The sequence below is a fragment of the Sinohyriopsis cumingii genome, unplaced genomic scaffold (assembly GCF_028554795.1).
Source record: "Sinohyriopsis cumingii isolate HCF-2022 unplaced genomic scaffold, ASM2855479v2 utg000400l, whole genome shotgun sequence".
In the NCBI taxonomy this organism is placed as follows: Eukaryota; Metazoa; Mollusca; class Bivalvia; order Unionida; family Unionidae; genus Sinohyriopsis; species Sinohyriopsis cumingii.
In genome coordinates, this window is record NW_028315895.1 from 641,204 (window position 1) to 785,382 (window position 144,179).

The window sequence follows — 144,179 nt, forward strand, 5'->3', positions numbered from 1 at the left end:
TACAGTTTATGCAATGATGCTCTGACATGGCCCTTACAGTTCATGACCTGACTTAGCCCTTATAGTTGATGCACTGATGATCTGACTTTGCCATTAATGCAATGATGATGTGATGTAGCCCTTTGAGTTCATGCAATGATGATCTGACTTGGTCATCAGAGTCCATGCAGTGATAATCTGACATGGTCATTAGAGTTCATGCAATGATGACCTGACTTTGCGCTTACAGTTCATGCAATGATTATCTGACATGGCCGTTAGTGTTCATGCAAGACGATCTAACTTTGCCCTTAGAGTTCATGCAATGATGACCTGACATGGCCATAAAATTTCATGCAATGATAATTTGACATGGCCCTTACGGTTCATGATCTGACTTAGCACTTACATTTCATGTACTGATGATCTGACTTTGCCGTTAGACTTCATGCAATGATGATCTGACGTAACCCATCCTTAAAGTTCATGTAATGATGACAAGACGTAGCCCTTAGAGTTCACGCAATGATGATCTGATATAGCCCTTTGGTTTCATGCAATGATGATCTGACTTGGCCATCAGAGTTCATGCAATGATAATCTGACATGACCATTAGAGTTCATGCAATGTTGATCTGACATTGCCTTTACGGTTCATGATCTGACTTAGCCCTTGCAGTTCATGCACTGATGATCTGATGTCCCTTACAGTTTATGCAATGATGATTTGACTTTGCCATTAGATTTCATGCAATGATAAACTGACATGGCAATTAGAGTTCATGCAATGGTGATCTGACATAACCCATCCTTAAAGTTCATGTAATGATGATAAGACGTAGCCCTTAGAGTTCACGCAATGATGATCTGATATAGCCCTTTGGTTTCATGCAATGATGATCTGACTTGGCCATCAGAGTTCATGCAATGATAATCTGAAATGGTCATTAGAGTTCATGCAAAGATGACCTGACTTGGCGCCTACAGTTCATGCAATGATGATTTGAGATGGCCATTAGAGCTTATGCAATGATCATCTGACATGAACCATTAGAGTTCAAGCAATGATGATCTGACATAGCCTTTAGAGTTCATGCAATGATTATCTGACATGACCATTAGAGTTCATGCAATGATGATCTGACATGGTCCTTATGGTTCATGATCTGACTTAGCTCTTGCAGTTCATGCACTGATGATCTGACATGGCCCTTACAGTTCATGCAAGGATGATCAGACTTTGCTATTAGAGTTCATGCAATGATAATCTGACATGGCAATTAGAGTTCATGCAATGGTGATCTGACATGGCCCTTACAGTTCATGCAATGATGATCTGACTTTGCCATTAGAGTTCATGCAATGATAATTTGACATGGCAATCAGAATTCATGCAATGATGATCTGACTTATCCATTACAGTTCATGCAATGATGATCTGACTTGGCCATTAGAGTTCATGCAATGATAATCTGATATGGCAATTAGAGTTCATGCAATGGTGATCTGATTTGTCCCTTACAGTTCATGCAATGATGATCTGACATGGCCATTAATTCATGCAGTGGTGATCTGACTTGGCCCTTATAGTTCATGCAAAGATAATCTGACATGGCAACTAGAGTTCATGCAATGGTGATCTGACTTGGCTCTTACAGTTCATGCAATGATAATCTAACTTGGCCATTAGAGTTCAAGCAATGATGATCTGACTTGGCCCTTAGAGTTCATGCAATGGTGATCTGACTTGGCCCTTACAGTTCATGCAATGATAATCTAACTTGGCCATTAGAGTTCAAGCAATGATGATCTGACTTGGCCCTTACAGTTCATGCAATGGTGATCTGACTTGGCCCTTACAGTTCATGCAATGATGATCTGACATGGCCATTAGAGTTCATGCAATGATGATCTGACATGGCCATTAGAGTTTGTGCAATGGTGATCTGACTTGGCCCCTACAGTTCATGCAATGATGATCTGACATGGCCCTTACAGTTTATGCAGTGATGATCTGACTTTACCATTAGATGTCATGCAATGATAATCTAACTTGGCCATTAGAGTTCAAGCAATGATGACTGACTTGGCCCTTACAGTTCATGCAATGATTATCTGACTTGGCCCTCTTAGAGTTTATGCACTGATGATTTGACATGACCATTAGAGCCATTGCAATGATTATCTGACATGGCCATTCAAGTTCATGCAATGATTATCTGACATGACCATTAGAGTTCATGAAATGATGATCTGACATGGCCATTAGAGTTCATGCAATGATGATTTGATATGACCATTACAGTTCATGCAATGATGATCTGACATGGCATTAGAGTCATTGCAATGATTATCTGACATGGCCATTCAAGTTCATGCAATGATTATCTGACATGGCATTAGAGTCATTGCAATGATTATCTAACTCAACCTTTAGAATTCATGCAATGATTATCTGACTCAGCCATTAGAGTTCATGCAATGATGATCTGACCTGGCCATTAGAGTTTGCAGCAATGCTTACAACAAGAAGTTCTGTATAAAAAAAAACATAAACCCCAAACAAAAACAAAACAATTAAGTATTGGTATTTTGGATGTTTTGATTTAGGCTGACCATCCTTCAAGTCTAAAGACAAGAAACACATGAATCAATTTTAGCAGAGTTTATTGTTCCTCTTTCACACAGACAGTTCTATTCAAGAACACTTGTATAACAATTACATTTTCCTTCAACAACAAGTCATGAAACAATCAAATTGTTATTACTGTAACACAATTCTTTTAGTTGATGAAATCTGAATTATTTTGTCTGACATTCAACATGAGAAACTGAAAATAATTTTGTTCATATTAGAGTTTTAACAGCTATGAATGTAGATTAAAATGCATACAAAAAATGCAAAACTTTATTCAAAATCTTAAAGCCAAATTTTGCAAAACTTTATGTGCAGTAAATTTGGTCCACCAATTACCCCCCCCACAATTTCCCCATAAAATCATTAAAAAAAGAAACAAAAAAATATACAGTAAATTCAGAATCTTCATTTTTTCTCACCTTTGCTTCTAATGCCATTATTTAAAGTCTGAGTGAAGTTTTAGTGTTCTCTGGATTCTGAAAAAGGCATCCATTATCTTATAAATATTGACAAAAATGGTACTGAATAATTTTGAAGGGTATAGTGTGTTCCTTTAATTAATCCTAAGAATGCATCCAGGTAACACTAATTCAGTTTTAAATATTTTTTGAAGAAACATACAGACCCCATCAGTCTGAGTATCTATTTAACAACTACAGTAACTTAAAATTCATAATAATTTATAATGTAAACAATCATTGACCACAAATATGTCTGAATTTGAGCTTTCTTTGTTTCATGGAAGTCACGAATATGTTTTCATGAACTAAATGGAATATTATCAGAAACCACCTAAAATTAACTGCATTAATAGTTTTATGTATGTGTGCACCTGCATGTTCTTTCATAATTGTACAAACCAAACCTTACAACAACATGCATACAAAGAAGCATCAAAGAATTCCAACAATAAAATTGACAAGTCACAATGTCATCTTTGTTGCTGTCTTACATATATTTTGAGTTGTTGATCAACAGTGTTTTTCAGCAACAATACAAGATATATCAACAACAATACAAGATATTACTTCAAGCGTTTTGATGGATAATATATGAAATATTTGTTTAGTATATCATTCAAGAAGACACTAACAATGATCACAAAAATTTTCTGCTAGGGTGGCTGTTATTAGAAATTCATTAATAACTCTTCAAATAAAAACTGAAGAAAAAATTCAATTTCAGCTTGAAAACAATTGTGTGGTTATAGAAACAAACTTCTACTCATGAAAACCCCCCAAATCTTAGGCAACAGTTGGGGCGGAGGAGTGTTAGACATGTAACCCAAGAGTTGCAGGATTTATACCCACCACTCCCCAATTCCAGTCAAGGTCAGCTGCTTTTGGTATATTCTTGGGAGAGATTGCTGGTTGGTTGGTTGTTTAATGATATTTTTCAGCATATGACAGCCCAGGATATATTTCGTTATGGTTGAACCTGGAAAACCCCTTGCAAAGAATCCTGTTCCCACAGGACGCTACTGGCAAGTGTCTCACATAACCACAATGGCTGAGATTTGAACACATGTGGAAAGATGTGATAGAGATATGTAAAGGCAGGTACCTTGAGAGTTTTCCTTGGGTAAAAGACTTACCTCCCATCTCCTCCTCATGATATAGCCAAACCAAAATGCTGTTAAAACCAATAAACCAACTAAATCTCACAATTATGTTGTATCACAATACAAGCTTTTGGACTAACTGCCATTTTTCAATAAATAAAATTAAATGTAGTAGGACTTCAACAAACTGATGATTTTAGCTCCTAATTTTAACAAATTACTGTAATATATTCTATTGTTTAAAAAATAAATTCAACTTCGATATATGTTTAAAAATTTACACAAAATTCAGACATAAAATTGCACAATTTTAGCAACAAATGACTTATGAATTATCAAAGGGAGCAAATTCAATCTGTCATGAAGGTAGGGAAAGTGGGCCTTTCAGGAACCTAGTAAAATGATTTAAATATTAAGAAATTATCCCCTTAAACAATATTTCAGTAGTAATTGTTAAACGATGGAATATTTATTATATACCAGGAATTCTTCAGTAGAACAAATTATGTTCCAAAGTTCTTTTTAAGCATTTTGGAGTGGTCACTTGCTTGCTTTGACTTTCTGTATTGGGAAAGATGAACCAAATTTCCATACAGATACAGACTGTTTATGTAAAAACTTTAACTAAGAAAATTTTATACTCAGAATGAATATAAGTTGTATTGTACAAAGAGTAACCACAAATAAATAAATTGTGAATTATGTATAATTTGTACATTTATTCATATATATCCTTTCTTCCATGACTAAACTGGTCCCAAGGCATTCTGCAAAATATTAGTGAAATCTCAGTATAAAAGTATCAAGGTCTACATACTGAGCCTAATGAACTGATGTAAAATGCATGACCTTGACCCAAGGTCAAAAGGTTGAGCAAGAATATCACACAATGAACTGTCTTAGCTTCACAATGATCGATTCAAAATACGATGAAAATTCATCATGAGGCTCAAGCAATATAGGCAATAGAAAGACTCTAAAAAAAGCCTTAAAACAAATTTTCTATGACTGTGACCTTGACCCTAGAGACAACAGGGTAAGTGTGTGTCACAGAATGAATTGTCTTAGTTCCATAATGATTCATTCCCTTCTTGGACAAAATGCAAAATGGAGTTGAGGAAATATATGCATATGGATTAACTTTATCCAAAACAAAATTTCTGACTGACCTTGACCCGAAGGTTAAAGAAGCAAGCTGCATGTTGCAAAATGAACTCAAAGTTTTATAATGATTCAACATCAAGTACAAACAAAATCCATCAAGAAATTCAGTAAATATATGCAAATGAAAAAATGAACCAAAACCTTTACTGCTTATGCTTTCGTCACCAGAAAAATGAAAAAGTGGGCACTACAAACATGTGATTCATATAATTTCAACAGATCATGGGTACTTTTATACAGACACAACACCCTCAAATACTGAAAGTTTACCTGCTTACATTTGTTAAATTCTAAATGCATGTCTATCCGTTGATGTAGAATATTAGAGCTGACAATGTTCAAATGTACAACTGTTTTCTGAAATTTTATGTGCAATATTTTCATTATCTACTTCAATCAAAAAATGCGTGTAAATGTGCAAGACATTGCTGTTAGTAAGGTCAAGCCCTAGAGAAAATTGCTTTCCTTGCTTGCAATAATTGTATTCTTGTATACAACTGATAAATTTGAAAGCAATAAAAAAAAATCAAGCAGTTTATATAAAATACAAGAGATTCAGTCTTCGGTGCAAAATCCTAAAATTAAACAGCCAAAATATCTTAAATTATTCAAAAATATAGTATAAGCATTAGAAAGTCCAACTTTTCTTTTACAATAAAATCAAGTGTTCAGTTTTTAAATATACTAAAGTGACCAGGATGCTGAGCTTCCAACGAGGTTTGCTGAATAAACTAGATATGTTTTCAAAGAACAATAATGCAATGTCACATTCTTTTTATACAACTCAGTAGTCAAAGATGCACAAGAAACTGACCAGAATGCAAAACTTCATCAACATCACCAATGCATGAATGCATGGCTCGGTGACCTAATTTTGGTATCATGGCCTTGTGCTCACCAAGACAAACCAAATAAAGTTGCATTCCTTAGAAACTGGCCTTAATGCAATACCTGACCAAAGTCACTACAGAATAAAATGTAGGTCACAGTGACCTACTCTGGTAGGATGATGTTGTACTAAGATGTGGATACACATGAACATTCATGACTGTGATCAACAATGCCTGAGAATCTAACATAAAGGCAAACCTTAACTGCAGTCATTGAATTATGAAATATTGCTTTCAGACAAATAATATTGATAGGGTGGCATTGAATTCATCTAGATGCATCCACAAAAATGTCGCAGGCTTTTGAGGCCAATAATGCCTGAGAAACTGACATAAATGCAAAATATAAGCAAAGTCACTGAAATGTGAAAAATAGGTCACAGTGAACTGCCTTAGGGAAGATGGTGCAAAATGCATCTACATACCAAAATGTACAAATCGTGATTAATAATATCAGAGAAATGTACACAAGAGTAAATTTAATGACTAAAGACAATAAATCATGAAGAGCAGGTCAGATTGACCAAATTTTGGTGGAATGCCATTACACTCATCAAGACACATCTATCTACTTCGTTGCATGTATCCAGGACATACAATGTCTGAAACACTAACCTCAACATAAAACTTAACCAAATTGATGTATGAAATGTAGGTCAAAATGACCTATTTTTTAACAGACCAACCAAGACAAACAATGGCTGAGAAACTGACCTAAACCACAAACGTAACCATAGTGCGATAAATAGACTGACATGGGTAACAAACATTATATGCCCCTTCCACAATGGTGGTGGATCATTTACTTATCTTTTTTATCTAGCTCTTTTTCCTCTTAAAAAGAAAGGTCCACAATAGCAAAAATAAATAACCAAGAAGTAACATACTCTACTGAGGGAAATAACTTGACATGGTCCTACTCATGATCATATCTGTAATATACCTTAATTTCCATTTTCGTTTATGCACATTTCAGATATATATTAACTTTAGCTTTCATTTATCTGAAATGTGCATTAATTTCCACTTAAGCTTATCTTAAATATCCATTTAACTTTAAATGTCATTTCTTAACTTCTAATTTAACATTGTTCTTTTGTAGGTTCTTGAAGCAAAGAAAACTTATGCTCTTGCTTTCAATGTAAAAGACATAGCATCCTCAAATATTTTAACATAAAAAGAGTAAGAAGGGAAAGACAAATCTCCAATGACTTTGCTATGATTCTAAAACATATAAAAATGAAATACGGCCTTTTCCTTAAGTTGTCAGATTACAAAAAATGCATATTTGTAAGTGGGTTTAATAGCTTCTGACCAGACTGTTTCAATTTCTTTAATCTCTACCAATAACTTTTATTACAAACATGGCCATAAGGTATTAATTTTGTATTACTTTTTTAATTTATTCTTCATGACTATGATTTCTCAGTACTCATAAGTCTGAGGAATGTAGCTGATCCTTATTGCTCTAAATAGTAATATATATACATGCTTACAAGTCATGTTCAACTGCAGACTACAAAGGCACAGATCTGCTGTCACATAATGTGCTGACAGATCTGGTTCTGCATAGTTTGTTAGGAGTAATTAGTAGAATAAAAAAACACAGACCCTGATCTGCATGCTCAATATGCTATGGCAGATCAGGATCTTTGTTGTTTGCAGTTTGACTCAATGTATAGTATATATGATACTTTACACTAGGCAACAGATCTTTTAAGAAGCAAATTTAAACCCCGCAACAGAAAAAGCCAAATGTATGAGATCACCAAAATAATTTGTTGAAAATATAACAAATTGAAGATACTCTTTATCATAAAATGATGTTAAAGCTATAATGTTCAAGTAAGGCATCATATAAGTATTTCTTAATTTTGCACAGAGAAAGAAAATGTAACCAAAACTAATCACAGCGATTGCAAGAAGTTAAAATATTATGTGAAAATGTACAACTATAATGCTGCAATGTTTGGATTTTCGCTACATTTTGGAACTGACTGAAATCTACACATTCTCTTTCATTCACTTGAATTAGTCCTACCACACATTTCCAGTAACTGTTAACAAATCAATTAGCTTTAAGTTGACTTATTTTCAAAGAGTTTTAATATCTCTCAATTGTTTTAGTCTATTCTAGGACTTCTACATATGAAAATGACTAATTAGGATGGTGAAAAAACAAATGGCTTTTAAAAATAAAGGGCATCAAGCCAGTGCTACTGATGTCAATGAAGACTTGATTTCATCTCAACATGATTATTTTAAGGTAAAATATGCTTTCCATATATAGTTTTGATAGTGATTTAATTGCATTAAAGTAGCTAGTTCATGTGAAAACAGACAACAGCTTCACTAACTTGGTGATACCTCAAGATCAATACAGCATACATTGTTATCGTTAAGCGACTATTTTATTGAATTCAAAAAGAGACTATACAATTTAGCAAGAAATAAAACATCCAAAAAATACAAATCTTGCAGCTTTAACAATGCAATAATACACAGTATTACCTCTCACCAAGATTTAACTTCTACTGTTCAACATTTTTTAACAGAATAAAAAAAAAAATGAAATGAGTTTGTCATTGCAATGAAGATGATGAAAAGGTTATTTCTGCTGATATAAAATAACTATAGCTCTATTCGATCCCTCCAGGCCTCTGAAATAGACAATAAAAATAGTTTTGAAATATATTTGGACTTGTTTTCATTATTGTATTTATTGTTTAATCATTACTGTCATCTAAAATGAGACCAGTCTGATTGGGAAACTAAGTATTCTGAAACCCACCATATGTCTGCTTCCATATTAAGCCTGCAATGCTTTCTGTATATTACATTCAGAATGTCTTGTTTTTCTTACATTATATTCAGACTGTAATGCTTTTCTTACATTATATTCAGACTGTAATGCTTTTCTTACATTACATTCAGAATGTCTTGCTTTCTTACATTATGTCAAGTCTGTCTTGTTTTTCTTACGTTATATTCAGAATGCTGTTTGTCTTACATTATGTCCAGTCTGTCTTGTTTTATTTACATTGTATGCAGTCTTGCTTTTCTTACATTATAATCAGACTATCATGCTTTTCTTCCATTATTTTCAGTCTGTCTTGATTTCTCACATTTGAGTCAGCCAGTCTTGCTTTTCTTACATTACATTCCTACCATCTTCCTTTTCTTATATTCATTCAGTCTTGCTTTTCTTACATTATATTCAGACAGTCTTGCTTTTCTTATGTTATATTCAGTCTGTCTTGTTTTCTTACATTATATTCAGACAATCTTGCTTTTCTTACATTATATTCAGTCTGTCTTATTTACTTATATTATATTCAGACAGACTTGCTTTCTTGCATTATATTCATTATATTCAGTCTGTCTTGTTTCCTTGCATCATATTCAGATCATCTGGCTTTTCTTGCACTGCATTTTTACCAAGTGATATAAGTTACAAAACTGTATCCAGAACAAAACTGTAGCACATTTGCCAAGGAAGACATAGTGTATATAATCCCCCAAATAATGTTTGGCCAAAAATGATATAATAAAGCATTATACATCAATTACTTGCTAAAGGTTTATAGTACTAAGATGTCAAACGGACTGTACCCAGTACCTGCAAAAAATTCTCAGCTGAGGAAGGAGGTGGAAACAAGATTAATTGTGTAACACCCCAGCTTCTTAATGAAGTTCAAATTATGCAATGTTAAATGTGATACTCATCTTGCTGTGCACATATTTTGTAAGCCTGCATAGAGGGGCACTTATCACTGAGTAGGAAAAACTGCATAGATTCAGCACTTGTCACTGAGTAGGAAAGTGGGAATGCCTGCATAGGTGAAAATGTCCTGTTCTTAACAATTTCTTTTCATTTTCATTGAATATGCATCACATGTAAATATCCTATGATATTTTGTTTGTAAAGTACTCATTTCCTTACATGTTAATCTTTAAGTTTTTGTCACCTAAATTTTGAATCCCAACTGGAAGTAAGTCTAACAAGGGTTTTATGCATAATGCTAGAATTAACTGACCAGTACGGCTCTACCAGCTTAAAGTGCATATTTTCTGTATAATTTTTGTTTGTTTCATTGTGTGATTGTTTGTTTCTATTTTTATAGCACATCATCATTGTTAGGCTATTTAGCACCATACAAAAGGTTATATGTATGATCGCTCAAAAATGACAAACGGTTTCATATCGACCAGCAACATCAAAACCAAATAGTTGAAAGTAAAATGAAAAGATGGCAAGGGTAATAATATAAAGCTTCCTAATCAACAGAGTGAATGTTAATGAAGACAGATGAAAAGTTATTGAAAATAATGGACCATATATACATTACATAAAAATGCTCAAGGAGATGGCATAAAGGTTATAGCTTGGAGTAAATGTTTACTTCTTTCAGGAATTCTATAATACAAGTGAAGCTCATTGTATCAGAAAGTTCCTTCATGTCATACACATTGTAATACTGATCATGTGTAGTCACTGCGTGTGATTACCTGCTGTGTTATCTGTGTAAAGTGTAATGTGTATTTTTTCTGTATTACATTTTTCTGTATTATTGTGTAAATTATTGGCAATGTCATCTGTGTAAAGTGTACCTTCTCTTTGTTTTTTCTTCTTCTGTTACTGTGTGAATTACTGGCTATGTTATATGTGTGAAGTGTAATGAGTACCTTTTATGTTATGTTTTATTTCTGAATTACTGTGCATGAATTATCTCCAATGTAATTTGTGTAAAGTGTAACAGCTACCTTCTCTTTATATTTTTCTGTATTACTGTTCATAATTTGCAATGTTACCTGTGTAAAGTGGAATGTGTACCTTTTCTGCATGTTTTTTTCCTGTATTATTTTGAGTGAATTATCTGCAATGTTATGTGTAAAGCATGTGTAACTTTTCTGTACACATTTTTTCTGCATTGTTGCACATGAATCATCTGCAATATTATCTGTGTAAAGTATAATGTGTACCTTCCTTGTATTTTTTCTGTATTACTGTGTGAACTGTCTGCAGTGTTATCTGTGTAGTGTACTGTGTACCTTCTTTCTATTGTTTTTCTGTATTATTTGTGTGAATTGTCTGCAATATTATCTGTGTAATGAGTACCTTCTTTGTACATGTTATTTTGGTATTATTGTGTGTGAATGATCTATACTGTTATCTGTGTAAAGAGAAAAGTGTATCTTCTATGTACAGCACTCCCTCACTATAAGGTTCATCATCATAGCACAGTTCCTATTATAAGGTGGGTATGATTATGAATCATTAAGTGGTAGTAAATTATATGTATTATGTACTTCATTATAAGACAGTCTCAATACAAGGCCCATTATTACAACACAGTTCTTGTTATAAGGTCTGTATAATCATGGATTCCATTTCATTAACTGGTACTAAATTATATGTATTATGTACTTCATTATAAGATAGTCTCACTACAAGACAGTGTACTATATGGCTACCAAGTATGGTGATTTTTTATGTTATATTTTGTATATTTTGTTTCTTGTGTTGTGATTTTTATGTTACATTCTGTATATTTCATGTCTTGTGTAGTGATTTGTATGTTACATTCTTTATATTTCTTGTCTTGTGTAGTGATTTTTATGTTACATTCTGTATATTTCCTTTCTTGTGTAGTGATTTTTATGTTACATTCTGTATATTTTGTTTCTTGTGTTGTGATTTTTATGTTACATTCTGTATATTTTGTTTCTTGTGTAGTGATTTTTGTTACATTCTTTATATTTCATGTCTTGTGTAGTGATCTTCTTATGGTGCATTCTTATGTTTTATGCGGTGAATTTATGTCGCTTTCTGTATGTTTCATGCTATGTTAGTGATTTTTATGTTGCAATCTGTGTTTTATGCTGCATCTACATGTTTTATGTCCTGTGTAGTCATATTATGTTGCAATCTGTATGATTTATGTCCTGTGTAGTGATTTTTATGCTGCATCTATATATTTCATGTCAAGTGTAGTGATATTATGTTACATTCTGTATGTTTTATGTCCTGTGTAGTGATATTATGTTATATTCTGTATGTTTTATGTTGTGTAGTGATTTTTATGCTGCATACTGTATATTTTGTCTTGTGTATTAATTTTTACTTTACCAAATAAATACTACTACCAGCATTCAAGCTATCCTAAATTTATACAGTAATGAACTTTTCAACCATTATCTAGATTACCCTGTAGCGTCCCTCTCTTTCATAAAATTTTAAATACAGATCTAAATAAAATCCTTACAAGTGTAATGAAAACTAATTCTTACCTTTTTTCTCCTTACTTAATTCTGGAGGTTCATATTCAATTTGTGACCTAGTATTTGTCCCATATATACTGTCCCAGAAAACTTTAATTTCATAGTCATATTCCTTCCATTCTGGCACAATCCTCATCGCTGCATTTAATTTGGGCTCTTTGGTCATTGGGTTATTACACTACAAATAAACCACATTTAGAATAACTGTAGCTGAAAAAATAAAATCACACAAAATTTTCTTCAAAATTTAATTACTGTCTTACTGACTGACCATATAAAAACCATCAATAAATGTGAAATAGCAACTGCATTTAATGGTATGTAACAATGTTACATTCCTTCCCAAAATCAAATCTGAATTTATACCATGATCACTTTCTCTGCAGTGAACACATTTTTAAAATGATTGTCTTACCATAAAATATGAACTAGACTGAGATGCAAACACCAACCAATGTGAAATAAGAATGCCTGCTAAATGTTTGAATCTGAACATAAAAATGAAACACTTCAAATTTTATCCAACAATCTAATTTAAGAATTGATTGTTGTTGTTGTTGTGGGGTTTAATGCCATTTTTCAGAACACGATAGGCTATACATGGCGGCCAGTATTAATGGTGGAGGAAGAAACTGGGAAAACCCCAGAAAGAACCACAGACCCATGAGAAGCTACTAGCAAGCTTTCTCACATATCCGCATTGGCCGAATCCCGAGACTCAAACCCAAGCAGATGGAGGTGAGATGGCAGTGATCCATAACGGAGAGCGCTTTAGACCACTCGGCCACTCTGGGCCCTATTTTAAGCACTGAATCTTCTCAGGTAAATCAAGGTGCTAAGCTGACATTACTTCTTCTTGGTCAATATTCAACTCCATTGTGAAATGAGCACTTTGAGATGCTTTCAGAAAAGAATTAAAATGATATACTGCATGCATTTCTGTGATCTTGATTTGCAAGTTACAGTTTTCAAATGTAATAGTATCATCTGACTAGAAAATAAGAATGTGACATGTAATAATTATGGCATAATGAGGTTAAAATAGGAATTATTCCAGGAATGTAACAGATGTAATAATTATGGCATAATGAGGTTAAAATAGGAATTATTCCAGGAATGTAACAGATGTAATAATTATAGCGTAATGAAGTTAAAATAGGAATTATTCCAGGAATGTGACAGATGTAATAATTATGGCATAATGAAGTTAAAATAGGAATGATTCCAGGAATGTGACAGATGTAATAATTATGGCATAATGAAGTTAAAACAGGAATGATTCCAGGAATGTGACAGATGTAATAATTATGGCATACTGAGGTTAAAATAGGAATGATTCCAGGAATGTGACAGATGTAATAATTATGGCATAATGAAGTTAAAACAGGAATGATTCCAGGAATGTGACAGATGTAATAATTATGGCATAATGAAGTTAAAATAGGAATGATTCCAAGAATGTGACAGATGTAATAATTATGGCATAATGAGGTTAAAACAGGAATGATTCCAGGAATGTGACAGATGTAATAATTATGGCATAATGAAGTTAAAATAGGAATGATTCCAGGAATGTGACAGATGTAATAATTATGGCATAATGAAGTTAAAATAGGAATGATTCCAGGAATGTGACAGATGTAATAATTATGGCGTAATGAAGTTAAAATAGGAATGATTCCAGGAATGTGACAGATGTAATAATTATGGCATAATGAGGTTAAAATTGGAATGATTCTAGAAAATTCAGAATGGTTATCAATTCTGCCTAGGTCATTCAGTGTGCCTTTTCTTATTTGTGGATTAAAAATCTTGATTACACTCAGTGAAAAAGATTTTGAAAACAAGAATCACCTTTCCTAGGTTGCAAATCCGTTATACTTCTGGAGATAGAACAGGTAGTAGGCTGGGCAACAGTTATCTTAGATTATCTTAACATTCTGTTTTGCCAAATTCTGGGTGGGGGATGTGCTAAGTTACACGTACTACATTTTTGACTTTTGATGATTTGCTTATACTTGTATTACAAGCAACATACTGAAATTATCTGAGCTCATTTCCATGTTGTCTCATTTGTCAAACAGTAGGCCTCTTTTTTGGATACCAATCTCCTGCCTCCAATCAAGATTACATATTTGCCACATCACATTATTCTTCATTGATAAAGTCATGTCGTGTAATTATCTAAATTTTACATTTTCCATGATGGAATGTAGCTTTAAGTAAAAGTAATTTGCTATCTTGTTTTAAAATTTAAAAAAAAGATTTCATTTTTGGAAATATATACAAAATTGATAAATATATCATTTTTATCACATGATGAGAAGATATTGGACAAAAATTTATACTAATTCAGCTTCAGGAATCAATTACACTTACAAGTCTGATTTACATATAGATTATTACAACAGAATCGATTCCAGATAGTGAATGTGGTCCAAGAGATCTTGCAACACAGTTTTCTTCAGTATTTTTAAAAAAATGTTTGCTGCTATCAAGTAATGTAAAGAAATGAATGCAGTCCAACAGTAATGTAAAAATTTTCTCAATTAAATTTTCAATGGAACTTCCAAGAAAGATTCTACGAAAAACTAAAAGGACATCACATAGAAACTCACCACATTATACAATATTTATTTAGGGTCCCACAGCCAAGTACCCACATTTTAAACCAAGTCAAAGGTTGTTAAGGTTACAAAGCAAGCACCATATCAACTGAGGCTAAAGGATCTGAAACAGTTAACCAAAATTAGTAAGTTGATGGTGAACACTTCTTTTCCTTCCAATGAGATTTAAGCTACTGTAACTATGACAGTCCACTCACCAAATCTATAGTTTTGGCTCTAGCTTTGGACTCATCAGAACACCAGGTCTCACACCATAACCAATCCTGAGGAAGGGACTTGATTGTCACCTGGTGGATCATGTTATTTGGCAAATCCTGGTCCAGGTTGGATAAACTGTTAGGGTCCTGACTCAGACCCTGATATTGACCCCTGAGCCTGTCCCCAGCTGCTATTCTTCTAAATCTTTTCAGATCTATTACGTATAAGGCACTGAAAGGACATGACGATTTGATATTATGCATGATCACTGAAAGGGAGTGAACTCTAAAGATATAAAATTCTCTTAGATTTATACAATCAACTGATGGCATACTTAAAATGATGAGATAATGAGATAACCATGTCTACAAAGTATTTCCATTTCATTGACGTCAATGTCACTTCCCTAATATATATATATATATATATATATTAAATGATCATAGTTGGGTATTTATTGATGTGTAAATTTTACCTAATCACTCACAAAGTAAATAAAGTCATTCAATCCTTATAATTCCGATTTACTTCCTTTCTAACATCAGATCAGCAGATTTAAACAACAAAACATTCACTTTTATGTACATCGACGTTTTCTTTCATTAGCCCTAAGAGGTAGAATACATAGCCCTATCTTCGCTAGCCTAGTTTCCTTGATTCTTTATACAGTGATACGTTGTAGAATGTCATAGCGGGTCATGCCAGTGATATACTGTTATGATCATTTTTTTAATATATAAAAAATAGTTGTTGCGGTTAAACTAGGAATATTTCCTTTTTTTCTTTTAAATTACATTTGCGTATGGCACATGTTGTTATAGCAACGTCGTTGCTACTTTCTACGCATTTTGATCTTTCAAAAGCAAAATCATGTCCATTTTTAGTAACATCCCCTGGTTGACATATGACCCTGACCTTTAATAACTGCTGCTGTAACATGTTGTCAAGGTGAAATGCAATAATTTCTGAAGACTGGCTTCTAAAGCCTGCCATATGCCTTCTTCGGCGAAAGGGGTCAGTGTTTGAGTGCAGGAAAGTCTGTATAATTACATTGTTTTAACTTCTAATGGTCAATTTTAGGCAGTGGCTTATCATTTTTTATCGAAAATGACAGGAGTGGGTGGGTGGGTGCTTGTTGTTATTATTATTAGGGTGTAAGGCACTGCTATAGATAAAATTTCACATCAAATGATCTGGAAATAGGGAACCAAAAGTAGTCCGCAGAATTTATCAAAGTGTAAAAAAATTCCAGATCAGTATCATGTGACCGTTTACATCCAATCAAAGCATAGAAAACGCAGTCTATTTATATATATATATATATTGCACAATTTACTTACCTGGATGAGTAAAAAGTAGTACAGCAGGCCATACAACTAATATAATGAAAACCTTTAAAACTTAATCAGAAAAAAAAATCATTTATGCATGTACAGTGTTCAAGAGCACATCAGCACATCACTGAATCTAAGGAGTGATTAAAAGTTATATATGTGCATATATATATATATATATATATATATATATATATATATATATATATATATATACACACACATTTTTGTGAAGACAAATATTGCACAACAACTTGATAAATCCTATCAAATAAACATAAACATGTAGTCCCTCAAAAATAAAGGATAAAATTCAAAAATATAAAATCCTAAAAACTGTTATCAAGCAAGAATATAAATTAAGTATTCACCTAATATGGTATCTCCTTCCAGCTAAATGGTTTGCCCAGTATCCTGATTTCCAAAATCTGAAATAAATAACACTTTCAAACTTTAGAACCTATGGCATATACATCATTCCCTCACCATAATGCCCATCATTATAACACAGTTCCTGTTATAAGGTGTGCATGATTCCATTTCATCAAGTGGTAGTAAAATTATATGTATTATGTACTCCATTATAACACAGTCTCACCATAAGGCCAATCAATATAACACAGTTTTTATTATAAGGTATGTATGATTATGGATCCCAATGCATTAATTGGTATACATATTATATACACATTATAATACAGTCTCAATATAAGGCAGTATATTCTAGGACTAATATAGACATCATTAAAATGTGGGAGAACTGTATTATGTACTCATTATAAGGCAGTTTCACTATAAGGCAGTGTAATGGAGTACTGTAGTATATATACATTATAAGGCAGTATACTCTACGGTTCCTATGGACAGCATTTTGAGTGAATACGATATCATGTACTCATTATTAGACAGTCTAACTGTAAGACAATATACTACATGATTCCTATGGACAGCATTTTTAGTGAATACCATATCATGTATTCATTATAAGACAGTCTCAATGGAAGACAGTATACCCTATGGTTCCCATGGACAGCATTATGGGTGAGTACCATATCATATACTCATTATAAGACAGTCTCACTATATGGCAGTATACTCCATGGTTCCTATAGACATCATTTTGAGTGAGTACCATATCATGTACTCATTATAAGACAGTTTCACTGTAAGACAGTATACTCCATGGTTCCTATGGACAGCATTTTGAGTGAATACAATATCATGTACTCATTATAAGACAGTCTCACTATAAGACAATATACTACATGATTCCTATGGACAGCATTTTTAGTGAGTACCGTATGAAGTATTCATTATAAGACAGTCTCAATGGAAGACAGTATACTCTATGGTTCCCATGGACAGAATTATGGGTGAGTACCATATCATATACTCATTATAAGACAGTCTCACTATAAGACAGTATACTCTATGGTTCCTATGGACAGCATTTTGAGTAAGTACCATATCATCTACTCATTATAAGACAGTCTCACTGTAAGACAGTACACTCAATGGTTCCTATGGACAGTATTTTGATTGAGTACCATATCATGTACTCATTATAAGACAGTCTCACCATAAGACAGTATACTCTATGGTTCCTATGGACAGCATTTTGATTGAGTACCATATCATGTACTCATTATATGACAGTCTCACTATAAGACAGTATAATACATGGTTCCTATGGACAGCATTTTGAGTGAGTACCATATCATGTACTCATTATAAAATAGTCACTGTAAGACAGTATACTCTATGGTGTATGTACAGCATTATAATGAGGGTGTACCATATCATGTACATCATAGTGCTATGTTATTGTGGGTCTTTATGTTTGTGATCAGTGAATAAGTAAATAAAAACACTGACCTTCAAGGTCTATTTGTTGTTCTTTGCTCTATACTGAAATGCATTTAATTTTAATTTTAAATCAGATGACTGCATGAAACATTCGATAAAAAGACGGCATGTAGATTCCAGGATATGTAAGGTGAGTTACTCTGATAATGTGGTAATACCGAAAATATATTTTTACAATGGCATATACTTGTTCTAATGATGGAAGCTTGATGTATATGTTGCACAGAATGTAAATCAACTTGAACAATGGATGCTATTTCAGTGGTACTCATTCTGTCATCTGTGCTGTCCAACAGAAATTTATAATAGAGAATTAAAAACATGTATCTGTAACCACCTGTGATGGAAGAGCAGCATTGGGATTGTCACTAAGAATGGACTGCCAACATGAGCATGAAAGTACATGGCGATCTCAGACTGTTTTAACAACTCCCAGTGTTCCAATGAAATGTAATAAATTGTGCACAGCAAAGGTTTAGGTCAACACCTGTCAATTGTGAAAGCCACCAGAAAGCAACAACCATCTATACTTCAGATTTGATCTACTGGTTCTTGACAAATACAGTATTCATAATCTAACTCCTGCGTAACATCACTGGACATTATCAGATGACAAACTGGTTAGCTGATTTGTTACAGTGATAGCGATGTTAAGATACAGATTCTGTTTGAGAACATGGGGTACTGCCATTATTTGGAAATAGTGATATTCACGGGGTGTGTTTTTAGATAGTGTACCCATCATGGTGTACTCATCAGCAATCCCAATATTTGTCCAAAATAAACCAGTGATGCAGAATTAGTAACTCATGGTCATATAGTGTACATTATGTATACAATAGGTGGCACTATGCAGACAAAATACCGACAACTTCACATACTGCAATACCATATAACCCACAATGTTGTATAAAGCTATCATACTTGATTATAAGACAGTCTACTATATGGCTCACTCCGACTGCATTATAATGAGGGAGTACTGTATTGTGTACTTCATTATAAGGTAATCTCAAGTTAAGGCATTTTAATATATGACTTCCATAGACAGAGTTATAGTGAGGGAGTATTGTATCATGTACTTCATTATAAGACAGTCTCACTTTAAGGCACTGCAATATATGACTTCCATAGACAAAGTGATATTGAGGGAGTACTGTATCATGTACTTCATTATAAGACAGTCTCACTTTAAGACACTGCAATATATGACTTCCATAGACAGTGATATTGAGGGAGTACTGTATCATGTACTTTATTATAAGACAGTCTCACTTTAAGGCATTGTAATATACGACTTCCATAGACAGAGTTATATTGAGGGAGTACTGTATCATGTACTTCATTATTAAGTGGTCTCATCTTAAGGCCTTGTAACATATGACTTCATTAAGCAGAGTTATAATAATACTGAATCATGTACTTCATTTTAAGGCAATCTCCCTTTAAGGCATTGTAATATATGACTTCATTAGGCAGAGTTATAATGATGGAATACTGAATCATGTACTTCATTATAAGGTGGTCTCATTGTGAGGCATTATACTCAATGGTTTCTATGGACAGCATTATAATGAGGGAGTACAAGTATTGTAATTTTTCTGGTTGTCAACCAAATTTTAACAGACTAGTATTATACGGAAAAGTGCTGGGGCATTCAACCTTTCTTGGCTGGGGGCTAAAAGAAATAAAATGCTTAAATTCATGGGCCACATGAACTAGAACAGTTCCTCATCACTAATTATGCATATTAATTAGAATGTATATTTTCAAATGGACTGCCCACATAGCCACAGTTGGTGCAATGTTATGGACTCGGCTGCAGGTTGGACATACCTGGAATAGTGTCTTGCAATATAAATAGTATCATGAAAATGTTGCTTTCTACTTAAACTGGCTCAATAGGAAATCCAAGTTTATTTGAGTACAAACTTTAGCTGTATGCCAATATTATTCACAAATTTCTGTTAATGTAAAAGAGATGACTTTAAAAATATTAACTTAGAATGTAAACATGGTCGTTTGATAATACAGATGTCTTCAATCGAAAATAATTGTGATTGATTTGGTGTTTACCAGCACAGAAACATGTGTAGGTTATTTAGTGCCAATGCAACTGGAGCAATGTAGCTTGCCCAAAGACACAAAATGGCTGTCTACCAGGGCTAATCTGATGGTAGGATTTGAACCCATACTCTTTTGATTGCAAGTCCAGCATGTAACCATAAGCTGCCACAGATTCTAAATTAATCATTCAAATTATCAATAGTTGACATGTTTGTAACACTTAATTCCTGTAAATTTCAACACTTTTACTGGACATATGTTTGCAAATTTAGTATGACAATTAATTATCATTAGCAGAAAATATTACTAACAATACATTACTCCCAATAATATGATACAAGTATATCAATATAAAGAATTTGATTAAAAATAAATGACACTGAAACATATGATTCATTATACTCACCTAAAACCATCCATTTCTGTTCTACTATCACAGAATGGGGTATACCCATAAGGAGCCCCACCCAGGTCAAGGTCATACAGCTCCTGTAGATCTGTTCTAACAATCTGAAATAGAGGAGAACAAAATGCTTGTACCTAGCTCAGCCAAAAAGCTAACATGCATTATTGAAATGTTAATTCTAATTATTGGTCCTATTTTTCTTTTCACACGAGTTTTTATTCTTCTGCATGAAAAAGTACTAGACACTTAAAATAATTCAAAGTTCTTTCATAACTCAACAGAAGATGGCAAGGAGTGATGATGCTAATCTTCGAAAAGTCTCTTCAATAACAATATCTTCTCCCAACACTTGAATCCCATAAGAATTTTTTCTACTCCAAAGTGATTTACACTATATGATAAAATCAATAGAGATCTATGATGGAACAGGTGTGATTTAATACATACAATTTTATAGGAGGCAGCAAAACGTTGGCAATAAATATGTCAAATGGTTATTAAGATGTTAAGTAAACATTTCTCATTACTTTCTTTCTTTTTTTCTGATGGATTGACAGCATCTTGGACTCAATCCCAGAATGCTTAGTAAATACTGGCCTAAGTAGTGTTAGGAGAGTGATTCAAAAGGTTTAGTGTTTATCTCATTAAACTGAAATGGTTTGGACAATTTAAGCAGCATACAGAAAACCTTAGCTTTGCACAATATGGGATAAGTCTGGCATGTGTCCAAATGAGTGATGAGGAATCTAAACTCTTGGACAGCTGTCACCAAGAAATCTGTGTTACCAAAAACACTGCAGACCAAATTCTTTCAAAAAGATAAAAAATAATTGTAAAAGAAAATAGAAAAACTGCTAAAATGGCTTGAAAATCTAATCATATCATATGAATATTGATACAAATAACAAATTTTATTTGTCTACTTAATTAATTTTCACTTAATAAATGTGCATAAAAGATTGTGGCAAAAAATTCTAAGTTGAAAATTTAAAAAATGTTTAAAACAATTGCAAAACAATATCATTCAACAGAACCTCCAGGTATCTAAATAAAAACTCTGGTCTGGTTTGGCTTGAGCATCTTGCAAAAAATTGTGATGGATGGACAGCCAATAATTCTCCTTCCTGCTGGGGGGAAGAGGGGACATAACAACCATGTACAAATATCCAGTTATTGAGTGAACAATGTGTTCATGGATAATGGATACAAGACAACTGCAAAAAAAATATTCTTAACACAAAACATTGGTTCAGGCTTTGTCCTTTGTACTGGCTGATTCAATATTTAGATTTTCAACAATGTTCTTTTTTCTAGACCAGACCAATTTGTTTTATGTAAGAAACATTGAAAAAAAAAATTATTTTAAATTTAAGATGCAAAGTCAGTTAAACCTACCTGATCTGCATCTACAAATATAACCTTCTTGACATCTAATGGAAAAAGTACATCCAAAAATAGGATTTTATACCTGAAATTGACAAATAAGAAAATTATTTCTAGGCTGCAAATTATGATTCTAAAAATAAGGCCACTAATGTGCACTTCTGAAGAACTAGTTAATATCCCTGTTGCCATGGCATTATCATCATTGTTTGTATCATCATCATCAGTATTATCAGCATTATAATTGTCATCAATATTATCATCACGACTGCTATCAACATTATAGTTAATATCATTATTATTATTATCCAAAACATTTTCACAATCATTATCATCATAATCTCTCATATTTATCATCAGCATGCTCATTATCATCACCATCATTAACATTGCTAGTATCATTAGCATTATCAGCAGCAGCTGCAGCAATATTATCAACATCAATATTGTCATCAATATTATCACCATCATCGCTATCAACATTATAGTCAACATCATTATTATTATCATTATCCAAATCATTTTCACAATCATTATCATCAAAATCTCTCTCATTATTATTATTGTCATCAGTATCATTGTCATCATCATATGTATAGGTAACATTATGTCTGCCATTCATACTAGTCCAACTACAAACTGCACACATCCAGATCTGCCATCTCATAATGTGCTGGCAGATCTCAGTACATGCAGTTTGTTAGGAGTACTTAGCTGAACAAACGAGACAGACTCTGATCTGCTGGTACATTATGCAAACAGTAGATCAGGGGTTATGTTGTTTTGCAGTCAGATGGTTATGATAATATAATGACACTTACCCCCATATAATTCGCTGTTTTTCTTTTTGTTGGTTTAGCCATCTAGGCCATTTATACTGCACTAATTCATATTCAAAACCATATTCTTTGGCGTAATGTGGAATAAACTCCTGCAATAAGATTATACATGTGTTGGCATAATGTGGAATAAATTTCTGCAATAAGATTATACACTTGTTGGCATAATGTGGAATAACATCCTGCACTAAGATTATAAACATGTTGGCATAATATGGAATGAAGTCATGCAATAATACACCTGTTGGCATAATGTGGAATAAACTACAATAAGATCATACACCTGTTGGCACAATGTGGAATAAACTCCTGCTATAATATTCACCTATTGGCATTTTTACCAAATTTATTCAAATTATTTAATGTCTTTAGTGACGTGGAAAAGGTTCCTGGAATTAGGTTCAGTACTTAAAATCTCACAAAGACATTTATTTGGGAGATTAACAATTACATTTTATGGTAAATGCATCAATATTGTAACAATTAATTTTATAAAAATTATTCAAAAAACATTTACACATGTAGGTCATAACTATTATTGAACTGACAGTCCAATTTAGATTGGACTAAATTAATGAAGAAAACTATAATTCCAATTTTACCTTAAATGTTGGTGATAAATAATTTTTCAAAAACCAGAATTTCACTTTTGATTTTGTATTCTTCAAAACACTCATCATCATAATCCTGAAAGAAACAAAAGAAAATATCCATACAGGTATAATGAAAATATCCACACAGGTAAAATGAAAATATCCACACAGGTAAAATGAAAATATCCATACATGTATAATGAAAATATCTATACAGGTAAAATGAAAATATCCACACAGGTAATATGAAAATACCCAAACAGGCATAATGAAAATATCCAAACAGGTAAAATGAAAATATCCATACATGTATAATGAAAATATCTATACAGGTAAAATGAAGATATCCATACAGATATAATGACAATATCCATATAGGTAAAATGAAAATATCCAAACAGGTAAAATTAAATAAATTTGATTTTTCACATCTTTCCTCATAATAATTTAAAAAACAAAGTTTGATAAGTTTTTGACTAATGACAAGAAAGTAAACAGAATTTACACTTATAAAACATAATTTAACTTCACAGCAAACTTCTTTTGCAAAGTTAGTGTGCTATGTACTACAAATCCATTCAGTGCAAATCCATTCAGTTTTCAGTTAGAAGAGTTACAACAATATGAATGAGTGACAGGAGATAATAGCAAATCCCTCACACTCTTTCCTCTGTAACTAAACCATAAGATTCTTAAGGTCGTTATATCAAATACCCATAGCGTAAAAAGAATATGCATTCTGCACATCTTAGTTGTAACGAGACACTCTTTGGTTGTTACAAGGGTGACATCTTTACCTCAATAATCTTTCGTACAAATGTCCTGATGCTACGGAGAAGATATTTAGAGTCTGATCCTTTTCCTCCTCCTTTTTCTCCCCCATTACAGTGCTGGAAGAGAGAAGAAAACGTTATCATCTTGTTAAACAACCATCAGGAATTATGCAATGGCTGAAGAGGTATAGAAACAAGAGGACCAGGGCCTGCATGTTAAGCAAACAATTTAAGAGTATATGCTCTCTTATAAGCTGAGTCAAACAGCAAACTGTGCAAACCCAGATCTCCCATTGCATAATGTGCTGGCAGATCTGGAGCTATGCAGTTCATTAATAGTAATGAGCAGAACAAACAAAACAGACCCTGATCTGCCAGTGCATGTTGGAGGATATGTATAAATTGTCATCATTTTCAGTGCTTACATGTCAGAGAATATGTATAGATTGTCATCAGTTTGAGTGTTTGCGTGTTGGAGGATATGTATAAATTGTCATCATTTTCAGTGCTTACATGCTGGAGAATATGTATAGATTGTCATCAGTTTGAGTGTTTGCATGTTGGAGGATATGTATAAATTGTCATCATTTTCAGTGCTTACATGCTGGAGAATAAGCTGCAGTAGGCTGACTTCATTTAAAGTAGTTTTTTTTATCTTAAACTGATGCTGTTGGATGAGCATTTTAATTTGTTTCATGAAATATGAGTGTAATGAAATAAGTATTTCATTCTTATTAAAGGTGTTCAGAGTTATAGTTCATCCACGAACATTTGATTAATGGGTAATTTGAATCCAGGGAATAATCTCAAATGGATATCAGAACAAATGTAACTACTGTGAATTCATTTATTATATACCTATCCAATAAGGCAAAGTTTGATGTCGGCCAGTCTGTGCATCCATCTGTTTCTTATTTCATTGCCACATAATTCATAAAAGTTCTCCCCTATCTGCCATTACCACAGTTTGTAAGTAGCTTTCATTTTTGGCCCAGAAGAAACCAATTGATATTGGTCTCAAAAGGTCAAAGGCCAGAGTCACAAGGACTGAAAGGAGGAAACACTGACTTGCAGAAAATGCCCATGTTAAAAATGGACCAGTCTGCAGAGACTATCAGTGTTACAAAGGGGCCAGTCTGCAGAAGGTGCACAGGTTACAGACAAGACAGTCAGCAGAAAGTGGTCAACTATTAAAGAGGGCTGGTCTTCAGAAGGTGAACAAGCTACTGAGTAACCAGTCTTCAGAAAGTGGACACTTTACCGAGTGTGTCAATTTAAGGAAATTCCACTGCCGTACAGAATTAATCGACAATAAAAAATTAGGTTACCAATGTCCGGCTCTGTCTCAAATCTGTAATCTTTCTTCTCTCCAGTCAGTCAGATTTTGCTTTAGATTTTGAGATTTTGTGTATTTTGAAAAAAGAGCAATCTTTCCAGAATATAATGCAGTTCATTTCATGCAGATATGATGAATATATAGAGAGATACTGTGGACTGAATGTAATATATATAACTATCACTCCTATCATTCCTTTGCATGATGTCAGGTTTCTACAGTGACTTGATGTTATATGAATGAAAAATTTATTTATATAAAAAAATTGTCTCTTGACAACTCCATTTATTTCATATTATTAATTCATTAATTTTCAGCAAAGTTTGAATTTTAAGAGCCAGCAAACAATAATCTTTTTGTGGAGACCATAGGACCTTTTCCCTAATCAACAAAATCAAGGACCAACAAAAAATGTTATTTTTTGGCAAAAAAATTAGGGTTGATGCGCAGGCAGATCTGGGTATGTGCAGTTTGTTAGCAGTAATCAGTAAATCAAATAGCACATCAGGGTCTAAGTTGTTTAACTCTTAGTATCAGCAAGGATAAATGGAAATTGAGCTGAAATTATTAAGATATCAGTCACATGTGGCTCTGAATCACAGGGGCTCTAATTTTTCTGACAATATCATACATTTTACTGCCTCAGGTTTATATACAGTAAACCCCTAATTTAGATGTATGATATATTCCTGAGAAACTTCGTATATGTCAAATTTATGCATGAAGTTGTGGGTTCGATCCCCGGCCATGTCATACCAAAGACTTATAAAAATGGTACTAACTGCTGCCTTGCATGGCACTCAGCATTAAGAGGTTAGTGTTAGAAATGGTGGGAATGGGGTCAGGATAATGTGACTGGGTGGGACATGATGCTACATGTCTGCAGTATAATGCCCCAATGCTAGACATCACTATAAACTGCAACACTGTAGACATCATAGGGATAGGACTAAAATTGTAAAAGCTACATTCAAAATCTAAATAACACATGCATTTTAAATGATGTCATGTAATAATAATGACGAATGTTAGATACCTTGATATGGAGTCCCACAAACTTTTGTCAGCTTCATCTTCATCATCCAACAGCTTTATGTTCTCTTTCCCTGGCAATTTATTCACCTGTGAAAGAAAGTAAGAAACTGGTACTATCTTTTATTTGCAAGGTGCCGCCCCCGCCTCAAGTCCCATGGAAATGATAAATATCTTATTCACCTTGAACCTGTAAGATATTAATGTTACATGTATTTTGTACTCACATTCAGTTTTTAGTGCTTTTCAGAAATGCTTCCAAAATGCTCACATTATCCTTTATATTCAGGTTCATGTCCCTTTGTTTCTTTTGCCTTGCCCTCTAACTTAATAATTCTCATTCATATCAACCCAGAGATGAGATAAAAGGCGCTTAATGACACATCAGCAATTCAAGCTATAAACAGACCTATCTATGCAAAACACATGACCTTACAGCATTTTGCACAAGTGCAGTTTTGTGTTATTTTCTTCCTACGTGCTCATGAGTTTTATTTCTGGAAGGAGATGTGGCTGAGTGGTTAAGGCATTGTACTAATGATCAAAAGGTTGCAAGTTTGATTCCCAACATCTGATCATCCTGAATCTGCCACCATGGAAACAAGAAACTCACACATGATTAAATAAACATATACACACTCATTTGATCAAAAGTCTCATAGTTTCTTTAATTATTAGTATTAATGCATGTGTTTTCAATCATCATATGGCAAGTAGAAGGCGGAAAGTGGATTCAAAAATCCAACATTTGATGGCAGATCCAAGTCTAAACGGCTTGCAGCTGGAGTTTACTTAAAAGTGAGTATAAATGTCATTCAGAGCAAATAAAACTTGTCCATATCAAGTCTTACCTTCAACCTGACAATTTTACTCTTAAAACTGTTGATGGCCACAACCACGTCTTTTGAGCCCTTAGGTGAATCTGTGAATTCATGACTAAAAAAGAAGAATGATAAAAATCATCCGAGTTCAAATGGTTCTGTAAGAAGGCTTATTACTAATGCAAGGAATATGTATCTATTATCTGCAAGAAGGCTTATTACTAATGCAAAGAACACGTATCTATTATCTGCTTATGTCTTATCTTTTCAAAAATATTTCAGCCATATTATGAATCAATTTACTTTTTGGCACCATCGATTTTTCATGGTTACTCAAGAGTGCCATTTTCATCCAAATTTAAATCATCGGACTGTAAACAGGGGTTCTGTTGTATCAGAATACTGATATTTGTTATGTTTAATATTGAGGGGTGGGAACAGGTGTCCTATTGTATTTAAATATAGAAAATTATTTTTTTAAGCCTTTTAATTTGAGGATTGGAGTATTAAGATATGGATAAATACTTTTGGGGCCTTTAAATTTGTGGTTTATAGCAACTATAAAATCAAATAAAATTAATACCCTATCAAGTGTCATATCTCATGTGTGAGTTGCATTTAAATATAGCAACTGATGCAGATGGTACAATACTTAGTCATTACAACACCTTTCATTACAACACCAATCCCTTTTATAACATGATCATTATAACACCAATCCCTTTATAACATGATGATTATAACACCAATCCCTTTTATAACATGATGATTATAACACCAATCCCTTTTATAACATGATCGTTTTAACACAATTCCTTTTATAACATGATGATTATAACACCAATTCCTTTATAACATGATGATTATAACACCATTTCTTTTATAACATGATAGTTATAACACAATTCCTTTTTTAACATGATGATTATAACACCATTCCTTTTATAATTGATCATTATGACACCTTTCCTTTTATAATATGACCATTATAACACAATTCATTTTATAACATCATCATGAACTGTCCCAAAGACAGTGATATAACAAGGGACTTTATATATGCCATTCAAAAACACAAAACCATAACACAGATGCTGCCATCAATAAGACTAAACAAGTGACATGTCTTTAAGGCAAATAAAAATGATGTCTGAGTATGTAACCGTTACATTTAATACACTGTTAGAAATGAAAGAATATTTTTGTGCTTTCCTAGAGTTTTTCAAATGGTCATTTCCATTACCTGACTATCTCATACAGATCTGCTGATCTTCCCTCTCGTAGGTTCAGCAACCAGGCACCAGGATTAGCTTTCAGTTGGAAGTAACCCTGTAATGAAAACATGATGAAGTCAGCATGTAAATTACAACACATGTACCCTACACTACATTATTCTAGAAATATCACGAAGGAAAATGGTAACTTCAAGAGTTTTTGCACTTTCCACTAGTAACTTTGCTTTGTGGTTATATGATTCCTTGCAGATTTTCATGTTTGCATATACAGTAAGTATTTATATGTTGCTAATACTTTTACATTCAAGTAGCTGATTACAAAACCAACTCTAGACACTGCAATAAAATGTGTCCATGTCATTTGGTACCTAAAAAAACTCTGGACAGTTCAATAAAACTAGTCCACGTCTTGAGTGCAAATGTGTGTGTATGTGTGTGTGTGTATGTATGTATGTATGTATGTATATGCATGTCATAGAAAGTAAACATTTCCTATTATAGTATAAAAAACAATAAATGCAAATAGTTAGAATGTTTTCTTGTAACAGAAAGAGTTTACCCTGAATTTATCTGTGCCAATAAAATCCCAAACAAGATTTTTCAAACAACCTAATCTCCTTAAAACGATCTGCTCAAAAATCCATCATTAAAAAAAATAAAATCAAAATGGTTGATTTCAGTTTTGACAATTCTGTAAAATCAACTAGTCTTCTTTCAATTCGTTAAACCAGTCCCCAAACCTGTATTGATACAGAGGCAGTCACACAATAAATAGCACATGAAATCAATGTATCTTTTCAGTACTTCACTATTTGATATAGGCTGTTAGAACATGCTTAAATTTTATGTCTGATGAAAACAATTTCATTTGAATTCCTAATAAATATAAATATCTCTGCTATGGATATTAACTACATACCAGATTTGCCATAACAATGGTGTCCATAAAACTATGTGTACTGTTTGTCCTCAGGGTCAGCTGTAATCCCCTAGGTGGCTGACCTGTGTTGGTCTCATGGCAATGACCTGGAATTATGAATATTATGGGATGGTATCCACTCTTATGGAATTAGGCTGAGATATGATCACATTATATTTTAAAGATCTACAGTAATACTGATAACAGAAAAAGTTGATTATTTCATACAAAGATATAATATGTAAAAAAGTGACACAACCTAGCAAAAGCAAGAAATGCAGAAAAGAGACATGGCTCCCCCCCACCCCGTATGATGCAAACGAAGGGCAGTCAAGTCAAACAGGGGCCATAACTCTGTTCAATGCTGCAGGAAAATGGGGAAAACTGAACATTGACCAAGCTCTTCATAATGAAAACCCTCATACCAAATTTGGTTTTTAATTCAGTTCAAGAACAACTGAGCAGAAATAACAGATGGGATGTGACAGAACAGACAAATATGGATAACACAATACCCCCACCCAGATAAGGTAGAGTAATAAAGATTGCATCAATATAGTATAATGTACTTGATAAGTAAGACAGAAATAGTCTGAAAAAATTAAATTAAAAACATTTTCTGGGAAATGATTGAAAATTTTTAAGAGTGTGCCCCAAAATTTATTCATATATCCAAACATATGCATTGCCAGAAATTAAGACTACAAATATTTTCAACAGAATGCTGGCAAATAACATTAAGTTTTACTAACCGATTACAAGTTTTACATTACAGATACTAAATTGGGTAAATTTACCTATTTGCATTTTCTCTGCATTTCATTTGTTAGGCTATTTGAGGCTGCATTTTTAGTCACACTGCCAATGTCGAGTAATGCAAAAAAAAAGCATTCTGATCCACCTGTGAATAATTCCCAATAACAGACTGACTTCACCTGTGAATAATTCCCAATAACAGACTGACTTCTCAGACATCTGCAGTCCTACCCACCATACGGACATGACTTACATTGACAAGCCACCTATGTTGAAAAAAAATAGAGATTCCTGTTTTCATGGTCTATTATTACTATCAAATTTGTCATGCTTATGTTGAAGTGCAAGTTTCGTTTCCTGCATGATAATCTTAATTATATGCATAATTCCATTCTGGAATTTGTGAGTGTTTTACAAAATACTAGTCTGACATAATCTTAATTAAAAAAACAACTTGGTGACCCATTTTCATTTCCCCTTGAGTAGCCTATTTCTCTTGATAACTTATTAAGAAGTTTACATTTGTTGTCTCAGGCACTGAGGTAGCCCCAAAAATAGGGAATTTAAGTACATGTAGCATGTAAATACGGTAACAACTAAACAGCCACATGTTGCTGATGACAATGCATATCATCGTAAATTGTTTAGTGACACGTGTTGATTGACAATGGATTATACAGTAAATAAAATGAGACTTACATATTTTATAAATCTGTTTATAACCTGTATATATTTTCAAAGGGATGTGACTGATACAGGAATTTTCTAACATGTGAAATAAATGTGTGGATTTGTCAAGTGCATGTACAGTATTTCAGGTAATACAAATGTAAGCTATTCATATACAACTTTATTTAAAACTGGTTTTGTCTTTTATCTTCATTTAGTCAAAATTTTCATTGTTTATTTTCTCAATGTGTAAATTCTATGTACCTATTACAAATTTTTATATCTTTTCAGCCTCCCCCCACTTATCTCAACAGCCACTTACATTGACAGTATTTCCTCGGGCATGAAGATGTCAACATGAACAGATGGTACTGTATTTTCAGTCACCTATTTTCATGCATTCAATTTCTTAAAGAATTATTATGATTACAGAATTACTCAATAAAAACATATTTTTCTGTACAGGATCCCTATGTATCCTAGGTATTTAGTAATTTTACAATATTAAAAATTATTTTTGTATGTTAACTTAGCAACAATTCACAAAATTTTAAATCGTCTATTTTTTGACGTAACAAAACTTCAGCTTATTTTCCAATTGTTCTACATGATATGTATCAGGAATCCACAAGTACATGATATGTATCAGGAATCCAAAAGTTCTACATGATATGTATCAGGAATCCACAAGTACATGATATGTATCAGGAATCCAAAAGTTCTACATGATATGTATCAGGAATCCACAAGTACATGATATGTATCAGGAATCCAAAAGTTCTACATGATATGTATCAGGAATCCACAAGTGATAAAATGCTTCACATTGCTATTTAATTACACAGCAACAAATAGGCATTTTTTTCTTCTTTCATGATTTCCTTTTGTCGACCTTTGGAAATGCCAATGCAACTTACCAGAGCTAAGTTTTCCATTTGTGAGAGTTCAGGGGGAGAGAACTATCGCTTTATTATCTAGTTTTATTAAAAATTGCTTTGACAAAAAATTCAAGTGCAATTGCTTAAAATGCAAGACAGAACGAAAAATATGATAAATAAAAATGTAACAATTACAATAAATGAAAAAATAAGTTGTCAACTATTAGTCCACAAATTAAATTTTTGTTTTAATCATTATAAAAATTATAAAAAAATTGATCTCATCTGCAATGGTGTTGCTGCTACCTTATTAACAGCACATGACTCCAATCCTTTGCCAAACCTGACAACAATAAATGCATACATGGAAACAGAAAACACATCTCATAACAATTTGTCCCCACTCTTTGATCTTGACCTCTGATGCATGGATCCATCACCTCCAATGATGTAATATGTGTACTACAATTTCTATCTATGGGGATATTTAAGTTGCTTTCCATCCAGAATAAGAAAATGACTTCTAAGACCTTGATCTTTTGACCTACACAGCACTGGTGTCAACATTGTGGCAAACATCTTGACAATAACAGATAGTAATATTAGATTTAAAAATCTTAACCACTGACAAACCACCTTGCATTTAAACAATTGCTCTCTGTAACTTCACTCCTTGGCCATCAAGCTCTATGAATATTCCTTTCCAAGTGAACCCTTTCTGGGCAAAGTCTGATGGTCTTTATCCGGCAGACAATGTAATTGCAATGTCTTGCTTTTGAAACAATAAAAAACATACAGAAGATGACATGTTCAAATAAATGTCAGCCATTTATCTTTGTCTTGATGAGAAACATGTCAAAGTTTGAAAGGAATGAAAAGTTGTCTGTCACTGAAAAGACTTACATTCCGAATTGTCATGTGCAAATGATTTTTACTGAAAATACAGCGGCAGTTTAAAAGCAATCAATTTTTAAATCCATTCATAAAAATGCATGTCCATTTCAAAGTTTTTGTACACATCTTCATTTTGCATTCTGCTTCCTGCATTTTCACTCAGTTTTCTTCAAAATGCAATCATCATCTCATTTCTGTTCATTCTGCATTCTATTAGCATTACATCTTCATTTTTTTATTCCTTCTTCATTCATTTTGCATTCCATTTGTACTTCGATGTTAAGATAACCCATTCATGGTCTTTATACCATACATAAGAAATCACAGCCTTCTCTGGCCGATTTAACAACTGATTATTATACATGTACTTACCTTCCAGCAGAAGATACTCAAGGTCAAAATCAGCATGCACACCTGATTCGACCTGCAATTAATCACAAAGGTGGTCATAGTTGCATTCAGTACAGTAAAACTTCATTAAATTAATCATCAACTAAATGAATCACTCACACGACCTGTATTGATTTAGAGCATTTTCTTATGAGCCATCTCAAAAATCTGAAAGATCTGAAAACTTTTTGAATGCAAAGTACTTGGAGCATTTAAAGTTATACTTTGTCTGCAAATAAAGAAATATACAACACAATGTTTACTTGTACAATATGAGTATAAACTGAACTGTTCTTCAAGAGGAAGCGCTTTATATAAATTTGGTTCACAATTTGGAATTCTGCATGAGCTTTGTCATAAATGCTGATGGTTTCTGGTGTAATTTTGGGGTCTCATTATATATACATGTATAGAAATATATCATTGTGGAGTAATCCCCCTTTTATATGGCCCCATCACAAGTGGAAACCACCTCTACATGGCACGTTTTCTTGGCATCAATGAGTCTATGTTCAAAAGTACCATCATGGTTGGCCACCCCTCTGAAGCAGCATCAGCCAGCATATAAGTACAAAAATGTCTGAATTAGCCCTCATGAATGGCCACATTTGATCAAACCTGTGTTCAAATCCAATATTTAATTCACATGGTAAAGTAAACAATCCAATTATCTTTTTGGATGTCCATCACAGGATGCCAGGTATTTGATACTGAGAAAACTGCTGGCTAAAGTACATTATACACCACTCCCTCAACAACTCGCACCCTGATAACTTGTGAACCCACTTATAACGCGGGGTCAGGCATGGATTCCATTTTTAAAAAACAGAAATTACCCAAAAAATTGATCCCTATTTCTTGAACTTGAAAAAAAAAATCGCAATCAAAATTGGTAACTGAAACATTGGTAGCTCGTTTTATGGTCAAAAACGGTAGATATGACCTGGAAATTTTAATCAACATTTTAAAATTATCAACTTTTAATAAGTCTTATAATTGGTTACATTTTCTTTTCAAACAACATTCTTAGTACACCGTAATTATAGATATTCAAGGAAATTTTGATCAATGAAAATGTCATTTACGCCTAGTACATGCAGTACATTAATATTTAAATGCCAATTAAATAATTTTTATTAAGTGAAATTTGTGTTTTAATTCTATCTTTTAGTTCCATCTAAGTGTTATCATCATAAATACAATGTGTATTTAAGCATAAAATGTGTCAATCTACTGTAACAGCTATGTTCGCAAGCATTTCTCTGAGAACCTAATTAAAGTGCCAACCGTGTTTTGATAACTGACTTGCAGAAGTATTTGTTCTATTGTTGCGCTGAATCAAAAGCTGACCTCCTTTGCATAATCACATTAATTACATCTTTTGAATCAAAAGAAGGTGGAATTTAAAAAAAGGTTAAAAGGCATGCAAATCCTACATACTTAAAATCGGTTGGTCTCAGTCATATGTCGGGTGAACTCTTTTCAGTTGATCAATCACACACTGTTATAAATGTTATTGGGTATGTAACAAGCTACTTAAAATTAACCGACTCCCTCATAACTGTGATCAAAGATAGCATGACAACCAAGCAAAACGAATACTTCATAAACAAAATAGCTTGGTTTCACAGATACAGACCATTGTAGGCAAGCGATTTTCAAAGAATTCATTAACTGGTACTTAGAGATATACTCAAGGATTATGAGAAGTTTCACTATTACTTTCAGTGAAATCAACAACATCAATATTGTAATATTTGAATTTCAACAAAGGCGTTTGTCTCACAAAATAAATGTCGTTGGTTTTAGAAAAAAAAAGAATCTTGTTTGGTGGTGTATCAACAGTTAGTCTAGCTCCTGGCTGGTGTAACTCCTGACTTGTAGTATACTATTTTATACCATTCCGGGAACCAGGCTAATTGATGAAACAAAAACCAGTGATGTAATGCACATTGTTTTTACATACACATGAAGGTTGTTGAAACCAGTTGGGCATTTTGAAAATAAATGTTATTTATATAGAAAAATGAACAACTTCATTACAAAAAGTGCGTTATTAATAATTGTTATCGACATGATTGTAAAACGAGGATTCAGTCATTAAACAGCCCAGTTCCATACCCCCCCCCGCAAATTTATCGATGTATAAGTGGATTTTTTCAATTTTTGGAGGTCCCTCTGTAACTCGTGCACTCGCTTATAGTGCAGTCTATGTTTGTGGACCCCATTGTGCGCAAGTTATCAAGGGAGAGGTGTATCATGATCCAGCAAAATTAATTTTATATCATTATCTACAATGTTTACTGGAAATGGGCTAGAAAAAATTGAGGACTTCACACAGCTGTTGAGTTCTTCTCTTTGATTATTACAGCTAGAGGTAATTGCCTGTATCATAACTTGGTCAACACAGGCTAAATATAACTTTTGTGGATTCACACACAAATAAAGGAAGTACCAAGTAAAGACCAAAAATTGTTTGACTTTACATAAACACAGCATTTTGTCTACTCTATAAAACTTCTGTCTATATGATTAAATTTAGCACAAAATTAGGGATCACGTAAATGAAAAAACTACAACATTAGAAGAAAAAGTTAAAATTTGCTACTCCACAACAGTGGAGACAGTTCATGAGCTCTTTCCCAAAAAAAACTGAATGGTTGAAATATTCAAATAAAAAATTTAACAAATAACAAATTATGAACTATTAATGTATGTTCACTTGATACAAATATATTCTTAAGACAAGAATAACCCTTTGATAACTAATGTTATTTTTATATGAAGATATTAAATATTTGGAAGTTACATGTCACTTTCTTACTTCATATACACACTTCTCACAAATATAGTTCCCCTCTGGAAAGGGGATCACTGTAAAACTAAAATATTTTTACTTTCTATCATGTAGCCATTATTGTGTTGACATGCCAATAAACGCTAATACATATGCATAGCTCTCCCTTATTATAACATGGTAGTTTGGGCCTGTATCTTGTTAATTACAAAACGGAGTATGCAGTACATACTGAACTAAGGTACAATGAAAACCACAGGATGCAACAAATGACAGGAATGACAAATTAGATGAATGTGTACATCATGTGGGGTTTGGCTTAATATTCCAAATGTAATGTAATTGGGGAAGATATTCAAAAGGAGAAACAAAGTTTGTGTTGCTTTCTTTCTGTCCATATTGTCCTATATTCAATGGACCAGTTCAAGTACAATGGCTGAATTTGGGTCATACAATCCATAACAGTACAGTATTAAATCAAGCATTATGTTATAATGGGAGAACTGTACGTACGTACATCTAAATCAAGTCTGTTTGTGTGCAAGATTCTTCAAATGATATGAACAGTAAAATCATGAAACATATTCGAGTTAAAATAAAAATGTTAAAATGATCGAAATTCAAAGCAAAGAGTTTTGCCCCCTTGCAAACAGTGTTAAATAAAATTAATTAAAAGATGTTTATTCATGACTACTCTAATTTAGATTAAAAAGTCCATATAATAATTTTGTTTGCAAAATTAACGCTTACTATACAGTTCAAAATGATGCAATCATTAGGATGTCATCAATATGACATCACTTTTTACTTTGGTGTATCTTCATGCTATGTGCTGTGAGTAAAATATTCCACATTAACAGGTCCTGTCCATCACAGAATGACCTGCCAGTGGATGACTAGGTGCACTAAAGTATGCAAAGCTGAGTGACTTGCTCATAGACTTAACAACAAAGACGATGGTAAGACCAAGAAATGTGACCATGAGTCTAAATATACTACTATCTGAAGTGTTAAATTGTCACTGTAATGGGAGAGTGGTTCACTATTATACACAGTTTTCAGCATTCTTTTAGAAAGTCAATTTGAAGCCAATCTGAAAGAATACAAAAACTATATTGCTGAAAACATTAAAGTCCATCTGTTAAAAATAAAATTTCAATAACATTTCACTAAATACCCAGCCATCATGTAGGGCAAACATTCCATAACATTTTTTTAAAATACCTCACATTATCTTCATTACATCGATAACATACACTGCACATTTAGAATGACACTGCTTGTATATTGGTCATTCACTGCATAATACAAAACATTCTTGTCATGATGTACCTCTTCTAGCAGAATGTTATCCAGATCATGTGGAGACTTGACAGCTTCTGCAAGCCAGCTTTCTGGCAGATTCATGCCCAGCGTTAGAAGGGACTTCTGTGGCAAGTCTTGGAACTTAGCAGTTGGTCCTGCAGTCAAAGTGCCATCAACTCGAAATGCAAGCTCTGGCTCCATTACATAACGATAAAACCTTATAAAAGAAGGAAAAAAAGGATAAATTATATTACGGAAATTTAAGTTCAATGACTGTTTTTACAAATCCTACCTATATATGGCTATGCATGTTATCATATACGAGTCATGCATACAGAATTTACTACATGATGTACTATTGATATCCAGTTCTCCCTTGGTATAATGCTACTTGGGATCCAAAAATAGCCAACTGCACTATGTACAATGATATACAGTTCTCCCTTGTTGTAAATTTACTTTGGGTCCAGAAAACAGACAATTGCATAATGTACTAATGATACCTTGTTGACTCTTGATGTAATGTTACTTGGGGTCCAAAAACAGCCAACTGCATTACATATTGAACTGCTCTATACTGTTTGTTTGTGTGGGGTGAGGAGTATGTGGGAATAAGAACATAAAATACAATTCCAAGAGAATGTCGACATTATGAACATAAAATACGTATGTTTTAATAGGTAATGTTACAACATCTAAATTCCTATTTGAATTTCATTTGCATTCGGATTGTGTTCCATCTGCATTCCATTAACATTTGCATGTCATCTGTCATGTTGTTTTCCATTTATGGTCTTGGAAATGCATTCAGATTTTGCAGTTATTGCAATAATTCTGTCTGTACTGTTCAGGTGTTAAGGGGAGAGAACTATAGCTTCTGTATCTTGCCTTTTTAAAACTGTACTTTATGAAATAGAAGGATTAACAGAACCAAATTTACAATAAATTAAAATATAACTTCAACTTTAACAAGTGTAAAGATATATTTACAGAGTATTTGTTAGCTCAGTTGATTTCTTATTTAGATTTGTTCTAATAAAGCTTATAAAGATGCAACCACCAGAGATATCAAATCAATGTGGTAATTTTTGTTTTCTTTCTGATCTGACCAGGGAAATGCCATGGCTAGTAAAGGGTAAAACATTGTATGTGTAAAGAATCTGATCCTGTGGTTTTTAATGTGAAAAGACTAGTTTTACATTACCCTTTAAATGGCTCTAAAATCTGGTAAATAAATACCTTTTCATGGACAGGCTTATTTCTGTAATAAAATCCTACAGTAACAAAAAGAATTCAACTTGGTATCCCTATGATGCATCCAGTGAAAAGATGGTAGTCAAATGCAATTTTAGCCAGAAATATGCACTTCAGCATGATATTAACAATGAGCTTGTGTACTGCCCACTGTAATATTTTGTCAAGTTGTGGAAAGGGCTAATCATGACATAATGTGAATGAATTAAGTTGAGCTATAAATGCTCTCCATGTTTAAAATAAAGATAACTGTTCTACACTTCTCTTCTGAACATCATCCAAGGATCAGACAAATCAACCCAAATTGTAAAATTTCTAAATAAAAACTGTACAAAATATATGACTATTTAACTGTAGCTAAGTTCAGAAACATTACTCAATTATGTGGTTTAGACTAATTAACTCAATTATGTGGTTTAGACTATAATTCAATTATGTGGTTTAGACTATTTAACTCAATTATATGGTTTAGACTATTTAACTCAATTATGTGGCTTAGACTTTTTAACTCAATTGTGTGGTTTAGGTTATTTAACTCAATTATGTGGCTTAGACTTTTTAACTCAATTGTGTGGTTTAGACTATTTAACTCAATTATGTGGTTTAGACTAATTAACTCATTTATATGGTTTAGACTATTTTAAGTTGTACACTGAGATTAACTGTCAAATGATAGGAACAAAATTTAGATTAAACTTCTTAGAAGCATTTTCATCAATTTATGTGAAAAGATTGAGTCTTTTAAATAAATAAATAAGAAGTAAATATTCAGGTTTAAATATTCCCATTCCCTAGTGGATATGCAGATTTTACCACACAAATCAATCATAAAGACTATGTCTTCTGCTCGTGTAGTCACAGAATTATTGAGAGAGAGAGAGAGAGAGAGAGAGACACACACACACACACACACACACACACACACACACACACACACACACACACACACACACACACACAGATATATATTCCTGACTATAGCGGATACATAAAGCTGATGTAAACTGGAGATTATATGACTTTTTAAAACATTTTAAGATGGTGTTCATGGTGAGACTGCTATATACGACACAACATTATAATGAAGGGTTCTATAACAAGGGAGAGCTGTATGTGTTTGTATTATGATGTACTACAAACCTAGAAATCTTCCTTTCAAATATCAAAGACAAGGATTCCATGTAATGTATGTCTCACCAATGAACTGTTATAATGGATCATATATTTAATGATCTTTACAAACATTTCTACGCAAAACTTCAACAAACATTGAAAAAAACATGATATGGTGTCTTGCCCTGACATTGGATACAAAATGTTCAAAGAAACAAATGGCTTGTCACAAAATATGTTTCTTTGTTAATATTTAACCAATGAAAAACACATTGGGGGTACATCCATTACCTCAAAGATCCAACCCTCCCCATCTTTTAGCTTGTGTAAGCAAGAAAAATGATAAAATATCTGCTTCCATGATGGAATATTGCATGAGTGGTCTCCCCTTAGAACAACTGGTGCCAATTCCCATCAATCATCAGTTACTACTGAAGCAGATATGCATGCCCTTTCTGAGACGTTGCTGTGTGATGGACACAGAAAAGTGGGTCTGTAAATGAACCCATTTGGCCCTTAAAATTGCTTTCATCTTCCAATACATTTCCTATCACAATACGGTAGAAAATAGGTAATAGCTGATTGAAACTAAATCCCCTTCTCTCAATTTTCCTAATTTATGTACCGCAGCTTCAAGTCTCATGTAAAATATAGGCCAGGGTTAGTGCATGGTCAATCCATGGATACAATTTAAAGAAAACCATTTTCTCCTACATATCCTGGAATACAATCGCACCTACATTTCAGAAGGAAGAAGTTGGTGGAAAGTAACTGTGAGGAAAGTACTATATTTAATGACATAAAAAACATACAACAACAAGGATCCAGATCCGCCATCCCATAATGAACTAGGAGATCAAGGTTCAAACAGTTGTACTATTCATGATTTCGAGCAAACAGCACGGACCAAGATCTACCACCACATAATATGCTAGCAGATTTTTGTCTCCTCAATTTCAGCTATTAATGATTTAAAGGGTAGACCCGGATCAGTCATCCTATAATCTCCTGGCAGGTCTGGGTCTCCACAGTTTGTACTAATTATGATTTCATGCATACATCATAGATCCAGATCTGTCATCCCATAATATGCTAGCAGATCTGATTCTGTGCTACTAATAATATTAAGAAAAAAATAGTTTCAAACTCCAACATTTCATAAGCAATCATCCCTAATATTTAACAAATTCTATGCTGTTATTGGATTAGACCTTAAATTTGAAGAAAAATGTACTGGCAAGTACTTACGTTTTCAGTGGCATTTCAGACAATTTACTGCGACTGTTCATGAATATTTTAATATCCAAATTAGCTACTTCTTTCAAAGCCTGAAATGAAATAAATGAATGAATATATATATATATATATATATATATATATATATATATATATATATATATATATATATATATATATATATATATAAATATATATATATATATATATATATATATATAGAAACAGAGATAGATAGATAGACAGACAGAGAGACAGATAGATAGATAGATAGATTCTGTAGTGGAGACTTTTAGGAATTATTAGTAGATAACATTTAAGGGCAATGAACTCATAAAAGATCTCCAAAATACGTAAATACCCGTTGATACAAAATTCAATTATTTAGCATTTAAAATGTACAGTTTAAACAAAATAAAATAAAGAAGAAAATCTGGGCTCGTCTGATTACTGCAAGTACATATGAAAAATATACCCCTAGTGAAGCAATTGGGTTCTTTCTTATTTAAAAGTATTATAAGATTAGATTTATTCATAGCTGGCATGATTAAACAACAATTAAATGCAAACCGTAATGACCTTTTGGCAGACATTACATAAAACAATAAAGATATCAAATCAACATGATCTTCAAGACAAACAAATAGAGCATACTATATGAATACAATAGCATGAAACTTAAAATATAATCAAGCAAAGTACTTATAGAAAAAGGCAATAATTTAAAAGTGAATTGAGTGCTTAGGTAACTAAACAAAGCTTTGGTTAAGACCAAAGGATGAAACAGATTAAGGCCTAAAAAGAAAAGATGAAAAGTCTTGGTATATGAAAATAAAAGCACTGGTTAGTATTAATGCATGCCAAGATATAAAAAACTTACAAAAGGATAAAACACAAAAAGTAACAGATATCAGTTGTTACTGGAGAGTTGGAGAGGGGAAGGCATTATTGTAGGTATCATTTTTACAGTCTTTACCTTTCAGGATAAAACTGATTGAAATTTGATTACTCTCTAAAATGATTTTGAAGCCGTATATCTAAGATATTCTCTGCCCGATGTTGAGATCTTAATTATAGGCATATCTAAAACATTTAAATACCAAACATTGTATTTATTGTGACTGTAACACATGTACTAAGTTTCAATGCAATTGGTTTACAAGAACTTAAGTTCTCACCTGGAAATAAATGCAAATATCAAATCTGCTTTTAGTAATAGCAATAATGATCTTACAAGTACAGATGCCCAATTCAATAAGGGTCTCTCCTGAAAACCACTTACAAAATTGCATACCAATGCAATTCTGTAGCGGTGACAATCATCGTCACTGGCAACGTATGTCTACTAATGTTGTGGTGGTGGAGATGATGGTGGGAAACAATTGTGACATAAACCATAATACCCTGAAACTTCTGGGCAAGGAAAAAAAACAGTGTATTGAAGCCATACAATTCTTTACTTACTCTTTAACAATAGATTTGTGTTGCTACAGTTTTGAAAAATAGGTGCAAAGAAAAATGAAAATTATTAAGGGAACAATTACAGTGGATTAAATGGTGTCCAAAGATAAACAACTTTATTTTACTAAGTATGTCCAGTTGACAAAAGATAAGAAACAGGAGTACAGAGTCCAACCGCAAACTGCACAGATCCAGATCTGCCATCGCATAATATGGCTGCAGATCTGGGTTTGTGCAGCTTGTTAGGAGTAATCAGCAGAACAAATAAGACAGACTGTTACCTGCAAGACCAGGAGCTTTGTTGTTTGCAGTCTGACTTGACTTATAAGAGAGTATATAGAGTACATTATATGCCCATCTCATGTTCATTGGTCCTAAATGTGTCAATGCTAGGACTCTTGAGATTACTGACCAATCACAACCTCCAGTTGCCTAATTAGTGACTTTACAATTTTTTAAATGTACACAACTAAAAATTTCCATAAAGGGCATACCATTTTTCCAACTTTTGTTAGCTATATGTACAGGGGTGGGACTAAGAAAGGATCCATGAAAATGTATAAACCAATTAAACTTCTATTTTTGAAGAAAATAGCCTAGTCCATTTCCAGTTTTATGGGTCCCAGGGAATGTGTAAGTTTTGGTTTAAGGTGTATTAAGTCAAATTGCATTCTTCATCGGAAGTATATAATCTAAGTTTACGTGAGTCAGGTGCTTTATCATCCAACACTGAGAGATTAACATCAAAAGTTTTTGTTGCTCAAGTATTTTTATGAAAACTATTAATTCTGTCCTTTCTTGGTACTGACTTCCATTTTGCTTGCAATGCACTATTTCATTTACTAAATCAGCTGATCATTTTAAAGAGGAATAATGAACACTTTTATGACATAGAGTTCTCTTCAATGAAAATACAGGTTTCTAGATTGTTGACTGTTTTTCAGTTTGCCCTATGAACCACTAAGAAGAGAATGAAAATCATGTGCAGACTGATTTTATTGTGGGTGAAAAAGGTCAAGTTTATATAAAAACTATCAAATTTATTATTGGTGGGAAAAGGTCGAGTTCACCTGGTGTCTATATAAAAATTATAAATATTATTGATGGGAAATGGTCGAGTTCACCTGGTGTCTATATAAAAATTATAAATATTATTGATGGGAAAAGGTCGAGTTCACCTGGTGTCTATATAAAAATTATAAATATTATTGATGGGAAATGGTCGAGTTCACCTGGTGTCTATATAAAAATTATAAATATTATTGATGGGAAAAGGTCGAGTTCACCTGGTGTCTATATAAAAATTATAAGTATTATTGATGGGAAAAGGTCGTGTTCACCTGGTGTCTATATAAAAGTTATAAATATTATTGATAGGAAAAGGTCGAGTTCACCTGGTGTCTATATAAAAATTATAAATATTATTGATGGGAAAAGGTCGAGTTCACATGGTGTCTATATAAAAATTATAAATATTATTGATGGGAAAAGGTCGAGTTCACCTGCTGTCTATATAAAACCATGACATTTGTTATTGATGGATGACGACTATGAAAATGTGCATCAGCTATTGTAGATGCATTTTTAGCATTCAGTACACAAAACAAAATGCATCTAAAGGACTGAAAAGCATCTCAGACATGTGTAGGTGGCTTAATGCCCTACTATACCATTAAGATGGCAGATATCTTCTGTGCAGCACTGGAAACTGGATCAAGGATTGCTTCAACCTGGAAGGCTGGCCTGTTTGGATCACCTGGTATCTTCAAAACACTAAAAGAACAAAAGATTGATGTAATATGCTAATTCTGAGTTACCAATAAAAAAGTGACCCGAAGATTTCAAAATTATGTATCGAAAGGGACTGTTCAAATCCCAATAAAGTCTGGAGTTTAGTATGTACAGAAATGAAATAAAGAGTGGGTGTGTTTGAGCTTCATATATATTAAAGTTCGGATATCCTGATGGTTGTGTCCTTGTATTTTGCCCACATATTACTTCTCACCAATGAAAATACTCGTTGAATTCATATTTAAGAATAATAATAGCTGTCAAGTGGTACTGCAACAACTATTATACAGATTTTCTTACAAAATAAGACCAATTGCAAACTGTACAGACCAAGATTGTCCACTGCATAATGAAAGGAAGATCTGTAATCAGTAAAACAAACAAAAAAGACCTGATCTGCCAAAGCTTCACATGATGGCTGATCAGGTCTATGTTGTTTGCTGTTGGACTTGAACTATAAGTTTGTCTATATGGTACCTGATTTTACTAATAGAATATTCACAGTGTGCATTATATCATATTTAAATATTGATTAAAATGTATTATCAAGAAATATCTACCATCAACAGTACTGACTTGGGCAGAATCAGGAGAAAAATGTATGCTAACATTGTGAATTATCCAATCTGAACAAACACTTACACTCTAGTACATTACTAATTTTTTAAATACATATCTCTACTACGTCATAAAAGTGGCATGAATTACACATCTTGTAATAGGACAAGATTTCCCTACACTGATCAATTAAACTAATTGGTTTAGTAATTAATATTGCAAGGGCCAGCTCATTAGGACATGAGACACATTAAAGGTGGACAAGTTCAGTTCACACATTCAACAAATATTTCATTACAAATTTTTGTTCAAATAATTGCCAAATTGTATTCCTTTGTTAATATTTTAATAATGTTTGCCTTCTCAAATCCCAATGCTTTGTGACCAAGACTGAATAACCTAAAACTTAATGCAAGACTAAATATACCATTATATATAAAACAAAAAATACATTCTTGAGAGATGGATGCCCAAACAATGTGTCCGAAAAGTGACATACACAAAACCTGACCACAGTGTGGTGGACAGATAATCAAGGCTAACACTATATGCCTCTTCCATAAAAATGTTTGTCAATGTGATCAAATTTCTGTTTAATTAATCTTTTCTGGGAATATAATGGTAACAGGACCAAATGAAACCCCTCTTGTACATGCACTGAGTGCTTCATGACAAGATTGCTTTGGTCTTGTGGGTTTAACACAATTTTTCAGTACATGATAGGCTATACATGGCAGCCAGTATTATCTGGTAGAGGAAGAAATGAGTAAGATTCCATAAAAAAAACACTGGCCGGTGAGAAGCTACTGGAAAGCTTTCTCACATACTGATACTGACTGAGCCGAGACTCAAATACACACAGACGGAGACTACCAATCCGTAAAGGTGTACCCTTTGACCACTTGGACCACTTTATGAGTAAATAGGGTAATGTGCAGGCAGACAGACAGATACACAGTAGAACAGACAGAAGGATGAACAGATGCACTGAAGGGTAACACAATATCCTTAATGCAAAAGCATTGGGATAATCAAAGGTTCTAATATTATACAACAATGTCGGAACCATTCTGAAAAAGTGCTGATGAAATATGTATGTGTAAGATGGCCCAGGACCAGGCATCAGAGACTAAATAAATATTTTCCAGCAGCCAAAGACAAATTGAAAATTTCTTTCATTAAGTGAACTTTGTGCAATTTTCAGTCTTGTCAGAATTGTCTGATGATGCTCAACATTTCACAGACAGCAGGGAATAAATATTTCTGTGCCATTTCATGAAAATTTCTGCTCAAGCCTAGTAAAAAAAATTGTCTCTTTTTTCAGACCTGCCAGAATGCTGTTATAGGGTTTAACGCCATTTTTCAGCACAAGATAGGCTATACATGGCGGCCAGTATTAATGGTGGAGGAAGAACCCGGGAAAACCCCGGAAAGAACCACCGACCCACGAGAAGCTACTGGCAAGCTTTCTCACATATCCACATTTGCCGAGCCCGAGACTCGAACCTACGCAGACAGAGGTGAGATGGCAGTGATACGTGACGGAGAGCGCTTTAGACCACTCGGCCACTCGGGGCCCCCTGCCAGAATGCAATTAGTATACTCAAAAGATTGAAATTCTTACCTGTGCAAGTCTCCCCCAAACTCAACCACCCTCCTTTTCTGATCAGAACTCTTGGAAGATGTCAACAGATTGGCAACCTTCATAACCAGGTCACTCCCACTGAAACAGAAAAGATGCTGACTTCATATATGGACAGAAAGATGAATCCTCACACCTGTATGTTCACACAAAAAGCAATGGCCCCTGTAATAACTAGTTATTGATTAACAAATGAAAGTATTTTCTCGAACTTGAAGTATGAACATAAATATAAACTAATCATAGTAATGCAATCTTGGTACTAGATCATGTTGAGTTGTCAGCACTGGAAAATGTGAAATATCTATGCGTAAGATGTCCCAAGACCAGGAATCAGTGACTAAATAAATATTTTCCAGCCACCAAGGACAAACCAATTTGGATGCGAAGTGCTGAGTGATGGTCTAAATTTCCTGATACTGACAACAAGATGTGATTTAGCAATCAAGACGGAATAATTATGACAATGACATTTCTGTTATACACCTATCTACTTTCCAATAATTTTTATAATATAACTGTTCTTCACAGAAAAACAACATTTCAACTTTTTCAATAAGAACTTCATCCTCAGTCATAAAACTAATAACATACTTATAAGCTAATATGTGCATCAATATCACAGTTTATGAATGAAGCACATGAAACAGTGGTCACTCATTTTCCCAAACAATTCCTGTTAGTATCACAAAAAAATCTTAGATACATGGAGGCAACAGACACATATATGTAATTACAGTTATTCTGCATCATGGAAGATTTCAACAGATGAATAACTCAGTTTCTCTCTGAGGCCAGGCTAATATCAGTTGAACTGTTTCTGGTGGGACTTTGTGAGAGGCTCTGATTAAGAATGGTATGGGAATGAGAACATTATTTTTATAGCTATTTACCACGGGACTGGACAAATTGTTGAAAGCTGATAATGCTGATTTGGCACTGAGAATATTACTCATTTCTTTTTCATGTCAACTGAGGTTACTGCATACTTATTCATTTGTAACTAAGAAGTAGTTCAAGACTTTCTATAAAGGATGGTGATATAGGTCTATGTAGTTTGCTTGGTTTAACCAGTGGAACAAACAACACAGACCCTGATATGCAGATGCATTATGCAAAAGCAGACCAGGGTCAAAGTTACATGATTTAGTGGCAAATTGATATGGTATACTGCATTAGCCAACTGATTGCACTATACTAAATAATTCTGGAATATCCGTAACACAGGCATCTAATTATTAACAATATATGGTACCTTTTTCCTGAAAAACCCATTCCATTTAATTCCGTTTTGACCTTCTTGGCTGACTTTTGTTGGACATATATTTCAAGGAGATCCACATCTTCTGATAAAAACTCCTCTGTGTCGCTCAGTGGTCCAAGAACCTGTCAACAAAACAGAATTGGAATAAATACTGTGAAATCATTTATTTTTGTTGCTATAATTTCAATGTTTTTCCAATACTGACAGTTTAAATTTGTGGACTTATGACAATTTTCTGCTGTTTCCTCAGAATAATCATTTTTTTTATTGTGTCTTTAAAAGACAAGACTTGATAAGGGATGATTTTAGCCCCAAAATTAGCATTAATTAAAAAATCATTTTTCACTGGGTCAATAAATTTTTCGTTTGTAGTAGCTATAAAATACATGAAAATTGGGACTCATTCAAAAAAAAACTTCACAGTCAATGTCACTGTCACATGACACTTAGCAATTGTTATGTATATTTAATATAAACTGTCAGCTTGACTTCTGTCCATGATTGTGGATTGAGCTTTGTATGTACCTGATTTTTGTCACAATTGTAAGTTTTAAATAAGTTGTTTACTGACATTTTATTTCAAGACCTATCCTTATTTACAAACTTAGAATGTTCTGGAAGAGAACTTGTGACCGACCTTCTGGTCATTGTATTATGTCTTTAGTCAACCGATACTAGTACATAAAGATTGGTAGACAAAATTATTAATTGCTGTCATAAGATCAGTCTGTGGAATCATTTTAAGCTGTATTCAGATATAATTTAAGAGGAATCATTGATTTAAATCACTCATTATGTCATATATAAGAATGTTTTTCATCATTTATAAGGGAATAAATCTTGCTGGAATAAATTTATAAAAAATTCTTTATATTTATTCTGGTCAGAAAGTCCATAATTGTCTCACTCATCCTGTGAGAATGAGATATGTCTAGTCTCATGTACTACATTAAGCTCTCTGTACTGAAAGTAGTTCCCGACATGGAACATGACTGATCTCTCTGTACTGAAAGTAGTTCCTGACATGGAGCATGACATAGTACACTGAGCTCTCTGTACTGAAAGTAGTTCATGACATGGAGCATGACATAGTACACTGAGCTCTCTGTACTGAAAGTCGTTCCTGACATGGAGCATGACATAGTACACTGAGCTCTCTGCACTGAAAGTAGTTCCTGACATGAAGCATGTTGTACTACACTGATCTCTGTACTGAAAGTAGCTCCTGACATGAAGCATGACATACTACACTGAGCTCTCTGTACTAAAAGTAGTTCCTGACATGAAGCATGTTGTACTACACTGATCTCTGTACTGAAATTAGTTCCTGACATGGAGCATGACATACTACACTGAGCTCTCTGTACTGAAAGTAGTTCCTGACATGAAGCATGTTGTACTACACTGATCTCTGTACTGAAAGTAGCTCCTGACATGAAGCATGACATACTACACTGAGCTCTCTGTACTGAAAGTAGTTCCTGACATGAAGCATGTTGTACTACACTGATCTCTGTACTGAAAGTAGTTCCTGACATGAAGCATGACATACTACACTGAGCTCTCTGTACTGAAAGTAGTTCCTGACATGAAGCATGACATACTACACTGAGCTCTCTGTACTGAAAGTAGTTCCTGACATGAAGCATGACATACTACACTGAGGTCTCTGTACTGAAAGTAGTTCCTGACATGAAGCATGTTGTACTACACTGATCTCTGTACTGAAATTAGTTCCTGACATGAAGCATGTTGTACTACACTGATCTCTGTACTGAAAGTAGTTCCTGACATGAAGCATGTTGTACTACACTGATCTCTGTACTGATAGTTCCTGACATGAAGCATGACATACTACACTGAGCTCTCTGTACTGAAAAGTAGTTCCTGACATGAAGCATGTTGTACTACACTGATCTCTGTACTGAAAGTAGTTCCTGACATGAAGCATGACATACAACACTGAGCTCCCTGTACTGAAAGTAGTTCCTGACATGAAGCATGATCAGTGGCAGAGGCAGAATCTTCTGAGTGCAAGATGCATTTAATACAAAAAAGAAAGCATACTGATACTGTGGGCAACTTCATTCTGATCTGTAACTTTTCTTTTAATATCAAAAACATATCAAATGCAAATATTGAAAATAAAAATTTGAATAGGTGCAATATTCATTCAAAATGAAATATTGTTTTGAATAAACCAAATTTTAATTAAAGTGATTTCCACTGGCTCATGACTATAAGCAATTGTGATACATGATAATATGGATTACCCAAATCCAACAGAAGATGATGATTCTGTTAATAAAACTGACCATCCATATACTGTGGCTTTGTACTTTTTCATAGACTAACAATTTCAGCAGTTCATAATTGCTATAACCCATACATTTAAATAACCGACATGAACAGCTCCAGGGGCCTAGTAGTTAGAACATCTGCCTCAGATGTGGGAGGTAGCAAGTTTGAACCCCCGCCAAGTCATACCAAAGACATAAAATTGGTACTAGCGGCTGCTTCTCTTGGTGCTCACCATTAAGAGGTTAGTGTTAGGACTGGTTGGCCTGGTGTCAGGATAATGTGACTAGGTGGGACATGATGCTACATGTCTGCGGCATGATGCCCAGTGCTCGACATCACTATAAACTGTCACACTGCAGACATTGTAGCAATGACTTTTTTTTTTTTAAAGCTATATTAAAAATCTAAAATGCACAAACACACACAATAACCAGTCTGTTAATTGCCGTTCTGTGGAAGCAATATGTTTCAATACCAATGAATAAGGCAGGAAAAAACCACAGCATGGTTAGGAAAGAGTTGGTCACTGACCACAGAAGGCAGATGACCATAATGTACAGGAAATTTGCCAGGAAGAAAGTGTAATTGCCGATGTGAACAGTTGACCACTGAATAAAGATGACCATTAGGACAAGTCTGACTATACATCCACATTGCAACTTTGGTGGCAATAGGTGAAAAGGCCTTCGCCAGATTATAGTACCCAAATACAATTTTTAAGCAATGTTCAATTAAATTCTGGAAAGTAAGTAAATCACTGCAACCTATTTTAAGTTCCTGTTTAAAACACTTAAAATGATGCCCCCACACTGCAAATTTTGTGTAAAATAAAAGTTAGAGCCTAGAGAGGGCAGACTGACTGACAGACAAGTATGGATGAATGGACAAAGTGAAATCATTGTAGTAGCTTCTTTGCAGGGGGGATATAAACGTCTATGCAAACTGACATATATGTATTTTCACTCACAGTAGGAATCATAATAAGAAATATATATATATATATATATATATATATATATATATATATATATCTGAACTACTGTAACAAAGAAACACTTACTCCTCCATTAGTGATAATGCATCGAGCACCAGGATCAAATCCCAATGCATGTTCGACAAATGCTCGGTGGACTTTAAGAAAATCTCCAGACAACTTGTTCAAGGTGAACTTGTATCTGTCCACATCCATTCCCTGAAATGTATAAGCAGCCTTTCCTTAGTCAAAAATATTATCAGTTCTCAGAAATACCACACAGCAAGAATCTTGACCTGCCAACAATTTGTTAAGTGATTACCATATGTACTTATGTATTAGTCAAACTGTAAACAACAATGACCCTGATCTGCTGTCACATAATGCACCATCTGTTTAGGATATGTGGCATCTTTTCTAGTGACTGCTCCTAACAAGCTGCATAGACCTATATCTTTTGGCACATGATGCAATGGCAGATTTGGGTTTGTACAGTTTGCAGAGAAACTTGACTTGTGAGTACATATGGTAACTTAAATATTATAACCTGCATAGTTAATCACAAAACTGTAAAGTAGCCACAATAAAATGATCCTGTTTTTGAAAATAAATTACATGCAAAATGAATATATAACTCAATTTTAATAAATAATGAACATATGCAAAAATTCAGAATGTTCAGAAAATAATGCTAGCTCTTATCTTTGTTGCTAAATCAATTAAATCATGCATTTAACAATTAAATCTGTATAGTGATAAGCATTAACATATGCTTGCTAATTAAATGAAACAATACAAGAGGCCCATGTGAACCTAACATCACTCATCTGCCTGACATCTGCCAAACAACCAAATGCAGGAGCTGGCAGCCTAAAGAATATAGATCAGAAGGATGCTTTCTGTAGAAAATTCAACAGTGATATTGATTGCAAATGTTATGAAAACATTTATTTCAAGATTTCTAGGCTGTTTTAGATCCTTCACTGATTTATGATGGCACATCAACACTTTCTGTCAAATATTAAAGTGCCTGTATGTACGGATGGCAGAGTTGTAGAGTTGTTCAGATTCTGATTTTAGTAATAGCAACAATATTTGATGGTGGATCAGCATCAGTTATATAAACATAAAAGCCAACAAGATAGGATGCTTTCTACAAAATTTGGTCAAATTCTGTTATTCAGCAGCTCTTAGATGAAGTTATTAAAAATTATCTATTTTAGTAACAGCAGCCATACGTGGTGTTGGACTGGTTTCATTCATATAAATTTAAATGCCCTTCATGCCAAGATGTTGCTGAATTAAGTCATTAACAAACCCCTATGCTACTGTATATGAAACTAAATGTGTTTGTTAACATACAACTATGCTACTGTATATATGAAACTAAATTTGGTTATAAACATCCCCATGCTACTGTATATGAAACTAAATGTGGTCGTTAACATACTACTATGCTATTGTATATATTAAACTAAATTTGGTAATTAACATACCCTTATGCTAACATTTGGTCATTAAAAAACATCTATGCTATTGACATGAAACTATATTTGGTCATTAACACACCCCTATGCTATTGTATATGAAACTAAATTTAGTCATTAACATATCCTTATGCTAACATTTGGTCATTAACATACCCCTATGCTACTGTATATGAAACCAAATCTAGTCATTAACATATCCCAGTGCTACTGTATATGAAACTAAATTTGGTCATTAACATACCCCTATGCTACTGTATATGAAACTATATTTGGCCATTAACATATCCCTATGCTACTGTATATGAAACTATATTTGGCCATTAACATATCCCTATGCTACTGTACATGAAACTATATTTGGCCATTAACATATCCCTTTGCTACTGTACATGAAACTATATTTGGTCATTAACATACCCATATACTACTGTATATGGAACTAAATGTATTTGTTAACAAACAGCTATGCTACTGTATATATGAAACTAAATTTGGTCATTAACAAACCCCTATGCTACTGTATATGAAACTAAACTTGGTCATTAACATACCCTTATACTAAAGCTTGGTCATTAATATACCCTTATTCTACTGTATATGAAACTAAATTTGGTCATTAACATACCCTTATACTAAAGCCTGGTCATTAATATACCCTTATTCTACTGTATATGAAACTAAATTTGGTCATTAACATACCCCTATACTGTATATCAAACTCTTCCTTTCCACTTAGGAGGGAAAAAACTGCTTTTGTCTATTACTATTAATAACATTAAATAAAGAGAACTCACATGTACAGCCAAATCCTCCAAAGTTTTTGTCCCAGCCTGTAACTCAATAACGTTTTCCTCCTTAATGAGCTTGGTGATGAAGTTCCGAGCATTCTGATTGTCCAAGGACTCTAGGGCTGCGTAGACCGCTTTGTTGATACTTAGGGTGCCCAATTTCTGGGAGATGGCATTGAAAACCACTCCAATCCTGAGATCATGGGAATGTTTCTGTGGGGAAAATGAAAATCACTTTTATTCATTTTATGACAATTTTGATTTTTTTTTTGTGGTTGCTACAAACCACATATTTTAAAAGTTTATAAAGTAATGTTTTATATGTGAAGGAAAAATGAATTTTATCAAAGCAAAGTTTTATCTGTAAGGGCAAAATTAATTTTATACAAAGCTATGATTTATCTGTGAGGACAAAGGAATTACAAGGCAATGTTTTATCTGGGATGGTGAAAAGAATTCTACATAAAGTTATGTTTGATTTATGAGGGCAAGAGGTAGCGATGTTAAAGACATAACTCCAAAACTGTACTTGAATGTGTGGTCCCTGGATGCAAAGTTTTAATCTACCTTTGGTTGGTCTAATGTTATGTACTTCTGTGCAGCAATGACACATGATCAAGTTCCTAAATTTGAAAATGACTCATCAATACATTAAACATATGTAGTTTATGCATGTAGATTTCTTACAAATTAATTCATGTAGCATCCATACAAAAGGAATTCTACACAAATCTATGCTTTATCTGTGAGGACAAAAGGAATTCTATACAAAGTAATATTTTATCTGTGATGGCAAGTTATGCTCAGTTTGTTTAGGCAAAAAGAGAATTATATAAAGCAATGTTTTATCTGTGCAGACAAAAGTAAATCTATACAATGCAATGTTTTATCTGTAGAGGCAAAAATAATTATATACAAAAAAATGTTTTATCTATGAGGGTCGAAAGAAATTCTATAAAAATCCACAAAATAAGACCCCAATTAAAAAGTATTTATTTTGTGCTATATACATGAAAATTAATACCAAAGAAAATATACAGTCAAGATATTAATTCAGTCAGTGATACAAATTTGACATACCTCAATTAATTCAAATGAAAATGTGCATAATGAGTTCATAAACCATTTTTCAATGAGTTAAGTATTTGTAGAGATGGTTTGAAGCTTTATCTATAAACATTGTCTGAAATCCAGTTAAACATATATTTAATAAAACATTAAATAATATTTATACTGAACTCAATATGACAGTATATACAAAGTATCCATTTATACTGAACTCAGTATGACAGTATATACAAAGTATCCATTTATACTGAACTCAATATGACAGTATATACAAATTATCCATTTATACTGAACTCAGTATGACAGTATATACAAAGTATCCATTTATACTGAACTCAATATGACAGTATAAACAAAGTATCCATCTTAAGAAGAAAAAAATTGTGTGCATGCAAGAAAACTGTGCATATGCTTCTCCAATATCTTCCCTAATCACTAATTTTTGCGATTCCTTGAAAAAGAACTGCTTTGTTTCATGCCTCTATATCTCTGATATATTTGACAAATGACAAATAAGTCTAAACCAGAACAGATTAAACACAGCACCTACCAGACGCTTTAAGGCATTGTAAAGGAGTTCTCGACCATGCGGTGTGTCCAAGTCACATACAATCCACATGGTGACTCCCTGCAGATTCTCTGATTCTGAAAAAAAGATTAAACCCAAGAGATGCATAAAAATATAGGACCAGTCTTGCATGTACCGTTTTAAGGAAAACTGTCAGCTGAACAACAGTTCTTCAAAGGGACTGATGCTCTACTGTCCCCCCAAAAAATCAAGATAAGGCCATTTCTTCCTTTTAGCTTCTGAGTGTGCGTGATAGGATATTTTTTTATTAGCCACGACTCTGGGTGTAGACTGGTGAAAACTGTTTCTGTTGATCTGACCATAAATTCTGGATTTTCAAGAAGGCTTTCACTATGGATGTATGATTGGCATCATTTTCGCTGAGGACCATCCAGATGCCATATGAAGTCTTCTGATGAAAACCTGATGGTGACTAATTTCCAATTAGAAGGAGTAGCGATAAGATGATTTTAACGATGGTTGCCAAGGTGGCCATATTTGTAATCTAAAAAAAACCATTTTCAATTAGAATAAATTAGATTTCATTATTAGACTTCCACTGAAAACCCACGTTAGCAAGGCTACCCATTTGGGAGGAGTAGCAATAAGATTTTCAAGATGGCTGCCATAGTGGTCATATTGGATGTCAGCACCATTTTCATTTAGGACAAATTTGACATCATAAGAAGTCTTCTGGTTAAAACCCAAGATCAAGTTCATTAAGGAACAACCTGACTTCATAAGAAGTCTTTTAGAAAGAAAAAAAACCACGTTGATATGACCCTCCATTCTTAAGAAGAGATTTTTCAAAAATAATACAGTCACTGAGAATGTTTGAGTGGCACCTTTTTCATTTAGGATCAGACAGACACAATAAAGTCTTCTGGTGAAAACTCTATGACAACACGACTTTCTGTTTGTAGGAGTAGCAATAAGAAACCTATCAAGATGGCTGCTGAGGCAGCGATAATAAATAACAGACTGGTATAATCTTTATTTAGGATTATTTAGACATCATAATAAAGTCTTTTAGTGAAAACTCCATGTTGATATGACTATCCATTTAATAGGAGTAGTGATAACAAAGATATTCAAGATGGCCACTGTGGTGGCCATAATGGATGTCTGAGTGGCACCATTTTTACTTAAGATGAACTAGACTTTTGGTTAACAAACTTGTTCTATCAGACAGATGGATGACAGTCAACAGGCCATTACATAAGCATTCCTAGTTTATGAACTTAAGAGTAAAATAATTTTGAAGCCACAAAATGACTTTAATTAACAAAGATATACTTAAAACTTGATATCGCTGGAAAATAAATTTAACAATTATGGAGATTCTTAGTGCTAAAATCTTCCATTTAATACTCTACTTTACAGAAATTAGCAAACAATGCTTAAGCAGTTTCAAAACAATATCTTTTGCTAATTTACTATATATGCCCTTATGGGGCAAGTTGGATCCAACTTCAAAAAGAATAGATCCAGATCTGCCATCACATAATGTATCATTAGACCTAGGTCTGTGCCATATGTTAAGACTCATTAGTACAACAATTTAGATCCCATTCTGTTCACACATTATTTGATGTCCAATCAGGATTTAAATTGTTTTGCAGTTGGATTTGACTTGTATGTTAGCATATATGGTAATGTTGTTGTAGTGATAAAGTTGTGCCTACCTAAGGTTTTATATCAATGTGAAATTATGAGTTCAATTTTGTAACAATACTTACAAAACATAAATGTTTTCATAAACCTACTCAATGCTTTTAAAAAATTCAATGTTTTATTAGCCTTATAATAATGTCTTACATAAAACTCCAAATGAAATAGCCTGGTAAAACTGTAAATAATCCATATGAAATAGCCTGGTAAAACTGTAAATAATCCATATGAAATAGCCTGGTAATATTGTATATAATCCATATGAAATAGTCTGGTAATACTGTATATAATACATATGAAATAGCCTGGTTTTACTGTATATAATCCATATGAAATAGCCTGTTAATACTGTATATAATCCATATTAAAAAGCCTGTTATTACTGTATACATTTCAAATGAAACAGTCTGGTAATACTGTATATAATCCATATGAAATAGACTGGTTTTACTGTATATAATCCATATGAAATAGCCTGGTAATACTGTATATAATCCATATGAAATAGCCTGTTAATACTGTATATAATCCATATTAAATAGCCTGTTATTACTGTATACATTTCAAATGAAATAGTTTGGTAATACTGTATATAATCCATATGAAATAGCCTGGTAATACTGTATATAATCCATATGAAATAGCCTGTTAATACTGTATATAATCCATATTAAATAGCCTGTTATTACTGTATACATTTCAAATGAAATAGTCTGGTAATACTGTATATAATCCATATGAAATAGCCTGGTAATACTGTATATAGTCCATATGAAATAGCCTGGTAATACTGTATATAATCCATATGAAATAGCCTGTTAATACTGTATATAATCCATATTAAATAGCCTGTTATTACTGTATACATTTCAAATGAAATAGTCTGGTAATACTGTAAATAATCCATATGAAATAGCCTGGTAATACTGTATATAATCCATATGAAATATCCTGGTAATACTGTATATAATCCATATGAAATAGCCTGTTAATACTGTATATAATCCATATTAAAGAGCCTGTTATTACTGTATACATTTCAAATGAAACAGTCTGGTAATACTGTATATAATCCATATGAAATAGACTGGTTTTACTGTATATAATCCATATGAAATAGCCTGGTAATACTGTATATAATCCATATGAAATAGCCTGGTTTACTGTATATAATCCACATGAAATTGACTGGTAATACTGTATATAATCCATATGAAATAGCCTGGTAATACTGTATATAATCCATATGAAATAGCCTGGTAATACTGTATATAATCCATATGAAATAGCCTGGTAATAATGTATATAATCTATATGAAATAGCCAGGAAATACTGTATATAAACCATATGAAATAGTCTGTTATTACTGTATACATTTCAAATGAAATAGCCTGGTAATACTGTATATATTCCATATGAAACAGCCAAGTAATACTGTATATAATCCATATGAAATAGCCTGGTAATACAGTATATAATCCATCTGAAATAGTCTGGTAAAACTGTAAATAATCCATATGAAATAGCCTGTTCTTACTGTATATAATCCATATGAAATAGCCTGGTAATACTGTATATAATCCATACGAAATAGCCTGGTAATACTGTATATAATCCATATGAAATAACCTGATAATACTGTATATAATCAGTATAAAATAGCCTGGTAATATTGTATATAATCCATATGAAATAACCTGGTAATACTGTATATAATCCATATAAAATAGCCTGGTAATATTGTATATAATCCATATGAAATAACCTGGAAAAAAATTTATTTACACCATATAAAATAGTCTGGTAATACCATCATGCATAAGTTCGATCCAATGCAAATTGCATACACCCAAATCTGTCACTGCATAATGTGCCAACATATCAGGGTCTATGCAGCAGTAGAACAAACAAGATAGAATCATTTTTCAGCTGGCACATTATGTAATGACAGGTCTGGGTCTTTGTTGTCTGCAGTCGCACTTAACATATAAGTCTTTATCTATAATAAAATATTCAAGGGAGTAACTTACCACCGCGTGTCAAGTACTGCAATCTCTCTGCCATTATGGCTGTCATTTCTGTCGATGTCAACAACTGGAATGTGTCAGGATCATCATATGCTGCTCCATCTATACATGTACATGACAAACGTTTGGGTTTATTACCACGTATACATTCCATATCTACCAGATAAGTGCATTATATATACTAGCTTTCAAGTCAAGTCCAACTGCAAACTGCACAGATCCATATCATCCATTGCATAATGCAATGGCAGCATAGGGTCTATGCAGTTCATTAGGAGTAATCAGCAAAACAAATAATACACACCCATATCTGATGGTGCATTGTGTGACAGCAGATCTGGGTCTGTTTTATTTGCAGCTGGACTCAGCTTATAAGTGATTATAAATGGCATGATGGGATAATCATGTGACCTACACACCTGTACAGTATTGTCCAGCAAATTGAGTTACGGAGGAAAATAACAAGATATCTCCAATATTATACATGCATACTTCCAATTAAGGATTAATACTGTGTGATATGGAGAACCATACATTTCTATTAGACAGGACACATAGACTCCAAAATCAGGCATTCAAGGTATTCATTGATAATTCATCTGATAGTCTACTTGCCACACTTAAAAGGCACAAATTTCACCACAGGATTGATCTTCAAAAGCAAGTCCTTATACATATGTGCCTTAGTGGAACTGCACCAAAATATCTCCAGAATATGTTCACTATACTTCCAATCAAACAAGATGTACATTACAGATATTTGTACATTTTATTAACATCAACTCCAAATGGAAACAATCAATATAAACTTTTCAATAATCTAGTGCATTTCTATGAAATTTGCTTCCTCAATAGGTAAAAACAGTTGAATATTATAAAACTTGAAGTATATTTTTTTATATAAAAACACAAATCGCTGCAATTTCAAATAAACTGCCTACACATGTTTATGATATGTAAAAGATGGTGATAAAAAGTTTAACTCCTTTGAAAGACAGTAACTAACATTCCCCATAAAGCACAATTTTTTGCTTTTTTTTGCTTTCTATTCAAATTACTTTTATTCATGCTAATTTTTTCTATTGATTTCTCTTTGTATATTTCACTAATTTTTGTTACACTGGAGAATAATCATGGTACTAAACAAGTTACCCTCCATAAATAATGATAATAATAATAATAACAATAAGATTATTATTATTATTATTATTAAAAGCACAATATTAAGTTTCACAAATTACAATGCATGTTTGTCTTTTTGTGTACATGTCTTCAAAATTAGTTAGCTTTTTACATAAAGCACAGAAAATAAATTTTGAACAAAATGTTCTTTCTTTGATAATATCTACCCAATCATAATATGTTACATGTACCATAGCTGCCAACCTTCCAGGCTCACAATTAGTGAAAATATGGATAAAAAGTCATGAATTTGGACATGAATAAATGAAAAATACCATAACAATAACTATATCCACTCTTACCACTCCATCCACTCTAACCGTCAATACTACACTATATCAAGTTTGCAATATAAAACTAAAACACTACATATATGCAGAAATATTTATTTATCAAGACATGATACTGTGGCAGACTTGAACTTCCTCAACTGCGTGATCATAAATTTGTTTTCTAAACAGTTCAGACTTCTTGCCTGCTGGTTGATCTTGGTGACTAAAATTGCTGACAAATTTTCTGCAGCTAAGGAGGCCCAAAAGTCTGTCTTACTTTTCCTCACTAGTGAAAATACTATTTCACTGTCACTGTTGCTGTGATGAATGCACAGGAGCTGCAGCACTTTTGGTTCTATCACAGGAAAATTTGGAAGTGATTTTCAAGTCCGGGAACATTTGTCAGAACAAATGTTTAGCATAGTCTCCAGCTGATAAAGGTAGATTGTGTTCAACATGAAAGCTCACAAATAATGCTTCATTGGTAGCCTGCAGGTCTTCCACCAATGGTTTAAAAAGTCCAGAGCTGAAATCTGTGAATTCTTAATTTTTCCAACTTCTACGTGTTTTTGCAACCGACATGCTTCCTCACATCGTCTCTGCGATGGCACACTGAGTGCAAAACACGTGATGAATATCAATGTTTAATGGCAGAATGCATGGCCAATTTTTGACATATTCCAAATTAAACTTCACTTTTTGAGTAATACATTTCTTTTTCCTTGGTGGTGAAGACATTTTCATGATCTTACATGCGATGCTGAACGGTAACTCAAATCAGTGTTGGTGACGCATGCACGGAGCAAAATTCAGGTTAGGCCCTAAGTTTCTCTCAAAAGCATTTGTAAAACTACTCTTACACATATAGATTAAAATAGGCTAAAATGCTTGCTACTGGGCCAACTGTACTAATCGGCTGTAGATCTACTAATATCGCGACCAGCAGTACTGGACCATTTCGGCAACTGTGAATATATCATGACTAGCGCTTAACGGGAAATCGGTTATTTTATTAGAGATTTAAAATAATTGAGGATTGGAGAATTTGTGAATTTTTTGCTTGCAGTGTGAATCTGTGAATCGCTGAAAAAGTCGAGAAATTCACACCAAATTCGTGAGGGTTGGCAGCTATGTAAGGCAGATATTACCTATTTTTTTCAACTTATTGGGAAGTAATCAGAATAAAACCAGTCTAATTCCCTAGGTTTTTTGGGCAAAACTTTAAGAACTGGGGGGGTTGGGCGCATCAAGACAAAAAAAAAGGAAAGAGCATCACTACAAGGTTTTTGGATCTGGAACTAGACAGAGGAAGGTTAGGAGATCACTACTTAGGCTTTTGGGTCTGGGACTAGACAGATGAAGGTTAGATCATACTAAGATTTTGAATCTGGGACTAAACAGATGATGGTTATGAGAATCTATGTTGGGGTTTGCACTGAGACAAGGAAATCCCAGTCAAGGGGTTACATTTTTTGTCTTCCCCCTCAGCAGAGTCTCACGAGGGACAAACAATGTAACTCCATGACTGGGAATTTCTTGTTTTGGTATAAACACCGACATAGAATTATTTTTTCACCCAATTTTTTTTCCATTGAAAGTTTTTCACCCAATATTTTGTCCATTCAATTAAAATATCCCTGCACTTTTACAATATAGTTTGCAGATGCAAAACACAGTATTCATGAAGTACTATTAGTGCCTCTCACTCTATATAAAGGTCATTTGGTTTTGAACTCTTTTATGAAAATCTGAATAATTATCCAAGTATAACCTAAATATATATGCTGCTCTTAGAAAAGAAACAAAAATATAAAAAAAGTTATAATTGTTATGTACTGCCGTATTGCATCATAAGTGTCTCAAGCCACATGCTTTTATTTTGTAAACACGAAATAATATGGTTATATAAATGAGGACAATGGGGTGCCCAGTCAATTCTAATACCACAAGATCTATGCATGAGAAAACAGAACATAAAAACATTTGATATCATTACTGTATTATCACATTTAATTGATGCATATCATGTGAAAACACAATAATTAATTCATATCTTTAATACAGATAACTTTTAACTTTCATCAGTTCTAATTTGGAAAAGGTTCTATGATAGGCATCAGTATGATAGACATAGACAGAGCAGTCTAATGAAGTGTATATGGATGAATGGAAAGAACAAGGGATGAATGGATAGCTGGTCTCTACTGCCAAATTATTGACATATCCAGGAATATTATAAAAGGCCATTGATGTAGTAGGTGGAGGTAAACAAAACACTGGTGGCAGAAGCCAGAAAACCTATTCAATATTTCCAACAGAACAGTACTGAGTACCACAATTCAATTCAGCAATACTGGTTTCAGTTACACAAGGCATCTGATTCACAGCCTGGGCTGGTACAGGCATGACTGGATGTTGGACGCTATATATGTCCTAAAGATAGAATTGAGGTGTCGTGTAAATGTAAGTCACTGTACCCAGACCCTGAAATTAATAGTCATTCGAGCTTGCACTGGAGTTGGTGTGGTCTGTCACTTGTTGGCATCTGGTGTTGAAGTCTGGTACTGGCTTTGCAGGGAAAGATTACCATAACCACTGCCTGAGTGCACCTGTGTTGCTGGCATATCTGTTACTAGTCCTGATTGGCTGCCATACTATGGCAGTACTGGTCCATTAGGTAGTGTTTTAAAGATCTGTTCTGCCTGTGGTGATGATGGCTCGTATGATGCGGGTGAAGTGGGCATCAGTGTGGCTGGTGATGAGGGAACCAGTGTGGCTGGTGATGATGGTACCAATGTGGCTGGTGATGAGGGCACCAGTGTGACCCATGATGAGGGCATCAGTATGGCTTGTGATGAGGGCATCAGTGTGACTGGTGATGAGGGCATCAGTGTGACTGGTGATGAGGGCATCAGTATGGCTGTTGATGAGTGAACCAATGTGCCTGGTGATGACAGTAACAGTGTAGCTGGTGATAAGGGCACCTATGTGGCCCATGGTGAGGGCATCAGTGTAGCTGGTGATAAGGGCACCAGTGTGGCCCATGGTGAGGGCACCAGTGAAGCCAGTGATGAGGGCACCAGTGTGGCCAGTGATTAGGGAACCAGTGTGCCTGGTGATGAGGGTACCAGTGTAGCTGGTAATGAGGGCATCAGTATGCCTGATGAAGAAGGCATCAGTATGACTGGTGATGTGGGCATCAGTATGGCTTGTGATGAGAGCATCAGTGTGGCTGGTGATGAGGGCATTAGTGTGGCTCATGATGAGGGCATCAGCGTGGCTGGTGATGAGGGACCAGTGTAACTTGTTATGAGGGAACAGTGTGGCTGGTGATGTGGGCATCAGTTTAGCTGGTGATGAGGGCACAAGTGTGCCTGATGAAGAAGGCATCAGTGTGGCTGGTGATGAGGGCATCAGTGTGGCTGGTGATTAGGGAACCAGTGTGCCTGGTGATGAGGGTAACAGTGTATCTGGTAATGAGGGCACAAGTGCAGCTGGTGATCAGGGTATCAGTGTGTCTGGTGATGAGGGTATCAGTATGACTGGTGATGTGAGCATCAGTATGGCTTGTGATGAGGACATCAGTGTGACTGGTGATGAGGGCATCAGCGTAGCTGGTGATGAGGGCATCAGTGTGGCTGGTGATCAGGGCATCAGTGTGGCTGGTAATGAGGGGACCAGTGTAACTGGTGATGAAAGCACCAGTGTGGCCCATGATGAGGGCATCAGTGTGCCTGGTGACGAGGGCACCAGTTTGGCCCATGGTGAGGGCATCAGTGTGGCTGGTGATGAGAGCATCAGTGTGGCTTGTGTTGAGGGTATCAGTTTGACTGGTGATGTGGGCATCAGTATGGCTTGTGATGAGGGCATCAATGTAGCTGGTGATGTGGGCATGAGTGGGGCTGGTGAACTGTAACAAGCACAAGCTGGCCTGGATTGCCATTTTGTTTTTTAATGGAAATTCTTTCCACCATTAGGAATTTAGTAAAAAGGAAAATGCTTCTGCAACAATGCTTGGATATGCGCTATTAAGTACTTTCATTTCCCCAAGTTAGCAATATTAGTTGCCCTTACATTCTCAGATCAGTGAGAGCACACACCCATGCATAGAAAAAATTTGCCCCATACAATTTATAGAGGTATTGCAGCTTGAAATGCCTACATGCCATGAATTTAATCCTGACCATCGTCTTCACACTGTCTTGTAAAAAGAGAATGCTGAATGATGGCATACACTGGTATATTCAGTAAAGTGTTGCATGAACTTATGAACTGATAAAAATGCCAAGGAAAATTACGTGAATGGTGTTACAACCAATAACAGAAAAATTACATGAGAGAATTCCTGGGGACCCAAGTGACTGAGTGGTCTAAGGAATTTTCTTATACAGATCACTGACATCTCACCTCTGCCCATGTGGGTTCAAGTCTCAGGCTCAACAAACCTGGGTATGGGAGAAAGCTTGCCTGTAGCTTCCCATGGGGTTTCAAGGATTCTTCCTCTACTAAATATACTGTCCATCATGAATAGCCTATCGCGTGCTGAACAATGGTGCTAAATCCAAAACAACAACAACAACAGCAACAAAATTAACCTGAGAGAGGGTCTGATATTTGCAAAGTTTTTCTTTCCCATCATTGCTGTCCAAGGTACATGCACTCAGAACAATGCCAATTTTCAGTTCAACTTATCCCATGTAATTGTGATATCTTCTGCTCCCTTTCAGAACAAGATGACTCCGGTGGCCTAGCAGTTAGAGTGTCTGCCTCAGATGCAGGAGGTTGCATGTTCAAACCCTGAGTTATACCAAAGACTTACAAAAATGGTACTAACAGCTGCCTCACTAGGTGCTCAGCTTTAAAAGGTTAGTGTTAGGACTGGTTGGCGTTATATCAGGATAATGTGACTTCGTGGGACATGTCTGTGGCATGATGCCCCAGTGCTAAACATCACTATAAACTGTTACACTGCAGACATCATAGCAATATGACTGAAAGATTGTTCAAGTCCAAATCACGCACACACACACTCTCAGGGCAAAGAATTCCCACAAAGAATTAGCAGCAACATATAAATAAGCATCTCAGAAATAATATAAAATCAAAGAAAGTTTCACAGGTACCTTTCAGGGCACATCTCGCTTGGAAGGCAATAATTCCTTGATTATTCTTACTTCCTAATATGTAGGGAATTATTTTCAATAATGGTTACAAAATTTAATACATCCAGGTACAAAATAAATGCATTTCTTACCCATATTCTCAGTTAAATCTAGAATCTTGCTGGGAGGGGAGAGAACTTTGGAGTTCAGTCGAGGAAGGACGTTTTCTCTCTGCATCAACCACTCAAGGGTTTGGTGTCCATCATGTAAACGACCCTGCCAGAAAATTTGAGATCAAGACAAGTGTTTTTAAGATTAGTATGAAACGTCAAAGAACCAAGCAATTGATTTTCCATAATAAAATGAATAATCTTGTCAAATAAAGTACAGAAAAAAGAGTTTTAAACTGATAGTACTAATGATGTTCAAAGCGAATCAAATAAATGGCTGGTGATGAATGTGCCAGTAAATTGCTCACATTTTTCCATGATATAAATAGCTGTATACGAAAACTATCCATGAAAAAAGTAGATTATGTTTTATGCCAATTAAAACTATTAGTTTACTTGGTGAACCAATCACCAGTCTTTAAATTCAAGTAATTCTCAACATTGCTAATTAACTGTTTGAAACTAACTAGCATGTATTTAACTAGCATTCTCCAAATTTGCAATAACAGTAAAATTCACAATGAAATGACTCATTCACTTGATTGTGACTTTATAACAATCACTGTGAATCTGACCAATGCAAAAGCACTAACAAATTCTTCATTTCTATATACAGAATTCCATTTACAGTAGAACCTGTCTTGAAAGACCAATTCTTCTGCCAAAAAATATTGGTCTCTCAGACATGTGGTCTCTCAAAACAGGTAATAAGACTATGTAATCAGTAAATCTGTGCATGGAGATCCTGGTATCTCAAAACAGGTGGTCTCTCATAGCAGATGTCTCTCAAGACAGGTTTTACTGTATATTATACCACTGTCCATGAAAGCCTTGAAATTTACCACTTTATAGTGAGATCAACTTATAATGAATTATAAGACACAGTACTCCCTTATTATAGCACTGCCTGTGGAAGACTTGAAATCTACCACTTACAGTGTAATCGCCTTATAATGAATTATAAGACACAGTACTCCCTTATTATAGCACTGGCAGTGGAAGCCTTTAAATCTACCACCTACAGTGTAATCACCTTATAATGAAGTATAAGACACAGTACTCATTTATAATAGCACTGTCTGTGGAAGCCTTGAAATTTGCCACTTTAAAGTGAGATCACCTTATAATGAATTATAAGACACAGTACTCCCTTATTATAGCACTGGCAGTGGAAGCCTTGAAATCTACCACTTACAGTGTAATCACCTTATAATGAAGTACAAGACACAGTACTCCCTTATTATAACAGTCTGTGGAAGCCCTGAAATCTACCACTTTAAAGTGTAATCACCCTATAATGAACTACAAGACACAGTACTCCCTTATTATAACACTGTCTCTGGAAGCCTTGAAATCTACCACTTTAAAGTGTAATCACCTTATAATGAAGTACATGTCACAGTACTCCCTTATTATACCAGTCTGTGGAAGCCTTGAAATCTACCACTTACAGTGTAATCATCTTATAAAGAAGTACAAGACACGGTATTCCCTTCTTATAACACTGCCCATGGACGCCTTGAAATTTAAAACTTTATAGTGAGATCACCTTATAATGAAGTACAAGACACAGTACTTCCTTATTACAGAACTGTCTGTGGAAGCATTTAAATCTACCACTTACAGTGTAATCACCTTATAATGAAGTATAAGACACAGTACTCCTTTATAATAGCACCATCTGTGGAAGCAGTGAATTCTACATTAAAGTGAGATCACATTATAATGAAGTACAAGACATTACTTCCTTATTATAACACTGTCTATGTAAGCCTTGAAATCTAACACTTTACAGTGTGATCACCTTAAAATGAAGTACAAGGCACATTACTCCCTTGTTATAGCAATGTCTGTGAAGCACTGAAATCTACCACTTCATATTAAGATTACTTTATAATGAAGTACAAGACATATAATTCTCACATTTTAACACTGCCCATGGAAGCCAAGGAGTATACAGCCATATATTAAGACTGCCTTATAATGAATTATATGATACCAGTAATTTTACTGCCACATAATAAAACTTGTAATAAAATTTTAAATTTTATTAATGGAGTTACCTGATACACTGCCTGCTGAATTTCAGGTGTTGCAGCAAGCATTTCTGAGACAACGCCTTCTTCAAAGTTGTCCTGGTTGAGATGTTTCTTCTTCATTGGTACTCCATTCATCAGAACTTGGGGGAAATCGCTCAGCCCTGACTGCTTCACAAAGTCTGCACTACTCTGTAATATGAAACATTATGTGTAGCTACTATAGGCTGTGCTTCTCACATGATACACCCTGGAGGCAATCCAGGCAAAGTTTTGAAAATAGGATGTTGCCTTTCATCAAATAAAGCATGGTATCATTACAATGTTGGTTGTTCTGCTCTATTTTTGTTCATTCACAAAGAAAGTATCAACAGTAACATAATAATATTTCCTAATTCAAAGCAAAAACACAAATAAACAATTGAATGTGAAAAAAAATAATGTGGAATATAAACTAGGTATCCCTAAATGAGAGCTGGCCATCCTTACCAACAGACCAAGCAAGCAAAAAAAAAAAAAAAACATCAAGCCAAATTTCTTGACAATAATGTTATTTATGTATATACTGAGTGCAGTGAAAAAATGTTTTTCATAATTCACTCCAGTTAATTATCACTTTTATTTCTATTGGAAAAGTCACTAAATTACAAACAACGTAAAATATATACCTGTATTTGATGGATTTTACTTTATTTTACCATCTCCTTTTATTTTATATATCTTTTTATGAAGAATATTTACGTCTTTACTTTTTGTCTTTTAAGATAATGTACATGCATGTATTTACTTTTATCATTACAGTTTATCTTCCTAAAGATATTAGCAATATTTTTACCTATAACTTTTGTTACCTTTAACTTGGCACTATATAGCCAGGATTGTGTAGATGTGCTGTTAAGCCCTAGATATACTTGTGTTAAATTATAAGAACTGTGGTAATCCCAGTTTCCGTGAAGTGATTAAGACAGCAGCACTCCCTCTGGATAAGACACTAGTCCATCAAAGGTCAATCTCCCAATATGGATGCCAGTAACCTTGAACTTGCACAGAGGTGAGTGCCCTGCTCATTACCACTGGTGAGAGCAAAACCCATAACCATTTGGCCCAAAGATCACAAACAATACTCACACTCAAATTCAGAATTAACTCAGAACTGTAATGGCCGATTGGCTAACATCAAATAAGTGACCAATCAGACCAACCCTTGAGTGCATACCATTAAGCAATGCTGCCAAATAGTCTAATAAAAGCATCATCTGTACTTGTTTATAAGTCTGATTCAGTTGCAAGATCCGGATCTGCCATCGCATGATGCACCAGCAGGACAGGGTTTATGCAATTTTTCGGATTAATCAGTAAAACAAACATCCTGATCTGCTGATGCATTATACGATAGCGGATAATGGTCTATGTCGATGCTGTCTACAGTTGGATAAGACTTGTATATGAGTACACATGGTACATCTTACTATAATTTTATATCACTCTGAAACATTTCCATACATTCTTTATGTACGAGACTTCCTGCAATAATTCACTTCAAAATCATTCATAATATGAAAACTTATTTTAAATTATTTCCAGCAAAAAATATATTGTTCTGATTATCACATTTCTGTTCAGTCAAATTCAACACTGAAATGCCATGATATAGAAAACTTTAAACTAGTATAGAGGGAACAAAATAACAAATCTTCAAAATATATACAGAAAAAAAATTCAGTATACACCTAGAATCTAAAGAGTACCACAAATGGTACATCATCCACTGACAACATTAGGTTGGTTGTTTTCATGTATTCTCTGCTGTAAACATTTACAGGCATGGTTCCAACTTTATTCCATAATCAATCTTCACCTATATGGGGTTTCTTCCTGGCCTAAAATTTCCCAAGATCTAAGTTGTTTAGGGTTCTTTTAAAAGCAAAGGTAAACATGTGCCAAAATAATGGATCAGACAAAAGTTACCATCCAAAAATGAAATGCAAGGACAAAATCTATTTTAGTAATACCAGCAGTGAACTTCAAGCTACCAATTCCCAAATCAATAGGACTCTTTCTCATGTAAAAGGATTATCATATCTGTACCACAATTGACTGAAATTGGTTCAAGAAAACAAAACATCTGGTCCTGAATAAAAAGCAAAAACTGAATTAATCTTTAGTAAGCGACCATGACCTTGATGTACACACCATCCAAGACTCTTTCTTGGGCAGAAAGGAATACATTAAACATTTTTTGTACAAATGTGCCATATAGAGCGTATGTTACTGTCTGAAAAATGCAATAGTCACATCTATTTATGTTTACTGTGACTCTGACATCAAATCTACTCCCTACAAAATAAAAATATTTGTTTTCATGGTCAAAGAGAATCAAATATAATATCTTGCATTTAAATTTAGTATCTAAAACTTAATGTGTCATCTTCACATCTTCAAAAGAAATGTATGGGAAATATCTTCTTTTAGCAGCAGTGGCCTTGACCTTTGAACTAATTATCCTCAAATCATTAGGCTTCTTTCATGATCTAAGAAAATAAATGTACTAAATTCATTGAATTCATGTTTCTACAACTCAGTTAATAACCCAGAAACAAAAAGCATCTGGAAAATCTTTGGTTTTTTAGCAACAGTGACCTTGACCATGGAACTATTGATCCTCAAATCATTAGGCTTCTTTCAGGATTTAAAGAAAACAAATGTAATAAATTCATTGCATTCCTGCTTCTATAACTTTGGTTACAACCCTGAAATTAAATACAATTCTTCCTTGGGTTAAGCAGTCACGTCTAAGCAGTCATGTATCAAGTTGCTTTGAAATCTGTCCAGCATAATTTATTATCTGAAAACAAAAACAAATGCCACCCACCATTTCAATCAATTTAATGGATGATGATGCAATATAATGCCAGTCAAATTTCACTGGGGTGGGGTATGAAAAAGAATGTTTTAATATCTAACTATAATTTGAGATAGAATACTGGAAATGGTATTTCTGTAGCAGAAACAAATAAGTATGACATTTAGATCATTAAGGAATGACATTTTTTCTGCATTTAGCCAGAATCTGAGAAAGAAGATCATAAATTTATCTTCAAAGATATACAGCACAGACTGTTTTTTTCCACTCAACAATCACTTACCCTCTTGATAAAATCATATTCTGTTCCTTTTCCAAACACCTTGTCTACATCTTCATCTGGGTGTTGTGACAGGAACTCCGCAATGACATTTTGTGCTGTGATTTCATCAGACTTCACCTTCTCATACACCTGTATGAGCAGTAAAAAGCCTCAGTAAGTTCTGACATAGTAGTCTGTCAAATTTTAAAACATTTTCAACTATGGAAATGATTTTATACTAAAACTCTAAAGTTCAGTTTTTATTGTATACGTTCTTCAAGGTACAATTAAACATTAAATATTGTAAATACACCATCTTTCCTTCTAAGTATAAAGAAAACCAATCAAGCAGTTCAAGAAATATAAGTTTATTTAAAAATTTAAACCAAATCATTAGTGCAATTTTTCGATAACTGTGACACTGACCTCAACATCAAAGGGGCACAGGCATGTCAAAGAATTAATGGGCTTAGCTTCATTATGGCCCATCCCAAGTAAAAACAAAAAACAATCTAGGGGTTTAGGAAATGCATATGCAAGCAAACAAACAAAAATTATACCAATAACATAACATAAATTTTCTATCCCTGTGACCTTAATCTCAAGGTTAAAGGGGCAAATTTACATGCCAAAGAATAGATTGTCTTAGCATTATAATGATTTGCTCCAAATGTGAACAAACTCCAAAAAAAGGATTTATGAAATATGTGCCAATAAACAAACTTCAACAAAAATCTGAATGCACCAAAACCATTAAAAATAGTTCCTGTCAATCATGGTGCCAGAAAAGTGACAGCATAATCTAACCTTGTCACTAATGTGGACTCGAAAAAACCCGTGTAGTTTAATGCCTAAATTACATCACTCACATCTGTTATGAATGAGAGTCCCTTGGCAGGTGAGTTCTCCTGACGGATGTAATCAAATGCATTTGTCAGGGCAACACCAGCATCATCCTTTCCTGTGACATCTGGATCAGAGTTTACTAAGAAGACAAAACCAATTCGAACAGGGACACTGTGCACATAAAATGCCTCAGCCATCTTCAGAAGCTCTCGGCTATCCTTGTTAATTGGGTCCACAATAAATACCTGTAAAATGAAAGTGGAAGAATTACTTCACCTACTCTTGGCTGACACTGTCTATAAGTACACAGTAAGCACATAGAAAATGAAAGCTGACAGTAACTTCCTTTATGCATTGTGCATGTATTTTTGTTTTCCATATGTACACATATGTATACATAATAAATATCAGCACTCAAGCATTCATTTGTTAAGATACATGCTACTTTTCTTTGTTTTTGTTTGCCAAAATTTTTAACAACTGGCAACAGAGACAATGTTACATTAACAAGATCAAGTTCAGTACCAAAGAATTATTACCATAAGCTTTTAATTTTTCTGGTACATTTTGACTTCAATCTACTGACTAATGTATCACTCAAATCCTGAGGAAGGCAACAATGTATTTTTGTAAACTGAAATGTAATTCTTTCAAAATACATAAAAGAACAGGTGAATTCAGATAATTTTGAGTCCCCTACCTACCATGGCAAGGTCATCATTTTTTAATCTGAAAAATCTTCACAACATAATTTTACAGTGGAAGGGCATGAAAGATGGGACACTCAAAATACTGAACTGTGACCTTGACCTTGAAAAATACTGGCTGAACCTTGTATTGATAATTTGCATGCATACCAAGTTTAATTGCTTAATAAGAAACAGTTTAAAAGTTGTGGAGAAGAACTGAAAGGACTATGAAAATATAAAATATTCAGCCACAAGTCTGACTAAAAGAGGACACCCTTAATGTGGTATGCAATAGACTTTCTAGTGATGTTATCAAGTATGCCAAGTTTCATCCCTTTATTTCAAACAGCTTAAAAGAAAATGTAATGGAAAACTGAAAATACTGAGCCATGACCTTCACCTTTGAAGACATGACACCCAAGGTGGTATGTGGCACACCTTCCAGTGATGATGAACAGGAGCATCTCATGTCTTAATCTCTAACAGGTTTAATGTTATAGAGAGGGAGGGAAAGGTTACAACAAAATAAAATAGTAAACTGAGATCATGACTTTGATGATATGACCTCCAAAATGGTATGTGGTACACCTTCTAGAGATGATGCACAGGTATAAAAACGTGTATCTCTCAATCTCAAATGGGTTTAAAGTTACTGAGCAGATGAGAAATGTGATGTGAAACAGAAATAAATCAGCCATGCCTTTGAACTTGGAGATAGTACCCCCAATGTAGTTCATAACACAGGGTTTGTTATTAATGTGTATATATATATATATATATATATATATATATATATATATATATATATATATATCAAGAGTCATCCATTCAAACCAGCTTTAAAGTTATGAAGTGCAAGGGAAAAGGTTATGGAAAACTGAATATATTAAGACAGCTTGACCTTGAAAAGAAGACAGGACCCTTTATGCGGTACACAACATGTGGTCTAATGATGATGTGTAAGAAGACTGGCTTATCTTCAACAACAAAAAAAGGCTTTTGAAAACAAATCAAACTACTACAAATTTTCATGTAAATTTTAATTCTTTCTAAGTCTCTTAATAAAAATTTTGTAAAGAACATGTAAAACAGCTGGTCACTGGGGAACAACAATGTCCTGAATTCAAACTCAAATAAACATGTTTATTTCCAGTAATGATGATATGAATATTTAATCTATAAGCACAGATAAATATCTGCTATATATTATGTTGTTTACTAAATAAATGTCACTAGTCAGGAAGGCCATTAACTCAATTACTAAGGTCCATCACACAATATATATATATATATATATATATATATATATATATATATATATATATATATATATATATATATATATATATATATATATATATATACACAATGGAGCCTCGATAATCTGGACACATTCGTTCCCAGCGAATATGTCCGGATTAACGAGTTTTCCGGATAATTGAATCATGCACATTTTTTATTTTACGATATCATCACACCGTATATATGTACATGTATATGCTAGCTTTAAATGTAATGTACTGTATATTCAATAATGGTTGAAATAAATTAATGAATACATTTATTAATTTGTGTTTATTTCTTTATTTCACATTATTATAACATGTGCTTGTACGTACATATACAGTAAACAGAAGTTTAGACAATTAACACATCGAACACATCACATTATGTTCATGTACATGTATGTACTGTACATACATTTATTATGTCAATTTCCTGAAGAAGTCTGTAACCTTTGTTTGCCTGGATTCTTTGAAGCTCTATACTGTCCACAGCTTAAAAATGTCAACTGTATTTGCACAGCAAACAATAAACTGCGATTGTTACATACAATTGGTAAACAACAAAGTGGCTTAAAGACACTTTTAATTTATTTACCATATGTTATGTCAAAAAGCGTGGACGATTTGATCCCAGTGTGTTTATTTAATTATTAACACCCCCGTCGGTGACTAGTTAAAACAGACATTGTTTATACAATTGCTGGTTACAATATGGTCACGCTACTTAGTTATTGATAGTGGCCATAGATTCTTAAGGGCTTCACTACTGCGTTTTATGTATTATTCTTCTGATTGTATTTCCACATATGATTTTTCGAATTTTCTTATTTTTGGACAGATTATTTCAGGATTATCGAGAAAAGTTTTAATGTAATTTTACTCTTTGGTCCCCGATTTTGATTTCCGGATCCGGAACGCAGATTTCTTGATTAATGGAGCAAATTAATGTTTTGGAATTCCGTTCCCGTTGAATTATGTCTGGATAGCAAGGTTTCCGGATAAACGGAGTCCGGATTAATGAGGCTCCACTTTATATATATATATATATATATATATATATATATATATATATATATATATATATATATATATATAATGGAGAAGAAAAAAAACACACAATGCAGATTAAATATACATAACAATTATTACAACATTTTTCAACCCAGAATAATAGGTATCATACTTAACTTTTGAAGCAATGCCAAAAACACAAATTGCATTGAAAAAGTTAAAGGCTTAAGTAATTTGGGGCAACAAAGCCAATTTGCTTACCAGATGAAAAAAGTTTTTGGCCACATGGCGCAGCATGCCAGGAAAGGTGGGTTGGAGGATGTCTTGAGCCATATTGGGCCAACCTTTGTACTTGTCATCTTTCTCCAGATCATTGATAAACTGCATGGGGAAGAAAAGACAAAATACAATAACAGAAACGGGGATGTGAATATGCTTACAAATTAAATTCCAATTTTCATAATTATATCTCCAGAGCTCCTATTACCATAATGAGGTAAATATTTAATTTTGTGCAAAAATCGAAAATTCGTACAGCAATTTAGGAAAAGTGGAAAAAGCCTCAAGTTTGCCTCTAACAATGTTGACATTTTGTAACTGTTGTTATGATGACCTTTATTTGATACCTGTTCTTAAAGCCAATTAGTGTACAGTAATTGTGCATGATCCAAGGCAAAAAAAAACATTTAGATTGTCACCTGTACTGCTGTATGTCTAATATCAATGGCAAAGTTTTCACTGCCTCCACTGAGGTCCACCTTCAACAGCTGATTCATCTTTGATCCCTACAATGAAGTATCAACATAAATTATATAGGATGACATTTCTTAAATACAATGTAGTAGCAAATGAGGATAATAATAATAAGCTAAAAATCTTCAAGATTAAATTTAAAATACAAGTATATATAAATGTACTGTAAACTACAATATGATTTTAAAATGATGTACAGTGAACTAGAAATGTGTTCCGAAAATGTGGATGCCTATGCAAATAGGATATAAGTGAATCCAATCTTGGTTCAATATGCTAGGGAAACCTTCTGAGCGCAATAAATCAGCCAAAGCTTGATAGAAAAAATATGAAAATAAAACTTTATCAAAGTTATTCTGATATTACATTTCATATGATTTCAATCCACTCATAAAAATTATTGGGCATATACATTGTGATGATATACAGGATGGACATATATACAGACAGGTGAATTAATGGATTAATGGATGGACATGAATAATAATTAATTGTATATGCTCTCTCTACATCACTACAAGATGAAATCAGTGTTGAGAAATGAAACAATTAGAAAAAGGATCATATTTCAATAAACAGGAAGTTTTTTTTAGTAAATTAAGTTTCTCTGAAAATACTCAGTCATATCAACATTAGGAATAACGCTAGGCTAACTCCAAATCTTGCCCTCCGTGAAATATATATCAAAAAAATCTTTCCATCCGTATACATTTTATAGATAAGGGAAGTAACTCCTACAGATTAATTCTCCTTGTTCCCAATAGTTTCTACTTGTATTCTGCATTTTTACTAGTTTAAGTTTGAGTGAAACCCATAACAAGATGCTCACATTTTGGGAAAGGGGGGGGATTTATAATATTGTGATTGGGAAACATTTTACTAAATAATATAAATTCTCTTTTCATTACCTGATCAAACTAACATGGAGAGAATAACAGGAGGAAATACTTAGCCAGCCAACTGCTACCACATCAGTGTAGAAGCGTGATGATGTCTTGACTTAAAAGATGAACTTCTATTACAGCGAAGAGAGCACAACTGAAGATTATGCATTTATACTCACGAGAGTTTAATCTCTGCATCTGGAAAAGGCTATTACCCTACATGCAAAAGCTTCCAGGTATATCCTGTGAAAGTTGCAAGGTCATGCCTAGGACTGAGGTTGTGCTCTCATGAATGGAGTATGGTAACTCAAAAAGCAGTGGCCTGAAAAGATGTAGCTCTTTTTTGCTGGACCATGACAAATAAATAGCAGCTGGAGCCACAAGACTGAGTATACCAGCCAAACAACTCCATTATGTCTCAAACTGAGACATTACATTTGAAGGACATGCTAATGAATATTGGTCATATAGCTGAAATCTTCAGGAGTCGTACCTGATCAGGTCAGAGTTCAGAGCATGCCAATCTAACAAACCCTTCAGCCAAAAGACCATAACTTTTTGGGTTAAGTCTTGCTTTTCTGTCTTAACTGGCTGCAGGAGCATCTGATGGCCAACATATATGTTCTGTGTGCCTCTGATAGCATCAAGAAATGTATACCAGGTATTGTAGCTTCACCTCTCTCAACAGGTCAGTCAAACAGAGAGGACAAATAGATATTTGTTGATGGCCTATCTACAGTAAACTGTTCTTAAGAGATGAAACCAGGCTGTGACATTATTACAATGGAGCCACTGCACAGAACTGCATTTAGTTCAGATTTGTGGAGAGTGCATCAATCTCACATGCTCTGCAGGCTGAAGCTAGTGCTATTGCCAAGCAAGTCTTGTATGATAAACACTTCAAATGTGGTGGGATTCACATTTAGATCAGTTGACTCATGTCAAGACCCAGGGGTGTTCTGTTTTTGGAATGAGGTGAGCTAGAATGGCCTGGATATGTCAAATTTTTGCAACAATTCAGAAATATCCTTACTGGAACCAATATCTTCCCTTCCATGATGTCTATGTCTGAAATCATGAAATAGAGTATTCTCCTATAGTGATAGAGACTTTTTGTCCTCGGCAAGTAAAAGATGGAATTTAGCCAACTGAGGAATGGAAGCTGACAGTGGTGTGATATCAATAATGTGACACTAGTGTGATATCAATAATGTGACACTAGTGTGATATCAATAACGTGACACTAGTGTGATATCAATAATGTGACACTAGTCTTTGAATTGCACCTCTTCCCCTCAGATGTCTTTGAAACAGTGGGCCATCTAGCTGTCTAGATTCTCTCCACAATCAAACTGAAGAAGTCCTTCTTATGGATGTAATGGAGAGATGAAGGTTGTTCACTTTACCAGGAATAGGTCCAATACCAGTTGGCCCATCCTCACAAAATCAACGGAAAACAGACAGATGGAGATAGCACTCTGTATAATACAGTTGGACTCGATCTGATAAGAAATCAGCCAAAACACTGAGTTAGCTCAGGATTTTGTACGGATGCTTATTATGGTATTGGGTACACAAAAAGGTATTCCAGCACCATTATGAATTGGTCCAGTAATGTCATCCATTGATTATGTAGTTTACAACAATGAAATTGTCTGACAATATAAGAAAAATCTTTTTTTGGATATGCTCCATACCAGCATAGCAGACATGGAGAATGTCCATTATATTCAGCATAATAATGTGAAGTACCTTCTGTTACAATGTCCATTGGCCACCGACTGTAACAAGGTCAGAAAGCAAGTGTGCCCCCATCCAAACTTGACAAACTGGCATCTGCACAAAATAGGGCTTCCGGTTTTAGGGCTTTACATCTTCAGCCACTCCATGTCTTGCTTATGAGACAATTCATTTTTGATTCCAGCTGAAATTGTAATCTGCTGATCTAGACAACCCAAGATGGAGTGTGATTGTACCATAAGGGCCACTGCAAAGGGAGCATGTAAAGGCAACTGAGGCATTGCACATCTGCTGCCATATGCTGGATGGTCTAAAATAATGATGAACTGCTATGGATTCTGGGAGGCGTAAATAAAACTCAAATAATAAAGAGTTACTTCCCTTCATCTATATGATCCTTTTATCCATATGGACATGAAGACATTTTATCATCTTTCAGGGAGGGTGGGATTTGTGGGTAGCAGAAGGTTATTCCTGGTTTTTGATGTGACCAAGCAATGTATTTGACAGAGAAATAGAAGTTACTGTTATATTAAAAAAATGAAGCTTTCAAACCCATGCCCTAGTTTGCTTCCAAAATTCCAAAACAAGAGTATGGCCAATATGAAAAGAATTAATAAGATGCCATGCAATAAAAAATATAGTGCAACTTATGTGGAGTTTTAAAACTTTCATTGTTGAGAAAACAATGTCAAGAAAAGTATTAAGTGTATATATATATATATATATATATATATATATATATATATATATATAGTCTAAACACCATCTGCCCTAAACAAAGTAAATCTAGCCTCATTCAGAAAGAGAAAATCCATGAATGATGACAAAATAAAAGATTTTTTTTTTACAAAGTGGCATATGCAAAAGGTCTATAACTAATAGAAAGACAGTGAATACAGTACATTTTTTAAACAAACTATTAAATAATTCATTCATTCATTTTATAAGTTTCTATATTGTAGGCATAAAACCAATAAAATTGGCAGCCAACTCTACTGCAATGGAGAAAACTCACAGTACAACACATTTGAAGCTCTCACCTTGAAGCCCAGAGAAAAGAGTCCTTCCATCAATTTGGCTTCATCTCTCATTTTATCCAGCATAGTGAAGATATCATACACCTCCATATCCATGGAAATTCCATTTAGGAAGAGTGCTGAATCTCCAGGCTCCACTGACTGGTAGTTCTCAAAATACTGAAAATATCATGACCGCATCAATAAAAATGCAACATCCCTAAAATCCATGAAACATTTTAAAATGGAAGTATCACACTTTTCTTCAATCATTATAATCTGATGACATTACTGTTAAAACTCCTCAAAATTGTTAAATTTGACCTAGTTCTCAAAATTGTTAAATTTGACATAGTTCTCAAAATTGTTAAATTTGACATAGTTCTCAAAATTGTTAAATTTGACCTAGTTCTCAAAATTGTTAAAGTTGACCGTTCTCAAATTTTTTAAATTTGACCTAGTTCTCAAAATTGTTAAAGTTGATCTAGTTCTCAAAAATCTTAAATTTGACCTAGTTCTCAAATTTGTTAAATCTGACCTAGTTCTCAAGATGAATAACTGCTAATATTTTGAACCTTATATACTTGTGATATCGATGTTTAGCATGTTTAATAAATTCTGTATAATAATCTCTTACTCCTATTGCTGGGTTGATTTTTAAAATAAAAGAAATTGAACAGCGCTGTGAATTTAGTACAAATCTAATTTAGATGCATTTTTTTACAGCTTTTCAAGGATAATGTAGTTTCTTAAAGTATAATCACATAAATTTAAAACTCATGAATGCTTCTAATTCACCTGTTGATTCTTCTCAATTTCTTTTCTCATTTCATCATCAATATGGGTTTTCACCAGTGACCTGAAAGTAAATAAAACAAATTTAAAGACAATAATGGTTGCTTTTTGATAAAATTACAGGCATTGTCAACAATCATAAAAACAAGCGGTTACTGTCCAGAAGTGAAAAAAACTTTTAAAAGATCATATAATGCAAAGCGAATAGATTTTAGAAGAAGAAAGCTCCAATTTTTCTTGACCCAATGATTCCTATTAGAAATTTAAACATTATAAATCACATATTTGTTGATTGTCAAAAACTAATCACCAGAAAGAACACTAGAATATAGAGTCAGGTCTTTTTTTTAGCAAAGCCTCCATTTGCTGAAATAACACATATAGGTTTTCACCCCAACATAAGGATTAAACAGCAGTATTCTTTCACTTTGATTAATAATAATAATAATAATAATAATAATAATAATAATAATAATAATAACAACAACAACAACAACAACAACAACAACAACAATAATAATAATTGTTGTTGTTGTTCTAGGGTTTAACGCCATTTTTCAGCACAAGATAGGCTATACATGGCGGCCAGTATAAATGGTGGAGGAAGAACACTGGAAAACCCAGGGAAGAACCACCGACCCACGAGAAGCTACTGGCAGGCTTTCCCACATGCCCGCGCTAGCCGAGCCTTGGACTCGAACCCATGCAGACAGAGGTGAGATGGCAGTGATACGGAATGGTGAGTGCTTTAGACCACTCAGCCACAATGATAATAATAATATTAATAATAGTGATAATAACGAGGACTTTGTATAGCGCCTAATCTTTAGAAGCTCTAAGTGCTTTACAACACTAGACAACACCTGTAAGATAAAAAAAACATATAATGATATGATTACAAAAACAAAAAACACCATGAATTTAGAAAACATTAAACATGCTGAGAATATTTAAGGTAGGAAACATTATTAGGTCTTTAAGTTTGTTCTTGTAGTCGAAATAAGTTAGTTTTTAGAGCCCTCTTGAATATGACCCAGGAAAATGAACCACATAAAAGTGAGTCAGTAAGACAGGGCAGGTAGCAATGGCTAAACTGGAAAAGTGGAGTATCATTGTTCCTGGTCCCCAGTGGTAGATATATGTCAAGGCTGTGGCAGATCTGGAGTAATGGTCCTGCACTACACTGACACAGTAGTTTTTGCCATGATCGACTGGGTATACCTGGACAATTGATACCCAGACCCAGTGGTAGGTGGCTGTACATGAGATGAAGATTTAGTCCAGAGCCAGCTAACAAAGGGAATGATCACCATTGGTAGTTGTACATTCTATACAACATGATGAAATGTATGGAATAATTGAGGCACACTGCCTAACCATGCTATTACTATGTGTGAGGCAATACTTGTGTCTTGAAGATTGGACTGGGTATACCAGGAAATTAAATCACCATACCCGGCCCAAGAAGCTGAAGGCTTAGCTAAAGGCTGTGTCAAACCTGGTGTTGTCTGCGGCCATTTAGTGTTCAGTGCTGAAGTACTGTGCTGATTATTCCCAGTATTATTACTATTGCTATCTAGTATCAACATTTGTCTGTGCCGAAAGCATATCAACTACTGGTTCATATGGCAGGGTTTATTCTAGGGCACACAATATGAAATTCATGCCAATTTCTCAAAAATCATGCCCAACAATCAAATGAATGCATGAAAATCATGCAGCATATTTTGAAGCCCTATCTTTATTTCATCATTAAATTCATCCTATTTTTATAAGCTCCCTCCCCACTTTATTCTAAATGAAGTGGGACTACCTCCCTAAATTTTCAATTCTAGAATTTAAACTGAGATGGGCCACTGTATCAAGACAGTCCAGTTGGTACTGTACCATATATACTCTTATACACTGAGTCCAACTGCAAGCTGCACAGATGCAGATCTGCCATTATATAAAGTGCCTGCAAATCTGAGTCTCTGCAGTTTGTTAGGAGTAATCAACAGAATATACAACAAAAAACATGGTCTGCCAGTGCATTGTGCTATGTTTTTTGCAGCTTGACGTGTCTTATAACCAAGTATATGTGGCATGTTTTGACTGATGAAGAGGGTGATGGCAGTGTGTCAAGCTTGTGATGGCCAGAACAAGATTAATGCTGTCCATATTTACGGTTGTGTGCTTCATAGGTGTCCCATTCATCCTAGTTAGTTCTCTGACAGGTTGCCAGTTTAAACATATACTGCATGTATAGCCTGAACTGCATCCCATATAATTAATACAGATTGACTGATGGTCTTCTGCCAGACTGATCTGTTTGTATCCCAATTAGCCCTGTAAATCATGTTAACCCTGTTTGTATCCCAATTAACCCTGTAAAATGGGAGAGTAAGGCAATGGCATATGTAGGTAAAATCACTCAAACATCATAACAATCTGCTGTTGTTAAAAATGAAACAAAATTGAAAATGGATATTACAGAAATGATCATAAATGCACCATAACAGATCAAATTACTTCACAGAATTCATAAACAAAGTCAAGAACTGAGGTGAATTTAAACTACTCAAGACCATAGCAAATAATTAAGAAGGTACTGATAAGTTTATAGTATGAAGAAATTAGACCACTGAAGTGCAAAATATTCCTATAAAGGATATTGAGTAAAAAGGACAAAAAAGAGCTGGAGTTCACTTTTCTGAGGTGACAAAACTCCAAAAATCATTGGACTGATGAAAAGGCTCAACTAAATTCAGTATTTGTGGAGGCCATGATTTGGCAACATTCCCTTTAGCCAAGGGGAAACCACTCTAGTGACATTCACCCTGATATCTGGTGACCTAGTCAGCGTGCCTTTTCCTAAAATAAGCCAAAAACTTTGTTAAGGTCTTTTTTTTTAAAGCATGGTAGTGCTTGATATGTGAGGTAGTGAATGTAATCCTAAAGATTTACACTCAGGTAATATATCAAAAGAAATATAGCAATAACTCATTGTTACATGTTTAGGCTATTAGAAGAAAGAAAAAGTGAAGACAACAAGTGTTATAAAATTTAACAAATAGTTTATTTCCTGACAAAAAAAAAAGGTGAAAATGAGATAATGAACTTAGTTTTACAAATCAAATTCAAAAATAATCCAAGAACTAAAAAACAGAAGTCCTTGTAATAAAAGGTCCTAATGAAACTGAGTTCGAATCCTGATGAAATCCAAAATGGAAGGCGATGACGTTTGCTGTGGTCAGCATTGTACTGATGTGTCAACAGTTCTCTGTTGAATCACAGAAAATAAGATTCAAGTGTTTGAACTCTGTGTAAATTTTGATAACTGTCCTTGTCCAGGAATTAATTTGGAGCACTAGTATTTCCAGGGAAAACAAACTTGTAATGCAAATAAATTAAATTGTGTGTGTGATTTGGATTTTTAACGCAGCTTTAACAATTTTTCAGTCATATCACTACGATGTCTGCAGTGTGACAGTTTATAGTGATGTCTAGCACTGGGGCTTCATGATGCAGACAAGTAGCATGATGTCCCACCCAGTCACATTATCCTGACACCAAGCCGACCAGTCCTAACACTAACCTCTTAATGCTGAGCACCAAGCAAGGCAGCTGTTAGCACCATTTTGTAAGTCTTTGGTATGACTCGGCCGGGGAACAAAACCCATGACCTCCTGCATCCAAGGCGGACAACCTAACCACTAGGCCACAGGAGCAGTAATGAATTAAATTAAACAAACTAATTACCCCAAAATTGGTCGCAACATAAAACACTGACTTCTCAAGTGTTATAGCAAGAATAAGTATTATTTCTCAAAACATCAGTAATAAATCTAGCTACAACACAAAACAGATACCCGGATGAGGGTCAATCCTCTGGAAAAAAACAGAGTTTGTAACATTGCTACATCTTAATTGTCACATACTCCAAGTATGATGGGGACCCGAGTGGTTAAGTGGTCTAAAATGCTCTCCGTTATGGATCACTGCCATCTCACCTCGGTCTGTGTGGGTTTGAGTCTCGGATTTGGCAAATGTGGGTATGTGAGAAAGCTTGCCAGTAGCTTCTTGAGGGTTGGTGGTTTTTTCTAGGGTTTTCCTGGGTTCTTCCTCCTCCATTAATACTGGCCACCATGTATAGCCTATCATGTGCTGAAAAATGGCATTAAACCCTACCACAACAACAAAGTATGGCCTCAATTTCACTTTATGAATCTTACTCTAAGAAAGAATTTTTTAAAAAAATAAAATTAAAAACGTTATTTTTTACAACTCTCACTGACTTCTGTATCAAGGTCAGGAACTAGGTCAACATTAGATACAATGTCTCTATAAAGTTGTTTACATCAAAAATATTTAAAAAAATTAGTCAGAACTGAGCTCTATTCCAGTAAATAAAGTTATATTACAATAGCAAGTAATGAAATAAAAACATTTAAAACAAACAAACAAATTAAATCAAATATACATAACACTGACTAGAAATTCAAATGCAAGATTAAAAGCAATACATTAATTACAAAGCTTAACACCTCATATTTTGATACTTAATTACAAAGCTCAACATCCCATACTTGGACACATTAATTACAAAGCTTAGCACACTATATTTTGAGACATTAATTGCAAAGCTTAAAACCCCATATTTCAATACATTAATGGGATATCTGCAAGCTGATAAAGGTAATACATTTTTAAATTCATGCATATTTTTTCACTCTAACCTTATTCTACCTATGATACAGAAGGTCAAAATTGTCTAACTTTAGCTTCAGCCTGAGTTTCACACTCAAAACATTTTTGAGAATATGGAGTCAGGAGTTAAGGTCTGGTCTCACCTTGTTTGTGTAGGGAAGTTCTGGCTGATGTCTCGGAGAACTCGCAAAGCATCCTCTTGTGAGGCTGATATTACTCTCTGAGCTGCCTGCAGACTGAGGTCTGGAAATATACACCATGAATAAGTCCATGACTTAAAAAAAAAAGGCTGTTATCTGTGCATTTTTGACAATTATTATCCTCCTAGATCATCAAATGGTAGGTTACCTCAATTATGATACATGTATAAGTAGTAAAAAAAATAGAAAAATAGATCCAGATTCATTTCTGTAACATGAAGATTGATTTATTATAACATGAAGATTCCAAAGTCAATCTCATTCCTGTTATATGCATCCTGTTTTGTTATTTATATTTGTATGGTACTCATGATGTTATCCATGGCAGCCATAGAGATTACCTTATAATGAAGTATTGGACACAGCACTCTCTCATTATAATGCCATCCATGGCAATCAGAGTATACTGTATTATGAGATTACCTTATAATGATGAATATGACAAAGTACTCCCTCATTATAATGCCAGCCATGGCAATGAGAGAGTATACTGTATTATGAGACCACCTTAAAATGATGACACAATGCTCCCTCATTATAATGCCATCCAAGGCAACCAGAGAGTATACTGTATTATGAGATTACCTTATAATGAAGTATGACACAACACTCCCTCATTATAACACCATCCATGGCAATCAGAGTATATTGCATTATGAGATTACCTTATAGTGATGTATATTACACAGTACTCCCTCATTATAATGCCATACACGGCAATCAGAGTATACTGTATTATGAGACCACCTTATAATGATGTATATGACACGGTACTCCCTAATTATAATGCCATCCATGGCAATCAGAGTTTACTTTATTATGAAATTACCTTATAATGAAGTATATGACACAGTACTGACTCATTATAATGCCATCCATGACAATCAGAGTATACTGTATTATGAGAACACCTTATAATGAAGTATATGGCACAGTACTCCCTCATTATAATGCCATTCATGACAATCAGAGAGTATACTGTATTATGAGATTACCTTATAATGAAGTACTTTTACTATCACTTAATTTGATCCTTGACTACACTTGTATTATGACAGGAAATATTTAAAACAAAGAGCAATACAGTAAGGGAGAGCTGTGTTTAACTTCAATAGAGGAACATTATGATAGTTAACATGATTGCAACGGGGTTTATTTACCAGATAAAAAGGATAATATTAAATTGGATAGTACATAGAATACAGAGGCTATTTGCTTGTAACAAGTGAATAACATGTATTTGATCAAGCAGGTAAAATATGCAATATTTCCACAAGTGGCAAGGCTACGAGTAAAAATACTTTAGGTTTTCATCCACAAGATGAAATAAATCTTCTATTCACTCAGAACATAGAATTTCTGCATTTTTTATGCTGAAATGTATTGGATAGCACTATGTATAACATATTCAAGTAGCAGATTTCTTTACGTATCCATACAATAATGTCCATGTTTTGCTGTGCTTTGTGCAAATTCCTACAGAAAATATCAGTAGTAGCAAAGTTCTCCTTCCTAATTAAAGACAAAAAATTTTAAAACAAAATTAATGGAAAAAATGCAAACATGTTGCTGGATTCAACACTCTTGCATGAGATGTCCATAACTAGGCCAAGCATAAAATGGCAGGTCAACATTTCTTAATCATAATTTTATAAAAATGTATACTGAGTGAAGAGAAAATAATATTTGTCGCATTTCATACCAGTGAATTACCAAAATTATTTATATTGGAAAATCCACTTCTCCTCATACGCCTTCAAAGTGGAGGGCCTCAAAGCTTGTTAGATGCTCACCATGATGGATGGGTTAGACAATAGCCAGGAATACAGAGTAGCCTCTCCAGGCAAGTTGAAACACCTGCAGCCACGGCTGTTTAAGCAGGTTGGGTCAAGGGGGAATCTTCTTGGGACTTGTCCCGCCCGAGTAGGGCTATTAGAATCACTTAAAATTTGTGACCTGTCAACTTATTTATTTTCAGTATATAGTCCGAAAACTCCTCATAGATGACAGAGTGCATATAAGCCTCTGAGTCCAGGACTGATGAGATGAAGGCTGTCAGTAAATCCATGTCACTGTGAGCAAATCTATCATCTAGCAGTCCCAATGTGCACAAATCAACCAAGAGATTTATGGTTGGATGGACCATTCTGCCTGAAAGATCAGGGTCCTTCTTTAATATGGATTGGCCAGGACATTAAAGGACATGTCTTATCTTCATCCGTTATATTTATCTGTGCATACCAGCTGAAAAATCTTGGTGAATAGATCTTGCGATATTGTCCCATCCCTCTCCAATTTGAAGAGGTAGGCCACCATCACAGAATTGTCCCGCATAGTACTACCTTTCCATATAACTGGTCCTTTCAGAAATGAAACACAATTACAATGGCCTTCATTTCTAAAGTGTTGATATGGAGAGTTAATTCTTCTCACCCTCATTCACCACTGACCAATGGCAACAGATGAGTGCCCCAACTATATGAACTGACATCTATGCAAATTGTAAGTTATGGCTGGGTTATTCCACAGGAATTCCTGCCAAGACCTATTTGTTGCATGCCTGGTGTTTGGAAGGCACTACTTTGTTTGACATCAAACTTTGTTGTTGTTGTTGTTGTAGGGTTTAACACTATTTTTCAGCACACGATAGGCTATACACGGCGGCCAGTATTAATGGTGGAGGAAGAACCCGGGAAAACCCTGGAAAGAACCACCGACCCACGAGAAGCTACTGGCAAGCTTTCTCACATACCAACATTGGCTGAATCTGAGACTCGAACCCACGCAGACAGAGGTGAGATGGCAGTGATTTGTAATGGAGAGCGCTTTAGACCACTCGGCCACTCGGGGCCCCTCAAACTTTGTTGATTGAATCAAGCAAAAATAGGAACCATTCAGATACCAGGAACAACTGCAAAGGCATGTTAAAAGGCAGCACAAAAGAATCAAATCCAGTGATACATCGAGCAGATCAAGAAGTTGCAAAAACATAAATACTGAACTCCACCTTTCAGAAATGAACTCCACGAGATCAATAATCTGTGCCACCCAACACTGAGGGAGGCATACACAGTTAAAGTTGTAAAATATACCAGACCCAGATGAACAAAATGTGTGAGGTCTGACTTGTCTCAATTGACCAGAATCAATAACAGACTCAAAATGGAAAGAAAACTGTTTCTGCCTTTGACCAAAATGTCAACTTACCATGTGTTTTAAAGAATGCATTCATGATACATTGCTGTTGTTGCTAATTAAGTTGACAAGAGATAGATGACACAGTTGATAATCTTGGTGAAAGCCCATGGGCTGATATTCAGGCAGAACATGAGAGCATGAAATTGATGTTTCATTGGAAACCTATATGAAGGAACTTGTGTGAGGATGTAAATATAGGACATTTGAGTATAAACTGCAAGCTCTTCCGTTTTTACAGAAAGTCTGACTGATCTTACCACCTCCATTCAGAACCTCAGTGCAGCTATGCACCTCACTGAACATCAGTGTGGCCATGTGGCTTGTTGAGATGGTTGAACTCTGAGGTTGCTCTGAGGTTCCGGTTGGCACTGGCTACTAAAAAGTCGGCAGTAAAACCCTGAAGGGCTTGGCTTGTCAACTATCTCTGCCTCCACTTGCTTGGTCATGACCAGATCTCCTTCTGTAAAATTCCCACCTTCTCCAGATCAAATGGCATGTCCATCATAGATGGGAAAGTTGAATGGGATTTAATAAATAAGATCCAAAGCCCCACTGAAACTATTTGGATTACCACATATTCTCATAAAACAGGTTAATCTATGACTGTTTGAAAATGAAGGAGTCTACTACCAAATGGAAGGCTATTTATGGCAAGTCATCATTGGCTGTTAAGAGGATTGTGGAAGAAGAAACACTGTTTCTTATCCCCATTAAATGACAACCATGATGGTCATAATAAAGGTCAGGTCAGCACCATTTTAATTTAGACAACTAGGTATCATATTAAGTCTTCTGAAAAAGCTCTATATCAATATGACCTTCCACTGATGAGCAGCGATAATGGGGTTTTCAAGATAGCATGATGACCATACTGGATGGCAGATCAGCACAATTTTCATTTAGGTCCAACTAGATATGAAAAGAAGATTTTTGGTGAAAACCTCATGTTGATATGACCATCCATTTACAAAGAGTAGAGATTGCAAGATTTACCTTACTGGATGTCATATCAGCAACAATTTCACCTGGGATCAATTAGACATCATATTAGGTCTACCTGTGAAAAGTCCATGTCATTATGAGGTTCCATTTTGGAGAAGTAGCAATAATAAGAGTTTGAAATGGCTGTCATAGTGATATCAGACTGGTTCCAATTGCATTTAAGACCAAGTAGATATCATAAAAAGTCTTCTGGTGAAAACCCATATATCAAGATGGCTGCTGTGTTGCCATGTTCGATTGACACCCTTTTCATTTTGGACCAACTTAGCATTATAAGAAGATTTTAGTTAAAACCCCATGTTGATATGACCATCCATTCAGAAGGAATTGTAATAAAAAGAGATTTCAAGATTGCTACAATGGTGGCCATATTGGATGTCTGAGTAGCACCATTTTCACTGAGGGCCAACTAGGACTCAGGATAAATGTTTGAGTAAAATCTCATGGCAATCCTCCCAATAGCCAAGAAAGAATAGTGATAACAAATTTGTGCTAATGGCTGGACAGACGATGGGCCTTAGATGACAGGCCAACCCCATAAGCTCTTCTGGCCTATCTTGTGTAAAACTAAAATGTCTAAGTGTGTGAATCATACTATTAGATATAGTATCGACCAGCGGTCTTAGAGTGCACTTCTTTTTCGTTTACTACACACCAAATTTTCTAACAACTGTGCAAGTTGGGACATTTTTGGGACACTTTACCCTGGAACTGCCAGACTTTGAGTGACTCCAACTCTGAGGAAGAATCAGTCAAGTGTGCCCTAAACTGCTTTAAATCTGCCTTCAGGTCTGGATGTAACTCTCTAAAAAAAAAGATTCAAATAAAAATGTCCATCAAGAACTTTCTGGATGATAAGTGACACAAAAGAAATATAAAATCATATCTACAGATTAATTAACAATTACAGACTTTGAAGTGATCTCAGCTGTGTTTTTCTAATCCTAAAAATCAGGCTAGTTATGCATACAAAGCTATGTCTTGCATACAATGCTCTTAGAATATTAATATAACCAGCCCTTTGCCTCACCAGTGCCATAAAATAGCAAATATGACGCATTCAAGTATAACAAGCACTCATGTATTACATGCAATTTTCTACTGTAAGTAAAAAATAGATTACCCACAGACGTAAATAATCCACAAGTTTTCATAAAGAATAATAATGATCAAAATCTGTACTGGCATCTTTTCATTATAAACACAGTATAAAATACCAGGGTATGGTGAATCATCCTTATTACCACTGAGTACCTAAACTGTCAGAATTTCAATCCACATTCTCCACTTGATAAAAGGATGTACGGCACCAGGGCCATTTCAACCAAACTGGGTTAATTCAAACTAAGTTTTCTCACCTTGAGCCATCTCAACCAAACTGGGTCAATTCAAAATTAGTTTCCTCACCTTGAGCCATCTCAACCAAACTGGGTCAATTCAAAATTAGTTTCCTCACCTTAAGCCATTTCAACCAAACTGGGTCAATTCAAAATTAGCTTCCTCACCTTAAGCCTTCTCAACCAAATTGGGTCAATTCAAAATTAGTTTCCTCACCTTGAGCCATTTCAACCAAACTGGATCAATTCAAAATTAGTTTCCTCACCTTGTGCCATCTCAACCAAACTGGGTCAATTCAAAATTAGTTTCCTCACCTCGTGCCGTTTCAACCAAACTGGGTCAATTCAAAATTAATTTCCTCAGCTAGAACTATTTCAACCATTCCATGATGATATCATGTGTTTTCTTTGTTAATTGCAGGAACAATGCACACATTATTTCAAAATCAATAAAATAATCACCTACCCATAAATAATCACCAGATGCCATGAACTACATCTTCCAATTTTAAAACAAACAATGTAATCAATTAGGGTATGACAGCTTGGGCAAGAATAACAATGGCTGCTATTGGTAATGGATACCATAACTGTAACATTCTTCTAGAAGTCAATTTATCTAGCTCTGAACCTGACTACGACAGCAAATCAGATGCAGCATTACAGATCTCAACCATTAATTAAGCAAGCCTAGCCAAGGTAATGGATATTTTTCAGGAGAGTATGTTGAAATTCTAATTAAGAAAATTTGTATTACTCATTTTTTAATGTTACTGGCAGTGTAAGATTTTAGTAAACACAACAAGGTTGCTGCTATCCATAGGTTACTACACTGAGGATGCTGATTTTATTAAGTTGATCTTGTCTTCTTGTTATTATATCATTTTTAAACTTTTTTTAGCTGAAATGTAAAACATAACTATATAACCAACATTAGACTTGTTTACTATTTCAAACTTGGTGTGTTGTTTGAATAGGAAACAAGTCTCTCAAAATATTCATCATCATCATCATCATCATCATCATCATCATCATCATCATCATCATCATCAAACCCTTAACCCAAGAAGCCATTGGGGCACAATAGATGACTTTACAAACAATTCTCTCCATGTTTCCCTGTTCTCTACTGCTCTTTGGGAATCTCCAAATCCCATGCCTGTCCACTCATTAATGATGTCTTCCCACCTCTTTTTCTGTCTGCCTCTTCTTCTGCACCCTTGCAAGATTGTTGTTACCAGTCCACATGATCTTGAGACATGACCATATCACTTCTGTTTGTATTTTATTTTTACAGTGGTCAAGAGATCTTCATATGGACCGATGGCTTGTTGGATCCTGTTGTGGATCTCTTTCTTGGTTACATGGTCAGTGTATGAGATGCCCAAGATCATGTGGCAGCATCTCATTTCAAAGGTTTGAATCCTTCTGTGTAGATCTGATGTGAGCATACGTTTCACAAGCATACAGAAAAATGAATATGACAATCGAGCACATAAGCCTTATTTTGGAACCAAAAGCAATGTTGGTATGTTTCCATATTGGTCTCAACCTTGTTATTGCTGCTGTTGTCTGGGCAATCATGCAGAGTAGTTCTAGCTTGGAGCCCTCATCTGTGATAATTGATCACAAGTACTTGAAGCTTTTGACTCTTTCCAGCTTCTGTCCACTGACCTATATTTCTGCACTGATGCCACTGGTGCTATCATCAATTTTTTTGTGGAGCTAATCTCCATACCATATGCTGTGGAGGCTGTGTTGAGGCGCTCAACCAAGTCAGCCAGTTCTTTTTCATCCCTTGCAAAGCCATCAATATCATCTGCAAAGCGAAGGTTGGTGATTGTTCTTCCTCCTATGCTTGACAGTTCCCTTGTGTGGTCATGTTGTTGTTGTTGTTGTCGTAGGGTTTAACGCCATTTTTCAGCACAAGATAGGCTATACATGGCAGCCAGTATTAGTGGTGGAGGAAGAACCCAGGAAATCCCCGGAAAGAACCACCGACCCTCGAGAAACTACTGGCAAGCTTTCTCACATACCCACATTGGCCGAATCCGAGACTTGAACCTACGCAGACAGAGGTGAGATGGCAGTGATCCGTAACGGAGAGTGCTTTAGACCACTCGGCCACTCGGGGTGTGTGGGCATGCAAAGCAGTCTCAATGATTATTTCCAGGAAAATGTTGAATAGTGTAACAGTGTCTGATAAATGCAATAACGATAAGGATTAACTGTTAATAAGTCACACTGGCTTTATTGCATGTGTACTTAAGTCTAACCTTTAGCTATTGTGCAGTTTAGCCACAGCTGACCATAATCAGAAAAGGGGACACATCCTGGGGGAAAATAAGGTGCATCACAGGGAGAATGGCACTTCCCATAGGCACTCCCTCCTCCTGATTTCACCTTTAAACATGATTAGGCCAACGTTCTTAAAACTGAATGACTGAATACTACATGCTTGCCACCCACCCACCCATTTCTACTGGCACTCCAAGCACCTCATGTTTAACTGACCCGGATGATCAGTCGAATTTACTTAAACCTGTGCTTAAAATATGCCACATAAAACCACACGATTTTAGGACCCAATCTCCCAATTTTTTTAATTAAATCTTCCTACTTGGCTTTTGAAAAGTTGATAGGTATGTGAAGGGAAGCACTGGTTACCTAGGTATGATTCAGCATTTCAAGTACTGTCATAAAAATGTATCAACCAACTGATCACTACCAAAGTCACCCTAGTCAAATGTCTTGTTGAATATATTCACCTGCAAAATTTTTATTTTTTACAATTTGATAATTTAGTGAATGAAATGAAAATCCTACCCATGATATATCCCCTCTGCAATAACTGCTTGGTCAATGATTGCTGACCGATTCTTATTTCTTTTTTCAGACTTGTTTCTACAGAAAATGTCAGGAACCAAGTAAACAAAGCTAGTAACCAGTCAACTTAAAATAGCAATGGAGACACCTTGTAAAGATTGTTATCAGTCTGGCAATACATCAGAAATTTTCCATGTTTAAGGTTAGTAATGATTGTTTTTCAACTGGATGGTAAATTTTACTAGCATATTACACAATGAAAGATATGGGCCTATGCAGTTTGCAGTTGAACCTTACTTAAAAGTAAGTAAATACAGTGTCTATATATATATATATATATATATATATATATTGGTCTGATTTTTCTCATCACCCACAAATGCCATTTTCTTTAAAATGCCAAGAAAATCCTATATATCCCTTTATTACTGGCAAGAAAATTTTCTAGCTTTTCCTAATTCTTTGCACATGTTCTTGTTTCAAGCTATTGGATATGGGATTTTCCCAGCAAAGCATGCAAAAGAAAAGACATACCTGAGTTTTGAAAAGATAAATCCATTCACATCATCTTCATCTCCTTCTTCTTCTTCTTCTCCCTCAGCCCCTGTGCCTATATAAAAACATTCTTCTTCATTTAATGTGTATATTAGAGGAAGAATGGTATTTAAATATAAAACAAAAGAAATATGCACAAAAACTGCATATGTACATTCAAAAGACTGATTGCATCAGAAATTATGTTGGTTTTTAAAAAAAGATGCTATCTCACATAAACTAGTGTTGTAACATTGTATAACCTGAGTTACTTCAATGAATAATTCAAGCATCATTAATTCAAGGGAAAAAAGTAACACAGAAAGAATTAAATACCTAAAACAGGATTTCAAGCGGAGATATTTATAAACTAAATGTAATTATTGTGAACCATATATACATGTATGTGTGTACAAGTTTGACTGAACTGCCAAAAAGCACAGACCAAGATTTGATGTTGATAATGCACTGGTAGATCTGGTTTTATGCAGTTTAGCAGAACTAATCAGCACAACAAATGACACAGACCCTGATTCGATGGTAAATTAGGTGACTGCAGATCAGGGTCAGTGTTGTTTGCAGTTGAACCTGATATATGAGTATATATGGCATGTGGTAGCACTCAATGGTTTTTTACGATTTATCTTATTACTTTCCGTATATTAAACTAACGTATTCCAAATGATTTTACTACATGTAAACCATTCTTTGATCACAAGACACAAATGAAAGTCATTTTTGTTTACCAATTAGGCATGATCTGATCAAATGTCGTGTGTGGATTTAATCTACTGCTTCTATTTTCATCAAGCCAGAAAGATTTGCACATTAACTTAAGTGCAAATAATAACTTTTTGATAACTCAGATAAGCCAGGTTTTGACACTCCATAATGTTATTTACAAAACAAGATGAACTGTAACAGTAGAAGTTTTAATGTTTTAATATTCACAGAATAAAAAATGCATCCTAATAAAAAATAATTTTACTGAAGTAGAAGAAATTCTCACATGTTCTTTTGGACAATAAATTATCAATCACATTACAGTAAAATGTATATAAACTGATCCATTACAAACTAATAATATTGTGTGGAAAATCACCGGAATGAATATCAATTTTAATCAACTGAGGAATCACATTTTCGTGGGAATATGTAAGGGTGATCAGTCTGAGTCATACATAATACTTTATATGAATGGAGTCAGGAATACTTTAGACCATAAAGCTTTTGTATGCAATTTTGTTTTTCACCAAATTACACACACAATAATTTTATAGCTAATACTAAATGTAGTTGTGTGGTTTAATATTTGAATAAAGACGCCATTATACTGCCCATGAAAATTTACATGAATAGCGACAAAGTTTCTTGGTCTATTGTGACATAATCTCAATCTTCTATGCAACAAAAGACGTATAAGATACTGATGTATATAAAATGAAAAACAAATCACAAAGAACAAATAAATTCTTATTCAATAAAAACCTGACTTGAAAGACTACTGTTTTGGAAGATCACTGTCATGAAAGACCAGATTTTGTCATATATAGTTCACATTTGACCCTATGTCCAACTGCACACATCATTATGTACCTGCTTACTTAGTAACATGACTGTGGCCAACTGCATACATCAATATGTACCTGCTTACTTAGTAACATGACTGTGGCCAACTGCATACATCAATATGTACCTGCTTACTTAGTAACATGACTGTGACCAACTGCAGACATCAAGATAAATCTGGTTACTAAGTAACATGAATGTAGTCATCTATGGACATCATTATATATCTGTTTACTTAGTATCATGACTGTGGCCAACTGCATACATCAATATGTACCTGCTTACTTAGTAACATGACTATGGCCAACTGCAGACATCAAGATAAATCTGGTTACTAAGTAACATGACTATGGCCAACTGTGAACATCATTATGTACCTGCTTACTTAATAACATGACTATGGCCAACTGCAGACATCAAGATAAATCTGGTTACTAAGTAACATGACTATGGCCAACTGTGAACATCATTATGTACCTGCTTACTTAATAACATGACTATGGCCAACTGCACACATCATTATGTACCTGCTTACTTAGTAACATGACTATGGCCAACTGTAGACATCAAGATATATCTGCTTACTTAGTAACATGACTCTATGGCCAACTGTAGTTGTAAAACTAACTATACGTACATGTACCTGATATTCTTATTTGATCTAAGGAAAAGAAATATATGAATTTTACAGACCTGATCTACTGAATGCAGAAGGAATATAAGTCTACGAATCTAACAGACCTGATTTACTAACTGCATAAGGAATAGAAATGTATGATCTAACAGACCTTGTTTTACTTACTGTACCAGAAACAGAAATCTATGACCTTACAGACCTGATCTACTTACTGCGGCATAATGAATTTATAATAGGCTGCATAATGACTTTATTCTTTTGGCATAATGATTTTATACTAGGTTGCATAATGACTTTATATTGGGTGGCATAATGACTTTATACTAGGTGGCATGATGACTTCATACAAAGTGGCATAACAACTTTTTACTGGATGGCATAATGACTTTATACTAAGTGGCATAATGACTTTATACTAGGTGGAATAATGACTTTATACTAGCTGGCATGATGACTTTATACTTGGTGGCATAATTCTTTATTATAGGTTGCATAATGACTATTCTTTATGGCATAATGACTTTATACAAGGTGTCATAATGACTTTATACTAAGTGACATAAGGACTTTATACTGGCTAGCATAAGGACTTTATATTGAGTGGCATATTGACTTTATATTTGTTGGCATAATGAGGTGGCATCAAATAAGACAGATACTGATAGAGATACGCAGCAAAACTAAAAACAGCATGATACAGTGTCATCTGACCTTCTCCAAGATAAGCTGTAATAATGCTAACAAGAGTCCCAAAGAAAGACGAACATTCTGCTATACGAGAAATAATTTTATGGAATTCAACATAAGACATTTCTTCCTGTTAACTGCTGATTGTTTCAATCATTTCTGATATTTGTTTAGCAAGATTTTCAACTTAGCTGTAGTGGTGGTCATACTGGCTTTCAGACTTGCACCATTTTCATCAAGAACTAAATAGGCATTATTTTGTCTTTTGGCAAAAACCGTAAGTCAATATGACCATCCATTCTGATGTAGTAGTGAAAACAAGAATTTTAAAGTTTAAGACAGCAGTTGTGTCAGCCATAATGGATGTAAGATTGGCACCAATTTCATTTAGGACCAACTCGGTATCATAAGAAATCATTTGGTGAAAATCCAACTCTGAAAAGGCAATCCGTTTAGGTGGCGCTCACCAGATAATATGTACTTTTGAGAGAGTGACGTATGTATGGTGAAGTAGTTCGCATTTAAAACATGCACAGTGGAGAGAACGTTTGCATACCTCTATGCTACATTAATGTAATGTGGATGATATTTCTTTTGGATATTGTACTTTTGGAAATTTTACATGATTTAAGCACACTGCTAACTAAAATGACTGCTCCCTTGTGTTAAAAAATCAGTCTGAATTAGTCTAAAGTACACTATACATAGCAGCTATTAAAATAGGGAAAATGAATTTTGCCAGACTAGACAATACCAGCTTCTGAAAGTGCAATGAATGAATTACCAAATATACAAAATGTAAAAAAAGTTATTGGCTCTTTTTTATACAATTGACCTCTGAAGTTCAGGAAGTGAAAATGACCAAGTAGAGCTAGCACTTTTTTGAAAGGTGCACATTTGAAGTAAGGCCAAGCTGTATACTCTATAACCCATAGTACACCCATCAATCATACACCAAAATAAAGGGAATTAAAGGTTCTTTGCATTATACCTAAGATATACAAGGTCTTTTTTAAATAGCCAGTATAACCAGTGAAGAAAGCCGGGGACATTCTTTTTCTTTAAATTCCTAACCCTATGCAAAATGCGAAACTGTATAGCGCCACCTTAGAAGGTCAAGCCATAACAATATTTCCAAGATGGCCATCTTGGTTCTGGTGGCCATGTTGAAGGTCAGGCTGTATCATAGTAATTTAAAACCATCTAGGCACTAGTCTTCATGTTAAAACCCTATGTTGAAATGACTTTCTGTTCTGGAGTAGTAGTGACTACAGAAAAGATATTTAGAAGGCTGCTATGGTGGTCATATCGGATGTACAGTAGAACCTGTCTTGAAAGATTACCTCTTTTGCCAAAAAGTATGGTCTCTCAAGACAGGTGGTCTCCCATAACAGGTCAGAATGCAATATAATTATTAAATTGGTGCATTAAGAATGTGGTCCCTCAAGACAGGTGGTCTCGCATAGCAGTGGTCTTTCACGACAGGTTTTACTGTAATATATTGGCACCATTTTCATTTACGACCACACAGGCATCAAAAGTCTTTTGATGAAAATGCAATGTAGATATAATCCTCCATCTAGATGTAGTGATAGGCCACTGTAGTAGTCAAATCAGCACCATTTTCATTTAAGACTGACTAGACACCACAGAAACCGTTATGGCAGAAATCACGTCAACATCTCTTCCTCTTCAAGTTAAGTAGCAATAACATTTTCAAGATGGCTGCTCTGGTGGCCATATTGGTAGTCTCAGCAGTGACCATTTTTATTTAGGACCAGTCAGACATTATAAGAAGTCTTTTAATATCAGCCCCATGTTGATATGACCATCTGATAAAGAGGAGCAGTGATAATTAGTTTTCAAAATGGCCAGTCTGACAACAATATACGACATCTCATCAGCACCATTTTTATTTAGGACCAACTAGACTTCTTAAAAAGTCTTTTTAGTAAAAACCCATGTCAGTATGACCATCAATTCAAGAGGAGTAGTGATAATGAGATGCTAATGCTGTGTCCATAATGGATGTCAGATCAGACATGATAGGAAGTCTTTTAGTCAAAATTGCATGCTCATATGAACATCTATTCAGAAGGAGTAGCGATAATAAGATTTTCAAGATGGCCACTGTTGTGGCATTACTGGATGTCTATGTGGTATCATTTTCATTGAGGACAAACTAGACCATGGGATGGATATGTGCACAAAGTTTCATAACAATCCTAAAAGCAGTTAGGAGAATAAAACTAAACTATTATTAATGGATGAAAGGACAACGGACAACTTGTCATCCCATAATCTCTTCTTGTATAAGATCAGTGGAGCTGAAAATATTGTTCACAAATGATACTAATATAGAAAATAAATCATAATGAATCAATCTTTAACTGTAAGCTAGATGTAAATAAAAGGAAATATAAGGATAATGGGTGAAGAATCAAGATGGCTGAAAGCATTTAAGCCTACAAGGAAAAAAATTGCATTTGTTGAAACAGGTTAAATCTAACCATTAACAAAAAATATGTTGTGATTACTGATGGCATGGAGGGTTAGGTAAATATTTATTGAAATAATTCTACATAGACACTTCAGTATCATGGTAGGTGGCTACTCTAAGTATGATCATTTCCACTTAGGTTCAAAATCTGTCATGTCTCCTTACATAGGTATACCAAGGCCAAAAGGTCACCGGAGTTAAATGTACATTATTTTAGTTAATCTTGTTCTCCAGGAATACTTACCCAAACTAATTAAATGTTAGGTAAAAATAACAATGTTACTTCTTGAGTCCAGATCTCATGGAATGACGCAAATATTTGTCTTTTCAATCTATATACCATACTGACAGAAGCAGGAATCTCATCAATTACCTCCCCTGAGACTCTACTGCGTGGAAAGAAATTTGAGGAATTCATGATAAAATAATTTCTTCATTTTAACTGCTGAGGGTTGAAACCATCTCTGACTTTATTCAGTAATAACAAGATCTTCAAATTAGCTGCTGTGGTGGACATATCTAATGTCTGACTGGCATAATTTTCATTTTGGATCACCCACACATATTAAATTTTTCAGTTAAAGCCCAAAGTTGATCTATTTAGGCGGAGTTGCTATAACAATATTTTCAAGATGGCCTCTGTGCCAGACATGTTAGATATGATATTGTCAAATTTTCATTTTGGACCAGCCAGATATCAAAAGAAGTCGTCAGTTGAAAATCCGGATGTTAATATGACTTTTCCTTCAGGAGAAATAGCCATAAAAAGATTTTCCAGATAGCTGCCATTGTGGCCATATCAGATATCAGAACAGGATAATTTAGATTTAAGACCAACTAGTCAGCACAAGCAGTCATTTAGCGAAAACCAAATACTAATATGACCATCCATTCAGGATGAGTAGAGATGACAAGATGTCAAAGCTCCATCATTTTAATTTTGGGACCAACTAGACCATGAGGTTAATGTAAAGTTTCATAGCAATCCTCAAAGTAGTTCAGAATAACTTACTCTAATGTACATAGGGAGGTCAAAAGACTATATAAGCTCTTCTGGTGTAATGGGAAATAACAACCAATGTCTTCATTATCAAACAAATGAAAAATTCCAGCAATGTATAAAAAGCAGATCATCAACAACAAAAAGCACCAGTGACACAATAATGAGCTACAAGGTCAAAAAATCAAAGTCCACAAATGACAAATACCTACAAAAATACTGGCGAAAATACAATAATATTGAATACGTAGCAGTTACATTATTGATCAATACTATGTCAACTCTCAAGATTGATTTGTAGATATTTTCTTGGGGTTTTGTTTGTTTGCTTCCATAGTACTTTTAACTATGCCTTGCCAAGGAAATGGAAATTAAGTGTATTTCCGAAGGACATACCAAGGTGGCTGACCTTGGCAGGTATCTTATCTGTGATTGTTGTACTATGAGTCAGACATTCTGCAACTACGCTGTCCAGTTCGAGCTGATATTTGGTGGGGATAATGAGAGGAAAATGTTGGTCATACTGCAATGAGAGTTAAATTTGCCTAAAATCTGGTTCACGGGCAGCTACCCAGGAAGTGGTAAGGGGAAGTAATTGTTGAGAGTTGTTTCCTCTTTGTCAATATGCTCTATAGATGGGATAACCTTTTCATCTTTCTGCAAAGGCTGGAATCAAGAGGTAATAGAGTTATCTCCCAACCTTTAATGTGACTGAGGAATGTATTCAATGGATAAATACAAACTGTTGTTAGTAGCTTGGAGGAGACAGCATGGCAGCAAATCCCTCCGAACATATAATAAAAATCAGACACTGTGACAGTCATACACCATCTGTCAATATTTTATGACGATAGATGCTGACTCTTACTTCCTATTGTTTACTAAGATAAATTAGGGTAAATACTGCTTTAACTTATCTTCCCATGGTATACCTAAATAAATTAGGGTAAATTTTGCTTTAACTACTTTCTCTTAGCATAACAAAATAAATGAACTCACTTTCCCATTGAATACCAAAATAAATGAGGGTAAATACTACTTCAATTTACTTTCCCATTGAATACCAAAATAAATGAGGGTAAATACTACTTCAATTTACTTTCCCATTGTAAACCAAAATAAATCAGGGATAATACTGCTTCAACTTACCATGTTCCTGTGGATTGACTGTTTTTGTTTAAATTAAAATTATGTATTTTTAATGCAACTTTGTATATATATATATATATATATATATATATATATATATATATATATATATATATGCTAAACTTTGAAGACTTGTCTCTCAATCTTAAACAAATTCAGCTTTATAAAAAAAAATGTATGAAGCCAACATCCTGTATGGACTTCTGAAAACATAGCTTACTTAGAAGAGAATACCCAAAACACAGTTTACTTTGAAGAGAATACTGTTTTTAAAAAACAGTGCTTCAAATTATTCATTTGAATAAAAACTCAGCCGTTGAAAAAAGGTACTTCTATTGATAAAATAATTTACCTGAATAGATGACCAAGAAAGGTACTTCCATAGATAAAATAATTTACCTGAATAGATGATCAGTCTGATCAACTATTTCTATGTACATTACATATTTTCCTTGTCTATTTTTGACAAACAATTCATTCCATGCATGTTCACTCAAATTAACTGATACAGCGAAAAGAATATTAACATTTCAGTACAGTTCTGTTGACTGATAAAATAATTCATCACCTATTTTTCATATTGTTAACATACTAAAGTAGTCTTTATATTTTTTCAATTTTTAAAAAAAAATATCAGTAGATATTTCCTAATATCCATTGATCTAGCTAATGTTGAGTATCAACAATAAAATAAGTGTTCCTAATATTCATTGATCTAGCTTATGTTGTCTACAATAAAATAAAAAGTGTTCCTAATATTCACTGATCTAGCTTATGTTGTCTACAATAAAATAAAAAGTGTTCCTAATATTCACTGATCTAGCTTATGTTGTCTACAATAAAATAAGAAGTGTTCCTAAGATCTATTGATCTAGCTTATGTTATCTACAATGAAATTAAAAGTGTTCCTAAGATCCATTGATCTAGTTTATGTTGATTATCTACAATAAAATAAAAAGTGTTCCTAATATTCACTGATCTAGCTTATGTTGTCTACAATAAAATAAGAAGTGTTCCTAAGATCTATTGATCTAGCTTATGTTATCTACAATGAAATTAAAAGTGTTCCTAAGATCCAATGATCTAGCTATGTTGAGTAACTACAATAAAATAAAAAGTGTTCCGAATATCCATTGATCTAGGTTATGTTACACTGGACAACAAATTTTTACAAAAGTCATGTTACTGAAATAAAATTAGTCAATTCTTATCAATTTTTATGTGCTGAACACGAATATGACAGTCAAATTGCAAAATTGGCTCTAGTTTTTTTGTAATCTGCAAGAAATTAATGTTTACATAACGAAATGCATTCCAATAGTAAAAGGTCAACTGTAATAGCCTACCTATAAAAAATCAAGTCATTGACTACATCTTAGATTTCTTTGCCTGTCTCTTGTACAGCTGTTCGGGAGCATCTCTGAGGAGTGTCCAGCAGTAGTCAGCCAGCATTGTAGTGGACCATTTTCCCTGGTATCTTTGTTCCATTGTTGCGATATCTTGATGAAAACGTTCGCCGTGTTCATCACTAACAATACCACAGTTGCTAGGAAAGAAATCCAAATGGGAATGAAGAAAGTGAATCTTTAGAGACATATTGCAGCCAAGTTTCTTATACTTCATCAACATGTCTTCTACTAGTTCCTTATAGTTTTCTGCCCTAACATTTCCGAGGAAGTTTGTAGAAACTAGGCGAAAAGCATTCCATGCTTGTTTCGCGTCACCTTCCAGCAAGTTGTTGAACCGGTCATCTTTGAAAAGCTCTCGAATCTGAGGACCCACAAAAACTCCCTCTTTAATCTTTGCTTCGCTGAGTCGAGGGAATTTTTCATGCAGGTATCGGAATGCTGGCAAAGTCCGGTCAATGGCTTTCACGAAGTTCTTCATCAAACCTAGTTTGATGTGAAGGGGTGGTAGCAAGATTTTCTGAGCCTCAACCAGAGCTGGGTGTTGGATATTCTTCTCTCCAATGGCTACATTCTGCCTGTGAGTCCATTCCTTCCTCATGTAGTGCATTTCCCTTGCTCGGCTATCCCACTCGCATAAGAAACACATGTATTTTGTATATCCTTGCTGCAGTCCCATTAAAAGGGCAACTACCTTCAAATCACCACAGAGGTGCCAGCTGTACTTGTTATACTCAATGGAATTCAGTAGCTGCCTTAAGTTATCGTATGTCTCTTTCATGTGGACAGCATACGCTACTGGAATAGATGGAAGAATGTTTCCATTGTGCAAAAGCACAGCCTTGAGACTCAGTTTCGAAGAGTCCACAAATAGTCTCCATTCTTGTGGGTCATGAGTGATTTTTAAAGCATTCATGAGGCCCTCAATATCGGAACAGAATATCAGATTACTTTCCTTTCTGAAGAAAGGCTCCAATTGCTGGTGGCGCTTTCGATATGCAGTAATTGTGACATCTTCTTCTAGAAGATTCCATTGTTGGAGTCTTGATCCTAGCAATTCTGCCTTGTTCTTTGATAGTCCAAATCACGAATCAGGTCATTTAGTTCTTCCTGTGTTATTCTGTGTGGGGTTGATGATGCACCACAGTGAAAATCTGGATCACTGCATGCTGATGGACCAGGAGAAGAACAGGTCGACTCACCTTTGTCTTCGTCAGATGAATCAAGAGAATATTCTGCTGGAGGTTCTGGAATAGGAAGTCCCTCACCATGTGGAACTGGTCTCAATGCAGACGGAATGTTTGGGCAGACTATTCTCGACTTCTTTCGCTTCGTTATTCCGCCGGAAAGAGGAGGAACCAAGCAGAAGTAACAGTCATTTAGGTGGTTGCTTGGCTCTCTCCACACCATTGGGACTGCAAACGGCATTGATGACCTTTTGCAATTCAACCACTGTGAAAGCTGTGTTGTACATGTAGCACAGCATATATGCGGAGCCCAAGGCTTGTCTTGGTCACCAACCTTGCATCCGAAGTAAAGATGATATGCCTTCTTCACTTGAGAATTGATACTTTTCTTCTGGTTGGCAAATGTCACTTCCCCACAAATATAGCAAAAATTGTCCGCGGTATTAACACACTTTCGAGGCATTACTGTTCGTTATTGTACGTAAATGGATAAAATAATAAGTTTTATGTAACAGTAGCTTGAACTGTCTCGCACAACGTCTAAAATATTTTAAATGCTGAACCTATCTGATTGGGCTTTATATAGTACACTGCTTACGTCAGCTTCAGCAGCCGCCTGGCATTAGTATAATAGGCCTACACATGTATAGTACACTGCTGACGTCAACTTACTTCAGCAGCCGCATGGCATTAGTATTGCATTGCATCAGAAAATGATGCAATCAACTGTGGATGATGTGAGCATGATGGTATTATGCAATGTTACATCATTATTCCGGATGTTGCTGCAGTCCTACTGGAGAAATTTACACAGTGAAACATAGAAAATGAGGTATATGAATATCTTCAAAACGAGAGCCAATACAAATTTTTCACGGTTATATTCGTGTTCGGCACACCAAAATACTACAGATTAGGGCCTTTTCAAGTCAGTAATGATTTCACTGTTGACCAGTGTTATCAACAATAAAATTAAGTGTTCCTAAGATCCAATGATCTAGCTATGTTGAGTAACTACAATAAAATAAAAAGTGTTCCGAATATCCATTGATCTAGCTTATGTTATCTACAATAAAATTAAAAGTGTTCCTAAGATCCAATGATCTAGCTATGTTGAGTATCTACAATCATATAGGAACTGTTCCTAATATCCACTGATGTAGCTTATGCTGAGTGGATACAAGAAAACAGGAAGTGTTCCTAATATACACTGATCTAGCTTATGTTGAGAATCTACAATAAAACAGGATGTGTTCCTAATATACACTGATCTAACTTATGTTGAGCATCTGCAATAAAACAGGAAGTGTGTTCCAGACCTTGCTATGCAACTCTTGTAACAACTTTATAGTGCTTGACTGGTAATTGGACAACTAGACTGGAAACAGTCCATTAAAATAAATACTTTTATGTCAAAATCTAGTTGTAAATCATCTCAACAAAATTTGCCAACAGTATTAATTCTGTAAGATGACTCTAATAGACCCCTGTTTCAGAATTTTCTCATTGGCAAAGCCTTCAAAACAGAAACCAGGCTAGAAATTCCATTTTACACATGCTCCATCAAGAGGCAGATAAAAGTGGTAGGAGAGTTCCTTTCCAAACAAACAGAATGCTGTGATGTAAAATGAAACCACAGATTACAATTTTACCTTCCACCTTTGTGTCATCTTTGGCTTTATACTCCGTACTCTTAATGGCCAGTTCCACACCGTATCCAGAGAGCCTAGTCTTATGTTTGGAAGGGCTCTGTTGACAACAAAATTACAAAGAATTTTTCAGGGAAAAGCATAAAATCAAACATAGAACGAACTCTTCTCATATTGTATTATAATCACCTCTATTCACTGAATTTTCTCATAAGTACGTGTAGACCTCATTTAACACTAGTAGGGTTGCACAAACTTTAGTTCAGAACCCTATTCAACTCATTGGCTTGTTGCTTTCTATCAACTTGATGTAATTCTTGGAAATTCTTTTTCCATTTCATATGACGACGGCAATCATATCTTCCGCCACGAGACATCCTCAAATTGGCACGTGAAGTCCATTAAATGTAATTGTGTCCTTTCTGTCCTTTATTCAAAAGAATCTGAATATTCCTTTTTATTCTTCTGTGATGATTATTAACACTTTTCTAGGGGCTTATTTTCCCTTTTGTCTTAAATATTACCTCACTTTCGGGATGCCGTTTAAACAAAATTCTATAGTCAACAGTTTGATCTTGCAGACAATTCGCAAAAACAAATAGGTGCAGTTTAAAGCGTCTGGGGTGCTGTTGTAAAGTTAGTCTGGTTCCCTATGTTCACTAATTCTAATATGAAACCTGGATCCAAATAAAACACAGATGAACCAATTATCCAGATTTTTTGGCAATGATCATTTTTCTGTAGTTTTTGCTTGTATGAAGTAAGAATGTATTATAAGGGTAATTTTTGTAAGACTTACAGCAAAATCATAAGAGTTGGCAGGTCTGCCATACTTGGGCTTGAATGAAGTATCTCCCACCTCAAGATGTATGATTTACCCTCTAAACTATTACGCCATTACATCCAACCTGTGGCAAAATTATCACACTCTCCAATTTTGTTAAACCTGATTTTATGCTTCACGTTAAATAAGCTGACCAAATGTACCGTTCACTTATAAAATAAACAATCTGTAAAACACCATCTTTGCAGGGATGGAACCAAAATCTTAAAAAACAATATTTAGAAAAGGTTATTAAAAATGAAAATTTCTGTAGAATCCTTATGTATGGTAAAACTTTGAAGTCCTATTGCATGTTTCATGTGTATCGTAGTTGACTTTGCACATAATGTATTTGTATAATCTGAACTGTTGTTGTTGTTGTTGTTGGGTTTAACGCCATTTTTCAGCACACGATTGGCTATACATGGCAGCCAGTATTAATGGTGGAGGAAGATCGTGGGAAAACCCCGGAAAGAACCACCGACCCTCCAGAAGCTACTGGCAAGCTTTATCACATACCCACATTGGACGAATCCGAGACTCGAACCTACGCAGACAGAGGTGAGATGGCAGTGATCCGTAACGGAGAGCGCTTTAGACCACTCAGGGCCCCAATCGGAACTGACAAAAATGACCAAAAGGTTAGAAATAACCAGCTAAAAGTGTTCACATGTAACAAAAACCCTGGAAGAAAACTCCAAGTTGCCATACAATTTTACACTTAGTGCATTTTGTCACCATTTATCTGCAATGACAACAATGACAATTGGAAAATAACCCCAATGTGATTAAATATAACAATAACAATACTAGTTACTTAAACAATCAAACATGCAATGTGCATGAATAAACAGCCAACAATGAGCACAGACAATACCAAACTGGAGCGCAAAGTCCACAACTGCAAAATATTTCACATAAATATAAAAAGAAAATCACAAAATAATGCTTGCAACAGGTAAATACTTCTATACTCAATGCTATACCAACTTTGTCAATAGCAGGTCAATAATACACAAGATATAAGTTGGATTTTATGATAGGGAAAACTAAAAATGAGTAAACAACTGTAACCACCTATCCTCGGTTAGGGGAGGTTATTGAACAGATTGAGAAGAGTTTCTTCCCTTTGTCTACATGGTAGACAGATGGGAAAGGTTTCCGTGATTGCAGATTCAAAGGTAGCAAAGCCTCTTTCATAACATTAATGCAATTGGGGATTATCATCTCCCTTTCAGTTTCTCTCATCGTAAACCTTCCAGATTCTGTGGCTAAGGCATGATGGAATATAGAAGTAATACGTTTTCCAGCAAAAATAAAGAAAAAAGAAAAATCAACTGCAGCTCTAACAGACAAGACCTAATTACAGGTGATTAAACAATTCCACTAATTAATTTCAAGATAATTAAAATGATACTACACCTGTGTGTAATGCCTCAAGATATAGACTATCTCCTTCTTGGATGACAAATCCCTCAGGACTGTATGGAAGTTAAGAAAGCCACTGGTCCCCAGCTGACCATACAGTATAACAGTCACTGGAGCTGATTTGTCTCCAGGGTACACATGGTCAAAATCATACACTGGAGGAACTAGTCTGCAAAAAAAAAAAATACAAGACATATTTCATGTAAAATGCACGAAATTTTACCATGAAATTTTCTTAAAGTGGTACATCTGCTAAGTGGTTTCTTTTGTACACTGGCCACACATTTTGATCCCAGTTAGACTACTTTCATAATACTCTGACCACCGCATGAAATGGACACAATTTTTGGTTACAACTATGTCTGTTCAAGGAAGTTCTAATTAACTGTCACTATTTTACAGCGTGTATTGAGAATTCATGAGCAAGATACATCACAAAGAATATTTATTATAAACCTATAACTAATCACTTTCCAATAATCTGATGGACACCTGAATCATCCACAAGCATTTTCTGATTCCATATCACCACAGTCATGAAAAGGAAACTAATACCACAAGTCAGAATACTTACCCAATCATAATAACATTAATAATTAACTTCTGCTACCTACCAAATCCAGCCCTCCTGGACAAAAAAAATTTTTCTATTCAGTATTGGACTTACAAAAAGAGCATAAATCCAATGGAAGATTGGTGAGTGGAAAACCCAAACCAAGTTTGACCTGTCCTTGACAACGAGTCAGTTATGCCTTCTTGGACATATCTTAGTGGGACCACCAATGAAGAAACCCCAAGGGCATGACATACAGATCTGATTGTTTGACCCAAACACTCAAACAGCTCTCCAGTGGTAACTGACCAAATTGTTTAACATTATGTGAGCAAACATCCTCCAGAAGAAGTTCTGCCAGGAACAAAAGGCACTTATTACTGCCTTCATTTCTTTGAAATTTGTGCCAAAAACCATTTTCTCAAGTTCCCAGCTGCTGCTGATCACAGCAGAGAAAGGTATCACAAATCTGCAGTCCATAGCTCCAGCTGGTGGGTGTTTAGAGGAATTCCTCCCAATAGCCACTGTCTGTTCTGCCACTGATTAAATATGTTAGCTACTGCTGACATCAGCACATGGTGATGTAGGTTACATGGGGGTTGTAATGCAAAGTCTGTCACATTCACCACATGTCTTAAATTTGGTATCCAAGACATTGATATTTACTGTCCAAAATTTAAATTTAGGCTTTTATCCCAACCACCCTGGGAAAACAACGCTGTTCATTTTGTAAAGCAATATCAAAGGAAATCTATTTTCTTTTGTGAAACCTTAAAAAAGGTAATTTCATCTAAAAAGATGATGATAAAAAAAAGATGCAGGTTCTACTTATTATGATGATAATGAAGAGGAGGTAAAAAAAAACTTATGTGCAATACCTGTCACTGACAGAGGCTATGAGAGATCTGACCTGGCCTGGGTCACATGTCTTCTGGCCATGTATATTGACAAAAGCTGGACACTGTTCTGGTGGTCCATCTTCCTCAGCAATCTGGAAAACAATAAATGGTCAAGTACATATATGTGGAGAAAAAAGTTCAAGGTCTTGCATACAAGAAACACAAATAAGGATCATGAAAATACTGTACAGCTCGAAAGAATGGATTTAAACCAAAATGAACAAGGCATATCACGAGAACCACTACAAAATCTCATTTAAATTGGTCAACACTCCCTCCTTAATGTTCGCCTCAAAAAAATTCTGATTTTGAACCACCACAAGCCAGAAAAAAAACTGCTAGTCAGTAAGATATTTTTGAAATAATATCTTACAAAAAAAATTATATAACTGTATGTGAAACATACTCTTAATTAATAAGACACAACAAGACACCATAGTGGATAGGAGACTGCTCACCTATCTAACACCTGCTCAATAGCCAAATGGAAGGCAGTTGGCCAGGAAATCCAGGACAGAAGAACATTTTTGGCACAAATTTCCTCAAATACTGCATTATGGTTTCTACATTGTGTTTGTGTCAAAACGTGATGGTGGATTATCAACTTTTAGTATCAGGTGGAGAGATCTTTATGCCAAGATGCCTTTAGCTAAATTTGGTCAAATTAATGTCATTATTTTGAAAAAATAATATTATAATTGTTTTCCTCATTTTAGCAACTAGAAAGCCCTTCATGATGTGGCACAACCCTTTCAAATTTAGTCAAATTCCATTTAGCAGTTTGAAAAAAGGTGGCCATATTTGATGGCAATTCAGTATCATCTGTATAAACCTGAAAGCCATTCCTGCCTTGATGCTTTCAGTCAAATTTGATCAAATTCTGCCAATATTTTCTTACAAACATTTAAAGGTTTTTCTATTTTTCATAACAGCAGCCATATTTAATGGTGGATCAGCACCATTAGTACAGATCTGAAATGCCTTCATGCCAGGTTGGTCTTTAGCTAGTTTGGTTGAATTCTGTCTTGTAGCTTAAATGCCTTCATGCCAGGCTGGTCTTTAATTAGTTTGGTTGAAATCTGTCATGTAGCTTTAATGCCTTCATGCCAGGCTGGTCTTTAACTAGTTTGGTTGAAATCTGTCTTGTAGTTTAAATGCCTTCATTCCAGGCTGGTCTTTAACTAGTTTGGTTGAAATCTGTCTTGTAGCTTAAATGCCTTCATTCCAGGCTGGTCTTTAACTAGTTTGGTTGAAATCTATATTGTAGCTTAAATGCCTTCATTCCAGGCTGGTCTTTAACTAGTTTGGTTGATACCTATATTGTAGTTTAAATGCCTTCAGGCCAGGCTGGTCTTTAACTAATTTGGTTAAAATCTGTCTGGTAGCTTAAATGTCTTGAAGCCAAGTTGGTCTTTAACTAGTTTGGTTGAAATCTGTATTGTAGCTTTAATGCCTTCATGTCAGGGTGGTCTTTAACTAGTTTGGTTGAAATCTGTCTTGTAGCCTTAGAGAAGATGTTAAATATACCAGATGTTGACAAAGCACATCTGACGCAAGTCCATACCATAAGCTCAACTGCCTTTCTGATGATGCAAAAGTCATGACATTTAGCCATTTTGGGGGCTTAATTATGTCCTAGCTGAGAAGATTTTGACTGTTATGTTTTTAAAAAAGTATGGTTCACATCAGATAATTTGATTTTGTATTTCATCTTTATTTTGTATGCCTTTTTTGGAGATACCTAAACATAACCAGCATTGTGCTGATGTACTGTTCACACACACATACACACACACACACTTGCATACTAATATGCTCAACTGTTTTATTTCTTACCTGTTGATACATTTGTACTACAGGTGAGAAAGCTCTCAGAGATAGTGACAACTTCAATAAATTCTGGATCATTGGTGTCACATATTTAGAAGCAAACTGCAAAATCATCTGATAAACATCCTTATCAGTTTCTGAAAAAAGAAAGAAAACAGTAAAGTATTTTTGTTTTCCTATAAGTATTTCAAGAAAATAATTTTCCAATTTTTCAACACACAACTGATATACTGTATGTCTCCTATGCAAAACAACCTATAATGTATCCATGGAGATGCAGAATACAGCCTCCTGCATGTTGTAAGAGGTGACACAGCTATGCTTGCACTAGCAATTGTGAGATTTAACCCATAGTGATCAAACCTTTCATCTAAATAAAAATAACATATCTGGTGATTGAAAGTTTCAGAATTTTGTCCTGCTGTCTGCAGATTTCAACCATAAAATCATCAATGTCAGTTATTGTAATATGTTTTCAAGGTTGAAATAAATGATGTATAATTCCTAGCATGAACATCCTGTGATGCATAATTTAGCAATAAATCAATAATTAATTTTTATGTTTGCAAAACAACATTTCAGCGAAAAATGATGAATGAAAATACTGGTTAACAATTGTTAAAAACAACTGTATAGAATCCAGATCTGGAAGAAAAGATTGCAGAGTTCAGCCCCTTTATGTATGCTAGATACATGTAAGTATTTTTCATGCCAAAAACTGGGAATTACTTGTGAAATTTTGGGCAGCAATAAATGGACTGAATTGGCTGAAGTCTATCATTTGTTTTCCATTGGTTAATGTGACTAGAAAAAGTCTGCAGCAAATGCATGGGCAGTCAATTTAAGGGCTAACTCCACCACCCAGTTTAAGGCCTGCTGTCATGGGATCACTTTGGATCTCCATCAGGGTGCAGGGAACAAAATAAGTGGGGTCTGGGTAAATCAGATTCATAGCCCATTTGAGAAAAAACCTTGGATCACTCAATCATCTGTTGAAAAGAGGCCAATCCAATACTGGTGGAAAAGAAGGGATCTGACACCCACAACAGGGTCCCAGTTTGGCAGAGGGGACAACATGTCATTGTCAGCTAAAGTGAGGCTTGGGATGGAAAAGCTCTGCATTCTCCCCCCGTCCCCCCGCTTGCCTGCAAATGTCAGTAGAATAGTCATAATACAGTTAATCTGGCCATGAAAAGACTGCTGCTCCTAAGGCATACTCATGTAAACCCTTTCGCTCAATATGATCCTTTCTCCAATATGGCCCTGATTACATCAAAGCAACTGAGGAGCTGGCTATGAGAGGTAAGTGACAACTCCTGTGCTGGATGCTTTTTTATCTCCTCGTTACATCTCCCAAAACAAACGGGAATTCAGATATCCTCAACATGGCTCCCAAGACAAACAGGAAGGACTGAAACTCTGATGTGGCATGAAATACTTGTCTGTCCAACTTATAACACAAGGGTCAAACATTGTTGTCGCTCATGTCTAATGTGTATGCATCAGCATGGAACCTGTAGCAGTGAGGTGCAAAGGTTGCAGGCAACTGACGAGATTTAAAGAAAAGGCACTTGAATTACCAAGAAAATGAATTTTATCCGAGTTATGCACAGTAATTTCAGTAGTCTTGGTGGAATTCAGAACAATTTTATCTGAATCATTAACATCTACTGAGGCCTTTACTTTGCAAGCATTATTTACGGAGGAGGACATTCTGAAAGTTGACAGATATTGGTATGGGATGATCGGGTAATTGTACAGGTGGCACAAATTGTGTGTTTGATCTGCTATATCATGTCAATAAGGTGTATCTGATTGGACCAGCTAGCCATACAGAGACAGTTGGCTCGGTGTAACTTACAGTCACTCACAAAGCTGTTTATCTGCATGTGGTTTGACAGTCCAATAGTAGAGACTCTTACGTGCTAAACCTATAAGCAGATCAGCCTGACAACTGGACTAGCTGACTGGCAACTGGGACAGCATATCTTATAGTTGGACCTGCAACCCAGGACAAGCCAGCTGGCAATATCAAATCACATTCCTGCATGCATGGTCTCACTGGCACCAAGGTCATGCAGGTGGGGGTAAGGAGTTCAATGGGCTGTCACTGGGGAACAAAATCTTTGCCTGCACTCTCTAAATTGCCAGTCAAAAACCAAAACCTCATTTGATGAAAATTTCTCTGCACCATTTGTTCCAAAACAGCAAAGGCTGCATCTGTAGCAACAGTTTCTTCAATGTTGCTCCTTTCTGTTCTGACATAACAGACACAGTGAGTGCTGCAATGCCATTGTGCAGGAGGTGGAGATGCCATGATGATGTCTCCATGATGCTCACAAATGACTTTAGATTGGGATGAAGGCTCAACTAGTCAGTCTACTGACCACAGACCATTCCCACTAGTCAAAAAACTGCAAACACTAACTTACTCTTGAAATGCAATATTAAAAACTTAGTTTTATATTTGTCGTATTTTAATTATCGTAGTCCAATGTGTATCATACTCACCTTCAGCAAGGAGTTCTGGTTTGACACTTGCAACATTAGTCACAAAACCCCAAAAATCTTCTGAGCTATCTTTTGCTAGGAACTCACTATAAAATAAAGACAGCAGTGTAATCGCTATAAAAAAAAATGGATGTGTAAGAAGACATGTTTTCAATCCAATGCAAAACCAACTACCCTAAAAGAATATCCTCATCCAAAATTCTTTTGTTTTAAGTTGTAATAAAAGTTTATACTGATTATTTTTCAGTCAACTTATGATTGGTCCAGTTCAAAAATACAAGGTAAGGTTAAAAAAAACCAAATACATTACTCTCAACTATAAGCCACACTTTTTTTCAATTTAGGACTGGAATGGTGTTAAATTATTAAGGAATTTAAAATACAATTTAAAAAAATTCAATTTCTCAGTTATGTCAAAACTTAACACAAGACATCCATTCCACATCAGACTTCTTTAGAGGTTAAAAACGAAAAAACTGGTCCATTCAATTACAACCTTTGAATCTGATATCTATCATTTCCCAGAAAATGTTGGGGAAAAAAAAAAAAATTTATTTAAAGAATTTCTTTATATATGGTTTCCAAAATCTCTCCACTCCAAAAAAGAAAGACATTAAATATTCCAACATGATAAATTAATCAGCCCTAAAATCTTGACCAATATGAGTGATTTAGACAAAGACACAGACAGATAAAGCAACAAAAAACATATAAATACTAATCACATTTAAAACTCTGGTATGCTTGTATCACCTTTAAAAAGTCCACAGACTTTGTCATAATTATTACTTTTAAAAACATCATCTGACACAGTCCAGTGAAATCATAAGCTATAGTATGACATGATTATAATGCAACAAACAAAATCTGATCTTTACAATATGTCTGATAATTCATTATTAGAAGTGAGGACAGATTTCAGGATAGTTGTTGTTGATGTTGTTGTGGGGTTAAATGCCATTTTTCAGCACACGATAGGCTATACATGGCGGCCAGTATTAATGGTGGAGGAAGAACCAGGGGAAACACCCCAGAAAGAACCACCGACCCATGAGAAGCTACTGGCAAACTTTCCCACATACCCGCATTGGCTGAATCAGAGACTCGAACCAGGCGCAAACAGAGGTGAGATGGCAGTGATCTGTAACGGAGAGCGCTTTAGACCACTTGGCCACTCAGGGCCCCCATTTCAGGACAGAATGTGAACATGACAACACAAAATTCAAACACGCCAATACTACAGAAATGTATTTATACATAATGTACAGCTATACAGATAACTATGCCAAGTGAAAATTGCAAAGATCTCAATAAATTTATATTATCTGCTGTTTGTATTCACTTCTAAGTCAGAGCTAACAATAAACAAGACAGATTCAGAAATTCTGGTGCATAATGCACCTGCAGATTAGGGTCTATTTTGCATGTTCATATTCTTAACAAACAAACTCATCTGCCAGCACATAATGCAATGTCAGATCTTGTTCTAGGCAGTTTGCAGTTGGATCGTACTTATATATGAATATATATGGAGAATCATACAAAATAGGTTTCCAAACCCACATTGGGCATAAAAATAACAGGCATTTCCAGTTTTATACCACACAAAAAATGGCAGTCAGTCTGTATATTATATTTTGTTTGACATATTTTATTCTCTCTAATTATTGAAAGTGAGCATGTTGCATGTAATTATTTTATTCCTTGTCAGCATTTTTGAGTATGATGTCTAACAATGTTATCTACAAACTAATGAAAACTGGTCATAACATTCAAAAAAATAGAATTCTGGGTTTTGTACATTCTTTTCTATACACAGAAAAATTTAAAAGGTTAGCAGAAAAAAGTGCTATACAGAAACTGCATACAAAGTTATGTTTCTTTTATGACTACTATGCTGTCATGTTCTTGTGGTTTATCATAACAGGACTAACTTCAATATGCCCTTCTGCAACCTTAATAAAATGAACATTGTTTAACGACTCTGCTCTACATCCTAAAAAAGAATCTAATGCATGTAAAAGTTATAACTCTATGTTTATAGTTGCCCCTTTCTGATTTCTTGTTTGCTTATTTACAGCCATTAAGTACCATAACTTTGTAACAGCTCTTATTTCTTCTAGACAGAAAATGTTACCAGACCAATACTTTAGCATTAGTATTTTGCACTTGAGGCTACAACTTTGTTCACAAAAATGAGTGTTCATTTTACTCAACTCATTATATCTTCAAATCTGTACATACATTGGAGAAGAAATGACACGGGATTTACGAACAGTACTTTATAATCAAAATATTGTTATCTGTCAACACATAATAGACATGTTTTACTGCAGTTGGTAAATTTGTGGGGTTTTTTTACATGACAATGACGTGTATACCTGGCCTCTAGCATCATTGGTGTGGAAGGCCATTTTGCATTCAGGTTCACAGACACAAACTTGGATTTCCCAACTGTTTCTGGTACAAATAATACCAAAGGGAGACAAATCCATGCAAGCAGACACTGCATCTGAAATGATAATGCAAAGTCTATAAGTCAGAATAATACAATATTATTAGTGGTTAGTGTCAAGTTTCTTGCAGGTACTCTTACAATTCTGTACAAAATAAATACTTGTATATTCCACACACAGTTACAAGTACAAAGTTTCAAGGTACATGTAAATCATTTAACAAATTAACCCCTAGCGATAACCTATTCAAAGAAATTAGTTTGCATATCTGATTAAGTTTTGGTTTTTTGGCTCGCTAGCCAAATGCTTAAACTTTCACAAACAATAAGCTGCAAATTTTACATTTGCATCGATTTAATTATAAGAATTTATTAAGATTACATTATTGACACACCCTTCCATAAAACTACTTTTTCCATGATGATATGAATAGTTTTATATTTTATCCCTAACAAAAATTAACAAATAGTTGAATACACATAGACATATCCAAGCAGAATACCACACATTTGTTGGGAACTAAAATCTCTGAGCATGGGCATCTAAGATTTGAAAATTTTCTGCCTTATAATTAATTTCAACTATACACTGATGTCCAATTTATTAGGAACAATTACCAAACTTACACTATTGATGATGAAACCATAACTGGAGCTGTTAAATACAACACGCCAAGTCAGATGGCTTCGTTTGATGGAAACACACATTTTCCAAGCTGAAACTAACATTATCTCTTGATGCTCATATTTTATAAATGTTTACAACAGCCACTGCTTTGATCACGCAGAACATCCGCTGAAGTCCAGTCTTTATTAGGGAGAGGCCATTTAATTTTAGGAGGGCAAAGGCAACTGTTTTGAAATGTGTTTCTTGCTTTGACTTTCTTATATACAGGACACTGTGCCATTCCATTTATTACTTTAAATAATCTGCATCAGCTATACTGTAACATCTTGTATTTCAAAACGAGGCACAATTCCCTCCTTATAAGAAAGAAAATGACACAAAAGAGAGGAATAATTCTTATAATAGGGACAAGCGTAATCAAACTTTTCAGAAGACATAGACAAGTGACAGGGAATGGCTGAACTATGATGAGGAAAAGAATGTTATGCAGTGTAAATGGTGTACAGAAGTTTTGTTGTGGGTTGTTCAAACTTTAAAATTGAATCGGTTAACATACGTGAAAGCTGTGGGCAACACAAAGAGTTCAGAGAGAAAAAGCAGCTAAGCAGATACCACCAGAAGAATTGACTGCTGGTAAGATCTTGGAAAGTTTAAATCAGAATGTGTCTGACTGGCTCATTAATTTGTTTAGAAATGCACATATTGTAAAGAACAGAAGACCCTTCACTGATTTGTACAGATGTGTCTGCTAGATGAGATGAAAGGAGTTGATGTTGGAGAGACTTATAGGAATGATAAATAGATTGTTACATTTACTTACTGCATGGATGAAAGTGAAAGGCATAAATTTGTCAAAGGTGTGAATGAAGCAAGGTTTCTTGCAGTAGTGTATGATGGTTGTACTGACAGTTCAATTCAGGAGGAGGAAATTGTATATCTAAGAATTTGCAAATGAGGAGAGATTAAATCATCATTCCTAGCAAATGATAGTGCAGAGAAGGCAGATTCTGAAAGGATCCTAAAGGTGATCACCACTGCACTGAATAATGCTGGAATCTTTAATTGTCAGAATAAAATTGTTGCATTTGGTAGTGATGGAGCAAGTGAAATGATAGGCAAAAATGCTGGAGTTGTATCTAAACTGAAAAACATCCAACCAGCTTTACAGGGTATTCATTGCTTTGCATACAAGCTTGAGTTGGCATATAAAGATGTAGTGACAAAAACCTCCTGTTACACAAAGATGAACACTCTATTGATGGGACTGTATTATTACTACCCAAACAGCCCCCTCAACAGAAGTATTATAAGAGGTCATTTGCTGCTCTAGATGTATCACCAGTGATGCCAAGCAGGGTTGAAGCCACACACTGGTTACTGCACATTGAGAGAGCTCTTGACAGCTTCTGGATAAGATATACAGCCATCGAGAACCACCTTAAAAAGGTATTAATCTTTAATTTAAAATTTAAATACCCATTGAAAATTTTAAATGCAACTTTAAAATGCATGGCTTTGTTACTCGCATATAATGCAACTGAATTGTAACTACTATTCACATGAAAATACATTCCATTCTTAAGTTTAATTGTACAAAGTTTAATTGTAAAAATTGCTTTCATTTTTTAACTATATTAAAAGGGTATGTTTATTATTACTGCTTATTTATTTTTATCCATATTATGATAATTCATCCATAACTTTTTAACTAAGAAGTAATGTTAGATTTTCATCAAAAGTTATTTTTGTTATCACTTCCTTTACAGAAAGGAGCTACATCAGATGCACTTGGAAGGGTGAAGAAGTACAAATTCAAGCTAATTTATCTTCCTCATCTGCAGACGGTTACATTCATTACTTACTTGAATCATATTCTTTATATATGCAAAATAAAATTTACTGTTTGTCTCACAGAATGTTTACTATACTGATCTTTAATTGCAATTTTGCAATCAATAAATATAAACATAATTAGGTAAATACAATCATTATGGTTTTAACAATCATGTCATTCCAGCTGTTCTAAGAATATAAATTGTCACAGCACACTTTTATGATAAACCTGTTCATTGTTAATATCTTAAAGTCAAATAAATACAAATTACAATAAAGTCGTCATCATGAATATGTTGGTAAAAATATCTGTATTTCAGCTCATAAGTGTCTTTCGGTGTTTGTATTAACCTGTTAATAGCCTTTCAAATGAAAATGGCTATGCTAGTGTTTGCATTGAGATATGAAAAGTTATTCTGAAATTCTAAATTATGAAATAAAACTGATTAATTGTCATCGAATATATAATAATAATTTGTTTTACTTATTTAGATCTACACAGAGACACAGGTCTCAAGGGTCCATGAGAAAACTACAGGTAAATGATAGTATGTGTATGCGTGTAAATAAATTGAACCGACGTCAAAATTATTTGTAAAAATATTTTTTAAAATTCATAATTTAGTACAACAGAGCACAAAGACGAGATCATATGTACTATCCGGCATAACGAGTATACATTCTATTTTCATTTTGCTATCGTGGCATATTATTACCGTAAATCAGCTTAGAATCACACGTCTGAATCGATGGAAAATGATTTCACTACAATAAAAAATTAAATATCTTAAAAGTATTATTAAAATATACGTTTGGAACAATCTGATGTCGATTTATTTGTGTAATACACCAATTTTATCTAGCAATCCGGTACCTACTTTCATGGAGGCAGCCATTTTGAAGTTTCGGTAAGTGAGGTGGTGCAATATCATTGGTCAATTATTCTGAAAATTTCTTTCCAATAAATAACAAAATAAAAATAAAAATTAAACACGTATAACATAAATTGTAAAAACATTATTTTTCACATACCTTGTTTTTCCTTTCAGTTATATAATTTGGTCCGCTAACTTATTGGATTCATTTTATCACACGTAAGATGAGGACTGGTTACGGTGAAACAACTGTATCGACACATCTCTCTGGTCACAAAAACTGTTTACATGTATTTAACTTTAAACTAATTTATAACAGTACCTTTATATTTGAAGTTACCTAAGAAAAAAGAGTTCAGCTGTTTTTTCTATCACATCTAGTGCAAATTTATAAATGTATTACAAAAATATTGGTATGAGTAAACTTGAAACATATACATTTGAATTAAGTCATATGGTGGAATAGAGCATGGATTGCGCAGCCCGATCGTGAATTTTATAACACAATCATTTAATACATAAAGAAGACATAGGTTGGATATATTTTTATCTACGAGTTAACAACAAATTAAGAAAAGAAGAAAAAGTGTTTCCATATCAGAATATTATAATACATGTGATATCCATTTTATGAGCCCAGGTACAAAATACAAAATATATTAAGGAGTCTGAATATACTGTTTTGCGGCCTAATTCTTTGAATATTAAGGGTTTCTATTGATAAACTATCTGTAATAATTCGTTAAAAGATAGTTTAAAATTGAAGAAACCGATAATAATAATAATAATAATAATAATAATAATAATAATAATAATAATAATAATAATGATGATGATAATGATGATGATGATGATGATGATAATAATAATAATAATAATAATAATAATAATAATAATAATAATAATAATGTAATCAACTTGGAGAATGAGCATTTGTTTATAGCACTTCGTTGTAAGAAATTCTTAGATTTTTGTGATTACTTGTTTGATTATGGGAAGTCGGTCGTGGGGAAATATTCCTTAGACCGAAATATTTTAGCCAAGTAATTGGAGCAAACATCGCGGAGTGAATTGTTCCTGAGTTTCCAAGATGCCATGGTTTACTTTTGGTGAATTCCGGTCAGAGCCACATGAGTGTCCTTGTCGTTCCATAATCCCTGTTAAAATCTAGTGGTGTATATTGATTGTGTGACTCCAAGTATAATATTTAAGATTGGAGACTGATATATTACACAATGGAATAAACGAGAAGGGACTGTTCCGTTGTCGGCAGGTATCGTAAATGTTACCGTGGTGACAAATGTGATGCCATTTTTCGTGCGAAATGTGGCTTAAAACCATGCTTTCACTGGCCTATGGTTGCGTAGTAAAAATAGTTCCCTTTATTAGGGGGAGTTGTATAGTATTACGGCGTGAAATGGTGACGGTACGTTACGGAAAGTTAATGAAGGTTCTCTTCATTAACTTTCCGTAACGTACCGTCACCATACATATGTGCATTTGATTGGCAATTGGGATGTTGAGAAATCTGTGGTCTTGTATTAATTAGAGTAAAATTGTTATAGAATTGGACACGCTGGACCTTCTAGTTTACAAAAGTAGTTGTATAGAGGTCTTTGGAATTAAAGGGAAATTTATGACTTCTAGCGGAATCGCACCAGGTTTTGACACCGCTCGGTCAAGTAAAACCCCTGCATTGTTACAATAATAATAATAATAATAATAATAATAATAATAATAATAATAATAATAATAATAATATAATACAGATAAGTTTAAAGTACCTAATACGAATGATACAGACGAGATACCTAATGTTAGAGATTATGAAACAAATTAACAAATCAATATTACTATGACTGTGCTTGCGCAATTTACTTTATGAAATAAATTAATTAGTTAATCTGTAATCCTATTTGTTACTACAAATACCTCCAATACCACAATTAGCAACATCGCTACTGCCACAACAAACACCAAACTGTTTCGCTCCTATTGTTAAGCCATTTACATAATTTGCTGTGGTTAGGTCAAAAGATGTCGCTTTGACACAACTAGCTGCAGGAACTGTAGCAATATTTACATATTATTCTTTGAACCTTTGCTTAAGCCTTTGGCATAAAGGTAAACTTTGTAAAATGTGTCACTATGTTTGTTTTTTTTTTTGGGGGGGATCTTCTTTAAAAATATTAATTATTTCTGTTAAACGGCTAGCTATTTGTCCCGTTAAAGGTGAAAAGCTACTAAAACGAAGAATTTTCACGTTTTATGAGATTTCTAAATGGTCATTTAAAAGATAATTATGTCAGATTTAAAATTGCTGATATTAATTAAAGGTGAAATACATTTGATGATGAGCTACCCGGAAGTATATCATTCGGATTTTGATTATGCACCCAAAAATATTAGCTTTGTTAATCCAAGAAAAGAACCATGTGCTGATTTTAGATATGAATAAGGTAAAATATAAAAATGAAACGATTTTTAAAACAATATATTCTCTACTTTCACAACACTACAAACAGTGGCTAATAATAAAGGGATTGTTTTAATGTACTCCGACACGTTTTGTTGAATACAAATTACGCCTTATAGAGATGTCCCAAATGTTATTAAAATAATCAGGTCAAGTAAAGTTTTCTAAAAATCCCACTTATAGATGATTTAATGTTTTGTTTCATATTAATGGAAATGTGTGTGTCTGTGTGTGTGTGTGTGTGTGTGTGTGTGTGTGTGTGATTTAGATTTTTAACGTAGCTTTAAAAAAATTTCCGTCATATCGCTACGATGTCTGCAGTGTTTGTTTATAGTGATGTTGAGCACTGTGGCATCATGCCGCAGACATGTAGCATGATGTCCCACCCAGTCACAATATCCTGACACCAGGCCGACCAGTCCTAACCCTAATATCTTGATACTGAGCGCCAAACGATGCAGCTGTTTGTACCATTTATGTAAGTCTTTGGTATGACTCGATCGGGGTTCGAACCGGCGACCTCCCGCATCCGAGGCGGACGCTCTACCACTAGGCTATCGGAACGGTCTATTAATGGAAACTTATAAATTCAATATCATGAAGTAAATATGAATGATGAAGCTGTAATAATAAATTCACATAAAGGACCTCAACCAATTTAATATTACAGAATGAAAGAATCAAAAGCATATTCTTTGGAACAAAACAGTACTTCTTTCTGTAAGAACAGTTCGAGACAGGCATTGAAGTTTTATAAACTTCGATTTTGATGACGGTGAGAGTATTAAAATGCATTATCATTTTTTTATTGCAGGAGCTTTAGTAATAATCGACATAACCGTTGCCAATGCCTTAACAATGATAGGAAAAAATTTCTGTTAAAGTTATTTGATCTCGATGAATATGAAAAAGAACGAGAAAGACACGATAAAGCGGTCGAGGAATTCCAGAACAAATAATAGGTTAACGAGTTCAGAAGACAGACACTTGATTAACTAGATGAAAAATTAAATAACCTGGGTATGGTTTATATTTTTCTACTAATCCAGAAAATATTTTAAAAACACATCCAAACTTAAAAAATTTTTGGATTGATTCCAGCCTTCTGATGTCACGGAATTGTGTATACTTAACGCTTACGGATTATATCTGATCTAAAAAGTGCTTTGATTTCGTTTCCACGTACAGCGTTACCATAATGGTTTATATACGTGGTACACTGTTTTATAATATTGAGTTAGTTTCACTCCATGCTGCACGAGCAAAGTGTTTGCAATGAGAAATCTGATATACCTTGAACTCACTTGCCTTGGATTGCACCATAGCCATGGCACATATAGACTCGAGGTAATCAGTAATTTTACAACATGAAAGGTGTTGTCAGGAAGCTGGTCACTTTACGTGAGCAAAATATTTATATGTAGAGGCACTTGAATTATACAATTGTATTCATTTCCCTATCAGCAGAATGTGATAGAATTGTTTGATATATTAGATGTTCTAATATATATTTGAAATTATGCATATATTCAAACTTATGTCATATAACGCCATGGTTGTAGACGCACTAAAATCTATTTTCAAGTTAGCCATTTTAAAACTGAAAAAACAAACGAATTGAATTAATTTAAAATGTTGCATGAGAAATGTTGCTTTTAAAGTTAAGTAACCTTCTTGTCAGATTCAAATTAACATAAGAACTTGTTTTGTATGATAATCTTGTACAGCAGCTTCGATGAAATGATTTATTATGTAATAATCAGCTCCACGTGTGCGCATGCGTAACGAACATTATTGAATTCTACATAACCATGTCGCATGTACTACACAGTTTTATTGTTTATATTTTCAGCTGCTTTTGGGTTGTTTGGAGGTGTGACCATGTGTCCGAATTTGGAGGTGTGATATTATCTGTAAAGGAATTGATTGGATGCAGAGTCATAGGACTGTATGTTGTTTTTTTTTTTGTTGTTGTTTTTTTTTAAATATTTTTTTTTGTTTTTTGTTTTTTAATAACCACTGTGCAGCTGTCGGTGATGACGTTGGCTCGATGAAAGATAGCGCTTGTCTTGTGTTGAGGGACCAAAGCTTCTGGACCAACCGGTCTGCAGCGAACAAGGACGGCTCTTGAAGGATCCATGCAAGACTGGGAAGGGCGGACCATGTGTGGTGGCTCCTTGATCATGCGACAGAGCGGTGGAACAGAAGATAGTTTGTGGTCGCCATGTGAACTTCACAAGTTAAGGTTCTGTTTTATATTTTGTGTGTTTCTTTGGGGTTTTTTGGTGGTCTTCTTTTGTTTGTAAATGTATTCACTATCACTATCTGAATTAAAATATACAGTATCACCATTTGAGTGAAAATCATATATTTGTATACGTTCTACTTTTGGGTCGAATATTATCCACATTTGTTCAAATACCGTGCTTTATTCACCCTTGGTGAATGATAATCACGCATTCATATTTGTGTAAATTTGTACTTTGACACCCTTGTTGGTAGATGCGATACTGTTAATTTTGTATTGATTTTTTAACATTTTTGTTCATTGCTAGTTGAGTGTTATGATTCGTTCCAGTCATGAACAATTCATTTGATTAATTTTGTTAAATCTGTTGTTGGAAGTTATGCGCGCGAGTTCGGTTTCATATTTAACCATCTGTCAATTAGAATATAGACAGAAATCTTATTCACGAAATCGCATTTAGTGTCTTCGCTATATATATGACCCCAACCCGGATCATCCTGTTACATCTGATACACCGATAATTTATGGATATTTGTAATACATGTGTAATGTAGCGGTTATATTGGTTTTAAAATATATTTGAGCAAATAGAATAACTTATTTTTCATGTTCTTGGACTAACCAGACAAAGTCATAAGTTTAGTTTTAAAACAATAGGATGTCAACACACGGAAATTATTTATCTACGAACAATATGAGAAGAAAATAAACTGCCACAGGGTGTAAAGGATCTCAAACTAGATATTGTTGTATTACGCACACTCCGAGTACTAAGACAACTGAACAATATTGACAAGTTATGATATATTGACAAGTTATCATACATTGACAAGTTATGATATATTGACAAGTTATGATATATTGACAAGTTATGTTACCTAGTCTTGGAAAAATTGTTTAAATTGTGACATGTATTTATTTCCTATCATTTGATGTAAAGGTTAAAAGATGTGCCAATATTTCAGTTGTAGACGATTGTGAAAAAACGATGGTTAAGGACATAATCACTGTCTTACTGTAATGATGTTTTCGAGCAAAATGACAAAACATTTTCACAACATATATAGACTTTTTGTTACCAAAGTTTATGAGGAGAAATGGAACAAAGAAGGTTCTAATGAATGAAAAGTTGAGAAAGGTAAGATCGCAGGCAGCACAAGACATAAAACTGGTGCCAAAGCTGCTGCGTTTTCTTGAATATTCAACGAAATATCGGATGCCACTTGATTTATACATACAGGCAGACTATTGCCTTGTGTGGCCATACACGCATCCGCAGGATTAGATATTTATGGTTACACCAGATAAAGAATCGAAAATGACAGGAAGTGAAAACCAAAGTTTGAACTGGAGAATACTTGCCTGCAGTACGACACGGATACTTCTGAACCATTCACTAATTCTATTTCCGATAGGAACAGAAATAAAACTGAGTTATTTTATGATCATGTCACAATGTAGAGAATTATTGATGTAGCTGTTATTACGATATTAAGATATAATAATTTTGATTCACCAAGAAGTAGTCTAAAAAGTCTTGAAACTGAGCAAAATGGACCAAGAAACTTATCCTGAGAAAAATAAAGATGACCGAGGAAGTGTTACCAAACATGATTTATTCAGTTGTATACATTGGACCACCAGTGTACAGAAGCATGTAAAGCTGTCTGCAACAAATAGCAAAAAAGATCCTCCCTTTAGTAATATTAGAGTAAGTAATTCTTACATTCGTCACCATTGTTGAAACATACATGACAATAGATTACGTGAATCAGGGCATATGTTAGCAAATGATGTACAAGGAATATACCTTCAGAAAAGCAGAAAAGGAAAGGTAGATGCATAGAAAATGTATTTTATTATGACAGTGCACGAATAAATATGTATTACAATCAATTATATTATATTGTCTTTTTAGGGCTGGATAAGTCTGTTAGGCCCCATTGCTAGTTAGTAAATGTGCTTAAAGGATCAGTATCATTTAATGATACTGTTGTTACACATTGCGGATTCATAACGTTTGCACTAGATTAGATTAATACAGAATGTTAAAACTCTCATTTTATTTTAAATATTTCCCAAATAATTGTGCACAATTAGAAAAACAACAGAAACGGATTTTTAAAGAAGGGAGTTGGAGATGTATTAGGTAGATGGTTATATTTATTTATAAGTGTATAACTAATACTTATGTTTCGTATAAGCAACAATTTTGATTATGTAAACAATAAAGATGCCAACTTAACAAAGCTAGTATTGCGTTTTGTGCAATATATGATATCTCTGTAAATAATAATATTCACGGCCGATCAAAGGGGTGGGGGGCACCTGTTGGGGATATATTCCCGACGCATGGGCCGGACCCGGATCGAATAACACTTTTTAATTTTTATAAAACTTTTTTGTTTCAACAAGAACTAGGAGAGGCCCGGGTGTTTCTTACCACAGCGCCCGTGATCGCTCTCTACAATCGTGATAATATTAAAGTACATCTCTTCAACAATAACAAAAATCTTCGTGAAAATGTCAGATTGATAGTAATCTTTTACTCGGATGATATAAGTCATTGGAAAACATTTTTTAAATGAATATGATCTAGCACCAGCCGTAATTATACATAAATAGTAGAACAGTTCAATTTAAACAAATGAAATACACTATTAAGGAGACTGGGATATCCGTTTAATTACAAATGGCATGGGATTGAATAGCTCGTTAAAATGTTAACTAGTTAGTGAACAAATATTTTGGTTCCCAAAAGAATAATGACCGTTGATAAACTGACAAAGTTATCAACTAAATAACGTTTATCGTCACATGGTGAAAGCGCAACATTATTTATCATGACATTGTATACTTCATGATGGCAGCATCTCATTAATTTTCAACTGATTTATAGTTTGATCAAATAATAAAAATACTACGTATCTAATTTTCCTCTGTTTAATAACATATCTTTTAATACTCTTATTTAACTTTTGTCGTATATTAACCCCAAAAGTATATATCTAACTTCTGAGACCACAGCATTATATATCGATACGCCATTCATCTCATCTCGAAACAACGCAAAACAATTGTAAGGCAACAGTATCGAATATGTTATCACTTTGTTATGAAGTAAAGCTGAATATTTTGTTTAATATCGTTATAAAAGTTATTGTTTTCAACATGAATGCAAAAGAGAATGTGTCAGTCATTCCACGTTCCATTTTTAAATCATATTTGTATGAAGATTGTTTTAGCAGAATACATACACGAGCAACTTACTTTCTTTTAGCAACGTAGAGCCACCATAATCTCCTTTGATTAACATTTCTTCTTTTTGAACTACTTAATATATTTTCATCTCTTATCTTCATCTTGCAAATTAGGTATTCGTTTGATGCTTAAAATATTTTTTCCTCTTTCTTCAAAGTTCAACTTTTGCCTTTGAACGCATGATTCATAAGTCAAAAGTATTTTATAAGCACATTAGTTGACTTTCGTCTCAAAGATGTATTTAACTGTGTGCATGGATTTAGCCACGATTCTTGATAGAATATATTGTTTTATTCTCAAATGTAGATACAACTTCTAATTACGATAGTGAATTGCATATCTTTCTTTTCTTGGAAAAGTATATTTTTTTCTGCTAAAGATCTCATGCCTTTTGCATCATCTATTAATTTTTTTGGGATGGATATAAACCCTTATGACATGTTTTCTGGTGTAAGGTAATACTATCTAAACTAGTAGTTAAAATCGGATGGAAGATCTAAACATGTGTCTAAAATTTATCGAGTATTATAATCATCTCTCGCTTTAATTATTCCTTTAGATACTTCTGTTTGTTTTGTTAGTTCTTGGTCTGCCAATTAAAGTTTTTACGTTAGTCCTGTTGAACTATACTACTGTACTACATTTAGTTTGTCGTTATTCATATACACAGATAGGAATTCTTTTAAAAAATATCAAGTAACATCAAGGTATATTGATTAACTTAGTTGTCGCGAAGATTACCGAGACTTTAATTTTAAATATTTCATAACATTTATAACGTACGGATAATCCTCTGCGTTAATTCCTATTTCAGTTAGCTTTGAACAGAAACCGGTTGATGGGTGATATTTAAGCTTCGTTAAATCTTTTAAGTGAATCAGTGATCCTCAGAATTTATGAAAGAGCTTTGCCAGTGGTGGTCCTCAAACGTTTATGAAGACCAGTGGTCTTCAAAACACTGGATCAATGGTCTTCAAGATTATCTTTTTTAAAAACAAAAATCAGAACTGTTGAGTTAGTGGTAATGAGTTTCCGTTAATTTCAGAACAAATGGTCAGGTTTTCTTTTTTCTTTTTTTTGGTGGTTGTTTTCTTAATTTAAAAAAACAATTTAATGAATGTGGACAACATGATGGTTGAAAACCCTGCTTTACCGGCTCAAAATATGCGGAAATCGGTTAACCGGTTTAAAGTGGATAATACTTATATTTTGAGGAAGGCATCTTATGTGTCAAGCTACTTTCATGTTTTGACTTCAGATGTTATGTAAATCCGTATATTCTATATACTTGGCAAAAGTACGTGTGATGCAACTGTGCAAGCAAGTTTCCTGCTGTCAAATCCATCATTACATCTCTGATATAATATAAAGATTATAGAGTTTTACCTTTGTGTTGTATTTTATATACAATTTGCTGAATTTGAACATCGATAATTTTCATGGTTTTTTTTTTTTTTTTTGTTCTTTTTTGTGGGACTTTCTCCTTATATTAATATAGGAGGATTTATTCTTCATGTTTACAGTTACAACAATATTGTGCTGATGTTCCGTTGAACTTACATCCATAGATGATCTCTACATACATACATACATACATACATACATACATGCATGCATGCATGCATACATACATACATACATACATACATACATACATACATACATACGTACGCACGTACATACATACATACATGCATGCATACATGCATACAGGCATACATACCTACATACATACAGACAGACAGACAGACAGACACGCACGCACGCACGCACACACACACACATACATACATACATACATACATACATACGTACGTACATATTTAACCGATACATACAAGATCAACCTTGCTTGTTACAGTATATAACACTGCAGACGATGCATGGGGTTCTAGTCTCGGGTTAGGCCAACGCGGGTATGTGAGAAAGCTTGCCAGTAAGTTCCCGTGGGCCGATTGGTCTTCTCGGGATTTTCCCGGGTTCTACCTCCACCAGGTACACTGGCCGCCATGTATAGCTTAAAATGCGCTATAAATGGTGTTGAACTAAAAGAAACGAAACCTACCGTATGTTCTTGCTTATACATCGAGTTGTACTGCAAACAACAAAAATCCTGCACTGCTGAAGCATAATGCGCATGCAGATCAGGGTCTATGTTGTTTGTTTTACTGATTACTCCTTAAAAAAAACCTGCATAAACCAATATATATGACGGCAGGTCTACTTCTGTACAATATGCAGTTGGATTCGTGTTATGAGCAAGTACAGACGGTAACTACCCCGGAAGGGAGGTAACTACCTTTATCAACATATACCATGTATTGTTCTCGCAGACTGAACAGGTCTATCTCGGTCCTTCCGACATATTGGAGAGTTTCATATAAATTTATTCATATCAGACTCAATCCTCTTGTGTCATTTTAAAAGAGCAATATCTATCTTATTTAAATAAATACAAAAATTGTTGTCAATGTTTTGTATTATTGCTGTATATAAATTTTTCTAGTTTAGTTTCTTTTTCTCTTTATAACATTGAAATAAATGATTTAATTTATTTCAATTAACACTTATTTAACGTCATCCACTTAAAATTTAAAAATTTAAATAAGAATTAAAATCATAAACCGAAACAAAATTCGATCAGCTGACATGTTTAAGAACAGCACTCTGTTCTGAATGCAGCGCGTGTAGTTCCAGCCTCGCTTGGATTTCGCTCTGCGGGTTCATTCTTTGCTAAGGGGGTGATTTTTAAACAAAAAAGTATTTCCCAGGTTTCCATCACTGGATAACCTGGTATTTCAAACTGGACCAAATAGGATATCTTAGGTATTGCTAAAATAGCGTTTTAATTTAGTTTAATTTGGTGTATGATTTGCGGGTGATGTCGGATTATGGAGTATACAGCTTGGCCTTACTTCAGGCGTGCAACTCTCAAAAAGACTAGCATCTCCATTTCTTGGATATTTTCACTTCCTGGACTTGGAAGAAAAAATAATTTGTAACTCATTAATTTTACTATCAGAAGTTAATATTGTCTACTCTGGTAGAATTCAATTTCCCTTTTTTAATCAGTGCGAAAGTTAGTGTACTTTGGCCTACATAGAGTTCATTTTTAAACAAAAGGGTACAGCCATTTCAGACAGCTGTCTGCTTTACAAAATATTGTATAAAGAAAATTCAGTCACAGTAAATAAAAATATCACAGAGGTATGCCAATATTTTCTTCTTGTGATGTTTTTCTTCTTCAAATTCACGACACTTCATCTTATAACTGTTCTTCTTTTAGAAGTAAATAATAACTGTAGAGTGGGACGATAAGGCTGTGCGGATTTAAAAGACGTCAGTATGGTTTCCTACTTTTAGGAAATTATAAAATTATGGCCGTTTCTTTATTTGAATCACAAATTATACCAAAGATTTGTTAAAGAAAATGTTATTTGTTTCCTTGTGCATCTGAAGTGAGGGACGAACTTATTTGTTTAAGTTTGCACGTTTTAGGGCGCTGCTATATTGTAATCAGGAATCCTCGAGGAAAAAGTAGTCCCAGCTTCGTTTGAGAGCACGGTGATACAGAAGCAGACAACAGCAGTCTCGTTTACCGCCTTCTAGAAAATTACGGTAATATTTTTTCATGACTAAAAAGTAATAGATAATCCGAGTTTATGATAAAATGCTTCCGCATGCGTCTAGCACCGAACTTATAAGGGAATTTTATTTTTAAGAAGAAGAGGAATCGAAAATTCCGTAATAATCTCATTTCACTTCAAGAATGTTTGACTAAATTACTCACTTTAAGTTTTGATTTGACGCTTACACCAAGGCACATAGATTATTGTTTATCATGTAGTCATTTTACGAGAGATATCAAGTTCTTAATATTTAGAATATTATTGCGCCGTACAACAAAGTTCGTTGAACCTGATTAGTGCATCCCCTAAATGTCCTCCCCATGAAGCTCTTCAAACTTCTAAGTGTGATTATCCAGTTATTATTTGGTATATTGGTAATACTCTGAGAAACTTCACTTTCAACGGCATGACGGCTTTCAATTAATATCCCTATTGGCAGTGGCGGGATAAAAGGGCTTGGGTAGGGGTGGGATAGAGGTTTTGTTAGGGTGTAATTGTCGCCGGCGACAAACGATGGGAGCTTAATTTTTGCGGCTGAAAATTTCATAGTATTACACATTTATCTTATTGTAACAGGGGCAATTATGCACAAAACGTATGTGGGAGGAGGGATACGGCGAGGAGGCATGCTGGTAACTGACATAAAACTGTTCTCTGAAGCCAAGTAGGGGCGCCAATAAAGAACATTGTTCCAGGGCACATCGCACAGCCACTACCCCTTAGCGAATCTTTGATAACGGGGTATAACCATGAGTCACTTGTACCTAAACCAGAGCTGTATTGAAGATGTTGCAAAGTCTGGACGCAGTACTCCTTTAGAAGGTCTTCAGAGGTTTATGTGCCGGTATTTTATCATGAAGTACATGGATACCTTGTGTACCAAGGCGCAGAAGGATGGTTCGGTAGCGTGCCACAGTGTTTGGCAGCACTCTGGAGACAACACAAATATCGAGCAAAAATAGCAGTCAGGCACACGTACCTGGAAGACCGGGCCTTTTGATCAAATAACGATTAGAAAACCGCCTTCTCAGCCTGACTACGTTGAGCGATTTGTAGTCTGTGCTTTTTTTTTTTGTACGAACAAAACAGTGTTACTTTCTTTTGAGTCGGGTTCAATAAAGTAAATTCCAGTTTCATCAAATACTTTACAAAATAGCTCCATTGCAAGAGCAGGAACTGATCGCATATAATATGAAAAGTGGGCTTGAAAACATAGTAGGTTTAATGTGCTTTCATAGTATTCTTTAAAAACCAATTTAGATTTGTATTTTAATTGCTTCTCAATTTGTATAATTCATCCATTAAACAAATCGCGATATTTAGGATATGTTTAGGTGATACGATTTTTATTTATTGGCCATTAATACAGTAATTTGCAATGGGGTCTCTTAATCGGGCGAATTGAACACTCGCGTGAATTCTGCTAGAAGTCATTCGTTTTTCCCGTTTCTTCCAAGGACTTCACGACAACAACCGTTATGGAAAGACGAGATCGACCACAAGGCATAGGAGGAGGGATAGTCATGTACGTTTCAAATAACTTAACATACAAGAGAAGAACAGATTTTGAAAATTCTACTAGCGAATCAATATGGATCGAGTTAAGTTTCCTAAATAGCAAATCACTCTATATCTGCTCAGCATACCGACCCCCAAACTCCCTCTCCTCATGGAATGACCAATTTGAACACGAGTTAGAGGCTGCTTTATCTTCCAACAATGAAGTAATTATCATGGGAGACTTTAATATTGACCTCATCTCTGATACTAACACTAAATGGCTACATATGATACAACTGCACGACCTTACACAGGTAATATATGCTCCAACAAGAGTAACAGCCTGTACTTCTACTCTGATCGACCACATCTATACTACCCATCCAACCAATCTCTACGAGATAAACGTACCATGTTTCCCTATTAGTGATCACTATCCTATATGTGCAACTCGTAAGTAACAGAGCGCAAAGAAAAACAACTTACACTCCTACATGCAGTACAGATGTTTCATAAACTTTTCTGAAAATGAATTTCTCTCCGAACTATCACAAAACATTAACGCAGTATATTTCCCTAACATAGACCCAGATTATGACTTGTCTAACTGGAATCACTGTTTTCTTACTATCCTAAATAAACACGTCCCCATACGCATCAAGAGAATTAAACGATCAAAACAACCAGAATGGTATACTAATGAAATCGCAGAGGCACAACGCAAACGAAACTACTACCATAAACATAAAGACTTCACAAACTATCGTTTATGGCGAAACAAAGTCAAATCAATCATTGTAAAACACAAACGCTCCTTTTTCAAAGAAGCCATCACATCAAAGTCCGATAACAGATCCATCTGGAATCACTTACGAAATCTAACTTCAACGAAACCAGCTGAACCATTTGTTTTACTGATATCTCCCAAACGCTTGACAGGTCTAAGAATACAGAGCCTAATTTAGACAAACTTACTAAATTCGTGAACGAAAGGGTACCCGATCATGTTAGTTTCAACATTCCCTTAATAACAATAAATGACACTTTTGATATTATAAATAAACTTGACACAAACAAATCAGCTGGTCTAGATGGAATTCACCCCAAAACTCTGAAAATGTCGGCTTTATCAATCTCAGAGTCGTTGAAAGAAATAATTAACTGTAGTATCACTTCCAATAAATTCCCGGAGTCATTGAAGTTAGCAAAAGTATTCGCAATTTATAAGGGAAATGAAAAGAATGACCCATCCAACTATCGACCCATATCTGTTCTATCCGTACTTTAAAAAATTATGGAAAAACATGTCAGCAAGCATATTTTCAGATATCTTGACAAGTACCAACTCCTCCATAGATCACAATCAGGTTTTCGAAAGAATCATTCATGTCAGACTGCAATGACAAAACTTATAGACCAATGGCTACTAGCAGTAGAATCAGGTGAACTTACTGGTGCAATCTTCATTGATTTTAAAAAATCATTCGATATGGTTGACCATTCGGTGCTCATTAAAAAGCTTTCAGCCTACAAGTTTTCTCCAAACTCAGTTGCCTGGTTCACGTCGTATCTTACAAACAGACACCAGGTTGTTTGCACGGGTAAACATATATCCGAACCAAGTCATATCTTAAGTGGTGTTCCTCAAGGATCTGTATTAGGGCCTCTTCTTTTTCTACTATTTATCAATGACCTAGCCTTGTATCCAGCGCACGCTAACACAGATCTTTTCGCTGACGATTCGACATTGCATTTATCTGATAAATCTCTAGACTCCATTAAAAATAAACTTCAAACCGACCTCAACAATATATCAATTTGGTGTCATCAAAACAAAATGCATATTAACATCTCTAAAACGAAATGTATGACAATTGGAACAAGGCATCGTCTATCTACTAACATGGATTTACTTCTAACTCAAAATGGCTAAGACGTATCTATTGTCAAAAATCAAAAACTTCTTGGTATCTACATTGATCAACACCTCAGCTGGAATGCGCATATCGATCACTTATGTGCAATGGTAGTCAAAAGAATAACTCTATTAAAATTGCTTTCAAAATTTCTACCTCCACAATCACTTGAAATTTATTTTTCGGGTTATATACTACCACTGATAGTTTACGGCTGTACCATATGGGGAAACACATCAAATTATAATCTGTCCAGAATTGATAGACTCCAGAAAAGGGCAGCCCGAATAATACTGAAACTTCCTGCTATGACTCCCTCAAATGTTTTGTTTTCACGTCTGAAATGGCTACCTATACAAAAACGTATTCTTTATTTTAAAGGAATCATGACGTACAAGTCTTTAAACGGTCTTTCTCCAGATTATATCTCTAACATAACTGAACTAAGGTCATCAAATACTGAGCGTAATCTCCGATCGACGAAAAACAACGATCACCAGATTCCTTGGTCGAAAACCAATCATTACAAAAGCTCATTTTCTGTATCAGCACCTACTGTATGGAATTCCTTACCAATGAGGATACGTAATTTAACATCCCTTGCTTCTTTTAAATTATCATTACAGAAATTCTTTCTAGACCAGCTGGAATGATATATTAAAAGCTCTGAATAGAAACTTTAAAATCATATCCATAATTGATATATATTTGTATGTTTCCCAGTATAGTCACACATAGTCATTCATGTCAAATATGTACGAATGAGTGTGCGACGATATATGGTTATGTGCATGAACTTCTATTTTTATTATTTTATTGCAAAAACTGAGGACCACATGGCAGATGGGTCAGCCATGACCAAATGTGCTATCCTTGTTAAAGATAGTTTATTATTATTATTATTATTATTATTATTATTATTATCTTCTGTAAGTTTTAGTACAGCGACAAGACTATACATAGTTTTCCTCGAATCAATGAATGACCACACAATATCACAACTTCACAACGGCATGGCAATCTCACAACTGCATGAATAGTCCTTGTTAGGAAGAGTAACGACAGTATCTAAATGCCATAAAATGCAACTCACAACTCAAGCACCAAATACAGGGAACTACTTTCCTATCCTATTCCTGGGTCAGTCGAACCATCATATAGAGCCAAATTTCACGTCTGACTTCAAACCATATTTACCATCATGCCAATAATAAGTCTCCTGGTGATGAAACAATCCCTTGCATTAATTTCATTGTACAAAATATCAAGTCCCTGTCACAAACAGTTCACATGGAAATACACTGCCAAGCAATAACATTAGATTTTGATAGGAACTACTTGATTCATGCCCATTTGTCCGGCTATGGCATGAATTCAACCAAGAAATTAAACATTGCCATCATGAAATCGCATCAATACTACACTGCGACATTTGCTCCTAGAAAATAGCTAATTACTCGGTCTAAGAATTATTTCCCTAACACAGAATTATCATAATAAAACAACACCGATATGTCATAATAAAATTCCATTCGCTAAAATCTAATAAATCTATAAAATGGAGGTTTATATATAAATGGCGCATATCATAGAGTTATTATAATACATTTTAATTTCAGTCTGTATTTGGGTTTAAAGCAGCATATATGCAGGGATGGTTTGTTTGTTTGTTGGTTGGTTGGTTTGTTTTAGGACCATTTTAACATGTTATCAACTATATCTTGACGAGGACACGGGAAGCAAGTGCACTTTAAGGTAGCCGACCTGAGCTGGCCATTGTGGGCATCGAACAAGCTGAGATACTCTGGTTCCCTGCTGCAGGGTCGGAAACTGAACATCACACACACACACACACACACACATATATATATATATATATATATATATATATATATATATATATATATATATATATATATATATATATATATATATATATATATGAATAGGGTTTAACGTCAACACAATGCTGGCTGTATGGTGCATGGTACATTCTGAAGTTCTAAACATGAAATATGAGAGGGTTCAGGATAACTGAACGTTCTGGCATATTCTAGAGAATCCCACTGATAAAACAACTGTCCAGCATAACCATTTATTAGCAGTAGCGTCGTCTTCATCGTTGTTGGCATCATCATCATCATCACCACCACCACCATCATCACCATTATTATTATGACCACCACAGCTACCATCAGCACCACCACACCACCATCGTCATTATCAGAATCATCACTGCATTCTAGTAAAATCCGTAAATTCAAGCTAGTTTCCTGGACTTGTTTATTTTAAAGTGTATGCGCAATCGCCGTTTAACTACTCAGTAGAAAACCCCAAATTACATTGTTTTGAAGCAGATTTGGTGGTGTACTTACACAATATATGCAGAATATAACCATTCAGAGCAATAACTGTATGTATGTATGTATGTATGTATGTATGTAGCGGCATCTATTTCTGAAGAAACAAATACAAAATTCCGATTCAGCCTCATGTCAGCAGCAACGTGAATTCCGCTCTGTATTCAAGATTCCTCAGTGAATGCTCGGTTATTATCACCGTTGTCGTCGCCTTTATCAACAGTAGCAGCAGCAATCATTATCACCGGTAATTCCAACAGCACCATCACCACCATCATACAACTCTGACACCAAATAAACTACCATGACCGCCGTGTTTATCATATTCATCCCCATCATCCTTTACTAAGTACATGCATTTATGCGATTTCTGCAGTAATCTGCAGACCCGGGTTTGAATCTAAGTATGGACTGATTGAACAATTCTCTAGTCTGTGTATTTATATTCTTCCCTAGTATGCATTTCCTCTCAGTATTATTAAGAATTCTCGTGTCGGATCCAAGGATAGTACCATCCCCTCTGTCTGGTATATATTTGTACTAAATCTGTCATAGATATTCAGCGTGTCTGTATCTTAGATACAAGTTAATTGCTGGGTCGTCGATTTCTGTTCATCTATGAGAATGTACTCGTAGTTTAATGGGTGTAGGTGTATGTGCGCGAAGGCAACACGATTGATGTCGTAACCCACAGACCCGACTTGAATTTCAGTAGGTAACGAATTAAATATAATCTTACCCGTGTGATAATAATATTCATCTCTCTCTCTCTCTCTCTCTCTCTCTCTCTCTCCACCAGAATGACGGATCATAACACATGTCGAGACTATAGTATACATTAATGTAATCAACGAAGAGCTGACATCATAAAATACATAAACTCCAACGAACAAGCAGTAGGCTTAAAGTATTAACATTTTTAAAAGTAGTTTTGGTGATTTAACTTACATGGCCTGTTTCTATTCAATGTTCACAAATACAGTACCTGTTACGTTCCACAACAAACAGTACATGTTTTTGGGTAAAACATGTGATTCAATATAGGGATAAGATTTTTAAGTGGTGGTTTAGCTCTTATAACAATTATTGTCATGTTAAAAATACGATTGAGAAATCTGAGATAGATAAGTGTCAGTTACAAACCATAATTAAGTAATCATCGCAATTTGGGTGCAGCGTGTTAATGATCAAAACTGCAAGCTTACAAATGCCGTACAATTCACTGTTGAATACAGAAATAAACAAAAAAATGAGCAAACATATTTTTTATGGGTGAACTCACAATCAGTAAAATCTTACCTTTCAAGATGGTACGTTCTAAACTATGTCGGATACGATCGTTCTGTGATATTGTGTTCTAAACTATGTCGGATACGATTATTCTGTGATATTGCGTTCTAAACTATGTCGGATACGATCGTTCTGTGATATTGCGTTCTAAACTATGTCGGATACGATCGTTCTATGATTTTACGTTCTAAACTATGTCGGATACGATCGTTCTATGATATTACGTTCAAAACTATGTCGGATACGATCGTTCTATGCTACTACGTTCTAAACTATGTCGGATACGATCGTTCTGTGATATTGCGTTCTAAACTATGTCGGATATGATCGTTCGATGATATTACGTTCTAAACTATGTCGGATACGATCGTTCTATGCTACTACATTCTAAACTATGTCGGATACGATCGTTCTGTGATACTGCGTTCTAAACTATGTCGGATACGATCGTTCTGTGATATTGCGTTCTAAACTATGTCGGATACGATCGTTCTGTGATATTGCGTTCTAAACTATGTCGGATACGATCATTCTATGATTTTACGTTCTAAACTATGTCGGATACGATCGTTCTATGATATTACGTTCTAAACTATGTCGGATACGATCGTTCTATGCTACTACGTTCTAAACTATGTCGGATATGATCGTTCTATGATATTACATTCTAAACTATGTCGGATATGATCGTTCTATAATATTACGTTCTAATTTATGTCGGATATGATCGTTCTATGATATTACTTTCTTAACTATGTCGGATATGATCTTTCTATGATATTAAGTTCTAAACTACGTCGGATACGATCGTTCTATGATATTACGTTCTAAACTATGTCGGATACGATCGTTCTATGATATTACGTTCTAGACTATGTCGTATACAATCGTTCTATAATATTTCAGCAGTACCTCGGCACCCACTTATCTGTGTATCAACCCACGCAAGAAATTTGTTAACGAAAATAGCAACATTTTCGTTTCTGTATGAAAATAGTTATTAATTTAATAAAATAGACAATCTGAAACCTTATGTGTAGGAGCTAAATTTGTAAAAGGTGAATATCTTAAAATTAGTGTTAAATGTATAGATCATAATTAATCTATGTTGTAAATAGCTTTTGTTTCCTTAATAAAGATATCATAAAAGCAAATTCTACCTTTTTTGGTCCAGCAGATGTAACAAAATATATCACTAGTGAAGTTGTAGCATTTTCTATTGTCACTTGTGGTTTTGCCATTCGTGTCAATAACACTGTTTGCATTTCATTCGCGAAATGTTTCCTTATATCTACTCAAAGCCTGTAGTAATCCCCTTACTTACTCCTTTTTTGGGGTGGGGTAGAGTTTGCATCCTACATTATTCTATTTTTTGTATAATTGTTTTTAAAGGAAACGCAATAATACGCCAGAAAACGTTACTAATACCGCCTTAAAACTGATAGCGGCGTAAACTTGAAATTAAAGTTCATTTAAATTTGTAATATTGTTTTTATTATTTCTTGATCTTTTTTCTAAAACTAATCTCTCTTAATCAACATTAATAAATGAATTGTTCACGTATGTTCATTATTAATAAAAATAATAATAATAATAATAATAACAAGAGCGTGCTGCATTCGTGACAATAACGGTGCGACTTTAAATGCCACCATTTATTTATTTATTTATTATTATTATTATTATTATTGTTGTTGTTGTTGTTGTTCTTTTGTTGAGGCTTTGTTCTTGTTTTAATACTACTTCTACCATTGTAAATAATTTTTATTAATGAAATCGATTAAACCGTCCGATTTTATGAATAATAATAATAATAATAATAATAATAACAAATAAGTTGGACTCGAAGCTGCAGCACGTAACGAACGCAGCATGTTTTTGTGTGTGTTTGTTTTTCTTCTAAATTTCTTTATTACGATATTATTGTAGAAGGATAATTGTTTGATTTCGTATTTTACGGAACAGCAACTTAATTAGATAAATTGGACCCGGCGCGATTAGAGTAAAGTACATTGCCCAATGATGCACCATGGTATCCGACCCGGACTAGTCCAATGGCAGGATTCGAACCCGCCTCCTTTCAACCACAAGTCTAGGATACTAATCACTGAGCGACTGCGGATTCTTACACTACTCTGCAATGAAAAGTGTCTTAACATATCAAATTGTGAAGTGTGTAGTTATAGTTGCATCTTAACAATAATGTTTATAACCTTCATGAATTCTCAAGAATATTTAAATCTTTTAATGTTTGCATATTGAAAACAGTATGTTGCGTAAGAAAATGCTTTGCCCAACAGGAGAAGAATATTATAGTTGCCACATAACCCCAAACGTTTGGGCTGGCAGATTTACATCTCATTGCTACTTCTATACTAAGGCAGAATCGACTGGATGGGACGAGATTGGGCAAACATTAAAACAATATTACAGGCACTGAAGCAGCTTATATTGACAACGGAGATTAATAAAGACACAAAGTTCTTACTGAATTAAGGTGCTAATTGGGTATGAGGTCCCAATGGGCTTATGATGGGCTCTTTTTCAAATGAGAAATATTTCAAATCATTCAGAACTGCTCACTGTAGCAAGATATTCCATAAAATTTGATCCACCTTGGTTAATTTCTCTGTGAAAATGACGTGTAACAATCCGATCCCAATAATCTGGAAAAACTCCTACACTCACGGGATTGGGTCTTGTACCCACGTTTCTACAATAATACCAATGCACAGAAGTTATTCGATCAAAACTCATCCGTTTCCAAAGTTTTACTAGCTGTCACAAGATAAAGTCTTTTCCCGCTAGGAATGCTGGGTAGTCGCGTACGATTTCCGAAACCAGATTCCTCGGGAAGCATGCCTATCTGCCGTGGTGACATCCTGTTAATTGGAGTCAGTGCCCGTTTCAGTGCACGCGGCGTGTTCGTGACTGCGAAAACGTCCTTTTGCCCAAAGAGAGGGCTGACACTGTTTATGTTGTCTCCCAATGGACGGTAGATATTGCTATTACTGCGATTGAAACTTCCAGCACGAGAAAGTGATGCTATAGGTGTTTCTCTGCCCGCATACCTGCCGTCTGTACACTGCTGCTGGTTTTCCTCGAGCAGGGCATTTGAAGAGCTGCTGTATCTTCTGGAAGTTTTAGACTGAGGGCGTCCAAAAGCAGGAGTAAAAGGGGCAGTAAGTTTGATTGCACAGTTTTTGTCATCTAGTAACTTCAGTAATGCCACCCGATCTTTCACTGTCTTTGTATTGGCATTTCCTTCATGAACAAGCACTTTGCAGCACTCTGGTTGCTGTAACTTCACACAGAGATCGAGTACGTTTAAAGCATTACTGTTTCTGATTGAAAGATCTGTGAACTTTTTCGTGGCATTCGTATTCAGAAGGGCTCTTACCGCAGAGACATTCCCAGCTGCTACTGCATGCATTATGGCGGTGCATCCATCACAGTCCTGCATATTTGGGTCACAATTCTGTTGTCTCGAAAGTATTCTGACCAAATCTACCTTATCCGGATCCATGCACGCGTACATGAGCGCAGTACGACCCTTATTGTCGGCAGCATTTACGTCACATCCGGAACGTACGAATATTCGCACGAGCTGGGTTCTGACATCATCTTTTGCTTCACATACTGTATGAACCAGCGGCGTACGGCCGACGTAATTTCTTTCTTCAGTAGCGCCAAACCTTTCCACAACATAGTTAACCTGTCTCAATTTACCACTAGCTATTGCCAAAAATATATTGAAAGTTTGCATGCTGACCTGTTCCACCTCCATGTTGGTACGTTCTATCTCCGTTTTACACAAGTTAATCGATTTTTTGCGGTTGTTTATTTATAAAAAAAAGTTCTGTTTTTTAATCAAATCCAAATGAGCATTTCCATTCGCAAGAAAATAACGGCAAAAGAAAATGTTCAGAACACAGTTTCCAACTAAGATATCCAAATACGACTGCACAGTCGTAAATTCTGAAATCATCTACAATCTTGAATTAAAAATCTATACATTGGATCCTTCAGACATGAAATGCCAGCTCAACGCTGAGTGTCGGCTCACATAAAAACAATCTGTAATTTGTCGGTTGTTAGCTCCAGAAACAGTTAAGTTCTTCGAGGAAGCCTAGCAGCTTAAAATAGTCTGAACGATGATTGCTTGGTCTATACCGATACTATACCAGCTATTGTCGGCAGCGTTCCCATATTATAGTGACGTTATTAGAAAGAACAACAGTCTGATATAAGACATATAGCAGTAAGTACAAGACGTGCATTTCATATAGTATTCTGTCTTGTCCTATCCTAATAATATCCAGAGTAGCCGCCAGGACAGTTTTACAACTTATTTAACCTTAAATCAGTCGTAGATTTGCAGAATACGAACAGTCTAACGGCTTCTACGAAGACCTTTTAACAAACATGTACAAAGTCTGAACAAGTATCCTTCCTTTGTTTTGTTCATCCACTCTTTTGTGTTAAGACTCGCGTCAGGTCTGCGATAATCCCGGTTGTACCTGAAATACACGAAAGGTACATTCGGTCTGTTCGCCCTGTCGTACGTTTCCCCATGTGCTACCACTTATAAATGTATGAACCGATTTGGGGAGAGAGAGAGCATACTTTAGCAAATGGAAATTGAAGCTAAAAAAGAACTATAATCAGAGCTTCTGTAAAATTCGTACATTTCAGTAATCTTCACGCATTAATTAGTCTAGAGTTGTGGGAATTGTTATGCGAATCCACACCATCAATGCCCAACAGATGATTTTGTTCTCTTACAAGTCGAGTCTAACTGCAAGTTGCACAGACCTAAATGAGCCGTCACATAATGCGCTGGCAGATCTGGGTATCTGGGTCTGTGTAGTCTGTAAGAAGTTACTAGTATAACAAGCAACATAGTACCTGATTTACTATCGCATTATGTGACGACAAATCAGGGTCTATGTTGTTTGAAGTTCGACTCGACTTAAACGTAAGACAAAATGGTGAACCTATATGAATCTCAGTGCTGTAGGACATTAAACTTTGTGCACACAAAATAATACGCAATAAAGCATGAACTCAGATGGAACTGATCTGATAAAACTTATGGTACGCATAAACTATTCTAAACAAAGCCTTGTTGATTAGCCTCGCCCTACTTGATCGACTCAATATTATTTAATCTAATGGACGTATTGTTACACGCGTATGTGATTATTATTCTTACATAACTGTTTAATTTTCTTACCAAAAAGCGCAGTATTCGAGGACGTTCATAACTTTGTTTTATCCGTTGTCCTTCTTACAACTTTGCTTGATAAAAACCGCTAATTTGTATAAATTGTCAGCAAGGTAGGATTCTGTTTTAGAGTTATCTATTTTTTTCCATGGGTGCATAAAGGGTACTTTTGAATATGATTTAGTCTAAAATACATAATGAGATCCTAAATTTAAAACTTCCTAGTTCTATTGCAATTCTGGCCGAGTTTGCACCGTTGCCGAAAGAATCAAAGCCCAAATGTATCCGGATGACCGTATAGACCAGTACACAATGAATTTTATATCCTTAGCATGCCATTTATAGAATCTACGCAGGCACGTGGGGTCTGAAAGCTGAAAAGGAAAAAGTGTATATGAATTAAAATAAGCAGTGTAAATGCATTTTAATTAGTGTTTTACAGCGGCACCGTACTCAAACATACATTTTTTTCTTTATTATACATTACAAGCAAACACACGTTTAGTATAAAGCATGAATTGAACTGAAAGGAACATGTTCGCGTCAAATATTCATGAACAAGTGCTCATGTATCCTCTAGACGGATTTAAATTACCTCTATCTGAGTTCATGACCTTATGTTTGTCTATGCTTTTGATAGCGGACCATAAACTTATTTTAAAGTAAAGGATTGCAGAATACCGTTTACTAGTATTAAATCGATATATATATATATATATATATATATATATATATATATATATATATATATATATATATATATACATATATATATATATATATATATTGCGTTAATTTGTTCCAAAATGAACCACATCGGACAATGACTAACAGAAGTTCTCATGTTTTAATTATTCTTTTCGTTTAAATTATAAATTGTTCGGTTTCATTCATATTTTTTATTTACTTATCCCAGTAAACTGAATTTATTAAAGCATTCAACGGTTCACATATTAATCTTGAGATTATAGGAGAATTATATTTATTCAGAACGGTTAACCGCGTGGCTACTTGCCTATCTACTTCCACTCTCTTATGCAGTTTTCCATTTGTTGTTTCTTCATTATTCTCCGTTTCATTGTTTTAAATTTAATAACTAAGACAAACAAAAAACTTGTT

General features: G+C 34.5%; 2 protein-coding genes across 3 annotated transcripts; both read right to left on the reverse strand.

Moving 5' to 3' along the window:
- Positions 1-2,629: 2,629 nt before the first annotated feature.
- LOC149774183 (UDP-glucose:glycoprotein glucosyltransferase 1-like) lies at positions 2,630-119,187 on the reverse strand. 2 transcript variants are annotated; one of them, XM_089945710.1, is made up of 41 exons: positions 119,157-119,187; positions 115,744-115,874; positions 113,363-113,448; positions 110,858-110,988; positions 109,001-109,113; positions 107,564-107,738; positions 105,322-105,418; positions 93,535-93,610; positions 89,542-89,642; positions 84,581-84,680; positions 79,752-79,812; positions 78,978-79,133; positions 75,256-75,342; positions 74,819-74,938; positions 71,595-71,816; positions 70,747-70,875; positions 67,628-67,792; positions 65,547-65,670; positions 58,842-58,940; positions 55,122-55,216; positions 53,510-53,716; positions 51,313-51,444; positions 47,943-48,073; positions 46,670-46,768; positions 44,367-44,469; positions 41,248-41,327; positions 37,660-37,849; positions 33,513-33,564; positions 29,944-30,050; positions 29,033-29,118; positions 27,820-27,904; positions 26,973-27,058; positions 24,625-24,717; positions 23,837-23,921; positions 23,217-23,326; positions 22,408-22,480; positions 21,013-21,116; positions 17,045-17,101; positions 15,339-15,570; positions 12,524-12,692; positions 2,630-8,892 (listed from the first exon to the last, which is right to left on the reverse strand). In XM_089945710.1, exons 1-41 carry the CDS (start codon positions 119,172-119,174, stop codon positions 8,864-8,866), a joined length of 4,596 nt encoding a protein of 1,531 aa, XP_089801836.1. In that variant the 5' UTR covers positions 119,175-119,187; the 3' UTR covers positions 2,630-8,863. The 2 variants fall into 2 exon arrangements, with proteins under 2 accessions (XP_089801836.1, XP_089801837.1); XM_089945711.1 differs by lacking the exon at positions 119,157-119,187 and adding an exon at positions 118,995-119,126.
- Positions 119,188-140,063: 20,876 nt separating this feature from the next.
- Positions 140,064-142,798, reverse strand: LOC149774184 (uncharacterized). The gene has a single exon (XM_089945709.1). The coding sequence runs from the start codon at positions 141,618-141,620 to the stop codon at positions 140,580-140,582; it is 1,041 nt and encodes a 346-aa protein (XP_089801835.1). The 5' UTR covers positions 141,621-142,798; the 3' UTR covers positions 140,064-140,579.
- Between the last annotated feature and the right edge of the window lie 1,381 nt (positions 142,799-144,179).

Bases quoted from the DNA above. Each gene is read 5' to 3' on its own strand.
- LOC149774183 (XM_089945710.1), bottom strand. The intron at 53,717-55,121 runs GTAGGTGCTGTG...TTTTCCCCACAG, and splicing joins ACAATGCCTTAAAGCGTCTG to AAACATTCCCATGATCTCAG. The intron at 51,445-53,509 runs GTGAGTTCTCTT...TATACATTTCAG, and splicing joins TGGAGGATTTGGCTGTACAT to GGAATGGATGTGGACAGATA.
- LOC149774184 (XM_089945709.1), bottom strand. From the start codon at position 141,620: ATGGAGGTGGAACAGGTCAGCATGCAAACTTTCAATATATTTTTGGCA.